The sequence below is a fragment of the Meriones unguiculatus genome, chromosome 7 (genome assembly GCF_030254825.1).
Source record: "Meriones unguiculatus strain TT.TT164.6M chromosome 7, Bangor_MerUng_6.1, whole genome shotgun sequence".
Classification (NCBI taxonomy): Eukaryota; Metazoa; Chordata; class Mammalia; order Rodentia; family Muridae; genus Meriones; species Meriones unguiculatus.
The window spans coordinates 65,696,586-65,814,706 of record NC_083355.1 but is presented as its reverse complement, the minus strand read 5'-3'; the positions used below and the strand labels follow the sequence as shown (position 1 = coordinate 65,814,706).

At 39.6% G+C, this 118,121-nt stretch overlaps 1 protein-coding gene, 2 non-coding genes and 2 pseudogenes across 23 annotated transcripts; 2 read left to right on the top strand and 3 right to left on the bottom strand.

Annotated features, from left to right (window-relative positions):
- Nucleotides 1-10,148: 10,148 nt before the first annotated feature.
- On the bottom strand, nucleotides 10,149-103,621 carry Mia2 (MIA SH3 domain ER export factor 2). 21 transcript variants are annotated; one of them, XM_021645754.2, is made up of 30 exons: nucleotides 103,344-103,619; nucleotides 99,315-99,448; nucleotides 96,518-96,604; nucleotides 89,889-91,134; nucleotides 82,090-82,272; nucleotides 81,932-81,990; nucleotides 68,806-68,937; nucleotides 67,393-67,414; nucleotides 67,214-67,302; nucleotides 58,282-58,353; nucleotides 56,849-56,875; nucleotides 56,123-56,233; nucleotides 55,075-55,146; nucleotides 53,320-53,424; nucleotides 48,489-48,611; nucleotides 43,930-44,050; nucleotides 42,448-42,494; nucleotides 41,795-41,885; nucleotides 35,858-35,996; nucleotides 30,281-30,382; nucleotides 26,850-26,910; nucleotides 26,337-26,372; nucleotides 24,580-24,647; nucleotides 23,440-23,522; nucleotides 21,416-21,544; nucleotides 18,328-18,483; nucleotides 14,138-14,254; nucleotides 12,915-12,973; nucleotides 11,658-11,904; nucleotides 10,149-10,683 (listed from the first exon to the last, which is right to left on the bottom strand). In XM_021645754.2, the coding sequence occupies exons 1-30, from the start codon at nucleotides 103,456-103,458 to the stop codon at nucleotides 10,520-10,522; spliced, it is 4,197 nt and encodes a 1,398-aa protein (XP_021501429.1). In that variant the 5' UTR covers nucleotides 103,459-103,619; the 3' UTR covers nucleotides 10,149-10,519. The 21 variants fall into 21 exon arrangements, with proteins under 21 accessions (XP_021501429.1, XP_060243528.1, XP_021501430.1 ...); XM_060387545.1 differs by lacking the exon at nucleotides 21,416-21,544 and having other exon boundaries at nucleotides 103,344-103,621; XM_021645755.2 differs by lacking the exon at nucleotides 56,849-56,875.
- LOC132655645 (small nucleolar RNA SNORA61) lies at nucleotides 40,395-40,522 on the top strand. The gene has a single exon (XR_009593434.1). It is a non-coding gene; the product is annotated as a small nucleolar RNA SNORA61 (small nucleolar RNA).
- Nucleotides 44,058-48,479, bottom strand: LOC132655233 (large ribosomal subunit protein eL21-like; annotated as a pseudogene).
- Nucleotides 70,153-70,274, bottom strand: LOC132655683 (small nucleolar RNA SNORA26). The gene has a single exon (XR_009593466.1). It is a non-coding gene; the product is annotated as a small nucleolar RNA SNORA26 (small nucleolar RNA).
- On the top strand, nucleotides 97,924-98,094 carry LOC132655709 (U4 spliceosomal RNA; annotated as a pseudogene).
- Nucleotides 103,622-118,121: the final 14,500 nt, after the last annotated feature.

Below are 118,121 nucleotides of genomic sequence, written 5' to 3'. Positions count from 1 at the left end.
GGTGGCTCATAACCATCTATAGTGAGAGCTGGTGTCCTCTTCTGGCGTGCAGGCACACAAATGCAGGCAGAACACTGTATAAATAATAAATAAATCTTTAAAAAAGGATGGCCTTAATCAAGAATGAATTCAGAAGAAATTCAGGTAAAATTCACTTGGAGGGGTCATGGATGGCCATGAATTATTTGCTGTGTGAGAAACACTGCTCTAAGCACTCAAGTAAGTGTTCTCTTAATTCTCCCAGCAATCCTGAAGTCGCCATCATTGCATGAGGAAACAGAAACATCGTAATCTTGTCCAAACTCTAAGGCCAACTAATGAGAATGAAAACTCAGGCAGTCAGGCCCCTACGCATCACCCCCATCCAGCCACTCATGGCATCTCGCTATGTAGTCCTGGCTGGCCTGAAACTTGCTGTGAAGACCATGCTGCCCTCCAGCCTGTAGAGATCAGCTTGCCTCTACCTCCTAGGAATAAATCCTCTGCTGGGATTAAAGGCGTGTGCCACCACTCCTGGCCCCTTCCTGCCACGTAAGGCCTGCAGTTACACAGCCGGCGAGCAGATGTTACTGTGTTCTGTGTTCCGCTTAGCTGTTAGGCCCCATCCATGTTCGGGTGCCAGTGTTCTCCAAGCGTCCTGTGGTGCATTGTCTGCACCCCTGCACCCCAGGGTGACTGCACCTGCTGAACCACAAAGCAAGAGAATGACTGTGACCATGACCTTACATCTAATGCACGGTACATGTGAAGACATGGCAGAAGTGTAAAGACTACACAGGTTTATAATGTTCTGCTTTTAATGAGAAAAGTCAGAGTTGGTATATGGTCTGCCTTCTGTTTGGCGGCTGTAAAACTAGGATGCTCGCCCAAGATGATACGTTGTCAAAGTTGTTTTTTTCTTCCCAGTACTGGAGATAAATGTAAGCTTTGTACTTTATGAAGATTTTCTTACATATGCTTGTGAACCAGACAGGTGGAAGATATGTATTTAAGGCTAGTTGATCAAGTTTTGTCAAACATACTAGCTGACTGATCTTGTTTTCCCCTAAATTACTAAACAAACTATTTTTGGCACCATATCAGCTGTAGGTCGTGTGGCCCTTTTCTCCAAAATAAGGAAATTAAATTATTTTGACTTAGTGTAATTCTTGAAAACATGTTAATAACTAGACTCCAATATTTACTAAGTACTAAACAGAAAAGATTTCTCTGAGTTTGTGACAAAATGGAACATACTCTTATGGACAAAGTATTTGAAAATGTAGAGTTAACACATTTAGTAATTTGAGAAATAATCAAAAGGGACTTAAATACCAAATCGATAAAATGGGACTAGTCAATTGCTCCTACTGGGATTTGACGCCTAATCCAGAGGAGGGAATCCACCTCTGGTACTGAAGGTCCTGTCAAGAGTCTGTCCTCCCGAGGTCAAGTCTGGTGCAGTAAACGTGGTTGAAATCCCAAAGCTAGAAAGAAGTCCTAGAAATCAGCTGTCATTCTGCTCAGTGGATATGATTTGCCATATGAACATCAACTTGCTTCCCAAATAGTTATGTTTCTATCCACAGACTAGTGTGGCTTTCTGCTTTGGTTACAGAATCTTTCATTTACCATGGGCAGCAGTAACTGCAAAGACTCATAACTTCTGAAAGTGATAAATGAACCGCTAAATGCTCAACCATCTTTATCACCCTTTCCAAAACTTAGAACCTCATGGACAGGGGGAAGGGGTAGAATTTAAGAGCCAGAGGAAAGAGTGGAGTCAGATGGAATACTGTCTTCAGAGCATAGCTGACCTACCTAATACTGAGCTGAATTGCGGTATGAAAACTTTTCAGAGCTGAAGGATATAACACTGCACAAATTCAACATGAGACGGCGCAGCATGCCATCTGTTAGTCATGAAATTAGAGTCAAAACTAGCTCAACTTCAGACAAATTAACAAGTCATCTTACTGTCTGTAATCCGAGATACTGCCTTACCTGGATACTTTAAAACATTCAGGTCACCTGTAGTAACATATAAGAAACATTAATATTAATATTCTGGTTTATTGGAGATTTCTTTACAGACTTTAAACATGACGTTATTTTTTAGCACTAAGATGTTAAATCCTGCCAATGCTATTTTCAGTGGTTTGTGCTATTCAAAGTGATCATCTAGCACATTTTCCCCATTTCCTTTACCACAGACTCGTAAACCAGGCTTGAAAGATGAGGTGGCTGTAGTTCATACTGAAGGCCTTACAGTTCGTTCTCTTGAGCTTCAGTTTTTTGTTTTGTTTTTTTGTTTTTTTGTTTTGTTCTAAAAACCAAATTTAAAAGACCTGCTTCCTAAGGCTGTATCTAAAACAAAAATGAAAACACCAGCTGTAGCTGCTTTACAGAGTTATATGAAACGTATGAAATATCAGGTGCAAAAATAAGTTTCTTGTAACATCCAGAGACCTAGGGATGGATACTAAACGGATTGCTATTCCAGCCTCATGTTACATAAACATCTCTCCAGTAGTTAACCAGCTGCCAGTGACCTCTGAGCTCTGACAGGAGAGCAACTTCTTCGCACTGCATACTGTTTGGATGCAGAGCATATTCTCTATGGATAAACATTTGCTCTAGTTAATCAAGACACCTGTTTCACAGGTGTGTGCATAACGGAACTATGTCATTTCTAGTACACTTATAACCTAAGATTTTTCTAGTATACTTTTCCAAATAAAGACTTTCTGATTTTTTTTTCAAATAAAAATAATCACAAGGCCAGAGAGTTGACTCAGCATTGAAAACCACTCACAGCTCTTATAGAAGACTCCAGTTTTGTTCCCAGCAGTCATATCAGGTGGCTCCAGTTCCAAAGGATCCTTCACACTCTGGCCTCTGCAAGCACCTGCACACACATGGTACACATAAATTCACTTAGACACACATGTACACATGAATTTTTAAAAATGTAACAATAGTACAACCAGTCATTGAGTGCTTTTAACACCCTTTTAGGTAAGAGTCTGAGCTTCCTGCTTGGTCAGTCTACCCATTTATACATTCAAATATTCACTGCCAGAAAAGTAAGAGCCAACCTTAGACCTGCTAAAATTTAAAACAGAAATAAATAAATGCTTGTGCTTGACATAATAAAGACTAAATACCGTGTAGCTTGAAGATGCTGTACCTGCTTGGGAAAATAATAAGATAGAGGAGAAATTACAGTGGAAAACAGAGCAAGGAGCAGCCCAGGTGGAACAGCTTCTGGTGATATAATTCATGCTACTGCACAGTGGAAATCTTCAGCATTCTTACACAAAGAAACAGTCCTTTTATTTTTCTCAAACCAGGTTGAATCACGTTTCATCTTACAAACAAGAGCCTCCCGCCCCCACCCCAACCCTCACCCCAACATACATTATATTTAAGATTTAAGGTCTTCAAAACTTGTTTTCAGTGCTCTCAAATTTAAAAACAAAACAAAAACCTTTCTAACACTTCTACCAAGTTCTGTGAAAACAACTATGAAAAAAAAAAAAACAGATGGTTTAAGTTGTGGAAATTATAAGTCTAAAGTTGTTTCTAAACAGAACCTGAAACTATTACTGCAGATACAATTATCAACAAAGTTCACGAAACAATTTTATAGTTTTCTAATCCTATCTACAAATAAACTTTTTAAAATCTTTTTCACCAAACCTACTACCAAAGAGTATAATTTTCTCTGACATAAATCCTAATAACATATTCCTAAAATCTACATAAAACAGAGAAAAGGTGTGTGCACAAAGATGTTACACTACTTCAGGTTTTGTTTTGTTTTGTTTTTAAGCTTTAATTGTCTGTCCATGTGTGTGTGCATGCTGGAGGTCAGAGGCATCAGATCCCATGGAACTGCAGCTACAGAAGTCTGTGGGTAACCGGACCTGGGTGTCCTGGAAGTTTTAGTTGTGTTGCATGGATATGTTTTTGTTGTAGTCCCAAGTGTGGGATGCAGGAATGCTTTGTCTAAAGCTGATGGAGGACCTGTGAGAGGTATGTGATCTTCAACAGCTGATGAACAGCCTTGTGAGAGGGCTCAAGATCCTTGTCAGTGTTAGGGTACAGAATAAAAGAACGACCTCAAATTCTAGTAGCATGTAAGTAACAAAGGGCATTTATTCTGCAGAAGTCCAGCATGCTGGGGTCACCACCTTCACAACATGGCAGTGCCCTAAGGGGAGTTGAAGGCCCCTTTTAAAGCCAGAGAGAGGAATTCCTACTGTGGCTATGTAACCTCAGTTGGGGTTGGCTGGTGCCCATGGTGGTTAAGTGACTCTGGTCAGGACTTAGGTGTTTTTCATACCTGTAGTTAAACAACAGTATCATCCCCAGGCCGGATGCCTTGGCTGTTTCTGATTGGTTGCCCCTTTTTCTGAGTTTTTTTCCTGTAACTCTAATTCCTGTTCTGGTTAGCAAGGAAATGAAGCCCATCATGGCTTATTTAGCCAGGCCAGGAAACTGTCAGCAGGAAACTGCCTCATGCAGGGGCCTGGGTTTTGCCAGCTAAAAAACACCCTGGTGCAGACCTAAAGAAGGTATAATTTGGAGCTCAGAGAGAGAGAGAGAGAGAACACTTCACTTTGCTCCTAGAGGGAAAAGGTCCAAGAACTCTTCAAGCCGCTTCTGCTGAACCTTGATATAAAGCTCCCATAATAGTTGGTCGGGACTTTATACCAACCTCAGGGAATTCTAGAATGGCTCCATTTGCCAATGAGGGAGCTCCTCAACTATTGACCAAGGTTGATGCTGTATTTACCACAATCAGGTTGGGAAGAGAGTGTACCTTACAGATCATAGGCAAGAAACCTGATATGACTGTGTTACCCTTTCCCCACCCAGACACCCAATGGCTCCTGAGAAACCACACCTCCTTTGCGAATAGTCTCATTAGCTTCCCAAGACAAACCTATCCCAAAGATAGATTGCTAACCATACCACTCCTTAGATGGCTCCCTCATTTATTCTCTCCATCCCCCATCCTGAGGGCCCCCACTGCTTTTACAGATGGGGGCCAACAAGGAACTGCCTACACAATATACCAGGAAGACACTGACCCTGAGTCACATTTTTCCTCCTTACAGATAAGGAGGAATTTAAAGAACTGTATGCCATTTTTCTCATCCCAACATAGCTAAAAAAAACTGTTTAATTTATATTCAGACAGCATTTATGCAGTCAACCTACATAAATGGGGAGACAAACTTCCCATTATTCGTCACTGGAGCCAGTCACCACACTTACCATCCATTATGGTCAGGTAGAAAGACCCTCTTAACCAATGCTGGAAGGGGCCTGACCCATTGTTAACAACAGGAAGAGGATTTGCATGTGTCTTTCCACAGGACCAACCTTGCTCTGTCTAGGTACCTGCCCACAATGTCTGACTCGACCCCTCTGACCCCTCCAGTCAAATAGATGGCATGCCTGTCAGTCACAGAAAAAACAAAGAAGAAGCAATGCAGACACCCAAAGATACAACCGGGTCACCTGGAGGGACATTCACGCCCTCCTTGATGCAGCCCGATGCAACTGCCTAACCCAGTCCTCTCTCCATTATTCTTATGGCTGTTCTTGTCCTTCCAGACACTAACATGAATGCTCTGCCCAGTCCTCCTCATATTCTTCAATGGAGGTTTTTGTTTGTTGTCAGGGAAACTTACAAGGTCACAGCATCATCATAGGTTCGGAGACAGCCCTATTCAAGGATGCCAGACTGCCATTTCCTTCCTTCTCTACCCCAATTCTACCAAATGTTCGAATGCTCCTTTGCTTTGCTTCCCACACAGACAAACCAGATTGAAAAAAGAATGTCTGTGTGATATGGAAACCTATGGAGGATGAAGGAAATGGTACTGCAAGATGGAGGAATCCCATAATCAGCAAGAAGCACCTTAATGGGAACATGCTCCATAACCATACCTGACCCTTGGATGAGTGCTTGCATACAGGAGTTCAAGGACAGCTCTTGTGGACATAAACATGTTTTTGTTTTGGTCTCAGGTGTGGGATGTGGGACTAATTTAGATGGTCCATAGCAGCAAACTATTTGCCTAGAGCTGGCTCTGAGAGGAGCTCTTTGCCAGCTGCAGATAGTTTAAATCTGAGGACTCTGGAGAAAGAATAAATGCCAGAGCTCAGAGAGTGTGGAGGCTTAAAATAAGAACAAGGTTTCCCCTGCTTCCCTCTTCAGCTCCTGGTTGCTGCTGTGAGACAAGAAGTTGGGGATATCATGAAACCAGGATTGGACTGGCTCCAAGTAACCCAACAACCCTAACCAGCAGAGCAGGAAGCAGCTAAGAGAACTGTGCCCTCTCTCCCACTAATCCTTTCTCTCTCCTACCTGGTATTGGGGTGTTGAAAGGGATTGGGGTGGAGTACAAAGAAAGGAATAAAAGAAATGTAAATGTTTATGTAAATAAGTACGCCAACAGAAAACTTTGTGCTTCTCCCAAAGCTCAGACACCCACAGCTGATATTCATGTATCCCAACAACTTTCCCAGCTTCCCTTCCTAACACATCCTAGTGTTCTCTCCCATGAAAAAAAAATAGTTAACAGATCAAGACCACCATCACATGGAACCAATCTGTTCAATACGTTGCTGATTTTCTTCTCTTTACTCCCCATCCTAATGCCTCTAACTGCTTCTTCTGTGTAGACCTTTGCAGACAGCTGTAGCAGTTGAAACCACCCTTCTTTACCCCAAGGGTACAAAAAATTGCACCGGTTCTCACCTGTCAAATATTCCTCTGTTTGACCAATTAGCCAACTACCCAGTTTGTGTCTCCAGCAGGAATGGGCCTACTCACTACCAAAGCCTCACTAATATTACTCTCTCCAGGCCAGCCCCTCCTCTTCTTCTTTGGTACAAAGGAAACACCCAACCATGTGTTAACGCTTCTTTGCCTACCTTCTGTGTACCTGTAATGATTACTCCCAGGTATACCTGAGGAAGAGGTGCACCCTTTCACAGAGAGAAATCTTCGTTTCTCTCCTAGTGAGAACTGGACTCACTCTCTCCCTGAGCATTGGGAGTTGGGGGGAGGGTGCAACTGCTGCCATTGTACAGACCTATCATCTGGCCGGAGTCTTTCAAAAGCTTGAACAGGCCATGACATCAACAATGAGAGCCTTGAATCAGATGGACTCTCTCTCTCTCTGCTGGAGTGGTTCTCCAGGATGAAAGAGCCCTTGACCTAGTAACTGCAGAACCAAGAGGATGTCCTGGGGGAGGAATGTTGTTTCTTTGTCAATGGGTCAAAATGTAAAAAACCCTTAAAGCCCTGTATTATCCTCAAGAACCTTTGTCTTGGTTCCAAAACCCTTGTTTTCATGGCTCTTACCTTATTAGCCCTTTAGTTACGTTTTCATTTCATGCCTGCTCCTTGCCTCAGTTTCTCCAGCGACAGATTACCACCATTGCCAGAATTACCACCAGTCAGGCCATGGTACATTATCAGACCCTAAAACACCCAGATTGATTTTTTTTTTAAGCTCATGATGACACTTCTCCTTTATAAAATAAAACACGGGGTGTTAGAATCGTGCGGAAGAGAGTTACAAGGCAGGTTCACAAATCACACCACCAATTCCTCAATTTATTAGGGGAAGGGGTCACAGAGATCGTCTCTAGATGAGGCAAGAGAGAGAGAGAGGGAAGAAAAGGGGAAAGAGAGAGAAGGGGAAAAGAGAGAAGGGGAAGAGAAAGGGGACACCCCATAGAGAAAGGGGAAAGGGCCAAGAGGCCAGGAGCAAGAGAGAAAAGAGAGAGGACCAAGAGGGGCCAAGAGAGAGACCACTGTTGGGTTGTCCCTTTAAGGGGCAAGGTAACCTCGCCTTCCAGGTGTGGCCACCTGGCTGGTGACACATGATGACATCATAAGTTGCTAGGCAACCCAGAAGCAGGTTTTGTTCCAAAATCCTAACAGGGGGAGCTGTCGGAAGGACCCTGCTGTGAGGTTGCAGTCCTCCTAGCCATTCTGAGCTCTGCATTAAGATGCAGGACTCCCTCCCTGCAGCAGAGGCTCCTGTTCTCTGCCTGACTTCATTTGGAGAGTGTCTCTTAGACGTAGATGCCGATTTCGGTTAATGATAGGAGCGTGCTGTTTAATGCAAATCATACATACTTGAACCAATTATGCACACTTATCCCTGGAGGCCCCCACCCACTCCCCACAGGTATAGAGCCTGTGTTCTCTGGAATTAAATTTGAATCGGCCCCCTGAAGTGCTCACCATCCTTTTCAGCCTTTGTGCCTTGTCTCATGCCCCTCCTGACTTTGTGGGCTGGTGGGAGACAGGCCCCCAGGCAAGAGGAGGACCACACCAACCAAGAAAAGTAACAGCCTTAACAGGAAGCCATGAAGAGAACAAAATTGTGTTAAAAATGCTGAGGGGGTAGCTCTCCACAATTGATGGCTTCTGTTGGGGGTGCGGGAGGGGCAGGCCTCTGAGAGTTTTACCTCACTCCATTGTGTGTATATATAACAGAAATTGCACTTTTGTTTTTATTGGGGGGAGGGCTGGTTTAAAGGATGGGGGGTAAGATGTGAAATTCCCAAAGAATAAAAATGTTGAAGAAAAAAACTTATGTAGATAAATATCAAAATCATACCTCCTTACTTCACAGAAACATACACACTGACAAATTTACTCAAGTAATAAAACTGGAATGAAGCAGTATAGGTATATGTTCTAAAAATCTAGACTCAGAACAGGGGAAACAGTACAACCCATGCAAAGCCTTTCTCTCTAGTCTAGAGAGCAGAAATACCTCATAAGATTAATGTTACCAGTAACACACGAGAAACATTCCAATCATGGTCACACTGCTTTGCTAGAGAATGTTTAATATGCTGTCCTTTGACACTGAAGGAAAATTACAGCAAGTGAAAAACACCAGCTGACACACCCACTGTGTAAGTTAGGTCCAGCTTTCTCCTTTCATTGGCATGAGTGGAAGACTGAGAACACAAACCACAGAGCAGCTGAAGACACTTGAACCCAAGCTCAAAATGAGGACACACTGACTCACAGCAGGGAGACTGGCAACTCTCTCAATGCTGCCAACAGAAAAACAGTCAACTTCTTACAAGAGTAAAATGAGAGCTAGGTGTACTGGCACACACCTTTAATACCAGCACTGGGCAAGAAAAAGCAGGCATACCTCTGGGTTCGAGGCCAGCCTGGTTCCAGTGCTGCAAAGGCTACACAGAGAAACCCTGTCTCGAACAGACTAAATAAATAAACTGAGAGAAAAGGAAATTGAGAAAACCAGTCAGTAGGGCCAGCAAGATATAAGGGGAAGAGCCTGACAACCTGAGCTGTCTCCAGAACCTACAGTGGAAAGAGGCTAATGGACCAGTTGTCCTCTAACCATCTATATCCTACATAACTGTGTCTGTACTCACTCTTTCACAATCTTCAGTCTCTCTTACTCTTACACATAGACAAACACACAGTTTTTAAAAACTGCTAAAAAACTAATCAGTGAGCCAAGTTAAAAAAATATTCTCAAGTTTGCTGGGCATGGTGGCACAAGCCTTTGATCCCAGCAATCAGGGAAGCAGGCAGATTGCTGTGAGTTTGAGGCCAGCCTGGTCTATAAATTGAGTCCTCCCAGAACAGCCAAGGCTAAAAAGATAAACCCTGTCTTGAAAAGTAAAGAAATCTGAAGTTCATCATTAGACAATATCCTGGCTTCTTTAAAACCTAATCCATATTTAAGTTTTAAAGTTTATTAGTTTGTTTTAGGTCATTCATATTTAAGTGCAAGAAATAAGGTACATGTTATCAGATAATCAAATCAGAAAGACCACAAAATGTTTTACTCTTTTAAAACATAATTTGTGTGCAGGTGTTTTGTCTACATGCATGTCTGTGCACTACATGCAAACCTGGTACATTTGGAGGCTGGAGTACAGAGGGTTGTGTACTGCCATGTGGATGATGGGAACCAAACCCAAGTCCTCTGGATGAAGAGCTAGTGCTCCTAACCATGAAGTCATCCTCTCTCTAGCCCCAAATGCTTTGCTTTTGAACTGCTAAATTACGGTGTGAAAAGACCAATTTACGAAACCACGTTTATGGGAAACTGGCTGGTTTTATTATCAATGCCAAACAAGACTTTAAATCAATTAAAATTTTATTGGATTAAACATAAAGTTACTTTTACATTTGTCTACAACCATGATGAACATATGCCTGGTATAAAGACACAGCCTTCTGATAGCCCCAACTATACGATTAGATATATAAAACTACCATAATTACAGATGAGGTAATCAAAGTAAAATAGTTATACTATCTAGAATAAAATAAAATGGAAATAATTTACTCATAATTCATATTTAAATCATCTTTATTTACAAAATACTATCCTGAGAATTATAATTTCATTAAGCTTCAATTTGAGCAAAAATTTAATCACATAAGTAACAGCAGTTACTTAAACTGAAAACGAGAAAAAAATGACTGCCAATGAGACCAGCACCACTGTCAGGTCTCCTGTGTTTCTGCAGGTTCAGCTGCAGGTTCTTTTGAAGGCGGAATCAAGTCTGGGGCACGCTCACTTCTACTTTCAGGATGTGGGAACGGGGGAAAGATCCGAGGTCTTGGAGGAAGGTATGGTGGAAAGCTCCTGGGTGCATACATATTTCTCCCTGTTCAAAGAGATAAAGGACATTGGAAGTTTAAACCCTGTACCATACACCTCCAGTAGCTACTATAGAATACATTCACACCAGAATACTTGATTTCAGAAATTGTCATTGAAAAACATACTTCTTCAAATACATACGATTAATAGGAATATCATTAATTTCAGGTATATTTGTCCTATCTTAGCGTTAAACAAGATCTCAGTACATTCAAGACTTACTCTGAAAGTTTTTCAATGTAGTAAAATTCTTTTTTTTTAAGATTTATTAATGTATTTTATGTATATGAGTACTCTATTTGCATGTATGCTTGCATCACAAAGAAAGCATCAGATCCCATTATAGATGGTTATAAGCCACCATGTAGTTGCTGGGAATTGAACTCAGGACCTCTGGAAGAGCAGCCAGTGCTCTTATCAGCTGAGCCATCTCTCCAGCCCATGATGTTAGATTTTTAAATAAATATGAACACATGGGAACTATTTAGGAAAAAGACTTTACAATACTTTAGTCAGTAATCATTTTTGTTTGTTTGGTTTGGTTTTTTGAGACAGGGTTTCTTTGTGTAGCCTTGGTTGTCCTAGAATCCTTTGTAGACCAGGATGGCCTCAAACTCAGAGAGATCTGCCTGCCTCTGCCTCTTGAGTGCTGGGATAAGAGGCGATTGCCACAGTGCCTGGCTTTAGTCAGTAATCTTGAAACTAAAATATAAGTAATTATTTTAACTAATGGCCCCAATAAATTTCTATCAAATGAAATTAACATAATTTTAATGTCTGTATATTCAGTTGATCTCTGAACTATCACAATACAGTTAAAATTCAAAATTAGCTAAGGTGGATCAAGGTGAAGCCCTGGCTTCCTTTGATGCCATACAAACCCTTTGCCCTCAGAGGTGGTTCTGGTCAGTGTTTATCACAGCAATAGGAAGCAGAGATAAAAGTTTGACACATACATGGACTTTTTAAAAAGCCTACCTGGGAATGGAGGAAGTGGTGGGCCATGGAAGTCCCTTGGTGGAAAATAATCTCGAGGATCTGCATACATGTTTCCTGGAGGTGGTGGGAGGAAAGGGGGAGCCCTTCTCATGAACTGGCTCCTTGGATCCACTGGAAACAATGGGTCTCTGACTGGGGGAAACGGTGGAGGAACAGGTGGAGGAACAAAGCCACCGCCAGCTGCTTTGCACTCAACGTGGGGAGGAGAGTCAGGCACATTTGAGTTCTGTAACAGATTGACAATTGGCAGTCAGTAAAGTGGCTCATTCTCAGATCCTTTCCTGGAACGTCAGGTATGGAAGAAAGTTTATAGGCACCTATGCTGAAAGTGACCCATGACATTCTAGAAAGCCACAGAACAGACTCAGTTTTCCACATCAGCATATGAGCTGCTTGTTATCTATCATAAATATTTTTAACTCAACAGAAAACTTTAAGCATGGTAGTAACAGTCTACCTAGCTCACACTAAAACTCAAGTACGGTTCAAGTGTATCAAAATAAATACTTAAAAAATAAACAGATATACACTGTTGTCAAACATATGAACAACAAAAAAAAGTTAAGATATTGGTATTTTCAAAATGACCAAAAATCAATGTTATATTTTAAAACTAAAATATACTTAAGAATTCAAATCAAATTTCAAGGAAGAACATCTGAAATTGTGTTCAACTAGCACAGTGGCTTTAAACACCACTGAAAAGTTTTGTTGTTGTTGTTGTTTTAGGGGAGCCGTCAAGCTTCTTCCTCTTGTTTTTCGGTTGTTTTATTTACTGTGTCTTTGTCTACATGCATGTCTGCACACTGTGTATGGACATCAGTGTTCTCAGAGGATAGAACAGAGCTTTAGATCCCTTGGGGCTGGAGTTAAGGACAGTTGTGAGCTACCATGCAGGTGCTAGGAATCAAACCCAGGTCCTCTGGGAGAACAGCCAGTGCTCATAATCACCTCTCCAACCCATTATCTCCTTATGTAGACCGCAATGACTTTGAATTCACAATCCTGCCTCAGCCCACCAAAATGCCAGTATTACATGCACCACCAAAACATGGCTTGTGGTTTGTACTATTTCACCATAGGTTACAAGCCAGAAAAGAAACAGTGTTAATGCTAAGCAGAAGTGTATTTTATTAATATATTGATACCACAAAGTAGAACAGTTCTAGCCTTATTCTCATAAAAGCAAGAAACCGATTATATATACATGTGTAGAATTCAATTTCCAATACTTACACCAAGATCATCTTTGGTATCATTTCTACTAGATTCCATTTCTGATGATACTTGCCCATCTAGAAAAAATAAATAAATCAGAGAAAAAAAATCCATGAGTTCTCACTTCATTCCTACACCATTTCCAGATCCAAATGACACTCCCCTTGTTGGGACAGGAGAAAAACTTAACATAAGTATTCCATATTAAGGCTCCAAGAGCAGCCGGAGGCCTGTAAAAATTTCAGTAGAACAGACATTCTTTTGCAGTGCTGTGATGACCTTTCTAGCTGGTTCCTAGGCAATCTTGCTGCAAGGGGGCAGGAGCCCTCTTCCTGTCTTTTCTGTTTGCCCTCCATTCCCTCAGTACACAATATACACTTTTATGAAGTTACTCTATGAATGCACAATGAAAATTTAACTTAATTTTTCTGAATTTTATTCCTAATGTTGTGTAGTTTGATAGCTACAGTAGATACAGAAATATATATATATATATATATTTCCCAACTTCAGTGGGTAGTTGACGGGTGGTTGAAGAGGTCCCAACAAATAGATAAGATCTACTAAATATGAAATGGTTAACTAAGATAACTGATTAAGAATATGAACCCAGATTATTATCCTGTTAGCATTCTATACATCCATTGGCATTTGGTTGCATAATAACCTTGCTGCTAAACAGGATATATGTAAATGGCCTGACAACAATGAGAAGTTAGCCATGGAACAGAGTCCAGTTTATATCCTAAGGAGATATAGTAAACCCTAACTACAGTATCCAAAGTAACTTTAATACAAATTTACAGAACATGCCTCTAATATGAAACAACAAGGAAGGTGTCAAGAGATGGCTCATTGTTTAAGAGCACTGGCTGCTCTTCCATAGGATCTGGGTTCAACTCTCAGCAACCACACAGCAGCTCACAACCATCTATAACTCCATTTCTGGGGATCTGACACCTGTTCTAGCTTCCTCTGGCATCAGGCATGCAAGTGATGCACAGAAATATATGCAGGCAAAACACCCCCACATATAACATAAAAATAATAAAATCTTTTTTAAAAAGACAACAGGAAATTCTAACAGAGGAAATTCAAGAAAGAGATTGTAGCCTTAAGAGCTCTCTGAGGTAGTAATTATATTAGCCTTTTGTTCAATCCCCAGTCCTCTAGACCATCACAACTATTTAATCACATACGCATATAAGTGTGTGTGCAAACATACATACAGTATTTCTTACCCACTTTATCCAAAGAATGCATATTATAGCTTCTGAGTTCTGCTGGTCCAGAAAGTCTACCAGAATTAGAATAAAACCTATCTTGCCTTTGTAGAGCTGGATCAGAATACGGTTGGCCTAGAAAATAAATTTTTAGAATACCTTCATTAACATTGACATTAAGTATAGTTTACTTAGACATTAATGTTTAGAGATTAGATTTAGACATTTCCTCTGCAGCCAAAAATTAAAAACAAAAACTGTGACTAACAGTTTGAAAAAAGTTATACTAACTGCTTTAGTATCAAAAACCTGGCATACTTTGATGGGTTAGAATTTGAATGTTAAATATACAATTACTGTGTATATATAACAAGTTTACATGAAATTTGAATGTTTCAATTACTCATATATATATAACAAATCTACACATGAAATGCTGAAACTAGACAACTTAGAATCTGTGAAAACAGAATCAGATTAAATTTAATTCACCATCAAATTAATAGCAGTACCTCAAGGAAAACATATCAACATGAAAATGCTAAGACACTCAGTGATAAGGAAAAGAAGAGCAAGAAATTCAGTACAACAGCTAACTTGTCAGCACAGCAGAAAGTCACACAGACATCAACCGGGCTCAAATTTTCACTAGCTTCAGAATCTGGGTTTTAGCATTTACTCCATACTGAAGAAAGTTCTGACTTGACAAGCTCACAACTCAGATGAAAGACATCTATGTGCACATGTGCACATACACACGTTTGTATAAAAACTCTATAAACAAGGGCCTCTGAGGCCATTCTCCTTCAGTCACAAGGGTCATTTAGAATGGTAAGATGGTAACTACTAATTCCTGATAGAACATGGCATTCTGGAAGAAATTATAAGTAGTCTATTTCATTCTTGAGATACGATGCCAGACTTTACTAGGTACAATATGCATGTATCAACTCCAAAACTCAACTATGGACATAGACAAAGAAGGTGAAATGTGTGGCTCTCATTATGTATCCTAGTAGTTTTTTGGTTTCTTTTTTTTTTTTGCTTAATTTATACAGTGTTCTGTCTGCACGTACACCTGCGTGCCAGAAGAGGGCACCAGATCTCATCATAAATGGTTGTGAGCTACCATGTAGTTGCTGGGAATTGAACTCAGGACCACTGGAAGAACAGCCAGTATTCTTAAGCCATCTCTCCAGCCCATGTCTTAGTAGTTTTATGCCAACTTGACACAGCTACAGATAACTGAGAGGAGGGAACCTCAATTGAGAAAATGTCTCCATAAGATCAGGCTGAAGGCAAGTCTGTAGGGCACTTTCTTAATTAGTGATTCACCTGTGAGGACCCATCCCATTGTGGGTGGGGCCACCCCTAGGATGTGGTCCTGGGTTCCATAAGAAAGCAGGCAAAGCAAGCCACTGGGAGCAAGCCAGTAAGCAGCATTCTTCTGTGGCCTCTGTGCCAGCTCCTGCCTCTAGGTCCTGCCCTGTCTGAGCTCCTGCCCAGACTTCATTCAGTGATGGACTACAATGTTGTAGTGTAAGCCAAATAAACCATTTCCTCCTCAAGTTGCTTTTGGTCACGTGTTTCATCAAAGCAATAGTAAACCTAACTAAGGTACTATCCTACTACAGACAGTAACAAATAACTTAAAAGTGCCTCTCATGGCCTCATTATGCAGGGGTTCATAATATTAACTCCTAGAATTCAGTGTTAGCTTTGTCACTCCTCTGATTTTACCAGATGGGACTCCCCTGAAACATGTCCTGCACAAACCCAAGGAAACCACCCAGATGAAACAGAGTCAACGGAAAGAATTATATTTAATGAGCTCCCAAGAATAAGGGAATGTGACTAAGGAGAATCCTAAAACTCATTTATACACCTTTTAGATCTTAGCAAAGAGTTGTCTCATGAAAGCAAGGGGTTAACAGAAAGCCATATATCTAAACAGATTGTCCCCTTTTTCTTCAAACATGGGATTAAAAATAAGGATGAAGTAGAAAACCTGAAAACTTAATTAATCCTTAATCAGGTCTCAAGAGACCACATTAGTGTTTTATTTTTTCACATCAGTGTTTTATTTCTAATGTACATCAAAATATCAGAAAATCAAGAGTTTATTCTTTCACAAAATATATACATTTTGCCCTTTACTAACAAAAGCAACCTATTCCTTAAATCTGGGTCTTATCGTGGCAGATACTAGACAAAACAATGTTGATCTCAATATAGTAAATGTTCTTAGAGTTTACTGGGAACAAAAATCAGTAAATACAATGTGGCTGATTTTTAGACATTCACTTTTGTGTGTGTGTGTATGTGTGTGTCCATATGCCATGAAATGAGTGTGGAGGTTCAAAAGTCATCTTTCAGGAGTCAGTTCTCTCCTTATACCATGTGGGTGTCAAGGACTAAACACAAGTTTTCAAGCTTGTTAGTTAGCACCCTTAACTCCTAGTAAGTGGACGGTTTTTTAAGAAAGGTATATGCTGGGAGGGTGGGATTGGGAGGGGAGAAGGGAGGGGCTTATGGGGGGATGCAGAATGAATAAAGTGTAATTGATGAAAAATTAAAAAAAAAAAAAGAACAATACACGGTCTCTCCAGCAAAAAAAAATAAAAAAAAAAGAAAGGTATATGCAAGTAACATGGGAAGCAGACTATCAATTATAATTGGAGTAAAAATTAAATGGGGTCAAAAGAGCTTTACTAAACTTGTTTGCTTGATATAGCTCATCAGTAACCTGCACTGCTGAAGACACAGCATAGTTCTGCTATAGGACAGAGAGAACTATCTGACCTGAAAACTTCTTCCCTGAAGGCTCACTTTTACAGTATCAGAAGGTACAGTGGTCCTCTAGAGAAGAAAAGTTACCAACGGAAGCACTGATGGATCTTGCATACTACAATAACAACCTTCCAGAAAGATGCACCCACTGGCCCAACAGTGCCATGATTCTTTTGGGGGTAACCAACCATTTTCTATTTGAATTTGAGGATTGCTTCAGAGGAGGGAATTCATGCAAAGTACTGCTCAAAAGGAGGTCATGGTCCCTAGAGGGGAACCTACAGCTGTTGTTTTACTAAATGGATGTTATCAAAAAGAAGCCAAGTCAAACACTGCTCCAGTCAAATGGCTCTATGATGGGGCAAGTGAAGCAGAAGCCTCACCCAAAAGATAAGCCAGGCACCCCCGGTGAGAGAGGCCTGAGCATCTTAAGCTAGTACAGACCCACAGTGTTCACAAGACTCAAACAGAACTGCAGGTTTTGGTGAGACAGTGATTGTCCTAGCAGGAGTCAACAAGAGAAAGAAATCCCACTCTGTTACTCTGAAATGATTTGGAGGGTGAAGGCTGAGCACCATCTTGAGAGAAAAACCTAAAAAAAACAGAGCTAACTTGGGGGACTAAGAACAGAGATCAACCACAAATCAAGAAGCCTGAATTAAACCAGCGATGATCAGTATGAGAAAACCCTATGAAACGACTGTGACAAGCTGAAAAGTATATGCAGCAAGAGGCTCAGCTCCAGACACAAGCAAAAGCTCAGCCTCGGGAGCCCTCAAAGTGCTGTTCTTGGCATCTTGTTCTTGGCTCTGCACTTGGTATCCGCAGATGCATCCCATCTACAGGCAAGCCACACCTGGGAAGTCCGCAAAGTAGAAGCACGTCCTGTGCTGCACACATCTCAGTAAGGCAGCTGCCCTCCTCACTCCCAAGGGGAGATACCCGCCAGCCAGAACACTGGTCACCCAGGAAGTATCTGAGGAGTCTCCTGAAAGGCAGGAGAACCTGCAGGACAATTGCTGAGAGTTCAAGTAGCAGCAGAAAGAGAATTTTAACATCTATGTTTGCGAACATATGCATATATAGTTTAAATCTTTCAATATATATAACTAAATTCTTGGCAAGAAATGTTGCTAAGATAACGATGGAGATTTTTATCTTTTAGCTCTACATCCTCACATTATTCAGATTTTCAAAAATAAACATGTATTACTTTTATAAGAAATAAAAACAATTGAGAAAAGCTTTCTATGTCACCTCCAAATATTCTTTTTAAGACTTAAAAGACTCACTCTTGTTTCTAAAATATATCATGATTTTTAAGACAAGAAACGCATACAGCCCTCTTTCCTTCCATCATTATGTTTCCCCCACATAAGATGTCTTGCAAATATGAACAGTGACTTATCTTCACACACCTGGGGGCAGGGCTATCATCCTCCGGTCTTGTTCCCATGGAGGTGACAGGGACCTGTCGGAAGGTGCTCTAGGAGCATCAGATAACCTGTCATAGCCCGAGTCTCTTCTTTCAGTGTTCATCTGATGGTCTAGAAGATTTTCAGGACCTCGTGAGCCTAATTAAAGAAAACACAAACTTTCCTTATCTCACACAAAAGACCTATCATCAAATAAAATCAAGACATTGTTTAAAAGCAAATACAAATCCAAAGCTTCTCTAGGATAGATTTAGATTATAATTCTACCAAAACCATTTCTAAGAAATGGGAAAATAATCTTATAATGTGCATAAACAAATACATGCTTATTGGCTGGGAGTATAGCTCAGAGATTAGAGTATCCCACAGCACAAAATAAATGAGTAAATAAATATCCAACAACATTTGCCTATAAAATTCATCTTTAAGCATTATCAGCATCATCATTTTACAATTATAATCAGTGGTTAAGTAATAAACACTAAAACTGAAAAATAAGGTATAGAAAGTAAATTGTAAAGACTTATAGTAAGCAAAATTAAAAGCAAGTGAAAGACAAGTTTTTGTTGCTTAGGCATGACTTTTATCAGCCATCCTAGAGGCCATATGCCTATCTCAGTGATTCTGCCACTAAGCAAATAGTATCAGATTGCTTCTTTGGAAGTACTGTACTGACTAACATTAAGAGGACAAAATTGTATAAGTTGTAATATAAATCTCTAATTCTAGCCAACAGTGATTAAACATTCTACAAAAGCCTGTATCTTTTCTTCTAGCTTGCTCATCCTCCTCATTAGTTCATAAGAAGGCTGAGAAGGGAAACCGCTCAGGAGTCTACCTGGCGGAGCATATCTCGAGTGAAGCACACAGGCCTTAATGAGAGATTCATAGCCTCTCCACATCACTTGCTACCACAGGAACAAAACCACAGGCAAGTGACTACCAGGTGGACATTGCAAACCTGGAAATACAAAAGCTTAAAGGGTTTTAAAAACAAGTTATATACAATTCACTTTCTAAAAATAAATTGTTTTCCTTATACACAATCCTCTATTCAAGGTTTCAAATTTCAAGATAACAAAAGGAAGGAGAAAGAGTCACTCTGTCTTTTAACTGGTCATAGGAAATTTGGTCCAAATGGAGATTGTAGGCCTATTGGTAATTTACCAAGAACTTCTGTAACTTTTTGGACAGGAAACAACCTTGCAAATAATCTAAATACACTGTCACTTAAAAGCAATTAAATAGAAGAGGAAAGCACTGAAACAGGAGAGGAGAAAGAAAAAATAATTTTTATTCTAGTTTCAAACATAAACATTTGATACAAGCAATCCTTGACTTATGTAACTCAACTTGCAGTGAATTAGTTTAGCCAATTAAATCCTATTTCTAGGATACTGTGTTCAGATATGAATAGCTGCTACCCATGTGTGCCATACAAAATTAACTTTGTCTTAATGAACATTCTTCTCTTAACGAAATGTGGTAACATTGTATAGAAAGTATCACAAATCACAAAAATGCAATGGCAAATATTTTATGTGGCCGGCTTCAGCTGTATTTCTATTGGTATGACACATGTTTCTTACTAAAGTCATAGTGTAAAAGGTGTTGGTGGCAAGGCCAAGGCTTACTACAGACATGTAAATTTTGAAACTTAACCCTTTTGAGTGTTCCATACAAACCCCTGAGGGCTCCATGTCTGTGGCATACTCATTTCCCTAGAAGAGTCCAGTTCAAAACCAATGCAAGCAAAGCTCTTCCTGAGGTGAGCCAGGGCTAGTATCCAATTCAGGAGCTGAGGTGTAAAGAATAGTTCCTCATGGAGGAAAATGAGGACGAAGAAGATAATAAAGAGGAAACAGGCTGGGCTGTTCTTTCATCTGCAGCACCTAACGTGGGCACCTGAGAAACTTAGATTCTCACTGTTTGAAGCCAATGCCAAAGAACAGGGATTCTAAAATATTTACGACAGACAGCGTTGGTTTAGCAGAAGCACATGGGTTGCCTGGGAGACTCTGGAAATGAGTGGACCCAGTGTGGAATGTTGATGTGTTTGGTTTAACTTGCTGTTTTTATAGTCTCATTTGTTCCTGCCTCACATTTAGTTTGTTAAATTATTTACATAAATGGTTAGAGACATTCATTAGCAGTTCCTACACTTAACTTGGCTATGGAAATACAGAAAGAGCAAGGTGGGTTGGGAGCAATGCAGACAACCCTGGCTCCGTCTCTCAAAGTGTTAGTAAGAGGTAGGTCTCCTGAAAACTCTGCCTAACAAAGCATATATAATTCCTCTGTGGTTAAAAGAGGAGTGAGGCTTTCATATTCTAACTTCTACAGTAAAAGTTACTGAAATTAAAATGTTTTATTATTTAAAAAAAATTCTACATTCTGATTCCGTTTCATCAGAACACATTTTATGCTCGATATACTGCTGTATCTTACGTATTCTTTAAATACAGTTTTGAAATATACACACTGACTCCTTTTATAGCATTCCTTACTGGAAATGCATGGCAGCAGAAGAGTTTGCAATTTCTCTTTCTTTCTTCTTTTCTTTTCCTTCCTTTTTTTTGCAGACCTTCAAACCCAAGATCTGCAATATGACATGCTTTAAAATTCACAAATTTTAAAGTGCTACACCCAACGTTCTGGCATTCAGAGTACTCTGTATTTCTGTGTTTTCAGAGTTGGGATGGCCACCTGCATGTCTCTGTGCACAAAAGAAAAACATCAGAACACAGTGCTAGGGAGAGTTTGCTATTTGTTGTTCTTTTAGACTGAATATTACTATGCAACCTAACTGAATCTTACTAAAAATCACTATGTAGACCTCTCACTCACAGAGATCCTCTTTTGCCTTCCAAATGCTGGGATTAAAGGTGTGTACCACCATATATGGCCCAATATTCTTTACACAGTTAAAAAAATAAGTAAATCTATGATAAGTGCAAGGAATGCCTGTACTTTCCAAATGTCCATTTACAGATTATTTTAAAGGTAAGTTGAGATGAAAATATAAAGTAAGGAAGAAATTTAGAGTATTAAGAATGTTTAAACAATATACCTCTTCCTCCTCCCCCTGGAAGCAAAGGTGAGAATCTGAGTGGACCCTCCAACAAAGTTGGAGGAGAGAGAAAAGCTCTCGTTTCAGATGAAGGTCGGCCCAATGGTGAGGGACCATATGGGGAATGCTCTGGAATAATTAAAACAGCAGATGTAAATGCATATCCAGTTAGTTGTACCATAAAGTTACTGTCAGCTTAAATCTAATCTGTGCTCTGATCACTACACAGAATTAAATAAAATAGGGAGCCTGGTGTTTTTAAAGCTTTTGAACATATTAGATATTTAGTCAATTAAAAAACATTAGGTTGTATATATGAATACTCAGAACTTTAATTCTGTCAACTTTACACTTATATATAAAGCTAAACATTATTCTCATGTTTTTTAAGACTTCATTTTTAAGTTTGCACGTGTGTTTGTCTAAGTTTGGGTAAGTAAGTGGCAGTGGTCTACATGGCCAGAGGTATTGGACCTCCTGGAGGTAAAGTTAGAGGGACCATGAGCTATTTGATATGGGTGCCAGGAACCAAACTCAAGTCCTCTGCAGACTTGAGAGCAGTATGTGCTCTTAACAGATGAACCATCTCTTCAGCCCTCAGAGAGTTCTGAGTTTTAAAATATGAAGGGGTTTCTATCTGTGTTGAATGCCATTTATATCTGTTCAATGCTGAGAGCAGCCCACAAGCTGTGGTTAAATAAATGCAATTTTCAGAACATGCAATACATAAAAAAACAACCAACAAACAAAAGAGCCACAAACAAAACAAAATCATTAGCTTACTGTAAGTAACCTCACAGGTTAAACAAAGGATGCTGGTGGCACTCTCGAGGTACAGAAGGATTTAGAGAGCATGACATTGGTTTGCTTTGTTTGTTTGTTTTGGTGTTTGAAATGGTCTCATTATGTGGCACTAGCTTGCCTGGGCTGGATGTTGTGGAGCAGAGTCTCCTGTCCTATCCTCAGAGTACTAGAATTAAAGGTGTCTGCTACAATACCCATATTGTTTGAGAATTTATTGACAGTATGTTTCCCAATATTTCAACTGTGAAGGTTTATAATATGGAAGTGCTTATTTTAAATCAGAGCCAGACTGGCCATGTTCAACCATAAAACATTTTTGTAAAGTCAGATTTTAAAAGTAAATAAATATATAAAATACTCTGAAGAATCAGAAGTTACTTTTGAATCCTTACAAGTAAAAGATTCAGCTTTACACTATCATGCATCCAATACATTTCTCTGTAATCCAGATGACTAAGAGCCCTACAATTTTGTAAACATATTTACTCCCAAATTGTGGTTATGCTTCCAAACAGCAACTTAAACACCAGGGAATTCAAACTTGAATCACAGTAAGTCTTATAAAGCACACCTGTTACACCCAAATGGTTTACAGAAAAGATAGCTTTGATCCCCTAGACTCCTACACTTAAATTTACACTAAAATTTTTATATACTTGTTCCACTCCATGCTTTGCTACAATAATCTGATATTTTTAAATGTAAGACATATTTATATTTTAATGAAAGTTGACTCATAAAAATGATTTGCTGCTTTCCTGGGATAATGATAGTAACCAAACTTTAAGTCTGACCTGACTTTTAAATCAATACTTTAAAAATTTTCTGAAGAGCAATGTTAACTCTCACTTTAATGAAGTAAATCTCAAAATACTGTTAATGCGTAAAGTCACAATGCTATCCCACTTAGGTACTTGTCATTCATTCTCTCAAAAATTAACTACTGGTACCTTATTAAGAGCACTGGGCTTTTCAGGGAGTTGACAGCATTAAGTGTCTGTCACTGAGAAAGGGAGATACCTTTTGCATTTGCATTATTGCTAAGAAAACAAAACCCAGAAACTTAGAGTTAATAAAACAGTTTCAAATAGAATCCTGGCTACAAAATCTGTTAAGTAAAAATGTTAATTTACACTAATGTAAACTATATATACAATATATATGGATACATGATATGTATTTCAAACAAGGGGTTTTAAAAAAAAAAAGAAAAAGACTACCTCTGCCAAATGCTGCATTTGGAACATCAAGTGCATAAGGATCTTTTTCTAAAAGTTCCAATTTAAACTCTGTTTCAGTTAATCTGCAAACAAAGAAAAACATCTCTGAGTTACTCATCCAAGAGAAACACCACACTTTAAGCAAAGGCCACTTCCAAAAACTAGATACTCTCACAAAACTGACATGTGCAGAAAAGAAAAAACTGCCCACATTCCTTCCACAGCCCCAAACTGCAATGGGGATGAAGGGCTTCTTGTTAGGGCAGTGGTGTTTATAACTACTTGGCTCTTTAAAACTAGACTTTGGTGAGTGCTACTTCACAGAGTCTACTTTTCTGAAGTAGAAGCATTCAAGATGAACTAATGCCAAAAGTGTCATTTATAACTAAGGAAAGTGAGACAGGGGGTTTAACTGATTCCATCTAAATGAAAAGGCCAGGGCTACAGCACAAAACTTTGCTCTGAGTTACCTACACTTGCCCTTGTAAAATCTGAAATCCCAATAATTGCACTACTATTTTTTTTTCCTACACTTAGTATCTTTAAATGTCACATTTTAAAACAAATGTTACTTAGACCTGATATAAAACCAACTGTCTGGCTTTAATGTCTGAGCTTGTAGCCAGAAGACAGAAACTAGTTTTTAACAGTGCTGAAAGTACAGTCTGGCAAGCAAGTCCAACACTCTAGAAGAGTGCTATCTCCCTTGAGAAAAGCATCCCTTTTTACTCTTTTACTTTATTACAATACAACATGACACCCAACAACCACCACCCCAGGGCTCAGACAATAAATACTATCTGTCTAGAACTGAAGAACGCTAATTTCCAAGCATCGCTGTACCAGAGAGACATATCCTTTCTTTTGCACACTCTTTTTTTTCTCCACTCTTACTGGTTTAAATTTGTTTAAGTTACACTTTTTACAATGTAACTTGTAAAAGCTTCTTTAAAGTGCCAATGTAGTAGCCTGAGTATTTCAAATAAACAAACAAAAATAAATAAAACTTCACACCTAGTAAAACTAACTAGATATTTCATAATAGATTAGTAGGAACTACAATTTTTAATTTATTCTTATATAAGCATTACATAAAGAAACTATTTTACACTTTTAAAGTATTCCCCCAAAGATACTTACTTTTGTCTATTGAGAGCATTTTCTTTCCTTAAATCGTTGAGATTTCTTTCAAAAGTCCGAGCTGCCAGCTTGAATAAAATAATACATTTGCAAATATATCTACATAAACTTAAATATGCAAAAGCAACACAAATATCAGAAAGATGGCATATAATATTACAACTGGAAATATACAAGTCTATATCTATTTTGATAAACTCAATACCAAACATTTTAAATTTAGGGATGTATTAAAAAAGGGAATGTGTTTCATGCCAGCCAAAAACATTAAACCTGGAGTTTAACTGGTACTTGTTAATGAATGTTACTATTTGAATACAAAATCAGAGCCTAAAATTATTTGGTGATGTTAGTTTCTAATCCTAACAGGCATGCAGGCAGATAAGCTTAGGGCAAAGTCTATGTAAACAGATGACCATTATGCCCATAATTCTGGGAAACTACAAAGGCCTAAAACAGTTTCACAGAATGCCAACAGAGGTCATTTTTCTAATAACTAAATACAGTCAATGTATATTGCACATCTATTAAGTACAGAACAATGTATAGCTACCACATAAGTGTTCTGTAAGTGTGTGTTGTGTGTTGGTGGTATGCTGCAACATGGGCAGCTTAGTTATAATATATACCAAGAACATACAATATTCCCAAATAATCACTAATAAAAGCTAAACATATAGTGCTCTACATGTTTTCTAGCCATTCTGTGGACTCTACAAATCCGTCACAGAATATATAAAACAGATGGATCAAATGCAAAAAGTGAGCTTACCATACAAAGATAAACAAAGGCAAGCTTAGTCTATAACCATCAACTATTTACAAGTAAAAGCTCTACTTTCAAATTTGCTTTCACTTAAACTGTGAAAAACACATTAAAACTGACTTTAGCCAACCAACAAACATTCACAGAAAAAAAAGAGAAAAAATAAATATATTTTAGTACTATCAAAAAAGATTTTTTATGTAAATTATTTTCCAATATGTAATCATAAAATAAATGTTGAACAAAAAAGATTGTTACACCAACAACATTGGCTAGTAAAAATGTAATAATTCCCTTAAATGTTTTTAAATTTTAATAAAAATTTCTGCTTAAACGTGATAACGAGTTACGCAATAGTATGAGCTGCTTGCTGTGTGTGCGTGCATGTGACTGGAGTTGTCCAAAGAAATACAAGAGGGTGTCAAATCACCTGCAACTACAATTACAGGCAATTGTGAGCCATCTGACATACTCAGAACTACATAAAAGGCAGGTCCTCTGGAAGAGCAACAAGTGTTCTTAACTGCTGAGCCATCTTGCCCACCTCCAGGGTTCCTTTAATGTCTATGTAATTTTATAACTAACTGCTTTCAGAAATAAAAATGCAAATAAAGTTCAAAATAAAAGATGATCACTTCTCAGTGTGTCTGTGGTCTTTAATATTATTTTATCACTGGTAAACTTAATACAATTAATAGAAAGTATTTGGGGGGAGTTGGCTGGGATGTTTTGGTTTGTTTTTGCTTTTTTGTTTTTTTGAGATAGGATTTCTCTGTGTATCCTTGGCTGTCCTGGAACTTACTCTGTAGACCAGGCTGCCCTCAAACTCATAGAGATCCTCCTGCCTCTGCCTCCTGAAACTAACCCATGTGACACCACCAAGAAAAAGTGATTATTTTAAATACTGTTTATATTTTTACCTAATCTAAAATGAGTAGTGTATTTTTTGACAGGAATTTGATAAAGGGCTTTAGGGAAACTTAAAACTTACCCAATTATCATGTGCTTTCTTTTCATGAGAAATAACCTAAGAAAACAAAGTTATAAAGATTTTTCTTAAATAAAAGGCACTCACTCCCAGCACTAGCCAGAGAACTCAAGGTGCCCAGCGTCTCTGAAGCAGTACAAGCATCTGAAAGCACGCTTTCATGTATACACATGATCTGCTCTACTCAACTCTTAAACAAAAACTGAATCTAAGTTTTTTTGTTTTTTTTTTAAATTCCAACAAACCTCGTATGATAATCAACTACAAGAGTTTCCAAGGAACAGATCAAGAGCCCAACATGCGACTACAATGGTGACAGACATTTGTTTGGACTACATAATCCTCATTCCCAAAGAAATAAAAAAAAAATTCATAATTTCTGATTTCGGAATCTTTGGCTCCCTAGAAATATTTCACAGACTCATGAACACCTCAAGAGAGAAAGAAGCTATACTACTGCATCTGTTCTATGAGTCAAATTGTTTTGTGTACATAACAACAATCACACATACATACCTGCCCTTGGTAAGAATGAATTGTTCTCTCCAGCTCTTCTTCAAGATCCTTGACGCGCTGTCTATAAGAAACAAGTAATTATTCCCCTATGGTTATATATAGTAAGGAATGAGAGCTCATGACTACAAAAGTATAAACAGGAGCAGTGACACACCTTTAATCCCAGCACTCAGGAAGTAGAGGCAGGCGGATCTCTGAGTTCAAGGCCAACCTGGTCTACAGAATGAGTTCCAGGACAGCCAAAGCTACATATAGAAACCCTGCCTTGAAAAACCAAAGAGAACAGAAAAGAACAGAAAGGGAAGGGGAGGGGAGAGGAGGGAAGGGGAAGGGAGAGGAGAGGAGGGGGGAGGGGAGAGGAGGGGAGGAGAGGGGAGAGGAGGGGAGGGGAAGGGAGAGGAGAAAAGGAGGGGAGGGGAGGGGAGGGGAGGGGAGGGGAGGGGAGGGGAGGGGAGGGGAGGGGGAGGGGAGGGGAGGGGAGGGGAGGGGAGGGGAGGGGAGGGGAGGGGAGGGGAGGGGAGGGGAGGGGAGGGGAGGGGAGGAAAAAAAAAAGAAATCAAACCAGCCAGTCACCCAAACAAACAAAAAAATCAGGTCAGAAAAAGATGTGCTTTAAAATCTGTTAGCATTTCTCAAAGATGAGCTTGTAGTTACACTTAAAATAAGGCAGAATACACACACACACACACACACACACACACACACACACACACACACAATATATCATATATCACATATATAATATATATGTCACATACACACACACCATCACCACCACCGGCTTCCTGGGCCTAATTTTAACTTCAGTTAAACCTTATGAGCACCACTGCTTGAGTGTGGTTAAAACACAGTCCCACAAAGGTTTATACCTTCTCCCTTAGATGAGAGTCCCCTTTCAGCAGTTTTGTCTGCTCCTCCCCATCTCACATGCTGCCAAAAATCCTAGCTAGATAAACCAAGTCTGTACCAGGAAACTGTGCCTTTGGTCTCTGGTCAATGCTTACGAGCTGTTGGAACAGATAAATTCCACAAATCTATTGAAGTCAAACTTTCCCTTGGGACACCTCAGTCAGGCCACTGACTCATACCTGCCCAATGGGAACAGTCCATTCACCGGTTCTTCCAGGCTCTCCTCTGGGATGTCCTCTGAAAAATTTCAGATCCCTATGCCTAGCGTCGCTTTAAGGGCCTCTTAGCTTATCTGCAACCAAACTTGGCCTCAATATCCCTTATCTGACGGAACCTTTTTTAATTACTGGCAGTGATCAGGTAAATGGAGGTTCCCTACACTCAAGCTTTTTCTCTTTTTCACTCCAAACCTTTCTTTCACTCTCCCAAAGCTTCCAATGTACACCTAAAATGAATTTTCTCCTTAACCTACTCAAGTTTGTTTTTTGCCCATATTTATGTTCTGGTATCCTCTAAGGTCTACATCCAAGTCAGCGCCACAGGTGCTCCAGTCTAACCTCTCAGACTGTATCAAGCCAGACCTATACTTTTCCTCCCAGCCACAGATGTTCTCACAAATCCTGGACAGCAACAAAACAGCCTGCTTTTCCCAGAGTTGGCCAACATTTCAGCCTTTTGCCCCAATCCGCAAGATCCGAAATAGCCAGAAAAGTCTTCACCTGTTATCCATTTATTATCAACAAAAGGCTGGAATGGTGTGCTTCAGACCTGGGACAAACAGCCCCAGGTTTTCCCAGCATTCCTCAGTCCGTATCTGCTGCAGAACAAGCCTGGCATAATCTGCCCACTACCCTAAATTTTCCAGGGCAGGGGCTTCCCCTCCACTACATAATCCGGACATTTTGGTGCTCTTACCCTTTTTTCTCCCCTCTCTCTTACTCCGTTGCATGGTGGCTAATGAACCTACATTTATAGACTTTACCTTGCCTTGCATGAGAAGCAGTCCAACATCCTCATTCCTACCTTGTCACCCTCCCTAGCTCCTCATTTTTTAATTATAGGAAAAGGAAAGAATGTTAACATTAAGGCAGCCTGTGACTACATCATTTGTTGCCTCTGCAGGGGATCCTAGGATGAAAAGATCTTATCTCCTCTCTCTCACCTCTTGCTCTCTCTGCTTCCATTTCTTTCCCCTTGTCTGACTTCTCCCTCCTGGGGTGCCTCACTCTTCTCTTCTCTTTTCTTCTCCTCTCTCTCTCTCTCTCTCTCTCTCCTCTCTCCCTCCCCACTTCTGTACAATAAATCTCTTCATACAAGATTTGTTGTGTGTGGCATATTTTTATATACATTATTATTATTACACTCACTAGCCTCTCTTCACTATGTAGCCTAGCCTGGTCTTGAGCAAATTTATAATCTTCCGATTTCTCCATCCCAAGTGCTGGACTCAAAAGCACATGCCACCATGCCTGGTCCTCAGGTTTTTATTTTTAGGAATGCTAAAAGATCCCTGGACATTGTCACTATTACTGAAGCATCTCCTGCTTTATGTTGTGTAAAAATTGTTCTCCATCATCTCTCATTGGTTAATAAAGAGCACATGGCTGGAAGTAGGTCAGCATAGCTGGGTTAGAATAGATGAGTATCTGCCCAGCTATATTATTTTTAAGCTAACTAATAAATTTAACAGGTCTTTGTGTCATTATTTGGTAGCTGTAATGAGCATAGAGAAAACCATACTTTTACATAATACTGTGTACATTCTTTCCCATTTGAACAAAGCCACTTGAGCTTGAATAACTGTCCTCTCCATTTTCCTTCTCTGAAACAGAGTCTCACGTAGCCCAAGCTGACTTCAAACTCACTATTTAGCCAAGGGTGGCCTTGATCTTGTGATCATTCTATTCCACCTCCCAAATGCTGGGATTACAGGATGGGATTGCAGCAGTAAATTACATGCATATGCCACCACGCTCAGCATTAATAACTACAAACTTGATATTAACATAAAATATGTCTATATTCAATGTGAGACTTAAGTATCAAAGTCCCTGAAAAGAAAACATTTTCCTTTTCACATTTCCTAAATACATGCAGAATACAAAAAATCTGAATGAAAAATATTGAAATAAAAATAAGCCATTCCAACCAGTTGTGTCGGTGTATGCCCATAATCCCAGCACTCAGGGAGGCAGAGGCAGGTGGATTTCTGAGTTCAAGACCAGCGTGGTCTACAAAGCAAGTCCAGTACAGCCAAGGCTATGCAGAAAAACACCTGTCTCAAAAGACAAAGAAAGAAAAGGATAAAAAGGAAGAGAAGAAAGAGGGAGAGAAAGAGAGAAAGAAAGGAAGAAAAAAGAAAGAAAAGAAAAGAAAAGGAAAAGAAAAGAAAAGAAAAGAAAAGAAAAGAAAAGAAAAGAAAAGAAAAGAAAAGAAAAGAAAAGAAAAGAAAAAAGAAAAGAAAAGAAAAGAAAAGAAAAGAAAAGAGGGGGGAAAACAAAGAGAGAAAGAGTACTTCATACTTGCAGGTCTCCAGCTCCTCGGTTGCACGGCTGATTCTCTCATCTACTTTGGAAAGTTTTTCTTCTTTCTCTAATAGGCAATTTTCCTCTACTGTTAATTTCCTTAAAACAAAGAATATTTTATTTCTTTTAATGTATGTAATACATATAATCAACTACATTTTAAAAATCGTAGCAGAACTGATGCAACCCACAGAGCAATTGCTATACACTACTGAAAAGGTCACATGCAATAAAAGGGTGTGTATGTTTCTGATATGAAATTTAGCATTATAAACCCAAAACCACATTCACTCCTTACAGTGCTATTGGTATTAACATTCTTATATTAATTATATTAATTAACAATTTTATATTAATTCATCTATATAAATATTATTAAAAACTGTTATGAGGGGATAGAGAAATGGCTTAGAGGTTAAAAGCACTGGCTGCTCTCCCAGAGGTCCTGAGTTCAATTCCCAGCAACCACAGGGTGGCTCACAATCATCTAGATCTGGTGCCCTCTTCTGGTACACAGGTGTACATGCAGACAGAACATTGTATGCATAATAAATAAATAAATATTTTTTTAAAAAACTGTTATGGGGCTGGAGAGATGGCTCAGAGGTTAAGAGCAATGACTGCTCTTCCAGAGGTCCTGAGTTCAATTCCCAGCAACCACATGGTAGCTCACAACCATCTATAATGATATCTGGTGCCCTCTTGCAGATAGAATATTGTATGCATAATAAGTAAATCTTTTAAAAAACCTGTTATGAGTATCATTTATCAAGGTTTCCTGTAATAAGCATTATGTTGTTTAATAAGAACCCAACAACTAGCTTGGAGATGGTAGCACATGCCTTTAATCCCAGCATTTGGGAGGCAGAGGCAGGTGATCTCTGAGTTTGAGGCCAGCCTGGTCTACATAGTGAATTCCAGGAAAGCCAACGATACACAGAAAAACCCTGTCTCAAGTCAAAACAAACAACAAAAAGAAGCCAACAACTAATAAACTATGGCTTTTGGGGTTTTTTTTTTTTTTGTTATTTAAGACAGGGTCTCACAATGTAGCCCTGGCTGTCCTAGAACTCACTGTGTAGACCGGGCTGGCCTCTTCATTCACAAAGATCTATGTGGTTCTGCTTCCTGAGGACTAGGATTAAAAGCATGCAACCACACCTGAGGGAACTTTAATAAGAAATCACATTTTTTTAAAATAATTTATTCAGTTTTATGTGCATTAGTATGAAGGTGTCAGATCCCTTGGAATTGGAATCACAAACAGTTGTGAGCTGCCATGTGGTTGCTGGGAATTGAACCGGGGTCCTTTGGAAGTGCAGACAGTGCTCTTAACCACTGAGCCATCTCCCCAGCCCAAGAAATCACATTTTTAACACAACACTCTAAACTCCTAGGTTCTAATATTTCACTTTTCTCCAATATTAAACTATAAAATATTAAAGTATAAGCAACACACTATATCAATCATGAAAAACATCAAGAAAATACATGTTAAAAATCACACCATGGAGATAACCTAGAGCCCCTGCACAAATGTAGTCCATGGCAGCTCAGTCTCCAAGTGGGTTTCCTAATAATGGGAACAGGGACTGTCTCTGACAGGAACTCAGTGGCTGGCTCTTTGATCATCTCCCCCTGAGGGGAGAGCAGTCTTGCCAGGCCACAGAGGAAGACAATACAGATAGTCTTGATGAGACCTTATAGGCTAGGATCAGATGGAAGGGGAGGGGAAAGGACCTTCCCTATTAGTAGACTTGGGGCAGGGCATGGGAGGAGGAAGGGTGGGACTGGGAGGGGAGGAGGGAGAAGGCTACAGCTGGGCTACAAAGTGAATAAACTGTAATTAATTAAAATAAATAAATAAATTTTAAAAATCACACCAGAAATTACTCATCCCACAAAGAAATTTCCATACACAATGGCAAGGGTCACAAGCAATAAAGGTCTGTGTATTTAAATCTGAATCTAAAATTTAAAAAATCTAGAAAATAACCAAACCTAAATTATACCCTATATACAGCCAAGAATTAAATATAGCATTTTAACAGTTCTAACAACTTACCATTTCCCACCCTGAAGAACAACTAATGGCATAATTCAACTTTAGTGAGTAGCGTCAGAACAGAGTATAATAATACTTGGGGACTCAACATAGTTGTGCTAGTTAGTTTTTGGTTAACTTCTCTCAAACTACAGTCATTTGGAAAAAGGAACCACAATTGAGAAAATACTTCCATAAGACTAGGCTGTAGGCAAGCCTATGGGGCATTTTCTTGATCAATGATTAATGGGTCCATGGTGAATGGCAAGTTTTCAATTTTTAATTTAATAAGTGTAAGTTCGGTACAGAGGCTGGAAGTGAATGAGTGTAACCAACAATCTTGCAGTCATATCTTAATAGAGCATTAATATTCCCTACTAGTTTATATTGAATATATATATTGAATGGGTTTTTGTTATCTGAGCTTATTCTATTTTGCTAAGTGACCATGAACTGTTAAATTCACAACTACTGGGCCACTGGTTCCTGGGTGTTACACAGGACTACTGTTCTGTTAATCTCTTTTCACAAAACATATCAACTAAACAATACACAACTTTGTTTTACATATGGATTTTTTATTTAAAACTTGCCACAGAGCTGGAGAGATGGGTCAGTGCTTAAGAACACTCACTGCTCTTGCAGAGGCCCATATTTTTCTCACATGGCAGCTCACAAGTATTGTAACTCCAGTTTCAAGGGACCAAACGCCTTCTTCTGGTGTTGGAGGGCATTGTATACAAGTGCTGCATAGCTACACATGCAGGAATTCACACACACACTTAAAATAAAAACCAATCTCTACGGGCTGGAAAGATAGTTCAGCAGTTAAGAAGCATACATGCTGCTCTTGCAGAGGACCTGTGTTCAGCTCCCAGTGGCTCATAACTGCATCTATAATTCCTGGGTATTCCAACACTTCTGACCTCTGCAGGTACCAGCATTCATGTGCACAGGCCTACACACATATACATAATTTAAAATAAAATAAATTAAAACTACAGGGTGGCAAACACCTGTAATCCAAACACTTGCAAAGTAGAAGCAGAAAGTTCAGGAGTTGAAGGTCATCATTGACTGCATATCAAGGTCAAGCCACCATGGACTATACAAAACAAGTCTCAAACAAATTAAAAGATGTCTTATTCCATATATATTGTAGATTTCCTAACACTAAACTCACATCCAACAACACTTGAAGTTATGTCCAAAGTTATTTGATACATGGTATTCAAAATACATTGTGGCCTTCTTACCATTAAGAATAATTCATAGCACTCAAGCATATGCTTGGGTTTATGTGAACAGCTAAGTCAGGAAATAAATAGTTCTCCAAAGATGTGGTAAGCAATAACTCCAAGAAGAATACTTGTTTACAGAATAAGAACTGAAAGAAGTTGCTGTGTTTGTCCTCAACTGAGAGAGTTCACATTAGGAAACTCAAATCCTTCATCATTTTCAGCAAACCCATGAAAGGCCATAAAAGCTCTGTAAGAATGGGCTTTTTCAGTTTACAAACAAATTTTATCAAAGGACCGACTTTATATTCAGAATGGACAAAGGATAGGACTTGTAACTTTCATTAACTTCTTATAGGGAAATGAAAGTCTGCTAGGTTTAATAACGAAAAATCTATGCTATAATTTATACTTGAAAATCTGCAGTCTCTGGATCAGTAGTGCTTGAGTCTTCTCTCTACTTCTAACAGGGCATTATTGGAGGTACCCTGCTGACTGAGGTTGCAGTTCTTGCCTGGACTGGACAGCCATTATGAGCTTGGCACTAAAGGCAGAACTCTCTCCCCTCCGTGGGATCCCCTGCTCTCTGCCTGACTTCATCTGGAGAGTGCCTTTAGACACAGACTCCCCTAAACACATTTGATATATGGCCTCTCACACAGCTCCCTGCTAGCTCTCCCCTCCTCGTGCCTACATGTTAAGTAGGTACTAAGTTTCTATTATGACAGAAGCGTGTTGTTAAATGCAAATTAAGAACCCTTGAAGTTCCAATCAATTATGTAGACCTATTCTTGGAGGCTACCACCCACTACCCAAGAGGTATATAACCTTTGTGTTCTAGAATTAAAGTCGAACTAGCATCAGTTGTTCCCAGGGTATGTGTAACCCTGTAAGGTTCTCCCCTGCCATTCCAGGATGCTTCTCATCTCCTGCCCCTTCTGACTTCGTAGGCTGCTGTGAGGCAGGCCCCAGGCAGGAGAAGAACCAATAAGACATCACTATGCATAAGCACACCCTAGGTAAATAGGGTAAATAGGTAACACACTGAGCATATGTATCTGTATGTTCAACAAATACTGACTGGTAACCTACCATTTTCTTCCCAGTTTAGGCACTGGGAATATAAACAAAAACATTATTCTTACAAAGCAAATTTATTACAAGGTGAAGGACACACTTGAAGTTTAGAGCAGATATTGTTTTAGTTAGAGCAGCCAGGAAAGCATTCTTTAAGATGACCAAACCACGCAAACACAAAGGGAACACCATCCACTGAAGGCAAAAGGAAAAGCATGGAAGACCTTAAGATACTGATATGTTTGTCACACCAAAAATCAAGAAATCCAGTGTCCATAGAGAGCAACACAGGATAGAGAAACAGAATAAACTACAGAGATAGCCAGGAGGCAGGGACAACAGGCACTGATAGGGCAAGATTAAGTTTACTTTAAATCTGTTTAAATGTACTCAGGGAGGCCACAATTCAAGTGTTAAAAGTTATTTTTTGATTAGAGAAAGACAGAGCAGGAGGCTAAGGTGTAAAGATGAGCGTTTCTGAGGCTGCTGGGATAAGCCAACTGCTGCCAATAGTGGCTTTAACCTGAGTTGTGACAGAGGGTAAAATGCGATCAGATTAAAAGTTACAGAGATTGACAAGATTTGATAATAAGACGAATACGGAATACAAAAGGGGCATTTAAGGATGACTTGAGCAGCTGCCCTGAACACAAGACAAATGACACTGTCATTTACTAAGTAGAAGAAGAAACACTGAGCAAGACTAATTTGCACAGGAGAAAGGAATCAGCTTTACATACATCAACCATTTCCATTCAAAGAGACCACTCAAATTCCCTGAGCCTGCTTGTCAGTATTAGTTTAAGGCAATAATTTGGTAGCTGTGTTCTAGACATTAAGGATGATTTTATAATACAGAAATTCAAACATCATTTACACTTTTTTCTATGAAGAAAAACATACTTCAAGATGAAATAACATTCACTTTTAAGCAAATAATGCAATATAGTTGATAACTTCTAATAATCACATACTTTAAGAACATGAATATATAACAGATCCTTTAGAGCAGCAATTCTCAACCTGTGGGTCACGACCCCTTTGGAAGTTGCATATCAGATATTTACATTACAATTCATAACTAGCAAATCAAGTAATTTTATGGTTGGGCCCACCACAACATGAAAAACTATTAAAGGGTCACAGCATTAGGAAGGTTGAGAATCACTGCTTTAAAGCCATTTTGCCATTCAACAGTTACCGAATACTTCTTACCTGTGAAGTTTCATTTCATTGTCTTGATACAGCTCAGTCATTACTTTCAGTTTCTCCTGAAGTTTCTGATTCTCACTTTCAAACTGTGTGTTTTCTGACTGCAAAGATGCTTGTTCAGACTCGAGATTCTTAATACGCTCTAAAGAAATTTTTGAAAAGTCATAAAAGAACAAAACTAAAGGAATTTCATAAAAATAAAACCTATTAAAGATGGACAAGATTGGACGTGCCCACGGTGATATGGCTGTAGACAATTACTAAAAATATTGGCAAACCAAACTTTTTCCAGCAACAGCAGAAAACCTGTCAGATGTTTTGTTTGCTGAATTGCTTTTCACTATTTTAACACACTATTTTAAATTGGTAACATTATTATGGTGAAGATCTCCAAAACTTTCAACGTTGTAATTCTCACATCTAATACTCAACCAGAGAGGTAACAGCCACTGAAGGAAGGCTATGAGAATGAGAGTTTCAAAGGCAGACCCTTCTGCTCAGCATTCCCTATTTCATATGCTTAATATCTAATGAAATTGTCACCTCAGTAACACTGAAGTTCTGGCTGCTGGCAAGAGCTGAGAATGCACAAAGCCTTGGGTTCAATCACCAGTACCATAAAGTAACACTCCGCCCTGCCGTTTAAGGCAAAATTTTACATGTTATACTTCGAGCTAGCAAATACTCATTTTCCAGGTTAATGAGAGGCTATGTGTCAAACAAAATCAAGACTAGAACGAATAAAAAACTTTATTTCAACTGCTACACTACTTATAAGAATGAGCCATAAAAATGTAAAGTACTGGCCACACAAGCATGAGGACCTGAGTTTGGATCCCCAGTACCCACATGAAAGCAGGGTAGCAAAGTAAAGCCTGTAAGTCCTCTTACAGAGCTGGGGAGGCATAGTAAGATCCCGGGGCTCAGCAGAGAGGGCCCTACCCACTGAGCCATCTCCCCAGCCCACCTATTTATTTTAAGAGGGTACTATACAGGCCAGGGACAGTAGTCATGAGTCAATACAGACGCCAACATGTGGGTGGCTGAGACAGAAGCGTCAGGACTTCAAGGCAGCCTGGGGTTACAGAGAAACACTGACTCCAGAAAAAGAGCACTGTACACGATTACCAAGAAGGGCAGAGACTAGGGGAGAAGGGAGAAGAGAGAGAGAAGAAAATGTTCATATACGATAAAAATCAATTACTGAAAAATTGTATGACCCATTGAGGAAAGTAAGTTGGATTAAGAACACTATTCACAGACACACATCTCCAATATTACTTGGGGAAAAAAAAATGAACAGTGGTGATGAGAGTGGAGGAAGCAATGGGATAACTGGAAAGCTGATCCCCAGTTACACTGACATGTCCTAAGACACACATACATTAAGATGTGCTACAAGAGGGTGCCCTGAGAACAGTGTTCATTCCCTCATGGACCTTCTATGCTCTTCATACTAATGTTTTTTTCAGGTCTAATAAAAATGCAACTACTATAATCACTGAGTAAAGCAAAGATAATTTTTTTAGTAATTTCTATATCCAGTGGTTCAATCTTTTTAAACATTTTCATTTTAAAAAGTTTTTGCAATCTACAGATTCAATGCAATCCCCATCAATATACCAACATGTCTTTACAAACTCTGAAAGAAAAATTGATTTTTGACAAAGAAGACAAAACCATACAATGGAAAAAAAAATAGTATTTTCAACAAATGGAGCTGGTCTAACTGGATGTCTACATGTAGAAAAATACAAATAGATCCATATTTACCACCCTGCACAAAACTAAAGTCCAAGTGGATCAAAGGCCTCAACATAAAACCAGACACATTAAACCTGTTAGAAGAAAAAGTGGGGAAGAGCCTTGAGCTCATTGGCACAGGAGATAACTTCCTGAACAGAACACCAACAGCACAGGCTCTAAAAGCAACAATCAATAAATGGGACCTTATGAAACTGAAAAGCTGTAAAGCAAAGAACACTGTCAACAGAACAAAATGATAGCCTACAGATTAGGAAAGAATCTTCACCAACCCTATATCTGACAGAGGGCTAATATCCTGAATATATAAAGAACTCAAGCAATTAAAACACCAGCAAACCAAATAATCCAATTAAAAAATGGGGTACAGAGCTAAACAGAGAATTCTCAACAAAGGAATATTGAATGGCAGAAAAACATTAAAAGAAATGCTCAACATTCTTAGTCATTAGGGAAATGCAAATCAAAACAAATCTTCAGATTCCACCTCACACCCATAAGAATGGCAATGATCAAAAACTCAAAGTGACAACACACGCTGGTGAGGATGTAGAGAAAGGGGAACACTCCTCCACTGCTGGTGGGAATGTAAACTTGTACATCCACTTTGGAAATCAATCTGGTTGCTTTCTCAGACAACTGGGAATAGTGTTTGCTACCTCAAGACCCAGCTGTACCACTCCTGGGCATATACCTGAACAACAAGGACATTTGCTCAACTATGTTCATAGCAGTTTTATTTGTAATAACCAGAATCTAGAAACAACCTTGATGTCTCTCAACCAAAGAATGGATACAGAAATTGTTCATTTACACAATGGAATACTACTCAGCTATTAAAAACAAGGAAATCATTAAATTTGCAAGCAAATGGATGGAACTAGAAAAGATCATCCTGAGTGAGATAACCAGACCCAGAAAGACACTTGTTAACAGTAATTTTTAAAAAAGCTGTTAGGCTATATAATGTTTATTATTAGCCCTAGATTATCACAGAAGTATTATCTAGCCCACTATCACAAATAAGACACAGACACCTGTTAGACTTTATAATTGCCTTGGGCTGGGCAGATATTCCTACTTACACTGTCTGAATCACTTCACCATCCATTTCCCAGGCCCCTTCCAATGCCATCCTCCTTAACCATCCTATCTTCCATCCATAATCTTTTATATTTTTTTATTATTATTAGTTACATTTTATTAACTCTGTATCCCAGCTGTATCCTGCTCCCTTATTTCCTCCCAATCCCACTCTCCCTCCCTCATCTCTTCCCTGTCCCTTTCCAAGTCCACTTCTTGGGGAGGACCTCCTCCCCTTTCATCTGACCCTGTTTTATCAGGTATTTTCCGGACTGGCTGCAAAGTCCTCCTCTGTGGCCTAGCAGGACTGCTCCTCCCTTGGGGTGTGGGTAGGTCAACGAGCTTGCCATTGAGTTCCTGTCAGAAATAGTTCCTGTTCCCCTTACATGGGATAATTTTTTAAGTACTTGCTTTTATTCTTCATCTGAGCCTTTTTCATGTCATTATTAGTGTACTTCCTCCCAGCCCCATGTGGTTTCTTCTCCAGGCTAACTGATCATCGTCTTCCTCTCCCTCTCTTCCTCTCTGTCAGTTTCCCACGATTCTCCTCAAAGGCCTGGGAACCCTAGCCATGCCTACCCCATTCTGCCCTGCCCTGGTATAGGCTGTTTAATCAACCAGTCAGGTACATCTTAGGCAGGTTTACACAAAAAAGAATGAGTGTATGCAGAGGGCAGTAACCATATCTTCAGGGCCAATAATTAGCATTAGACCAACCTCCAATAGACACTTATGATATATACTCACTTATAAGCAGATAATAGCCATATAATACCAGATAACCATACTACAATCCACAGACCTAATAAATCTAAATAACAAGAAGGACTCTAGGAAGGACGCTTAATTTTCATTCAGAAGGACAAACAGAAGAAACCCCAGAAGTGGTTGAAAAGAGGGAATAGGATGGGAGCCTACCATAAATGTCCTCTGGAAGACTGCACCCAACAGGGGATCAACGCAGATGCTAGGACTCTGGGCAGAGCACAGGGAGTCATACGAAAGAGTTGGGGAAAAGGAAGGACCTAGAGCAGACAGGAGCTCCATAAAAAGATGAACAGAGCCAACAAATCTGAGCCAAAGGGGGCCTGTAGAGACTGATGCACTAACCAAGGACTATCCAAGAAGAAGACCTAGAACCCCTGCTTATATGTAGCTGATAGGCAGCTCAGTCTTCCTGTGGGTTCCCTAGTAAGGGGAGCAGGGGCTGTCTCTGACAAGGACTGTTAACTGCTCTTTGATCAATTCCCTCTGGTGGGAGTGTGTGTGTGTATGTGGGGGGGGGGGGTGGATTGCCAGTCCACAGAGGAAGAGGATACAAGTAATCCTAATGAGATCTGATAGGCTGGGGTCAGATGGTAGGGAAGGAGGTCTCCCTCTTTCTGAGAAATAGGGGAGGGGAATAGGGGGAAAAAGGGAGGGAGGGTGGGTCAGGGAAGAGATGAGGGAAGGGGCTACAATCGGGATGTAAAGTGAATAAATTATGAAAAATAAGGTTAAATTAAAGAAAAAAGTTTTGAAGCCAGGCTCTGTGGCACAAACCTGTAATCCTAGCACTCAGGGAGGCAGAGGCAGGTGGTCTCTGTGAGTTCAAGGTCAGCGTTGTCTACAAAGTGACTCCTGGACAGTCAAGGCTATACAGAGAAACCATGTCTGGGGTTGGAAGGGTGCTTTTGAAATTCAGACAAGGACCAGTTTTGTCCCTTTTTTCATCAGATCTCAATGCTGATCTTGGTGGTTTGTAAAGGAAAACAAGTACACTGAAGCTGGCCTCACAGCAATGTAGTCTAATACAGAGCATAGGTCCAGATTCAAACACAACTAACTGTCCTTTGTAAGATAGAATAAGCTAAGAAATAGAGACAGATGTGAGGTTCTGGGCAGCTCTAGCAATAGCTGACTAAAGACTTGGGGTATTTCTTTCTTGTCCTCATTAGGGGGGGTTTGTTTGTTTTTGGCTTTATAACCAGTAATGGGGCCCTTGCTGGTGACACTAGTCTATAATTGGAAACAGGCAGGGAAGATGAGGCAGGAAAAGAAAAGCTCTGTAAGCAGAAATGTTGCTAAAGCTGCAAAATTTACACACATGCAACTGGTTCTGTAAAGACTGCTCTAGAAAGTAAAAAGGAAAAAAAGTGTTTATTAGAAAAAATAAAATAAAAAGCTTCCTATGGTCCTATATTCAAAGTTAACCAGTGCATGTATCTGAATATGTCCATCCATTCTTTTCAGATATAAAATATGAATTTTTCTTTAACAAAATATGATTTATACTTTTTTAAACATCCCAAGTACAACTGACAGAATTTTTTTTCAATATGAACACTAGTCACAAAATTTTTAATGTTTTTAATATAAAAAATATTTTATAGGCCTAACATTACTCCATATACACTAATAAACTATACATTAAAATAGTAGACCATACTAGTTCCACTACTGAAACTCAATTTCACAATTGAAAGACAATAAATTAAAAATTTCAATTAAATATTTGGGGGGTTTAAGACAGGTTTCTTTGTATAGCCCTAGATATCCTGGAATAAATTTAATACTTCTTAACAACTAAAACTGTACCAAACACATAACACCGTAGAGTGTTTTGAATGAAATGGCCCTAATAGACCTATTGGGAATGGCACTATTAGGAAGTATGGCCTTGTTGGAGTAGATGTGGTCTTGTTAGAGGAAGTGTGCCACTAGGGTGGGCGTTGAGGTTTCAAATGCTCAAGCTAGTGCCACTGTCTTTCACTCTCTTCCTGTTGCCTGCCAATCAAGATGTAGAATTCTTGGCTCCTTCTCTAGCACCCCATTTGCCTGTGAGCCGCCATGCAGGCCATGCTTCCTGCCATGATGACAATGAACTAAACTTCTGAACTATAAGCAAACCAGTTAAATGCTTTCCTTTTTAAGAGTTGCCATGGTCCTGGGATCTTTTCACAGCAATCAAACTAAGATACACTGTAATCCACATTCTTACAGGCTTTAAAATTTGTCATAAGTGTAAGAAAAGTAGAAATGCCTTTACCAATAATATCAAAACTCAAAAGTAATTCAGTCTCTTTAGGAGATACGGTCAGAGAAGAACCTTACCTGTAAGGTCTTCTTTTGTTTTATCCACTTCAGATAACTGAGTGTAAATTTGGTTTCGCTCTCCTTCTAAGGCTTTTAAAGAAGCATTTAACTTTAAAGAAGGAATGAAGAAAAAAAAGCAACAATCAGTTACACAACATATACTCACAGCTCCCTCAACACCCACACTGCTCTGTAGTCCTGTTTTCACTCGAGAACATAAAGCCATCAATGCAGCTGTCATCAAACAGCCTTCACACTACATTATCAGGACTTCTTACACAGACTAGCTAAGAACAGGTCGAAGGAATAAAGCAGAAAAAAACAAAGCTGTTATTTACTTCTCAAAATAGAACACGGAGCTACTGTGTAAAAAATAATAATAAAACCAGAAAAAAATGCACAAAGGAAACTATTAAATAAATAAAATAAACATTTTAAAAGCATTTTTAACAGAAGGAATGAATGTAGAACTTGAACTTTTTTAAATTCTAAAATTATGTGAATTTCTAAAGTTAATATAAAAAGCAGTTAATAAAGAAAATCCTAATATTTCTTGGATAATCTTATATGGAAAAAAAATAAAACAATCTTTAAATTAGTTACTAAGGACAGCTAGATTTAATCATTGCTGTAGGTACTCCTCATGCTTGTATTTACATAATAATACAAACCTTAGCAGCATAAATCAGCTTCTTCAAAGCTCCCTTTGGCTGATTATCTAAGTGAAAAATAAAACCACAATTACTAGAGACATCCAAATGAATGCATTAGTTCCTCACATAGTCTTACAACACCTCTTCTTGCCACAATAAACAATTTGGAGCTGAGTTAGTGTCCCTTGCCTGCAATCCCTACACTTCAAAGTATTACAAAGCCCCAACAAGAACATCAGCCACAGACTTAGCTATGCTTAGATTCTATGGCATTTCAGCATCCAAAGTATTAGTGAAATCATGGCTCCAAATTAAGTAATATTAAGCGTAAATCCTACTAGAAAACTATTTCTTACATGATTAGGTATAAATGAAAACTATAAATATAACTTCATCATAGTTCCTTTTAGCTATTTTACCAGCAGTCTATCTAAAATGCCTTCCAATCTCGTCACCTCACAGCACTGGATTTTCTAGTAAATCTTTATTTACCTCCAGAGTTGTAACCTCCTCCTCCTCCGTACTATGTGTCACATGTCTCTCTCCACTACAACAATTTTCGCAAGTTTTCTATTACACGCCATTCTGAGCAGCATACGGAAGTCTCACACCGTCCTGCTGATTTCTGCCTGATGCAGCCCCCACTGTATCTGTTCACTACTCACTTTGCAGACACCTCAATTAGACAATCTGTCCCAGCACTGGGAGCAAAGAAACCACATTTTCATAACAGTATATTGTAATAACCATCCTATTGTGTTACTGCTGCTGTAAATCTCTTACAGTGGCTATGTAATAAACTTCTAAAGGTACATAAGGACAAAAGGCACAGTACAGAGAGGGTTCACTCTGCACTAGATGCAGCTTCAGGCCCCTACTAGACAGGTTGTGAACTATCCTCTGTGGGTACAAGACAAATGGTAATTATAAACAGGTCAGGGAGCCAAGAAAAAGGACATTAAGTTTAAGAATGACCACTAGAACAAATCAGGTCTAACGCACATGGGACCTTCCTGCATTATTTTTATTATTATTCTGTAATTTTTACAAATTAAATTTTAACAAGTCAAAGGAATTTATTTGAAAATATATTAAGTGGCAAAATGAACCTTAGTTTTGTGAACACAATAATATAACCAGAAACAGCAGTAACAGTTTGTAGCACCCAAGACTGAAGTATTATAATCTGTCTAAAGCAAAAGCAGCATCATGAATTACAGTTACTCTGTCTCCCATATGATTAGGACAAGAGTGAGGCACCAGCACTCTTATAACCCACATTCTAAAGTTGTTGTACAGATGTTAGACAGATGTATGACACATAGGACAAAGGAGAAGGAGGCTACAACTCTAAAAAGATAAGATGGACTTACTGAACAATCTAGTTCTGTAAGGTGGTAAGCGTGGACACATTTCAGGCAGCTGGACAGGACTTGCCAAGTACAAGTATACAAGGAGCACAGCACACATGAGCAATGACAAGGAAGCCAGTCACCATACCTAAGTGAACATTATTTCCTAGGTCACCCTTCACTTCCAAGTCCAGATTGTCATCATCTGCTATGTCTTCTCCAAGCACAGCAGCCCAATCTTTCATCTTTAGCAGGCTCTCTATCAGAGTCTGAACAGTGAACAAAAGGGAAAACAAAAAGAGAAGGAAATAACTTTGCTAACAGTTTTACAACTTAGAAATGTACAGTAGTTTAAAACTCAATCCAGGCCATTGAGGGGGCTTGGCAGGTAAAGGCATCTGCCCCTAAGCCTGACAACCTGAGTTTGAAACCCAGGACCCGCAGGGTAGAAGAAGAGAAGTGACTTCCAAAAACTATCCTCTCAATTCTGCAGACATGGTATACACATACATACACAAATAAAATTTAAAATGTAATAGAAAAAAATTTAAAAATCAATCCACATAAATAAGTCCTCACATGCTCTAATTTTCTAACTACCATTAAGACATATAAATTGGTTTTTTTTTAACTACAACATTTATTGACTATTATATCTTAAAAAAATAAAAAAAAATAAAACTTGTCAGGCATGGTACTACATCTTTAATACCAGCACTCAGAAGGCAGATCTCTGTGAGTTTGGGGTCCATACTGGTCTACATAGTGAGTTCTGGTCAGGCAGGGCTACATAGTGAGACTTTGTATCAGAGAGACAGAGAGGAGAGACCTCTCTTTGTATCAGAGAGAGAAAGGGGGAGGGAGGAGAGAGAGGAAAGAGAGAAAAAAGAGAGGAGAGAGAGAGCTGCAAGAGGATGAGACAGTGTCTTCTCTATGGCACTCTAGCTTAGTTCCCAGGGACAGGACCTCTCATAGAACTGGAACTCCATTACTTCAAAGCTTGACAACTCAACAAGCTCTGGGATCCACTGCCTCTGTCCACAGTGCTGGCTTACAGGCATGCATAGCCATGCTCATCTTTTTTTTTTTTTTTTTTTTTTGGTACACTCCAGCCTTTATTTGCACATCGGGCCATGATATGAACTCGTGGGGGATGGGGACTGGATATGCTTGCACACTCGCGTGCTCTGGCCTCCGCGTACATGTCAGGCCATGAACTCGTAGGGGGTGGGCTCCAGCAACTCGGGCTCCTTCCCCTTGGTCCTCACAAAGTGCACGTCCCAGGTGGGCAAGGTCTGGCACTTGAGCTGCACCCATGTGCCCTTCTCTCGCGCCTCGAGCTTTCACGGCTCATTCTCCTTCACGCCCCAGGAAGCTGTCGCAGCTCTTGCAGCTCTTGGAGTTTTTCACGTGCTCGGTGCACACACTGATGCACTTGGCCAGGATCTTGCCCTTGACCTGATGCCCGCTGCGTCACGTCGTATATGCGCCCCGTCTTACGGTGGTTGCACTTATGCAGCGTGCCCTTCTGCACTGTACCCATTCCCTTGATGTGCATGATGTCGTCCTCTTGTAGATGCACATGTAGTTGGCCAGTGGGACAACACCATGCTTGCAGAAGGGCCACGAGAGCATGTAGTGCATGCTGTGCCTCTTCCCCTTGGTGTTCGTCATGGTGGCTCATGGAGAACACGTGTGCGACTCCTCTGGGGTTCACGCTCCTGCAAGATGGCGGCCGCAGCGGCGAAAAGCCCATGCTCATCTTTTAAGTAGGTGCTTAGAATTCAAATGCAGGTCCTCATGTTTGCACAGCAAGTACATCTGAGAGATTTCCCCAGCCCCTAAAATATTTCTTCATGTCTTACATGTCTTCAGTTAGGCTGAAGAGACAACTAGGCAGTCAAGAACTCTACTCTTCTAAAGTATCTCAGCTCACTTCCCAGCACCCATATCACAAAAGCATGTAACTCTAGCTTCTGAGGATCCAATGCCCAATTCTAGCCTTTGTGAGCATCCAGACACATGACATCTGCATATGTGGCACTCACACATAAATATAGAAAAATTTTTAAATGACCACTCTTTTTTTTTTTTTTAAGAGTGTTCATTAACATGTGGGGGTAAAAGCTGTGTGGTACTAACACAAGATTTATAAAAACAAGATCACAGACCTCTTTGGGTACTGCACTCACATGCACATACCTACATACAGGCACATACAAATATATAAACAACTAAAAAGAAGCAAATATCTCTGTCTAGAGAAATGGCTCAGCAGTTAAGGGCAGATATTATTCTTGCAGAAGGTCTAAATTCAATTCCCAGCACCCATAACTGGCAGTTCACAACTATCTGCAACCTCAGCTCCAGGGAATCCAATACCTCTGCACCCTAGGACACTGAAACTTACTTGCACATTCCCAGGAAAAGATACCAACATAATGCAAACTAAGCCATAGAGTCTTGATTTTATTCAACTAAATAACTAGCTGAAGAGTTCCACTGAGAAACAGAAAAAACACATTGTAAAGAAATTTCAATAGAGCACTGAAAGTTCTCCAACAGAAATTTTGTTTGCTTAGTTTTGTTTTTTGATACAGTCTTACCTTGGCTGGACTGTACCTCACAGAAATCTGCCTGCCTCTACCTCTGCCTCCCCAGTATTGGGGTTAAAAGTGTGTACCAGCATGCCTGGCTCAGCAGTGCTTTTCTAATCTGATGTAAGGACATTTCCTAGTGACACAGGTCACATCCCTTTTGAGCCTACTGGCCAAGATTGGTTGAGACACTAAAGTAACAAAGCGACTACATACCATGCTTTGCTCTGGAAGGTCCACCAAAAGCTACTTGCCAATCTCTTTTCTTTCTTCAAGGTTTCTGCCTCAAATAAAATGCCCTCCACCTCTGAGCGGTGCTGAGGGTTCAGATCCCATTCCTGTTCTATTTAAGAAGAACCTTAAGCTCCTTAAGTAGAGTAACCTTCGAGGGAGGAAAGTACGGTCACCCTCAGCATCCACAAGGCACTGTTGCCGGATGCCTGCCTCGCCCACTGCCCCGAATGTTCAAGTCCCCATCCATACACTAAAAGTATTTGCATATAACCTACATGTATCTTCCTGTATACATGAAATCACTTAGATTTCTTATAATACTAATGTAACACAGATGCTACATACAGCTGCTATACTGTATAATGTAGGGAACAGGGAAAAGTCTGCACATGCACAGTACAGATGTGATTTTTTATTTTATTTATTATTAAATAATAAACAAATGGTAGTATGTCTGTGTATCAATTATGCATGGGCAAGCACACGAATGTCGGAGAACAACTTTGAAATCAGCTGGTTTTCTACCTTCACTTTTTTTTAAACATAATTTATTTTCTACTTTCACTTTTTTTAAACAAATGCCTGCACACCAGAAGGGGGCACCAGATCTCACTATAGACGGTTGCGAGCCACCATTTGGTTGCTGGGAATTGAACTCAGGACTTTTGGAAGAACAGCCAGTGTTCTTAACCTTTGAGCCATCTCGCCAGCCCTCTACTTTCACTTTTATATGGTTTGGGGATGAAGCTCAGGTCATATGGTTTATGGGGCCTGTACTTTCATAGAAGGTTCATGAGGCTGACTGAACCGTCTTATGAACCTAGAGTTTTTAGTTGCACCATCCTGTGACTGGTTGAATTCAGTTAGAAAAGAGAGACACAAAGACTGTGTGCTATGGTCAAAGGACAGTTTATGAGAGTTCGCTCTTCCCACAGTATGGGCCCTAAGGGTAAAATGAGCTCAGGCTGTCAAAACTGTACAGGAAGTGCTTCTGCCCACCAAGTGCTCTCAATGGCCTATGTACTGTCAACCATTTTATTCCTTCAATTAGAGCCAAGTTCCAATTGGTTTATGTGTGTACCTGCTCATATGTATAGGTGCAGGTACACAGCCAAAACAAACTTACAGGTCAGAGGACAACCTTTCCTTTCCACCTTGTTTGAAACAGGGTCTCTCCACTGCTGGCCCTCAAGCTTCTGAGAGCACATAGACTCTGCCTCCATCTCTCTACTACAGAGCGCAGGCACTGGATACTGTGCTACTGTATAGCTTTTGCCTGGGTTTTGGGTCTGAACTCACATCATCAGGTTCATGAAATGCATGCTTTTATCCAGTAAGCCACCTCCCCAGCCCAAACTTCAATTCCTCCCTACCCCGAGACAGAGCTTCTCTGCCTTTGTTATCCTGGACTTGCTTTATAGACCAGGCTGGACTCAAACTCACAGAGATCTCTCTGCCTCTGCCTTCCCAAGTGCTGAAATTACAGGCATATACCACCATGCCTGCCTGAGTTTCAATTTTTAAAAAAGTTTTTATATTGATGAAAGTAACACCAACTAGTAGAGATACTAAGAAAATTCAGTTAATACATATAAACTATAAACTCAGTTTTTCAAACTCTTTTCAACATCTTAGCAGTAGCACATGTCAACATCTTAAAGACCATTATTTTCTTCTTTATTAATAAATATCAGGCTAAAATATTGAAGGGACAAAGACTTAGTGTATTAACATATATGTTACAAATATATGCATCTTCAAGAAGCACTTGAAATGTGATAAAAGACACAACAGCAGTAAAAGCTGTTAAAGCACTTAAGTTTCCAAGTAAGTATAAACTGTAACCAACTAGACACTAAAACCAAAGAGCCATTACCTTGATTTGATTTTCTTTATCATTTAGAAGTTGCTCCACCTGTACTTTGGATTCTTCAAATGTTACTTTCTGTTTCTCGAGTTCATTCACTTGTTCTTTCATTACTTCGGCTTTCTGTAAAAGCTGGTATAAAAACAAAAAAAGATGTGAAAGTCAACACAAATGTTTAGATGCATTTATTTAAATACTTAGATGAATCATTAAAAGGTACTAAAAAGGTAGGTCTACTTTAAAAAGGAGGCCAGATGTGGCTCCCATTTATAAAGAACTTTTTTAAAAAATAATTTGTTTAACTTTATTTTATGTTCATTAGTGCAAAGGTGTCAGATCCCTTGGAGTGACAGACAGTTGTGAGCTGCCATGTGGGTGCTGGGAATTGAACCTCGGTCCTTTGGAAGCGCAAACAGTGCTCTTAACCACTAAGCCATCTCTCCAGCGCCTATAAAGAACTTTTTTGTCTGTCTGTTTTTGTTTATCAAAACAGGGTTTCTCTGTGTGGTTCTGGCTCTCCTGGAACTCAGAGATCCTTCTGACTTCCAAGTGTGAAATTAAAGGTGTGTTCCATCAGCACTTGGCTACAAAGAACTTTCAAAACATAAGAATGTAAAATATCAAATACTCAACTGATATCCAAAGTTAATTTTTATCAAATATAAGGTATATGACACATACTTATCTGTTAAATCCAGCCAATTCTTTCTATTGTTGTATCCCATAGAACATGGCACATCTCTGTTACCCTGATATTTTTTTAGTGACCATGCAGTTTTGTACTGAAGATGGGTAACCCTTAAGAATACTATTAATTTAGAACAGATATTCTGCAGATAATCCCAGCCTGAACTGCATTGTGAGTTCCAGTCAAACCTGGGGCTACATGATAAGATTTTGAAGTGTGTGTGTGTAGAAGGAGAAGGGAACTTTGATTATAGCATGGGAAATTTGCAACAGGCATCACCACCGTGTTCTCTGAAATCTAAGATGGCAGAAAAAAGATGTAAAAGGCACCAACCCAGAAAGGAAAAAAGAGATGAAGAAAAGAAAACTAGAGAAATAGAAAGAAGGAAGAGACAAAATTGTGATAAAAGACTCTACAGACTTAGAAGAAACCTAAACCAGATGGAAAAGTAGAAAATAAAACAATTTGACACAACCTCGAAAGCCTCATGATTTGAAGGCACTAGTAACAAGAGGATGAGTGGAAACAAAAGAGAACTAGGGGACTGGAAAGACAGCTGAGCACTTAAAAGCACACACTACTCTTATACAGAATCCACACTCGGTTCCCAGCACCCACATTGGGCACCTCACAGGTGCCTATAACTCCAAGAGATCTACTGTCCTCTTCTGTCCTCCATATATGTGCATATTTGCACACATATGCACATACCAACACACAGAAATGCTCCTGTTTTCCCTCCTTCCTTCCTCTCTCCCTCCCTGCTTCTGTCTTCTCCCAGAACATGAATATACACATCTTCTCATTTTGTGCTATTACCTCCCCCCTCCTTCTCTCTTCTCCTCCCTCCCTCCAGTCTTTCGAGACAGGTTTTCTCTGTGTAGCCGTGACTGTCCTGGATCTCGCTCTACAGATCAGGCTGGCCTCAAACTCAGAGATCCACCTGCCTCTGCCTCATGAGTGCTGGGATTAAAGGCATGTGTAACCACCTCCTGGTTCTTTTTGTAAAGATTTATTTATTATATTTACCATGTTCTGTCTGCATGTACACCTTCACACCAGAAGAGGGCCCCAGATCTCATTATAGGTGGTTGTAAGCCCGCATGTGGTTTCTGGGAATTGAACTCAGGACCTCTGGAAGAGCAGCCAGTGCTCTTAATCTCTGAGCCATCTCTCGAGCTGCCATTCATCTCTTACCTTTGTTTCTTTTACATAAACACACACACACACACACAAAGTAAAAAATAGTTATTCTTTTGAAATATGGAACCTGAGACTCTAGGATACCTCCACTAGATGGGAAAGTAAGAGTAACACACAGGAAATATAAGAGCTGAGGTAAAAGCTGACTTGCTGAGCAGTGAGACACCAGTTCTCCTGACCTCACTGAGCTCAAGACTGAAAGAAAAGACTACCATCCCACAAATGGAAACTGAAACAGAATCACTTCTATGAAAACAATCTTCAGATACCAGCAACTAGGGAGCCTCACAGGAACACCATAGCATAACACAGAAAAACTCATAAAGGACACACCTAAACCTCTCCATTGGATTTGGACTGCTTCATAATTAATTAAGTAGTCAGCCATGAATCCCCAAATATGAGCCTTTTAGGTTAGACAGAAAATAAATGCAAGAAATAAGATAACATAATGAAGTGAAAAGCACTTGAAAAAAAATTTCAATATCCTCACAATGAAACAGGAGAAAAGCATAAAAAACCCCAAAATAATTAAATTAAGCCAGGCAGTGGTGGCACACACCTTTATTCACAGCACTTGGGAAGCAGAGACAAGAAGCTCTCTATGAGTTTAAAGCCAGCATGGTGTACACAGGGAATTCCAGGATAGCCAGAGCTACATAGAGAAACACTATCTCAAAACACAAACAAACAAAACAACAACAATAATAAAATTATCAAAGAGCTGGACATGATGGTTCATACCTACAATCTCAAAATTCAGGGGTGAAGGCAGGAAGATCATGACTTTGAGGCACCCAGAACTACCTAATGAAATGTCATCTCTAAATAAATAAATTTTATTTTAAAAGGAATAAAGATGAGAAAATATAACTTAGTATCAGTTTGCTTAGCACAGAGCCCGAGATTTAACTATAAGTACAAAGAAAGAAGGGGGAGAAAGAGGACGAGAAGAAAAGAAAAGAGGAAGAGAAAGGAAAAAAAAAGAGAGAAAGAGAAGTAGAAAAGGGAGGGAGAAAAGAAGGATCTTAACAGTAAGACCCTACTGCTGAAGAAACCATATACTTGAGCCAACATGGAGGAATCTAGCTGGTACTCAGTGGAAATTTTATTCCTATTGGCTAACTTCAATAGTGTTGAAAGGTGCTATGCATACTACCAGAAGAAAAAAGTAATCATCAATCTCAGCCCCTGTAAACCATGCAAGCTACAGTAACAACCTGCCTGGCAAGATATACCTATGGTACAGTCGTGGCATAAATGCTGTAAGAGTAAACAACCACTTTTTAATTGGATTTAAGGTCAGCTCAACAAGAAAGAACCTAGTCCAGCATGGTGACACACATCTTTTATCTCAGCACTCAGGAGGTAGAGGCAGATGGAATTCTGTGAATTTAAGGCAAGTTACATAGAGACTCTATCTAAAAAAAAAAAAAGAAAGAAAGAAAACAAAACAAAATCAAAAAGTAATCCTTACCTAATACTTTCAAGAAGACCAAAAGACCTTGTGCTGGTAAGAACCTACTATTAATATTCTGCTAAAATGGCATAGCAATAAAAGGACACCTCACAACTTACTCCTTGCTATACTCACACATCAATGATTGCTCAACTCTTGTCAAGGAGAGTTCTTCTCACAGTAGATGGCAATAAATAACACAGACCCACAACTAGTCAACATGCAGAGAATAAGAGATGTTGGAGTGTTCAATCCTAAATGAGATGCCTATATCACACCCTTCCCCTCAAGGCTCTGGAATCTATGCAGAAGAGGGCATGGAAAAATCCAAAGGTGGAAAATAACTTCAAGAGAACAGTCTTCCAGCCACAACAAAAAGAGTAGACATATGAACTCATAGCAACTATTACAGCACATACAAAACATGTACAAGCTCAAGCCAAACAAAATCCCAGGACAGAGGAGGGGAAGAAAGCAGGAAGTCCTATGCGTAGCTGAGGAGCTATTGGCATCTGATTGCTACTGGCAGAGAGGAAGTCAGTTTTCTTCGATGGTGTGAGACCTGGTACACTGACCACACTTCAGGATAGGCCCTAGGCCCAGGAGTAAGTTGGCTAACACAAACCAGAGTGCAAGAGCAAGGAAGAAAAGAAGTTGGGTGAGTAGGGAGGTGTGGGAGCCTCTGGAAGGAGCTAGGGGAGGGAATTGAATATGATCAAAAGACAGTGTATGAAATTCTCAAAGAATGAATAAAAACATTATAAAAATAATACACATTCTCAAACAATCATATAAATTATCCAAATAAATGGGCTAGGAAGAAGTTTAGTCAGTAAAGTACTTCCCATGAAGACCTGAGTTTGGCACACATATAAAAAGTCAGATGTAAGCTGATGCATGCCTTTGACCTCAGCAATTGGGAGGCAGAGGCAGGAGGATCTCTGAGCCTGGTCTACAGAGTTCCAGGACAGCAAGGGCTGTTACACATAGAAACCCTGTCTCCAACCACCTCCCAGCCAAGAAAAAGAAAAAAAGATATTAACAGTTTGTGAACAAAAAAAGAGCAGGAGCAAAAAAGGTCCCATGGTCTACACAGCATTTGAGTCTCAAAACCAAAAGTAGGAAGTGAAGACAATGTGGCAATGTCAAAATTTTATGAAAAAGAAAAAGCAGCACAAATGAGCATCTGTCAAAATATCAGAAATGTGACAGACAACCAGAAGCTGGGGCAGCTGCTCAGTGGTTAAGACCATGCACTGTTCTCCAAGAGGTCCTGGGCTTAGTTCACACAACCGCTTATAACTCTGCGGTTGCGTAGCTGAAAATGTCTTGTCTTTCACTTTTAAAAATTATTTCATTTTAAATTTATTATTATTTTAGTGACATTGTATGTGTCTGTCTCTGTGTGTATTTGTGGTCATGATTAAGGTGCCCTCAGAGGCCAGGAGACAGTATTGGGTCCTCTAGAAGAGCCACTAGAGACTACAAACCTGTTTTTGGCTTTCCTGAAGTTCAGAGTTTTCATTCAAGGCATCTTTTATTGTTCCCTTAAGTCGCTCTTCATTTATTTCAAATATTTTGAAGGTTGTTTTGGTCTAAGCAGACAAATGCACAGTTTATAACAATTCAACAGAATACCTCATGTTTATATATACTCCACAGAACACAATTCAAGCAAAGGTCAGAATATGGCACTATTAGTAACAGAGGCAGAATGACACAGCTGGCTGAGATCCAGAACCAAGTCCTAGCCCGACCACTCATTTGCCATGTAAACTTGGGCAAATTATTCAACCTTCCATGTACTGTGCAGGCAATTCTGTTAACTACTGAAGTAGAAAAGACAGAAAAGACCAATTACTAGATGCTGCTTTGTTGCTTTATTTAATAACTTACTTACAGCATTGCTTGCACTGGAACAGAATAGCCGAAAAAATGGTTGTTGCCCTTAAAAACCAACTGACTGTTAAAAGTCTTGCTTACCTGCCTACCCAACCCTGTGGTTTTAGAATACAAACTGGAACCGGCATCAAAGCCTTTCAAGAGTTGTTCTGGCTTCTGGTGACAGCTCCTCTCTTCCATGCTCACTGGTGTGGGAGTGCTCATTCCAGAAAGATTCCCACAACACTACTTACTCTCTGTCTCCTGTCTTAAACTCTATACTGCAGGAGGCAATCTGTGTTTACTATTGTTACATGCTACACTGCTGCATAAGTGCGCAGATATGGCCATACTACAAACCTATCCAGCGAAAAATTAATCTCACACAAGTAACTCAAATATAAACAAATACATTCCCTATTTACATATATATATATATATATCAAACACTAATGTAATATTTAATTGCCTAATGTGACAGGGTTTTTGTTGTTTTTTTTTCAGTTTTTCAAGACAGGGTTTCTCTGTGTAGCCCTGGCTGTACTAGAACTTCCTTTATAGATGAGGCTAGCCTTGAACTCAGAGCTCTGCCTGCCTCTGCCTTCTAAGTGCTGTGATTAAGGATGTGCACCAGCACAGCCGGGTGTAATAGATTTCGTTTTGGTTTTTTTCAAGACAAGGTTTCTCTGTAGCCTTGGCTGTCCTGGACTCGCTTTGTAGACCAGGCTGGCCTCAGATTCAAAGAAACCCACCTGCCTCTGCTTCCCTGACTGCTGGGATTCTTGGTTATCAACTTAACTATATCTGGAATTAACTCAAACCCAAGCAGCCTGGATACACCTGTGAGAGATTTTTCTTAATTAAATAATTTGAAATGGGAAGACCCACCTTTAATACAGATCTTAGATCACCTTTAATCAGGATCTTTTGAGATAGGAATATTAATCCATTAATCTGGGCCACACCTTCTAGTGGCAACCTATATAAAGGACATGGAAGAAGAAAGCTTTTGCTCTCTGCCTGCTTGCCCTCACTCTCGCTGGCAAGTTCGTTCCTTCACTGGCATTGGAGCCTAGTTCGTTGGGATTCTGGTGTATACTGAAGACCAGGTGAGATATCCAGTCTCATAAACTAAACAACTACTGGATTCTTGGACATTTCTGTTGGTTGGCTACCATTATTGTTGGGCCAGCTGGACCACAGCTTATAAGCCACTCTATAAATGTCCTTTAGATAGCTAGATAGCTAGATAGATAGTCATCATATTAGTTCTGTTCCTCTAGAGTATCTAGTAATAAAAATAAAATGAAAATGTAAACGTTTTTCAAATTACTAATTAAAGTAATTAAAGTAATTCAACTTACTTCAGCTACCTGTGCTTTGAGAGATTTTGATTCATCTTCTAGGGACTGAATCCTTTTTGAAATATCAGCCATCTAGAAAAACAGTGCTGGTCAATAAGTATTAACAAGTCCCATTACCTTCAAGAAAACATGTATTTGTTATGTACACTATTAAGTTAGTATCAATAAAAGTTAGTGCTCACATAAAGATGCCTTCTCAGCGTGCCTACCATCTGCTCAAAACAATCTAACAAATAATGGAACAACAGTACATCTTCTCAGCTTCAAGGTATCACAGTACTTTTCAGGTCCAAGAGGAGCCCACTGATGTCATATTTTAAATAACTTCACACACACCAAGATTTTCCTTATGTCAGAATTTTTATAATGTTCTTAACATATTACATTTTCAAAAATACCTAAGTATGTGATTATTCATATGTTACTTCCATAGCAAATATGGAAAATTTCTGTGTAAATATGTAAGACAGACAAATGTAGGGGTGGACACTTGTAATCCCAGCACTTGGAAGGGAGAGGCAAAACGATCATGAGTTTGAGGCCAGCCTGAGTTACACAGTTAAACAGACTGGGCTATATTCTAAGACCCTATTCTCAACAAGTGAAAACAACAAGAAAAAAGGAATATGCAAACAAAAAAACAAAACAAAACAAACAAACAAACAAAAGACCCATGGTAACATCTTAAAAGTGAAAAGATTAGAGCTGGAAAATTTTTTACCTCCATGGCCTTCTATATCTATTTTTTACATTCATGAGTTTTTTGTTTTGTTTTATTTTGCTTTGATTAGATTTATTATTTGGTTTGTTTTTTAGATGTATTAGTTGGTTTGAGGGTTTTATTTATTTATTTTTGTTTACTTACATTTTTAAAGACAGTGTCTCCTCTCTCTATGCAGCCTAGGCTAGCTTGGAATGCCTGCCTCCTTCTCCTAAGTGCTAAGATTATAGTCTTATGCCACTATGACTGGCTTGTATGTAATATCTTAATCAATGTATAAAATTTAATAACTTCCTTTTCATAATTCTCTGGGACTACAAGACTTACCAACTCATCTTGTTCAGAATGTTTAGCTCTCTCTTCTTCTAAGTTCTTCTCTAGGAGGATAATTTCTTCTTCAAGTTTAGATCTGGATCTTTCTAGATTTTCGTAGGTTGCCTAAAACAGAAAGCCAATGTTAACAGCCAGACATAAGAATTTTTAGTTAGGGTAAAAATCAGATGAGTATAATCAAACAAGTTTAGGAACATTTTACACATTTGCTCATTTCTCTGATATTAAGATGACGGACAAGAGGTCTAGCAGTTGTCAGCAACTTCTATAAAGAGCATAAGCCTTTCAGGGTCCCATCAGCTAACCATGAGAAACCAGGAGATCACTAAAGGAATTAATACAGTTGCTTCCTAATAAAACTATTACTTAAAAAAACAGGTAGAAAATCTGCACAGGTAGAAAATCTAGCTTGTCAATCTAGTTCTAATGCATGTTAAAAAGCATGTTATGGAGGGAAATGACAAGTCTGATATAATATAAAAGTACAATGAATTTAAAAATCAAGACTGTGGAAGGGAGGGTGGGATTAGGAGGGAATAAGGGAGCAGGATACAGCTGGGATACAGAGTTAATAAAACGTAACTAATAATAAAAAATAAAATTAAATTAAAAAAATTAAGATTGTATCACATTTTCCATTAAATGACATATTTTCTGTAATCTTTTTAATTTAAAATGATTAATTATTAGATTGGTTTTTAAATACTATAGTTAACATACCTCTGGTATTTGTGATCCTTCAACAAACTTGTTAAAAAGAACAAAATCAAAATGTGTTAAAATAGTTTAAGAGTGTTTACCTACAATCACCCCAAATTTGACTATTTTCATTATAAGACTTTCGACATGAATCAAGATTACTCTATTGGTTTAATTTTTTTTATCTGCAATGTCAATTATCAAACTTTGTAAAATTTGTATTATATTATAGTTCGTATCCAATTACAATTACTCCACCTACAAATTAGTAAAATTAACAGAAAAATTTCTAAAATATTTAATTTGGCCAAAGCTCAATTCATCTGACTTGTAATTCACATAAATCCATTGTCATAAGAACAAATGGTGTTTACAGTACCTGTAACACCAACCTTAAATAGATGTTTGTCTTTGTTATCCAGTAACAACTTTTCTGTTAGCTTCTAAAACTATTTACATGTTTTGGTTTTTGGCTGTTTTGTTGTTGTTGCTGGTGTTTTGTTTGTTGTTTTTTTGAGACAGACTCAGCAAGCTTCCAGCATCAGCCTCCCAAGTGCCATAGCGGTAGGCATGCCCCACACCTGCCTAAATTCCTTTCATTTGGGAAACTAATACATTCCCATTTTGTTAGTGCTTACAACAGAGGCTCACCAAAGAACACAAAGCAACAAAAGATTCTTGAGGATATTCATAGGCAACAAACAAAGAAAAAAATTAAGTAATTTACTTGGAGTCTAAAACTTCTTGGGGATTCTAATTCACAACAGACATACTTTCTACTGAGGACAGACAATGACAGAATTGCCACACTGGACTCAATACATAAGCCAAAGTACAATGTCTGTTTTCTATTTTGTCATCAGCCAAGCAGGCTGCTTCTACTCTATGGGGTCACTACTCACTCTTTACACCACTTCCATCTGTAAACAGTACCAAGGCACCCATCACATCCTAATCTGTCTGCTAATTTGAAAATTATCAGAGAGTTAGCTGTGTAACTCTCCTAAATTATCCAGTCAGTAACATCATGTAAGTGACTGAAAACTGGCCATGATGGTGTATTTTTAACATAGAACTCAGGAAACGGTCTGTACACAGGGATTAAACATTTACCAGCATGCTCTATTTACAAAGTAAGCCTCTGGTTGAATTCTAGTTAATGCCTACTGTCACGGGATGAAAAGGTAATATGGTCACAACTTACATAATTTATTGTCTCCTGCTATGCCTAAATTTGTGAAAGAGTCCTCTGTCTTCTTGGCTCAAATTGACTTGTTTTTAAATGTTTTATGCTACCTACAACGTTGTTTCCTCCAATTTTTTTCTGGAAGCTTTAAGATCCTGATGTTGTTTTATATTTTTCTGAAATAATTATTTTTAAGAAGATAACATATTTTAAAGTTTGCTTTTTAATAAGAATCTTTTCCCTAGCTTTTAAATCATTTTTTTTTTACCTCCAAACTTTGTGCTTCTGTGGACTCCTTCTCAAAGCTGGCCTCCTTTAACGATGACTCTAAGCCTTCATACTGAATGAAACAAGGTAACACATAAGTAAAAACTACAAATTTTATCCCAATTGTATCTAAATAGATACCTACAAAGCAAACAGCATCCATCTTCACATACTTAAAATTCACTTGGACTTTCTGAGCTTGGTTTTGCAATCTAACCACAAAGCAAAGCCATAACTGCCAACAAGTCAGACCCTTCAGTTTGGGCAACACATGGCCCACTTGTGACTAGCAAAGTTGTCCAAGTCTGGCTGGGGGTAAAAACTCTAACAGCAAGAGTGTACTAAAGAGCATCCAAAGATGGGAGTTGTCTATCATCCCCTAAGCAAGTAAACAGCTTCTCCAGCCTTTCCAACAGAGCAATGGGTAGTAACTGGCCATCAGATACTTATATCATATGACAAATAAGGCAAGTAAGATCAAATCTTTAAGAGAGATAATAATCAAGGAATGAAAACTTAAGAGTAATAAAATATAAGAACCCACAACATTAATTTGATTAAGCTGAGAACTGTGTTGTTTCATGCTTCCTGATGAACAGCTAGATCACACACTAAAAGTCAGAATTGGTCTGAAGGCTTCAGAAAACTAAACAGAATGGGAGAAGACAGACCTGCAGGAAGGCAAGCCCAGTGGTTCACATTTCTTTTTCCTTATACAAGAAACTCACATAAACAGGAAACTAGGATTTCAGGAGAATCAGAAACCACAAGAAACAATGCATATACTTCAGGACCTGCTAAGTGGGATCAACTTTAGGACAGGATCCTCTGCTTGCCTGAATATTTCAAAAGTATCATTGTGGTAATCAAGAAAGACAAAGACACCACAAGAAAAAGAAAACGGATGAATGTGTCTGGTAACAAGTGCAAAATTCTAAGTCCATTTCTAGCAAATGGAACTTAAGCACTAATCTCACAAAGACTGCATGCCTAATCATGTGGGCTTTATCTCAGCACTGAGGCTAAACACAGTCAGTGTGACCCATCACTCCACCAGACCACATGAGCATATAGCACAAGCACACAGATCAACAGGGAGCTCTGAACAAAACTTAGCATCCTTTCCTGAGCAAGACTTGAACGGGTCTAAGTATAAGAGGAAAGTCCCTCGTCTTAATAAAGGTCATTTATGAAAATACAGCCAACAGGACTAATGGGGAAGAACTGAAAGCAGGGCAAAGGCATCCGCTCCCCCAAGAGCTGGAAGTCCTACTGAGAGCAGAGAAGAGATTCCAAATGTAACCAGACCAAAAATGTGCAGACAGCATGTGAGATGACTATCCTGGTTATCAACTTAACCACATCCTTTAATCAACTAAAACCCAAGCAGCTGGGCATCCCTTGATCTTGATTGGACCATGTGAGGTGCTAAATCCATCCTAAATCTGGACCACACCTTCTGGTGGCAGTCCATATAAAAAAGCATGGAAAAAGGAAAACTTGGCCTAATGACCTGCCAATTCTAGTACTAGATATTTAGTAAGCAGAAATTAGAACACATGCTGCAAAAATAAGCTTGTAGGAAAAAATGTTTTGCTTTTTGCCTACTTGTCCTCACTGGCAAGTTCATCTATCCTGCTGCTGAAACATTCCTTGCTAGTATTAGAACCTACTTCTTTGGAATTCCAGAGTATGTGGAAGACTGAGACATCTGGCCTTGAAGATTGAACAACTATCAAATTCTGGACTTTTCTGTTGGGAGACAGCCATTGTTGCGCTAGCAAGACCACAGCATGATAGCCACTCTAAGAAATTCCCTTTCAAATATATATATATATATATTTATTTTATTAATTCTGTTCCTCTAGACCTAATTAACATGACATGTTATATGTAGAGAAACCCCTAAGCCTGCCTCCAAAACTACAAGGCCAACAAATGAATTCTATAAAGCAGCATGATAGTCCATGACAAATAATGAACAAGCTGAAAAGATACCAACAGCCTAATTTTCAGTGGTAATTTACAAGTGGTGTTTGAGAGACCAGGAGTCAGAGTAGAAGAAAGTCAGGATATAATACCACAGACAAACAGCTACAGAAAGGAAAAATAGGACTATTTGGGATTTCCTGCACAAGCACACCCAGTCACAACTGGGCAGCAAGAATCGACCGAATCCTGCCAGGGTCATGCCCAGTAAGGACTCTAAGAACACATTCAAATCCAAGTTTGGAAAGTGAACCACAACACTCAAAATGGGGACAGGGAATCCGATCCAGAGCCTTCCAATGCACACTATTCTCCCTCCATGCCACAGCAGGGCTCAGACCTGGGACAGACTCAGAACAAAAGAATGAACCTGCAGAACTTGGAACAGTATCTAGATGGGACTGACACCCACAGCGCAGGTACACCAGGGAGGAGCTATAGGAATCACAGAAAACGTGGGTAGCACCATACATAGTGCAGGAAGGAATACTGACCAGGAACATAACACCTCTATTTCATTGTATTCCTCATCTGTGTTTTTATTATTTTAATTTCCAATTATTTATACATAGTTTTCATCATTAATTTTATTTCTTTATTTTACTATGAACACTTTCATACGTTAGGTGTTTGGTTGTTATGTGGGAACCTGCATCTTGGAGGGAAAGGCTCTTCTCTCTGTCCTTTTTTCCTCTAACCCTAATGCTTTTTTTCTTTTCTAATGTTCCCCTTCTGTCCCTTTTCCCACTACCCTTTTACTCACTTTTTAAATACTGATGTACAATATTTTCTCCATTGTTTTTCATACCTCTAATTCCTTTAATCCCAGCACTTAGAAGGCAGAGACAGAAGCTGGGCGTGGTAGTGCATGCCTTTAATCTCAGCACTTGGGAGATAGAAGCAGGCAGAGTTCAAAGCTAGCTTGGTCTACAAAGCAAGTTCCAGGACAGCCAGGGCTAAACATAGAAAAACCCCAGCTCAAAAAACAGGTGGATCTCTTTCAGTTCCAAGCTAACCAGAGCTACATAGTGAGAAACTACCAAAAGAAAAAAAAAATGGCTACTTGACTGTACTGAAAAGCAAGCTCCAACTATGTGCTGTTCTCTAAGAAACTCATTTAACTAGAAAAGGTATCCAAAAACTGAGAGTCAAAGTTGGAAACAAATGTACCACTCATATGGACGTTGCAAAGAAGTTGGCATTCTTCTATGTGATAAGGGAGACTTCAAAGCAAAGCCAGTCAGAAGAGATATGGAAGGCCACTACATAGTAGTAAAGGGACAAGTTGTCAAGAGGACATACTGAGGAGTCCTTGATGGGAAGGCGGAACTTGATAGAGTAATGAGTTGATGAAAAACATGAACAAAGTACATTATATATATTATATATGTATGGAATTGTGAAAAAATAATTTTAAAGCACTCAGAAAGTATCTTAAAAGCTAAACTATACCCAGCCTAATGACCTGCCAATTCTAGTACTAGATATTTAGTAAGCAGAAATTAGAACACATGCTGCAAAAATAAGCTTGTAGGAAAAAGTGTTTATAACTTTATTCTTAATAGCCAAGACTTAGGAATAACAATACCAAGAATTGAAGTGATACGCAAGTATGTGCACTGATACAAGTTTAATCAGCAGAGAAAAAATATAATATGTGCACAACAGAACGAATTTCATAAATGCAATGCTGACTATAAAGCCAATATAAAACAGCATGATCTCCTTTATGCAAACTCTTCAACTGACAAAATTCATGTTCTATTCTACCACAATTCCATGGAGAAAGAAACCAAAGAGCCACATGCAAGAGATTGAAGGAGGAATTCTACCTCATACTAGATATAAAATTCAATTCCACATAGGTCACGACTTAGACACAAGAGTTAAATCTGTAAAACTTTTACATGGATTCAAGTGTAAATCTGTCACCTTGAATTAACCTCCCATTTCTTGTTTCTACAACCAAAAACACAAAAAATGTAAATAAACTGATCATCAAAATTTGAAACATTTATGTTTTAATATCATCAAGCCAGGCATGATAGTATATGCCTAGATTTCCAGCACTCAGGAGGCAGAAGCAGACAGATCTCTGAGTTCAAGGCCAGCATGGTATATATAGGAAATTACCGGCCACCCAGGGTTTAATAGTGAGACAGATGTCAAAAGATACCTCTATGGCTGGCTGGAAACAAGGCTCTGGTGGTTAACAGTACTCAGCACTCACACAGTGGCTCTCAACAGCCTGCAACTCCAGTTCCAGAAAAATCACACAGTACACAGACGTACATGCAGGTAAAAAACACTCATACACATAAAAAAATAAATATTAACAAAACAAAACACATCAGTAAGAAAGTAAAGAGACGGCAGGGCATGGTGGCACATGCCTTTAGTTCCAATACTCAGGAGGAAGAGTCATGTGGATCTCTGAGTTAAAGGCTAGCACCGTCTAAGAGTGAGTTTCAGGAAAGCCAGGGCTACGCAGAGAAACCCTGTCTCGAAACACCAAAAAGAAAGAAAGAGACAGAGACAGAAAAATCAGCTACCTATGGTGGGTCACGCTAATAATCCCAGCACTCAGGAGGCCTGGGCAGGAAGAGGACTACCTCAAGTTCAAGGACAATCTGAACTACAAAAAAAGACTGTCTCAAAAGAAAAGTTAGAGCGAGACAGACACAAAGACAAAGAGACAGAAAGAGAGGGAGGAAATGAGGGAGGAAGCAAAGGAAGGAGAGAGAGGAAAGGAAAGAGGGAGCAAAGGAGAGAAGGAAGGAGAGAGGAAAGGAGGGAGGGGAGGAGGGAAGGCGGGAGGGAGGATGGAAACAACCACAAAAGAAAGCAGAATTTGTTAGCATGAATCTTGTAAGGTCTCTGTATCCAAGATATATAAAGCTGCAGCACATCTATAATCCCTGTATTTAGAATGATACAGCAAGATGGAGAATTCAAGGGCAGCCTGGGCTACTGGTAGGGTTGTCTCAAAAATAAATAGATAGTTATAAACTAAATAAACTTTTCTCCAAATAAGACAGTAAGTGGCAAATAAACATTAAAGATACTCAATGTCATTAGTCTCCAAGGAAAGGCCAGTGAAAACTATGTCACTACTCAGCCAGTAGGATAACAACCCAGCACAGCCTGAGAAGGACAGAGAGACTCTGGAACACTCACCTACTAGTGGAAATGCAAAATGGTACAAGCACGGTGGAAGAGTTTGACAATTCTACCAAAACATAAATACAGACACAGCACTCCTAGGTAAATACCCAAAGCACCTGAAAATGCATGTTCACATAAAAACTTACCATGAATGCCAAAAGCATTGTTATTTTTTAATGTGTATTATTTATTAATTTTATATACAGAGGTATTTCACCTATGTGTGATGTCTACGTTCCACATGGGCCAGAAGAGGCTATAGGATGACCTAGGACTGGACTTATAAACAGACGTGAGCTACCACGTGAATGCTGGGAATCAAATCTGGGTCCTCTGTAAAAGCAGCCAGCTCTCTTGACAGTTGAGCTATCTTTCTCTAACAATGTAAGTGGAAATAACACAAATGGCCATCAACTAGCAAACAAATATATAAATTATGGGGTAAAGTACTATTTGGCAAGATTTAATTTGGATGTATGCGGCAACACAGATGGAACCACATTTTCTTTGTGTGTACATCTAAGAGTGAAACTGCTCTATCTGTGCCTAACTCACACTAGGGATAAGGCCAATAAGAAAAAGAATGGTTTCATATTCCTTCTACAGAAAATATCTAGAGTAGCCAGGCAGTGGTGGCTCACACCTTTAATCCAGGCAGAGGCAGATAGATCCCTGTGAACTCAGGACCAGCTTGTTCTACAGAATGAATTCCAGAACAGCCAGGGCTACAAAGAAAAACCCTGTCACAAAAAAAGGAAGGAAGGAAGGAGAGAGGGAAGGAGGGAGGGAGGGAGGGAGGGAAGGAGGGAGGGAGGGAGGGAGGGAGGGAGGGAGGGAGGAGGGGGGGAGAGAGAGAGAAAGAAAGAAAGAAAGAAAGAAAGAAAGAAAGAAGGAAAATGTCCAGAATAAACATTTTATAGAGATAGAAAGCACGGAAGTAACTAGGACTACATATAGTGGGAAAACTGAGTGAAGGGTAATAATAGAAATTTAGGGTTTCTTTGGGCTAATAAAAATGTTCAAAAAGGCAAAAAAGCTGATTGCTATTATGGATATCCAAATCTATGAATATAACAAAAGCCATTCATCTACATACTTTGGAAAGGGCATGGAATTTCACCATGTAGCCCAAGATAATCTCAAACTTGTAATTGTCCTATAATCAAACTTGTAATGTTTCCAAAATGCTGGGATACAGTCATGTATCACCATAGCTGACTCACCTACAAATTTCAAATAACTGAGTCAACTGTGCAGTAGAAACTGTAACCCAATGAAGCTGTGGGGGTGAAGAAATCCTAGTACTTGGAAGGTAGGGGGATCCAGAAGTTCAAGGTTCAGCTCATAGAGTTTAAGGCAAGCCTGGGCTACATGAGACCTTGTCTTAAAAAAAAAAAAAAAAAAGGTCAGGGAACGCTACAGAGGTGGGTCAGTGGTTAAGAACACATATTACTCTTGCAAAGGACCTACAGTATGTAGTTCACAAGCTCCTATAACTCTAGCCCCAACGGTCTGACACCTTCTGTACTCTGTACTCATGTGTGTACACACAGAGACACAATTAAAAATAAAATGAATAGGGTTGGAGAGATGGTTCAGTGGTTAAGAGCACTGATTACTCTTCCATAAGATCCTGGTTTAATTCCAGCACCTACATGGCATTATTGGGGGTTTGTCTAGTGTGCTGTGTATTGAGATGCTAATTTTTGTACTCCAAGATCTAGTTATAATCCAGGCACGGGCACTGTCATTTCTATGAAGAGTCTCCTGTATCAATATTATGTAAACATTGTTCCCCAATTATCTCTGATTGGTTAATAAAGAAGCTAAGCAGCCTATGACTAGGCAGGAGATAGGATGGCAGGACTTCCGTTCGCAGTTGAGGGGTCTCAGGTAGAGACCACAAGATCCCAGACAGGATAAAAAAGGAAGAGAGGAGGAAGAGGAAGAGAAAGGACTTGACCATGAGGACTGACCTGATGGAGCAGAAGCAGCCCAGACAGGACCAATATCCAAGAAATTGGATGTTGGGCATGTGACTGGGAAGTAGCCAGACTAACTTAGTAGAGAGTTAGAATAGATAAGTATCTGCCCAGCTCTAGTGCTTTAAAGCTTACTGAATAAATCTTAATAGGTCTGTCTCATTATTTGAGAGATAGAGTGGGTGATAGAAAAAGCCCCCAAAATATAACCTAATTTTACTTGACAGTTTACAGCTGTCTGTGAATCTAGTTCCAGGACATTTGATGGCTTCTGGATTCTGCAAGTACTGCATGCACACACAGCACAGACATACATGTAAAAAAATTTAAAAATTAAAAAAATACATCAGATATGTTTACCAGACAGCGGTGGCACGTTTTTAAACCCAGCACTTGAAAAGCAGGCAGAGGCTGGGAGATCTCTGAGTTCGAGACCAGCCTCTATAGAGTGAATTCTAGGACATCCAGGGCTACACAGAAAGAAACCCTGTCTCAAAATAAATAAATAAATAAATAAAACATTGAAAAAGGATGTACAGAAAAATGGTACTATAATCCACAGGTAAGAATTCAACATTATAAAAATGTTCATTCTGAAACTGGGCATGGTGATACGTGTTTATAATATCCACACTCAAGAGAGATCTCTGATGAATTTGAGGCCAGCCTGGTCTACAAATGAGTTCCAGGACAGCCAGGGCTACACAGATAAACCCTGTCTTTTAAGTGTCAGCACTTAAGAGAACGTGTCTATTATTTGGAAACTAGGTTCAATGGTAACTAGGTTAAACTGAGGCAGTTCAGACGACCCTAAGCTAATATGATTGATATCTTAAGAAGACAGCATTAGGACGGAGTGAGACACGGCAAGCAGGCACTTCTATCTACAAGTCCAGGGACAGGCCACAGAAAAAGCAAAGCCTACCTAGACCTCAATCTTTAACTCTTATTTCCAGAACTGTAAGAAAATCCATTCCTGCTACTAATGTGGTGTCTTATCACAGCAGCCCTCGCAAGCTAATACAAACTCCAAATGAAAAGTAAATAAAGCATCTACACAATAATAAATATGGGTACCTTTACATTTTTGACAGGCAAAATCTTTTTTAAGGAGGAAGCAAAAAACAAACAAAAACCAAACATAAACAAAGACACATTACACTACATTAATTCTAAACCAGTTTTCTAAGACACCAAACAAAACAGAAATATAAGTCACAGAGTAGATATTTATAATCCATATATCTGACAAAACTGTTATATATGATATAAAATATTAAAAACAAAACAAAAACCCTGCTTCTATATGACATAAAGAAAAAAAGATTATGAGTATCTTTAAAGGTTGGAAATGAGCCAACGAGATGGCCCAGGAGTTAAGGAGCTTGCTGCCAAGGCTGACAACCAGACTTCAACTGAGACCCACATAGGAAAAGGAGAGAGCTGACTCATCCATGTATCCTATGACCAACCACATGTGTGCCTTGGTATATGTGCACATGAACAGTATAAATAGCCACACATAAAAAAATGATAATGTAATTTTTTAAGGGTGATAAAGACAAAAAGGCAATTTCACAAAAAGTCTATCTAAAGCAGTAAGCGAACCAAGGGGCTGCACTTCATTGATTAGGGTGACTCTACCTCATCAGGGTGACTGCATAGAGAATGGCTAAGTGATGGAGGTGATGAGTGACAGAACTCAGCTCTGAAGCAAAGACCTGATGCTCTGAGTAACCCATGTGGAGTCACTAAGTTCCAGACGCTACCACTGATGTTATTTCAAACATGTCTTACCTCCTTTTCAACAAGGCTAACTTTTTCAAGTAGTTTACATTTCTCTTCAATTAGTGCAGAAAGCTCAAGAGCGAGTTTTTTTTCTCTTCCTGAACAAAAAGAAAGATTATTATTATGGCTAAACTATTATAAGCATTTAAATTATAAACGATAATGAGATCTAAAATAGAATAACTTACCCACATAAAATCGGCTTTGAATCTGAAACAAATTTTTAACAAAAATTATATTAAAACAAATATACTTTCAAGTAAACCCATTTGACTTCCACTCTAACTTTAAGATAACAACGTCTTACAGCCTTACAGTGAATGAGTTACCTAAAGGCACTCTATTTTCAATGAAAATGATGTTATATAGTAAGCTCTCCCACTGAAGATTCATGTGTGTTATCATATTAAAGGCTCTGAAACAGCCTCCTCATTCTGAAGACACTTGTTATTTCACTTACACCCATGTTTCCCACATATACATATTTGGCCCTAATACAAAGTATTTCAAGGAGCCCCTGCTGTTAGTAATTGAAATAAAGCAGTCGAAGAAATACCACAGGGCTCTAAACATGGACTAAAACACCCATCAGCCTTCTTCATCTTTAAGCTTCAGCTCTCAATAAAGAAGGGATAAATCAACTCATGGTGAGAGTCCTGGGGCTAGAGCAAAATGATCAAGGAAAACAAACAAAAGGGAAATTTATACCTAGAAAAGATGAAGAGACAGAAAACTAGAAGAGAAAATCAAAAAGACAAGAAGTAATAGGATGTGTGTAAACAGGAGACAGGGGAAAGGCAACACTGAGTAGACGAAATCCTTCTGGAGAGCCTCAGAAATGGAGTCAGAAGCTCAGGACTAACATCTAAAAAGAAGTCTCAGAAAGAAAAGGATGTGATATGACTCCCTCTTAAAACAACTCTAAGTATGGGAATAAACACAGGATCTAGGACTGGGGAATCTCTAACTCAGCAAGCCAGAGAGATGAAGTCAGGAACTATGAACTGAACAGTGTTTTTATTCTATGTTGGTAGGTAGATACATCTACTGGTTTTTTATACTGTTAAAAACAAACACAGACCAAAAAAAAAAAAAAAAAACAGGAGGAGGAGACATAAAGAAGGGTGGGACTCTGGTACTTGTATGTAGTATCCCTGCAAAGAAAATCCTTTAAAATCCTTATATACAAACATTTCTCTGAATCTATATTCAGTTTCTAATAACGATATACGACTATGAGTAGCCCGGAACACCATGACCCAACTTATTCCCCTGAAATAACAAATACGTTTCTCCAATTAGTTAGTTGTTCGATCTAAATAAAGACAGAATGAGGGTTGGAGAGATGGCTCAGTGCTTTAGAGCTCTTGTTACTCTTGTAGAGGACCAGAGTTCAACTTTCAACACCCACATAGTAGCTCACATCCATCTGTAACTCCTGTTCCACAGCATCTAAAGCCCTCTTCTCACCTCTGTATGTACAAGGCACACATGTGATATACATACATACATACAGGTAAAACATTCATATACATAAAATAAACCTAAAAAAATATTTTTTAAAAAAATGAATATTCTCTTAGTATGCAGTGGTTACTTACTGATCGGAAGCCTCTCCAGAGAAACAAGAGAACGGCAAGCAGTCCAATAGTAAGCACACATATTGCCAGTTCCAATGAAAAACCGTTGGGATTAAAGTCTGCTCTCATATCGTCAGGCAATGCTGCCACAACCTTAAAGACAAAGGAAGTTAAGCCCATGAACACGTATCTTCTACAGTATTGTTACAAAGGTAGGTAAGGCAGCTCTGATGAACTCTATTAATATGAATATAATATTAATATTAATATTAATATGGGCTGCCATATACAATGAACCAGAAAGCCTCTGACCACATTCTTCTAGTAACTTACAATTGCTCTTCCTGAGTGCTGAACAGCAGTGTGGTGAAACAATGGTTTTCAAACAGGAGCTTCAGAGCTCAACTCAGGAGGGTAGGAGAGTGCCAAGAAGAGTATGAATGACCTGGGTTGGGTGATCCCCCTGACGTCAAGCTCACATTTTATCTATATGCACTGATTTGAACCCCCTTTCCCTCCCCCCCCAAAAAAATCTCCCTGCAGGGGAGAAATGCAAATCTGCAGTTTTTTGGGTGGGAGTAGGGGAATCATCAGAAAACAACTGATAGAGCTTTGACTTTTGAGCTTTGAATCCTTCTGTTCTATCTCTTCTGAGCTAAAATAATTCAGTTTGATCATAAGGACAGACATTCAACAAAAAGTAACTATTTCCACCATCTCTCCCCCAAAGACCATGAGACCAAGGCCTCACCACACCCCTTCTCCACACCACACAGCTTACAGCTTGAGCAGACTTCATATTTTACTTCTTCCTGGGTCATCTCAAAACTCATCCTCCTTCAGTAGGTTATTCTGTCCTTTGTTGTCAGGCCCCAGACACTAACTGATCATAAACAAAATAAAAAGGCAAGACGAAAACTGTTCTCTGAAAACAACCCAAAGAATGAACAGGCTTGATTCTTTTCAGGCACCAGCACAGACCCACTACAACTGGACAGCCAATCTTTTCCTTGGGGCCCTGACAAAATAAATAAACAAACAAATCCTTTCATAAGTTACTCTCTTGAAAATCTATTTTTCTGGGCTGGTGAAATGGCTCAGAGGTTAAGAGCACTGACTGCTCTTCCAGAGGACCAGGGTTCAACTCCCAGCAACCACATGATGGCTCAAAACCATCTATACTGGGATATGATGTCCTCTTCTGGCCTGCAGGCACACATGCAGGCAGAGCACTCATGCACAAAGTAAATAAATTAAAAGAAAGAAAAATTAATTTTTTTTTAGCTTTATGTCTACAGGGACTCCTTCCAAGTTGCTACCTACAATTTATTTACTTCTGTCAAAAACATATTATGTTGTTTGCTTTTCAGCTGTGACTCCAGACAGGATCCAAAGAGGAGGTGTACAGCCTCTTCTCTGGGTTTGATGGAGAGTTTCTTTACCCTTCTGTGTTAGCCTCTTAAAGTACTGCACCAACCTTAAAAGGGCACAGGAAAGGGTGAAAAACCTTTCTTTTATCCTGATTCTGTCTCTTCCTTCTTCACTTCAGTCCCCAGTACAGGAAAATGTGATACCATATTGTCAAGCAATGATAACAAGGATTTGCCTCTAGGATCACAAGGACAGACACTCAAAAAAAGGAAACTATTTCCATCATCTCTCCTCCAAAGACCATGGGTGTATAACCGAGGTCTCTCCACAGGCCTTCTCCTGAAGTGCTCTCCACGCCACACAGCTAATGGAAGGCTTGCAGCTAATTGCATATTTTACCTCTTCCTGGGTCAGCTCAAAATGCATCCTCCCTTAGTGAGTTATTCTGTCCTTTGTTGTCAGGCCCCAGATACTAACTGATCATAAACAAGTGCAGTGACTGCTCTGATACCAAATTTTAAAAAAAGACTTTAAGACAAACACCATTACTAAAAACCCCTATCCATGGACTTGGAGAGGGGCATAGGAGGAGATGAGGGAGGGAAGGTGGGATTGGGAGTGGATGAGGGAAGGGGCTACAGCTGGGATACAAAGTGAATAAACTGTAATTAATATAAAAAATTTAAAAAAAAGAAAGGCATCACGTTACGGCCAAGGGTAGCTCAGTCTTCATATGTAGGTTATACTTTACCCAACAAGAGAACCACAAAATGAAGTAAATCTGATGAAGTAAAGGGGGGGAAAAAACCCAGACAATTCATCAACAGTAGTTAGGGATTTCAAGATCTCACTCTCCATGAGTCAGCATAAAAAGAGAAAACTGGAACACCACCACAAACCAACTAGGCCTACCAAACTAACAAAATTCTACACAACAACAGCAGAAAACACATTCCCAAGTGCACATGGGAGATTCTGTAAAACAAATCCATATATCAAGCTAAAATCAACTTCAATGTGGTTTTTAAAATATTAAATCACAGAGCCCAGCTCACAGAAATGGCTAAGCAGTTAAGTACATCTGTTGCTCTTGCAGAGTTCAGTTCCTAGAATCCATGGTAGGCAGTTCACAACCGCCTGCCTCCAACTCCAGCTCTAGGGGGTCTGACATCCTCTTGTGGCCTCCAGACACCTGAAGCCACATGCATAGAGTCACACATATACACACACTTAATTTAAAATAGTAAAAATTAACTAAAAATTCAAATCTTGAGAAATGTGCTCTCTGATTATAATGAATTAAAAATAGCCATAAAAACAGGAGGGTTGGTAAGAGGGCTAGCAGTTAACAGCTTGTTCTCTGGCCACGCATTGCTGTGCACACCTTTGACACCAGCACTCTCAAGGCAGAAGCAGACAGATGGTAGCTTACTACTATCCATGACCCCTCTTCTGGCCTCCACAGCACCAAACACACAGGGTACACAGATTAGCATGCAAGCAAAATACTCAATACACATAAGTCATTTTTAAATGATTTTTAAAGAAAATCTGGAAATTTTACAAATATGGAAATTTATAATAACTGCAGATCAATGAAAAATTAGGTCATGTGGGAAATTACTGTGAGTTTAGGCACAATGGTGCCACAAGCCAACCTCAGGTTTCTGGTTTGTACCTTCAACTTTGTTTGAGACTGGGTCTCCTATTATTCACGGCCACATATGCCAGGCTAGCTAGCCCATTAGCTCCTGGAGAATCTCTGGCCTCCTGCTCCCACAAACCAGTAGGAATCAGCTACGACTAGAGATGCCTATGCTATGTCCAACTTGAATGTGGGTTCTGAGTATCTGCACTCAGGCCATCAGGCTTGTGCTGTAGGTCTCTTGCTCACTGAACCTTATGTTGCCAGTCCAACTAGGGAAATGAGAAAATGCTTCCAGGGGCTGGCGAGATGGTTCAGCAGCACTGACTGTTCTTCCAGAGGATCCAAGTTCAATTCCCAGCACACACATGGTCCATAACTCCAATCCCAGGGAACCTGACACCCTCTTCTGGCATCTTCAGGCACTGCAAACACATTGGGGCATGGACATACAAGCAGGAGCAAAACATCCACGCACTTTAAAATAAAATATGTATTTGTTTGTTTGTTTTTGGCTTTTGGTTTTCTGAGAGGGTTTCTCTGTGTATCCTTGGATGTCTTGGACTCATTTTTGTAGACAAGGATGGCCTCAAACTCACAGAAATCCACCTGCTTCTACCTCCCCACTTGCGGATTATAGGCGTGTGCCACTGTGCTAGCATAATAAAATATTTTTTTAAAATAAAAACATTCAGATTAAATTGGAAAAAGGCAACATAAACAAAACATACAGAATGCAACTAATACAGTGCATAAAAAAACATTTAACAAAATCAAACACTCTCTAACGATCAAGAGACTCAGCAAATAGGGATTCCATTTCTCAACCTGACAAGTGGCGTCAATAGAAAATTCACAGCTAATACCATACTGAAGATGAGAGAATGATCATTCCCTAAAGCCAGGAAAAAAACATATCCACATAGTCCGCTCAACCACAAAAAAATTCTGCAAAACCTGACATTCCCTCTCCAAGTGCCTCATTACCAACCTTATCAAAACCAAGTACTGGTAACTGTTAGGTGTGTATGTGTACACTGCATGTGCGTGGACAGAGAAGCCAGAGGCTGACACAGAGGTGTCTTCTTTCTCCATCTTAATTTTTCTCACCCATTCTTTGCTAAGCTGGTGACCAGTGAGGCCCTTGGGTTCTCCTACACACATCTCCTCCCAGTGCTAGTGTCAGAGGTCACTGAAAGCTTAGCATTTACATTGCGTGTGAGGACTCCAGCTCCAGACCACGATAGCATAGCAAGCCTTTTACCCACTAAGCCACATTCCCCCTTTCTGGCCTTAATTGTCGATTTTAATGAAGGGAGATGTGTGTGTGATTTGAAATTATCTCTTGTCTACAATATGATTCTCTTCCAGTAAAACATATCTCAGTAACTCAACTGACACAGCCAGGAATTTAGGATTATTCTAGACTCTCCCTGCAACCCAACCCTCTCCACATCTTAAGAAAGTCATACCCATTTTAGCTCTTATGCCTATTTCCTCACTTAGGAACTCATACTAACTTCTGTATCCTTACTGCGGTAATGACCTGTTTTGAGTTTTGTTCCCTGACATCTGGGCTACATACTACTCTCAGGAAAATCTCCAGAAACCAAGTCTAACCACTGAAAAGCCATCAGTGGCTCTCCTGTACCCTACAGAAGTCCTTGGGACCCACCTGTCCACATTTCACACCACACCGTTGGCTCACTTTACACTCTGAGCAGCAGAGCTCCTGTACATGCATGCCACGGTTTCACATCTCTACTTATCCGCCCAACCATCCAAGAAAACACAATCTCTCACTCCCCTTGTTTTGCATGTGTGCTTCTATAAGCAATAGGTTTCTACTGTGGACTAATTTGTGTCTTTCCCTTAAAAGACAACAGAATGCCAATGATAAAAACCCTTAGTTCATTGAGAACCTCGGTTGAACTTTTTCATTCATGGGCTGGTGCACTCACTTACACTACGGTTGGATAGATGGAACCATGTGGCAACACAATTTTAAATTCACACAAGAAGATAATCCGAAGTGGCTAATCAGAACAGCCGCAATATTTAAACGATCTTTTTAAAAAATGCAATAGTCTCCAAAAACGGTGTGTGTTTATCCCTAAACATGTCAACAACAAAACCACCTACAAACACTTAAGGAGAAAAACCTTTGCCACCTGATTTCAAAATGAAAATGGATCCTGAGCGTTCACTATCTGTAGAGTTTAAAAGAGTATCTTTTACATTAACAATTAAAAAAGGGGGGGGGGGTTAAGGCATACTATGGTTAAAGCGTCTCAAAAGGGCATTCTTTATTGGGGGAAAACAGTACAGAGTTAAGACTAGGCTCCCGCCCCAGCTTAGGTGTCTTCTTGAGAAGTTTCATCACCAAGAAACTCCAGTTTCCGGCAGTCAGAAGAGCCACGTGTAACTGACCCCTGTTCAAAATAAACAACGTCCGGGGGTCGGGAAGGAAACGGGCTCCTCTGGGGAGTCCACAAGGCCTTCCGGATCCCCCGGCCCCTCTCCCCGCGGCGAGCAGCGGCCGAGCACAGGCCGGGCGGACGCGCTGAGCCCCGGCTTTCCCCCGCCGCAGCCGCCCCGCCCCAGCGAGGCCCGCGGCCGCCGAGCCTGGGACTCACCCAGCGCAACTGTTCCAGAACCCTCCGCACGCCACCCGCGGCGGCCCCAGGCGCCGCCATCTCCGCGCTCACGGGCAGAGGCCTCGCAGCCGGCCAGCCGGCCAGCAGCAGGCACGGCGCAGTCTGCGCGGCGCCGGGAAGGCAGACGCACCGGCATCCGGCGCGCACCACCTCGGCCCCGCGGCGGGGGAGGAGCCCGCGTCGCACGCTTCCCCCGCCCGCCCCGCGCCTTGGTCTCGCCGGCGCGGCGGCGACGCCCCCTCGACCTCACGAGCTCCGCGGACACGTCCACGCTCGCGCTTAAAGGGCCAGCGCGCCGTTCCGCCTCCCCGCGGGGCCCGAACGCCGAGCGTGCTGCTGCAGCCTTGCGCCCCGAAGGGTGGGGCGCAGTCCCGGGGTGAAGGCGCCCCCCTGCCGCTCCTCTAGAGCCCGAACCCCGCGCGGCCGTACCCGGGAGGACCCCTCCGGCACGGAGACGCCGGCCTCCTCCGTAGTTCCGGCCAGAAAATGGCCCGCCGCGCGCGAGCCGGCGCGTCCTGCTTCCCGAGTCCGCACTTCGGACTCTGGACACGAAGGCGTTCGGGTCAACTGTGTGGTCTGGTCAGAGTTTAACCTCCCCTGTGCAAGCCCGATTCTGTCTCCTCAGCCCAGGTTCGGGTTCACTCACCTGTGTTCACCTGGGGAGGTGCTACCCACGGTGCGCCTGTCTTAAACTCCATTAGCGCCTGGGTACGGGAGTGCCAAATGGGAGAAGCCCCTGTGGACTTATGCCCAGCACAGGCGTTCTCTGAGAAAAGAACAGCTTGCCCTCTAAATTTAGGGCCCTATTTTTAGAGCCATTGCGTTGAAGTACTAATGGAAGACACGATTTTACGAAAGGCTTAAAAGATAACCTGTCTCTAACTTAAGTCTTCACCAGCACTAACAAACTAAAGTCAGTCTTGGAGAAGCAATTCAAAAAGGAGCAGCCGCCCGAGAGAACTTGATAAAGAAAATCACAAACCCTTTGTAGATTTCCGATATAGCCTAGTAAAAACATCACTTTCATGCCACAAGCACTCACAAAATCAGAAACACCACGGTTACAGCCAGTGACTTAAGACCAAACCGAGGCCTACCTTGTCTATACTCAGACTGTTCTTTGCCACATCACCCTGGGGAGTTTCAGAAACTTACTATCAGAGATAGCAGATGTTGCTCAGTACTCCCGGTTTAAGGTGGTGCACAACTTTCAAATGTGTTGGACTGCGTTGAAATTAGTTTACATGAAAACTAAAGTCGGAAGAGAAGTGTGCTTAAGAGTTCCTAGAATTTCAGAGACGCTTAAGCTTCGGTCATAACACTGTTACTCAAATGAAAATTCAGTGATCTGAACATCTTTAACGCGCTCCATAATCTCACTGGGCTTTTTTGGATTTATAAACAGAAAAGAAAAAAAACAAACAAACAAACACTGCCTTGCTTAGCCTATCTTCCCTACGTTAATCTGTGCCCTTCTCCAGTCTGCAATAGTTACCATCCGAAATGCTAAAAGCAGAAATGAGACAAGTGAAATTTTAAAAAGAAAAACCCAAGCATACCTACAGCAAAGATTTCTCCATAGCAAAAACAGTTTACTTAACAATCACTGAAAAATTCCAAATCTAACTTCTGAATGCATTATAGTCATGTAGACACTTACCTCTTCATCTGGACCCTTAGATTCCATTTCTCAGAAAGTTCATGTTAAAATGCCCTGACATGTAAATAAATCTCTTCTGAATACTTCATATCCTTGAGAAAGAGTCCAGATTTTAATACCTTCTGCACTCCTGTTTCCAGTGTGATCCTGTTTTGACACTGTAATAAAGGGGTGTTATAGGTGGAGCTGTGACTACCAACCCATAATCCAATTTCATGGACCTCATAACTTGTAAACGTATGTGTGCACACACGCCTGTATATATGTATTTTCTTAAATATTATACATATCACATTAAAATCCACAATTGGAAAGAAAAATCTTAAGATTGCTAACTGCTGAAACACTGAAAATTTTATTCTAGTCTGTTCACATAGAGTTCATAATTTCTACCAAGTGAATGCTCTTCAAAGACTGTTCCCCATAAGTAGACATGAGATCTTACTGTCTTGCAAAGGACCTGGCTCTCAAGGAAATGGACAGTAAATATTATTAGTACTCAAAACAGCTACAGGAAAACATCTAGGGGCACTAGACCCTTGCTAACTGGAAAACCTAGTCCACGCCTAGAAACTGGTTTCCCTCAGGAAGGCCCTATGTCAAAGCTGTAAGGACTAGCTACTCCCATTTGGGTGAGCACTAGTGTCACTCACACATAAGCACTCCTCTTTGGAAGGAAGACAGCACTGTTGTGCCACATAGCTATTGTCTGAGTTGGTGATGTAAAAGTTTTTCTCAGAAGCACTGAAGCAGGAGCAACCTGTTCCAACAGGAGCCGGGCAGTTTCCTTGCCTCTTACTCCTATAAATGAAACATTCTGGGAGGAGTGGATGAATGTTAGAACTTCAAGAGGTTCCTCAGCTGTAAGATAAAATTGTTAAAAGTTGTGTATACTTCTATTTCTCTAGTGATGCAAGGAAGGTTCATCCATCCACACGTAATCTACATGAGATACTAATTGAAACAATTAGGCAAGAAGAAAAGGAACTTCTTTCACCCAAAATTAACTGGAAAGTTGCTCCAATTTTTTTGTTTGCTGAAGTTTTTCAGACCTATATTACATAAGCTTCAAAGCTGCACCAGGAGTGCAAGCTTCTAGGTCTGTTAGAAAACTCTTCAGAACATCTGATCTAATGATTGTGGGCTGAGAAGTCAAGCAGTCGGGATGCACAGAAGCAGTGGTTCAGCCCGAGTCTACGATCCTTCACGGTATCAGCCTGAGCTCTGCTTGCCCCAGTAGAGACGTCACTACTGCAATCTTTTACTTTTTCAAGACAATCCAGAATTTTTAAATGAACTCACATTTTAGATACTGACAATTGACCCGTGTCTGTGAGTTTGAGTGTATGTGTTTGTGTATGTGTATTGTTTTGTTTTGTTTTGTTTCTTGTTACCATTGTTTTTAGAACTGGGGAATTAAACCCATGGCCTTCAGTAACCTAGCAAGTTCCCTCCTCCACTGAACTACATCACCAACCCAACAAGAGGGGTTTGTTTGTTTGTTTTCGATGCAAGGTTTCCCTGTAGTCCTGGCTATCCTGGAACCTCACTCTGTAGACCAAGGTGGCCTCAAACTCAAGAGATCTGCCTGCCTTAAGTGCTGGGATTAAAGGCATGTGCTACCACTGCTTGGCTAACAATAACTTTTAAATTTAAAAGTGATTTATAAGTCCTCTTTACCAGTGACCTGTTAGCTCATCTCATCTTCAAATAGTGAAAGTTTAATACTAAGATGCTTTCTCCAAAGAAAATGTAACTTTCCAAGACCACAAGATAATTAAAATAAGCTGAAATTCAATATTTTCATGTCTAAAGAATTTCAACCAAGACAGTTAAGGAAAATATACTTGACTATATTTACTAAGCCCACAAAAGTAAGCATACTTAGTAGGCTATATTAAATAGATGTTTTATAGAAACTCAAATATCATGTTCTGATTAATAAATTATTTTTTTCACCTTAATTTCTCTGGTATAACTTGTGGTGGAGGATATTTCTTTCTTCCTTTTATTGTTTTTGTTTGTATTGAGATAGGGTTTCTCCGTGTAGTCCTGGCTGTCCTGGAACTTGCTTTATAGACCAGGCTGGCCTCAAACTCACAGAGATACACCTGCCTCCACTTCCTGAGTGCTGGGATTTATGGTGTGTGTCACCACCACCCAGGGAAGAATATTTCCACAGGGTACCCTAGTAAGTAGAACTGAAGACTTCATTCTGACTATTTAGCAATTATATTACTATATAGCAATCATAGTACTAGTTTTTCTCCTAGCCTAACGAACATTTGTAATCATCTTTAGGACTGAGTTATACAAAGAAAGTTAATGATCTTTCTAGGCCTTTTTATTATATAACAGCTACTTTCTAGAACTTAACAAAGAAAATTAAATGAGAAAGGACTTCATAAAGCAAAATGATGAAGTCAGCACAAAGGCGCATACCTGTAACATACTTGGAGGACGAGGCAGGATGATCTGATATAGCCACAAGTCTGAGAACAGCCTTAGCTACATAGAACACTCCAGACCACAGGGAGACCTTGTCTGAAAAGAGAAAGAAAGAGAAGGAGGGAGGGAGGGAGGGAAGGAAGGAAGGAAGAAAGGAGAGAGAAAGGTAGGTAGGTGCTAAGAGGTAGTGGCATATGGCTTTAATCCCAGTACTTGGGAGGTAGAGGCAGGTGGATCTCTGTGTTTTTGAGGCCAGCCTCATCTACAGAACAAGTAGACAAATAGGGCTATACAGGGAAACCCTGTCTCAAAATACAAAAAAAAAAAAAAGAAAGAAAGAAAGGGAAGGAAGGAAGGAAGGAAGGAAGGAAGGAAGGAAGGAAGGAAGAGAAAGAAAGAAAGGAAGGAAGAAAGAAAGAAAGAAAGAAAGAAAGAAAGAAAGAAAGAAAGAAAGAAAGAAAGGTAAGAAAGGAATAAAAAGAAAAAGCTTTAGGTAGTTTCCACAAAATTTGTTAGTGGTACTACCATTTATTTTTGTCACTCTAGCTAGAAACATCTTCTTTTTAATTCTTGCTGTAACTAGTCTGCTACTAAATCAAATGAACCCTATCTATAAGATCTATCCAAATGGTTCTTCTTTTCATTTCAGCCACCAACAGATGCTGAGCCAGAGGTTTAAAAGTGTGGCTATTGAACCAAGTAGACTGTTCTGTCAGATCTATACAACAGGTTTTGTTTTTAAGCTGAGTCTCACTGTGTAACCTTGGCTGGCCTAGAACTTTGTAGTTCATTGAACTCACAGAGATCCTTCATCCTCTTGCCTCCCTAGTGCTGGGATTAAGGATGGATGCCACCACATCAAGCTGTCATTACTTTTTTTTAATGATTTATTTATTATGTATACAATGTTCTATCTGCATGTACACCTGCACGCCAGAAGAAGACACCAGATCTTATTACAGATGGTTGTGAGCCACCATGTGGTTGCTGGAATTGAACTCGGGATGTCTGGAAGAACAGCCAGTGCTCTTAACCTCTGAACCATCTCTCCAGCCCGTCATTACTTTTAATATTTGCCAGCACTAAAAAATGAGACAAAGGCCAGGCATGATGGCACACATCTTTAATCCCAGCACTTGGAAGGCAAAGATGGTCAGATTTCTAGGAGTTTGAGGCCCAGCACGGTCTGCATTGTGAGTTCTAGACAGCCAGACATATGTAAAGAGACCTTCTCTCAAAAAAACAAACAAAAAAATTAGTACAAAGTTAAGCTCCCATTAACAGCATGTAAGTTTTTTTTAAAGATTTATTTATTATTTATACAGTGTTCTGCCTGCACACCAGAAGAGGACACCAGATCTCACTATAGATGGTTATGAGCCACAATGTGGTTGCTGGGAATTGAACTCAGGACCTTTGGAAGAACAGCCAGTACATTTAACCTCTGAGCCATCTCTCCAGCCCCATGTAAATTCTTCTTAATTTGATTCTCATTTCAAGTCTTCCCTATTCCATCAAGATGAATTAACTATATATAGTTCACAAAAAAGTTATGCTCCCTCCTACTTCATAAGTGTTAAAAGTGCTATTTCCTCCACAGAATGTCCTCTTTTTTTGCTTTGCTAACTCTCCTTTTCCTTCAGTATTAGGACACTTTCTAGCCTCCCTTCCCCATACTTCCCATACTACGTAAGCCATCTCCTAGGCAGATCCTGTGGGAGTGCCTATTACATATTATATAATATCACAATATTAAAATTACATCATGATATTAAAATTACACCTTTTCCTATCTACATCTTCCAAGTAGAGTAAAACCTATAAAGTAAATGAGCAGATAGAAATGCTTTCTCAATCAGCTTGGAGATAATACTAAATAAGTTTGCAAAATATTTTTTTTTCTCTTTTTGGTTTTTGGTTTTTCGAGACAGGGTTTCTCGGTGTAGCCTTGGCTGGACTCACTCTGTAGACCAGGCTGGCTTTGAATTCACAGTGATTTGCCTGCCTCTGCCTCCCTGAGTGCTGGGATTAAAGGGGTGCGCTACCACGGCCAGCTGCAAAAAGATTTCTTATATGCTAAGTACCAAGATGGGGTCCTGCTGCAAATGAGATTATGTCTCATTTAATAATATATTGTTGTTTCTGTTTTGGTTTTGGTTTGTTGTCTTTACTTTTGGAGACAGGGTGTTCTGGAACTCTCTCTGTGTAAACCAGGCTGGCCTTGAATTCACAGTGATCCACCCACCTATGCCTCCCAAGTGCTGGGACTAAAGACGTGCCATTACTGCCCTGCTAGTGTTGTTGTGTTTTTATTTTTAAGTTGTTTTTATTTTTATTTTATGTGTGTGTTTCCCCTGAAAAAAATATATATATATGTGCACATGTGTGTGCCTGGTGTCCCTGGTGTCCAGAAGAGGGTGCTAGAGCCTCTGCAACTGAAGTTATAAATGGTTGTAACCTGATATGTGGATATCAGGAGCTGAATCCAGATCCTCTGCAAGAGCAGCAAATGCTTTTTACCACTGAGCTGTCTCTCCAGTGCCCCCTCCCTTTTTTGAGATGGAGTCTCACTGTGTATTTGAAGGCCTCTTCACAGTCATCTAGCCTCTACTTCTCAAATGCTGGCATTGCAGGTGTGTAACACCACATCTAGGTGATAAACAAATTAGCAACAAATGAGAAAGGTGAACAGAATTTGGAATTTTTGCTACAGTGAAGTATTATAGTACTAGTTGCTTTAGTATTCTTAGTAAACTACTTCAAGATCATAATTGTCATTTGTTATAATTTGCACAAGACTCTTTAATTCATACTATTTCTAGTTAACTTATTTTGCATAATTTTACCAAAAAACACAACAAGTATTATTCAAGATCTTTTTTAAAAAACATTGCTAGCTGAAGGTAGCAGTGGTGCAAACCTTCCAGCACTCAGGAGGCAGAGGCAGGTAGATCTCTGAGTTTGAGGCCAGCCTGGTCTAGAGAGGGAGTTCCAGGACAGACAGGGCTACACAGAGAAACCCTGTCTCAAAGGGGGAAAAATTCCATAAGAAGAACCCATACATAAGATATCATGGAAATTGAAGCACTGTGGGGCTTCTATAGGAAGGAGCCACTCAAGCTTGTAAGTCATTCCTATATTGCAAAACATTTAAGAATTTAAGAATTCATGGGGTGGTTGCGACAGCTCATCTGGTAAAGGCGCTTGCTACAAACGGTTTGATCCTTAATAAGACCATAAGCAGAGAATAGACTCCAGCAAATTGTTCTTTGACCTCCATGTGTTTATCATGGTATGCACACATACATACACACACACACACACACACACGGGGGAAGTAAATAAAAAATTTTAAATCTGACTTACGCTTTCTATAAGAATTTCAGCTGGTGAAAGTGCAGAGTTCATGAAGCCGTAGACATGCTCTGTTGTTTTAGAAATAAAACACATCACCACTTGGTATATAATTTCAGAATCTAATTTCTTCTTCAGTTGAGGAACTAGAACAAATAACTGTTTCTTACTTGCTTGAGAAACCAGCTGAACACCGAGCAAGGCATCTTCCACAGTGCTGTCTGATTCTGCCACAGCAGGCACTTCGGAATCCACACATGATCTGGAGTCTTCCTCATTCCTTTTAGAGGATGAGATTTTTAAATGTATTCCTTCATGGACTCTCAGAGATGACTCTATTTCAGAAGCCATATCTACAAACACATAAAGAGAAATGTCTTTTGTAGAACACTTGCTTTGTCATTGGCTTCCTCTTATTTCATGAAAAGTTTCTGTTTGAAACATCATGGCCAGTAGAGCACTTACTTCATTTGAGAAAATGCACAAAACATTAACTGTGGCCTCTACAAGTTCCTGTAGTAGTATAACCAGTGGCCACAAGCTTTTGGCTTAAACAGAAGTCATTCTGTTAGACTTTTGGAAGTCAAAACCCTTAAAGCTATATTTGCTGAACTGCGCTCCTTCTGGAAACTTGGAGGAAAATTCAAACCCTTGCCTTTTGTGGCTTCCAAAAGCCTCCCACATTCTTTGCTTCATGGACCCATCCTGTTTCATACCAGCTGGCTTTGCATTCTCTCGCCCCTTACTGGCGCTGTCCTGCTTTCTACTTATAAGGAATCTTAAGTATACCCAAAGAATTATCTCTAACGCATGCGCGTGAAACGGGCTCACCGGCTGGAGGTTAAGACCGCCGCTTGGAGGAGCCTTTACTCAGATGACCATACAGTGCTTTACCTTGGCCACGGAAGGCTTTAAAAAAAAAAAAGCTGTACTTATGTCTATTCTATACATTCAGCTTTCTTCTAAAAATTGTGTTTACGCAAGCAAATCTATAATTTTTAAAAATTTAAAAAAGGAAACTAAGCATGGTGGCACAGGACCGTAATCTTAACATTTCGTAAACAGAGACAGGATAATCACACCTTCAAGATCAGCCTAGGTGACCTAGCAAAACCCAGGCTTTAAAAACAAAATAAAACAAACAGGAAACTAACGTAACATCAACTTTCTTCTCCTGTATAAGCTCATGACTAAAAATAATAAATAGCTCTCGTGAAGATTTCATTCCTTGGGCTGACAAGGTGGCTCAGTGGGTAAAGACGCTTGCTGCCAAGGCTGACAACCTGAATTCAATCACCAGGATCCACACGGTACAAGAAGAGAACCAACTCCTGCAATATGTCCTTTGATTGTCACACATATACCTTGACATTTGCATACAAATACAGACACACATAAATAAAAAGAAATTATATATATATATATGATTTATTTCCTGGGTCTGAAGAAATGATTCAGTAGTTAAGAGCACTTGCTGCTCTAGCAGAGCAATTCCCAGCAACCACATGGTCGCTTATAACCATCTGTAACTCCAATTCCAGGAGATCCAACACTGACTTCTGGTGTTACACAAATATGCATACAAGCAAAATACTCACATAAATAAAATAATAAAGTTAATTAAAAAAATATATTTCTTCCAGGCAGTGGTGGCACACAGCTCTAATCCCAGCACTTGAGAGGCAGAGACAGAGGGATCTCTGTGAGCCCGAGGCCAGCCTGCTCTACAGAGTGAGTTCTAAGACAGCCAGAGCCACACAGAGAAACCCTGTCTCGAAAAATAAAAAAAATACTCTGCCAGGTGTGGCACACACCTTTGATCCCTGTGAGAGACAGAGACAGGTGGATCTCTGAGTTTGAGGCCACCCTATTTCTACAGAGCAAGTTCCAGGACAGCCCGGATTACAAAGAAAAATCCTGTCTCAAAAAAAATAAAAAATAAAATAAAGAAGATTTCATTCTTGTTAAGAACATTTATCAAAAAAGATATAATCTGTAGCCATCACTCAATGAAGCAGACTTTGCTTGCTTTTATCTGTTAGAGAACCAAGGAGTCAGAATGACCAAAATTACTTACAGTAGCTTCAAGATGCTTCATATTGGTTGCTATTTAATAAATAAAACAAATAGTTAACAGCATAAAAATCCATAGCAGAATTTATAGCAATTAATTCCAAGTTCCAAAACTGGTGGAACTTGGCCGCATTGAAGCTTGTGTATGTGATAAAATACATCATTAAATGTGAAACCTGCCATCACTCAAGCTTTTCACATGTGCATGTGTGTGAATGCTCTCGTGTTTCACAGCGTGTGTGTGGAGGTCAGAGGCTCTTGCTAGAATCAAGACTTTCCTTGTACCATGTGAGTCCTAGAGATCAAACATTTAGGCAGAAAAGGCCTAAACTAGGATCACTAGGATATTAGGAAAAGTTTTCAAATGATCAGGTGCCAATCAAATGGCATGCAGTGTTGTCCTTTATTTCTTTTGGAGTTCATTACCTTCAAACTCCAGCCTTGATTGTCCCCTTAATTCCATGTCTGTTCCACTTTGTTAGTATATACAGTATCATAATACATGGTTAAGGGAGCATAGTAAAAGAAACAGTTACTTTTGAAGACTTTTAAAATCCCACCGTCACTGGGAGGTGGTGTTGTACGCTTTTAATCCCAGCCTTCAGGAGGTGTTAAGACCCCTGGCTATGCTGGGTGTAGTAGTGCAGGCCTTTAATTCCAGTGCTTGGGAGGCAGAGGCAGGCTGATTTAGTTAGTTTGAGGCCAGCCTGGTCCACTGAGTGAGCTCCAGAACAGGCTACATAGTAAGACCCTGTCACACACACACACACACACACACACACACACACACACACAAAAGCACTTGTTACTTTTCCAGATGACACAGGTTCTGTTATCAGCACCCAAGCGCTCCAAGGACGGATGATGAAGTGCCCTCTCCTAGTCCCCACGGGCATGGCGTGCATGTGGCACAGTGCACAGACAGATGAGCAGGCAAATCACCCACGTGCAAAAAATAAATAACTCATTGAAAAAAAGAAACTTTACAGTAAAAAAGTCCCAGGCAAATAAACGTTACCAGTAATTTAATAATATCATATGTGGACATTAAAGTTAAAAAACAGTAACCGGGTCTAGTTGTTGGTTTGTTTCATTCGGTAATAGAGATCCAAACGAGGGCTTTGCTCATTTGTTCGTTTGCAACAGGGTCTTTCTATGTTGCCCAAGCTGGTCTTGAACTCTTAGACTCATGTGGGCCTCCTGCGTCTGGAGTTCTGGGACTATATACACAAGCTACTGTGCAAGCTCTCTGAGACTGAAATAAATGCAGGACTCAGATGCACATATACAATAGTGTTAACAGCATTAGAAGGAATATATTCAGTAATTGTACTCAAATTTATATGTTATTATACTTGTTGTTTTCAAAATACTGTTTTACACTGAATTTGAAATGAGTACATCATAAGAAAAACTGTGAATCCATATGGTATTTTCACCTATTATTGTTTGGGGATATATGATAGTGACTTAAACCTAACCTTTAAGGTTCACATTATTAACAGAATTTTAAGTCAAATAGAGCAATATTTTTTAACTATATTTCACAAAATCATTTAAATAAACCCAGTTGGAGTTCTTTTGTAAAATAGTTAGCACTTCCATAATTTATATGTTTTACAAATTGCTATAGCCATATCAAGTCTTAGCTTTTCACAGTGATTTACAATCACAATTCGTTTTCTTAACACGGTTTTCACTTGTTTCTAAAAGCTATTGAAGTTCTTGGGGAAAAAAATAAGTGTCTCTATAGCTATTCTTTAACACTCAGAAAATAGGGTCTGTGGTTTTGTCTAAATCTTTATCCTTCTACTAAGGTTTTGGTTTGTTTGTTTGTTGTTTCAAAGCAAAGCAAACATTTTAAGCTGGGGCTAATGACACTGGCTAATAGCACAGGCCTGGCAGCTGAGCTACTCAGAAGCTGAGGCAAAAGAATAAGGAGTTTGATCACAGCCTTTGCTGCATGAGAAAGTCAAAGCCAACTCTGGCCAACATGAGACCCTATCTCAAAACAAAAACTAAAAAACTAATCCCAGCACTTGGGAGGCAGAGGTAGAGGCAGGGGCATCTCTGTAAGAGCAAAGCCAGCCTAGTCTACAAAGTGAGTTCTAGGTCAGCCAGGGCCTCATAGTTAGAAAAGCAAACAAACAAAAACATAATAAAATAACATTAAATGTGAAAAGAATAAGTAAAAAGATGGTTGGAGATATGACTCCAATGGTGAAGTCCTGAGTTTGATTCTCAGACACACACACACTCTAAATATTCTGTATTTCACTTACTTCATATAGGTTTTAAAACATCCTGCTTTGTTTATGTATGGGGTATCTACTTCCTGAAACTTAAAAGTATTTATTTTCATCAAAGTTCATCAAAACTGGTTATAATTTGTGCTTGCTTGTTGGTCAGGGGCTTGTTCTTTCTTTTCTTTTTCTTTTTAAGACATAGTATTATGTAGCCCAGGCTAGCAATTAGTTTGAACTCACTATATAGCTCAAGTTGGCCTTGAATTCCTGATACTCTTGCCTCCAGCTGCAAGGTTGCCGGAGTACATCACCACCATGCCAGGGTTACAGGAGTGCATCATTACACCCAGTGTCTTAGCCTTTGTTTAGAAAATTTACCAGTATTACTTTATGAAATGATAAAGAAAATTTTAAACACCTATTTATCAGGATATCTTGAAATCATAAAGTTAAGTTGTAATTTTTTTGTTGTTTTGTTTTTTGTTTTTCGAGACAGGATTTCTCCTTGTAGCCCTGGCTGTCCTGGAACTCTCACTCTCTGTAGACTAGGCTGGGCTCAAACTCACAGAGATTCGACTGCTTCTACCCCGAAAGTGCTAGGATTAAAGGCATGTGTCACCACTACAGCGTGTGTGTGTGTGTGTGTGTGTGTGTGTGTGTGTGTGTGTGTGTGATATCAGAGGACATCCACCTTGGGAAATTGTGTGTGTGTGTGTATGTGTGTGTGTGTGTGTGTGTTTTGTGTGTGTGTGTGTGTGTGTGTGTGTGTGTGTGATATCAGAGGACATCCACCTTGGGAAATTGTGTGTGTGTGTGTATGTGTGTGTGTGTGTGTGTGCGCGTGTGTGTGTGTGTGTGTGTGTGTGTGATATCAGAGGACATCCACCTTGGGAAATTGGTTCTTTCCTACCATGTGGGTCCTTGGGATTGAACTCTGGTCATCAGGTTTGGCAGCAGCTGCCTTTAGCCATTGAGCCATCTTACCCTCATGACAAATTTTTATATATCAATCTTTTTGAGCAGGAAATAATTTTACTGGAGTTTAGGGACAATCTTTCAGGATTCTCATTTTCCATAAATTTAACATATTTTAAAATTTACTATTTGACAGTTTTCTGCATATACACAATACATTGTGAACAGAGTCACCCTGTATCAGTCTCTTAAGTCTCCTGTATTTCTAGATTTTATGTTGATATTCCTTTGTTTTGTTGTAGTCTCTTTTCTTCCCAATTGCTCTGATCAGCTTTTTCGCAAATACTTTTGTGGAACACAGCAAGTTGAGAACAAGGGAATGTCTTTTCAAGAAGGTCTCTAATGTTTATGGTTGTTCACCATTCTTGTTTGGGAAAAGAGCTAAATCTAAATATCCATATTCTATTGGTTGCCAGTAGTGGGCAAGTAGAAAGTTTGTATTTGGGGAATACTGAAATGTTAACATACAGTTCTTGAAATTCAGGAAAATCTATTGGTTCTAATGCAAATGTGTTTCCTTCTGGCTTATCAGCATTTTTTTGCTACTTCTAAAAGGATTTCTGTCATTCTAAGAATCAGTTACTTCTGTATTATTGATCAATATTTTTTGAGGGTTTTAAAAAATCTTTTCTTAAATTTCTATTTAGGTATATGTGTGTGTGCCTTCTTCTTTGTGTGTGTATGCAGTGTCCCAAGAGGCCAGAGAAGGGCATCATCTGTTATGTTGTACAGCCAGATCTTTTGAATGAGTGGAATTTTTAAATATATCCTAACATCGAATCCTAGAATTCGAGTTTGTGAGCTGCCCCATGTGGGTGCTGTAAACTGAACTCGGGGTCATAGAAGAACATCAAGCTCTCTTAACCACTGAACCATCTCTCTAGTCCTTTTCTGGGTCTCTGATTTATCCATCACAGACAAATCATAATGTGACTGAGAGCTATGGAATGTAGATCTCCACTTAACATACAACCCATGTGGGAGTCTTTTTGTCCTGTGCTTTTTCTTGTTGTTTGTTTGTTTGTTTGTTTGTTTGTTTTGAAACAGTTTCTGTTTGTAGCCCTGGCTGTTCTGGAACTATGTAGAGCAGGCTGGCCTGGATCTCACAGTGATCCACCTGCCTCCACCTTTGCCTCCAAGTACTAGGATTAAAGGTATGCAGTACCACAACGGCCCAACCCATGTGGTTTTAATCACAGAAGTGACTCATAGATGCGCACCTAAATAGAGGAGTTTATTCCAATGTTCACCCACTGTACAGTCCTCTGGTGAACTCTCAGAAATAAGAAAGTTGAAAATCTTTTACAATATTTGTGATTGAAATTTTTTAGTATTTTATTTTTATTTTACATGTCTGGATGTTTTGTTTGCTTGTATATATGTGTGCCACATGACTGGTACATGACTGGTGCCTACAGAAGCCAAAAAGAGAGTACTGTATCTTCTGGAACTGGAGTTAGAGGTGATTGTGAGCCACCATGAGGATTGTGGGAACTGACCTAGAGCAGCAGCAAGCATTCTTACCCCTACCCTCAGCCACCTCTCTAGCCCTGCTTGAAATTCTCTAAGACCTAGTACACTTAAGGAAAATCTTTATCATAGTGCTTTTTAGGAAAACAAAATATAACTGCAGATAAAATAAAATATTATTTCAGAATCAAAATTTAGTGGGGTGTGGTAGTGCACCCCTCTAATCCTTGATCCGGAGGCAGTGGAAGGCAGATCTCTGTGAATTCAAGGCCAGCCTTGTCTACATAATGAGACCTTGCCTCAAAAAACAAAAAACTGGACTATTTTGAATTATTGAAGTTGTCCTTAACTTAGGTTCCAATGAAAACCATGCTGTTATGATTCTATCGGGAATGTCTAAAAACTGAGTATCAGTTAGTGAAATCCTTATCTACCAGAATGGAAAGCCAACAGAACTTGGATAAAATAGATTAATCAAAGCAAAATAATATAAAGATTTTATCTAGGAAGTGAGGGGGGAAAAATAAATGGACTTCAAACACAAAAAAAAAGAAAACTAGGATCACTGGGGAAATGGTGAGAATAAAGATAAAAAGAACAGAAATTGCTTTCACTTAAAAAGGCCTTCACCTGATTTATATTTTTAAACTATTTACATAATATAGTTATCTGATAATTAAAATATACTGTAAATATCTTCAATTTTTTACATAACATCAAGACATTGCTAATCATTCTTTTCCTTAGGTTTTACTTTATAAGTTCACAAGTAAATCAAACAATAAGAATAGTTCTTGTTGGTAATTGACAATTCTGAAAAACACAGAATTTATTTCTTTTTAGAGCATTATGTATTTGGGTGTTTGAGTGTGTGCATGTGGAGACCTGAGTTGACATCTGTGTCTGCCTCAGCAACTGAAGCAGCAGGGGCTGAACCTGGAGCTTGGCAGTTCCAGCTAGTCTAGATCACAACTTGCTGCTGTGATCCTCTGTCTCTACCTTCTGGGTGCTGAGGTGTGAACAGCCACCATGTCTGGCCCGCTTTGCATATGTTTGTTGAGGATCCAAATTCATCCTCAGGCTCTTGCAGCAGGTGCTTAATCCACAGAGCCATCTCCCAGTTCAAGCATGAACTTTTCATCTGATTCGTACTTACGAAAATAAATTACCTTAACAAATATGTTAATACATCTTTTCATACTAACCTGACGGACTGTGTCTGCTCTCCATCATCATGGGATCTTTCGTCCTATCTGTGGGAGAATTTTCAGTGGAAAGTTTTTCAGTTTTGTCATTTTCGACTATAGCCTCTTGACCCAGTATCTGTTTGGAAAATGGTGATTCTGTGTCCTCTGGGAGATTCTGGAAGCTCCAAGGATTATCAAAGAACTTCTTTAGATATAGCATAGAACCAGAATCACCTTTCTTCTCCAGGGGGCTCTCCTTGCCTGTTTGATCTTCTGTTTCCACAGCTGCTATCGTTTCCCTTTCTTCTTTCTTTTCCGGGTCAAAGTCACTCGCTATAGGATATGTGTGGCTATCTCCCCCACCATCTTCACTTTCCCCATTGTCAGAGGTAGTTCCGTCTTTATTAGTTTGTGCAAAGCCTAGCATACCGAAACCAAAATAAAACCAGCTTGGACTGAGGACTGAGCTGTCATTAATGACTGTCTCTTCCTTGTCTGTTGATATTTCCCTGCTTGGAGGCGGGGCTTCTTCATCCAGTGGAACAGAATTGGGACCGTCTTCTAATGGCGGATTGCTTTCTTCCGACAATAACTCAAGTCCTGTGTCTTCCTTTCCGAAACCTAAATAACTTGTGAATCCGCCGCCAAACCAGGCATTGGCTTCAGGTTTGAGAACATGCTCCGACTCAGAAGATAGTTCGTATTGTTCCTCCAGCACCGAGCTGGTTTCTGGTGCCTCAGAATCAAGCTGTGATTTTGGATCTTGCTCAAGTTCTACCTGGGGTTCGCCGTTGTTTAATTTCTCCAGGTCATTCTCCTCCTCCACTGTTAATTTCCTACTCTGAAACGAGCTTTCTTGTGCGGGCTCAGTATCTGGTTCAAAAGGCTTCTCTTCAGCTTCTTCTCTCCTCAGTCCAAACCATCCTTGCTTTTCTGGCACACTCAGAGATGGCAAGGCCTGGTCCCAGTCTGGGGTGTAACCCTGCTCGCCACTGCCTGCGTTTCCGGCCTCTTTCCAGCCGTTTGACACACTGGAAATTCTGAAATCTTCAGGAGTTTCTGGTGCTGAAATTTGCTCTTCAAACAAAGTCCCTTCAAACTCTGTATAAAAGTCAGGCTCTGGCTGGAAATCACCTTGTATATCATATTTTTGGTCTTCATCGTTTTCATATGGATACATATTTTCGTCGTCACCACTGATTAACTCACTGTGTTCACTTCCAAATATGTACCCTTCTCCAAGAAGACAAAGAAAGTCAGATTCCTAAAAGACACACACACAAAAAAAATCATAAATGTCTGTCCCTGAACATTTTAAGATAGAGGACTATAGCCAGGTGTGCTGTTTCACATCAATAATCCCTGAATTTTGTGGTCTGAGTCAGGAGGATTGTGAATCTGAGGCTAGCTAGTCTTTACAGAAGGACAGTATCATGGACTGAAGAGGTGGCTCAGCAGTTAAAAGTACTGGCTGCTCTACCAGAGAACCTGAGCTCAGTTTCCAGCACCCACATCAGGCAGCTCCCTCGATGCTGCTAGTTCCAGTACATCCAACACCCTCTTCTTGTCTCCCAAGGCAACTGCACACATGTGGCATACACACACACACACACACACAAAGAGAAAGATGTAAATTTAAAAATGTCTCATTAAAAGACTTTATTTCAAAAAGTAAAATAAAGTAAAAGGATAACTGCAACTTTCTCAAAAATATGCAACTAGCATAACCCCAGAGCAAAAACTGCAATCAGGTCTCTGAACCCCAAACACATGCATCACAACTTACCTCTAAGGATTAATGGCATAAACTTAAATGAAAATCCTTACCAGGTGTGGTGGCGCATGCCTTTAATCCCAGCCCTCAGGGAGGCAGAGGCAGAGTTCGAGGCCAGCCTGGTCTACAAAGTCCAGGACAGCCAAAGCTATACAGAGTAACCCTCTTAAAACACACACACATTGGGTGAATAGAGAAAACTCCAACAAGCAAGCTCCAACTTTGTTTTTCTCCCACAGCTTGTATATCCCAGCAAAATCTTTTTTTTTAAGATTTATTTATTTATCATTTATACAATATCCTGCCTGCATGCCAGAAGAAGGCGCTAGACCTCATTATAGATGGCTGTGAGCCACCATGTGGTTGCTGGGAATTGAACTCGGGACCTTTGGAAGAAGAGCCAGCACTCTTACCCTCTGAGCCATCTCTCCAGCCCTCCCAGCAAAATCTTACAAGCAGTACAGATATCATAATGTGGTTACACTGTATTTTTCTTTAAGTGAACAATTATATTTACCTAGAAAAACATGTTCCCCAATACCCTGCTCACATGATCAAATTTTTTTTTTGTATTACAGGTGAAGAAAACAAATTATTCCCAAGAACCCACATACATTCATAACTAAGAAATTTGTTATAGACTAACAAAGTGTAAGCAAGGAAGGTAATTTTCTCAGTCAGTCTCTCTTTCCTGGCAGGCTACAATTTACAGTTACAAAGAAAGGATCAAAACTCTTATTATTTATCTTAAAAAGTGATCCTATAAAAATCCTAAGAGAATCACAAATTGAAACTTGTATATAAAAAACAATCAGTCATTTCCACTTTAAATCCTCACGGTGCACATTTACTCATTGACAATTTTTTTATTGAATCATATTAGGAAGCTGAGGGAAAAAATGAATACAAGAAATTAATCATCACTTTGATCACCAGTCCAGCTCCAGCAAGAAAGAGGCACATCAACTAGTACCAGTCAGGCTACCACTGTTCTTGTTCTCTGACCTCAAAAGATCCCTAGCTCATCTATTAAGAGAAGAGTGCCTTTCTGAGCTGAAAATGTTATCTAAGATTTTCTGTATCAGAGCAACTAACAAAAACCATCTTAACCTAACTTTACTAACAATCTTCTCAAATTCTTCCTAAAGGTGGTAGTCATTGCTAACAATCTGTATCTCTAAGATCTTTCTGAGGGTGGTGGATGAATCATTAATCTGCTGTAGCAAAAGGGGTTGAAAAAGATCAAGCACTATTACTGTAATAGATACAGTAATCTGTTGCCCGGTGAGGGGCTGGAAGCTCCCCTAGGGTTTTCATACAACTCATAGATTACAAGGGATGTGGTAACTGTGAAGACAACAAGCAGAGCAAAGCTCTAAGACAGGATGAGGTCATAGAGACAGGAAGTCCCTGGGACTTTGCCTCTCAGGCACACCCATGGAGGTTGTGCTAACCAGTGGGCCACATTCCATGAGTTCTAACACTGTTTTGCTGTTCCTCCTACAGGGCCCCAACAAGTAAATTCTGATGAGAAAGTATACTTGTATTAGCTACAAAATCTTGCACCACCTGAGAATATAATAAGTGAATGCATGCATCTGTGCAGTGGTTTGAGGACATAAGCTACATAGTTTAAATGTGCCTCTCGAAAAGCATTTATTGGAAACTTAACAGTCTTAGGAGATGGGCCCTCATGGTTAAGTGATTAGGCCACAAGGTCAGTGTGAATAGAAAAAAAGCGCTTTGTTATCATGGGAGTGAGTGCACCATCCCAGGAGTGATTCTTTACCAAAGGATGGGCTCAGCACTTGCTCTGTTCTGCCTTCTCTCACTCTCTTTCCTTCCACCACAGAGTCATATAACAAGAACACCCTTACCAGGTGTCAGCAGCTTGAGCGTAAACTTCCTAGCTGTAGTGGTTTGAACAGAAATGGCCCCCATAAACTCATGTATTTGAATTGTTCAGCAGGTAAAGGTGCCAACCACCAAGACTGTGGAAACCTACATAGTAGAAGGACAGAACTGATTCCAGCAAGTTAACCTCTGACCTCCACACATAGGCAGTGGCACAAGAGCATATGCACACAGATGAGTACACACACACACACACACACACACACACACACACACGTGTGTACACACATGCCTGATTATGTATATTTGAGCCTACATATACCATGATGTTATGTGAAGGTGAGTTGGTTCTTTCCTTCTCCTTTTACATGAGTTCCAGGAATCAGTCTCAGGTCATCAGGCTTTGTGGCAAGCTCCTTCACTGGCTCTGTCATCTCACTGACTCTCATTTTTTTTTTATTGCAAACTAATTATCCAATGCCCCCAATCATACCATGTCCCCAATCTATATAGAGTAGTAGTTGGCACACAAAAAGACACATAATAATTGCATCTAATTTGATGCAATTTAAATCCACAGTAGACAAATCCACTGCTAGTACCAGACTAGTCTAGGGCAGCAGTTCTCAACCTATGGGTTGCAACGCCTTTGGGGTCGAACAAATTCTTTCCTAGGGGTCGGATATCAGATATTAACATTATGATTCATGACAGTATCAAAATTACAGTTATGAAATAACAATGAAATAATTTTATGGTTGGGGAGCTGTATTAAAGGATCACAGCATTAGGAAGGTTGAGAACCTGATCTAGGAAAATACTCCAAATGTTTCCCCAAGAGGCACTAATGTTTTAAGCTGCAATCTAAAGTGTGAGATGAAAATAGGGCAGGGTGTTCTACCAGAAAAAGAGCCCCTTCAAGTTCCTGGGCTAGGAAAGAGTTGGCACATCTAAGAACAATCCAAAAGCCCATCTGTCCAGAGGTGTGTGTGGCTTATGAGAGAGAGGCACAAGATAGGAACTGAAGCAGCAGAAACAGGACCTGTGAGGCCAGAGATGGAGTCTAGGCTATATGCCAGATCAAATGAAAAGCAGCCATGAATGGGATTTAACAAAAGGAATTACGTGTCCTGATATTTTGTTTTTGTTTTTATAAGATCCGTTACTGTTTGAAGGACAGACTAGAAAGGAGCAAAATGAAATCAGTTAGAAGGCTGTTATATTCCAGTCAGGAAGTGATGACTCCTGGCTGGTGAGAAGGTTTGGTGAGTGAAGGGGTATGTTGTGCCAGCCTGGGAGTATCAGGCCAATCCCTGGAGTCCATGTGAGTGTTGCAGGAGAGAACTGACTCTACAAAGTTGTCCTCTGACCTGCACAGACATTGTCTGGCAATGCATTTTTGCCCTCATCAGGCACATAATGCACAATAATAATATAATTGTGAAAAAGAGGAGATTATGCCTTGGATTAGGTCTATAAGGGTGGAACTGCAGAGAAGAGAGTGTGCTACAGAACAGAATACAGAAATGACAGGGCCAAGTACCCTGCAGGAAGTGGACAGCTAATCCCAGTGCCAATAACAGACAGTTTGTAGAAGCAAACAGTCTCATTTCACAATGTGACCTTACTCATGGCAAAACCCGGAATCTGAGTTAAATTGACAAATCAAATTCATATATTAAAATATCAGTTTCTGATTCCTTTTCTTAATACCAAGCTCAACATTATTTGAATTTCATTAAGAATTCCAACAGCGGGTGCTGGAGAAATGGCTCAGAGGATAAGAGCACTGATTGCTCTTCCCAAAGGTCCTGAGTTCAATTCCCAGCAACCACATGGTGGCTCACAACCATCTAAACATGAAATCTGGTTCCCTCTTCTGGCGTGCAGGTGTACATGCTAACACACATTGCATAAGTAATAAATAAATCTTAAAAAAAAAAAAAAAGAATTCCAACAGCAGTGGGATAGTGGTGGGACAGTACTTAGTCCCAGTACTCAGGAAGCAAAGGCCAGCAGATCTCTGAGTTGGAGGCCAACCTGGTCTACTAAATGAGTTCTAGGACAACCAGAGCTACACAGAGAAACATTGTCTCAAAAAGCAAACAAACAAACAAAAAGAGGTATTTGCTCTGCTTTTCTAGAGTACTAGAATTAAGTTCTCAGGGGATCTGACCCCTTTTGGACTTAAAAAACACCTACATGCATGCGTGCCCACACATACTCATACCCACAAATAAATAAAATTAAAAAAAAAAAAAAGAATTCCAACATCATGAGACCAGAGAGACGACTCAGAGGTTAAGAGCAGTTCTTCCAGAGGACCTAGATTCAATTTTCAGTGCTCACATGGCAGCTTAAAACTGTCTATAACTCCAGTTCTAGGGGATCTGATGCTTTCTTCTGGTCTCTGCAGGCACCAGACATGTATGTGGTGCACAGACATATATGCAGACAAACACTCCTACACATAAAATAATAAAATTAATTAACTTAACATAAACAATAGCCAAAGTGGTTGTTCAGATATGAGACCTAGGGAAGGTGGTAGGAGAAATACCTTTTGGTCCTAGTAGTACAACAGTATCAGTAATTGTAGCTAAGGAATAGCAACTGTGTGCTGTTCTGTGCCCTTCTTGGGTGCTCAATATTCTTCAATCAGTTGGAGTTACTGCTACATTACTTACACATGTGACTGCTATTTTTCAGGTGATAAAACTTAAGCAGCCAATACTACAGCCCTAGTCAGTGGTTGAGTCAGGCTTTAAGCTCACGCCCTATGCAGAATTCACACGTTTAACCACTGTACTCTGTTAATTTTTCAGAAAGCTAAATCTTTAACTGTCATCAACTCTATTCTGTTTAATTGTATTCACATACCCAAGTCATGCCAAGAACAAGTTCTCAATAACTACCACTTATAAAATGAGGTACATAATCAATGAACATTTATGCCAAGGAGGCCATTTTTGCCAAGAACCTTTAAATTCAATTAACAGCCGATAATGAGTTTACTCACTTTAGTTGGCATTTCAACTTCTTCGGATATGAACACCTCTTCAATCTTGACTGCATCTCTGGGAAAAAATCCAAAATCTTTTCCTTTCTATCAAAACAAAACAAAACAAAACCAAAAACAAAGATTATGAAGGAAAAGTGATTGAATCGGGCCTCATTTTGCTCTGTGACCTTGGCTTTTAGCTATGTTCAATCACAGAATATTAATTGGCGATCAAATGCCACCTAAAAATCATGAATGCAGACTGCGGATATAATTAAGTGGTAGATGCTTGCTTAGGTCCTAGGTTCAAGCCCCAGTGCCAAACAAACATTTAACAAGAACATGAGTGAGGCCTTATTGTTTTGTTATTTGACAGACTAATATTAACTTAAGGGCATGATGACCTAAACTGTAAAATATCACTGTTGCAAATGTCAGTATGAAAGCTATACTATATACTCCTATTATTCTCGCTTTCCCTCTCTTCATTCTTTTTATGGATTTTAAGAGTTATACAGTTTTATTTTATGTGTATGGGTGTTTTCCCTATAGTGCCTGTGGGGACTGGAGGTCATTAGACCACCTAGGACTGGAGTGATAGACAGTTGTGAGCTGCCATGTGGATACTGGGAATCAAACCAGGTCCTCTGGAAGAGTAGCAAGTGTGTGTTCCTGCTCCACCCCTGCCCTGTTCCCTAGGACTTTCTTTGCCCCGGTTCTGCAGATTTACACTTTTAGATCTGCGTTATCAAAAAGTAACAGTTCAGTTGACAGCAGGAAGACAGTACTGTGGCAAGCTCAAGAGTTCTCAAGAAAGGGATTTACATTCCCGGATGCGGCAGACAGGTTTATTGAGGTAGTTAAGGTCCGTGTGCTCCCAAAGGAGGATGCTGTTCCTTTTGGCTTTTTGAACTAACCTGGTAACAGATTCTTTGACCCAGCTTGAGCACATGTAGGATATCCCCCAAGAGTGAAGTCACCATTCAACCACTCACAAGCCCTCTTATTCCTGTTAAAGTTTTCTGTCTTCTGATCCAACACCATCACACATTGACTAAGATTCTTCGAGCTGTCCAGACAGTCTTCATTTACAGCTATTTGGAATGAGTCTATGAGTCCACCACTATGAGTCCTTAAGTGGTTATGAGTGTAGACTAACCCTCTCTACTTAGCTTAGCTTTAGCTTTTAAGCCAGAGAAGCAATTAAACTAAACACGTAAATGTACCAAACTAAAGGCAGCTGAGAGTTCCCCCTAACCCTTACCCATTAAATGGTGTTTTGTGTAGAATTATTTTCATGCTTACTAAACAAAAAAAAGAAAGTTTTCTTTGCCTTTTATGACATATACTGTATTTTCCCATACCCACATCAGATTTCTGCAATACATTCAAAACACGGACAGGTATTTTAAAGCCATCCTAAAAGCTTTGTGCAGTGGCAGTATCGTAGCCAATGAGGTTTATCCAAGGCGCAATTATTGCTAATTGAAAACTTTTCCCTAAAGCCATCCTAAGCAATAAGGAGTCCCAGGATCTGCAGGGTAGAAAGCAAATCTGGCCAGTGGCAAAGGTTTGGTTACACATCCCCTGTGGGAAGAGGAGGGTTTCAGATACAGCCTGTGCCTTCAGATGGGTACAGATGGGTACACCAGGAGGATCAGGCATTCAGCCTCATCCTCAGCTACACTGGGAGCTTATGGAGGGCCCAGGCTATATGAAACTGTCTCAAAAATAAAATTATTCATTCAAACAGTTAGCACAGAGGAGATATTAGGGAAGAACCTGATATATGCACAATATGAGACCTTTGGGGGACTCCATTAGATAGGTCATGTCTATTCAGCTCAAAAGTAAACTGATCCATCACAGCATACCTTCATTACAAAACGTAATACACATGAGAAATATAAATATTTTTAGCTGAAAGCATTAATTATTATCCTGAGAGTTAGCGTGGGCTTCTTTTATTTTGAAAAGATCTCCCAGTTATTATGTCATTTTCCATGAAAATTTTATATACCTTTCTTCCCTACAACATCAACCTTTTTGCTGACCTCTCCAACACACCTCTGCTCTCTCTCTCTCTCATCAGACAAACACGCTTTGAAATCTGGCCAACCAACTTCCCAGTCTCTCTCACAGCACAGAGAGAGTTGTGGCTGACATAATATGTGTCAGCACTCTCGAAGGCTTCCTAAATAAATATGAACTCTAAACTTAAGATTATGTATGTTATGTAAAAAGCAATTTCAAGGCACTCCTTCAGTCTTCCATCTCAAGCTGTCTTTCCCAAAACCTCCTCTACAGAAATTTTAGAGCTGGGCTGGAGAGATGACTCAGTGGTTAAGAGCACTGACTGTTCCTACGGAGGACTTGGGTTCAATTGCCAGCACCCACATGGCAGCTCACAGCTGTCTATAACTCCAAGATCTGACACCCTCACACAGAGATGCATGCAGGCAAAATACCAATGCACATGAAATGAAAATAAATAAATTATTAAAAAGAAAATATTTTAGAGATACCACTAAATGTGATTTTTTTTTCAACCCTAGATAGTCTAGAACTTGCTATGTAGACCAGGCTGGCCTTGTACTCACAGAGATCCACCTGCCTCTGCTGCCCTCTTTATTCCTTGGAATAAAGGAATGCATATGATAAATTTTTTGTTTGTTTGCTTAGGTTGGATGAGGGTTGTTGATATTTATACAGAGCTTTGAAGTTGTTAGATGAGAGTTCCTTTAAAGACTAACAGCAAGTATCCTTGTACAAATTGGTCATTTCTTCTGCATTCAGTTCTTAGCTAGATACTTACGCTTCCTGCCCACAAATCTTCTCTTTCTCCTGCAAGCTTAACATAAACAGAGATCTCTTCCCCCTCAGTGAAGTTCAGGTATCGACAGTCAGGTCCCGTGTGGTCTCTCAGGGCTAAGACTCTGCTGATTAAAGCTGTATAGACACACAAAGAAAAGCATACACTTTGAAATGCTACTGCTTCTCACTTATTTATAAAAAAAGGCCTTGCTATGTATCTCAGGCTTGCCTCAAACTTAAAAATCTTCCTGCTTCAGCTCCTCCCTGGTGCTGAAATTTTAGATTTATACCACCATACTTGACTCCTCCATCCATTTTGCCTTCCTTAAATCCATCCTTTAAATTTTGAGATGACGGCTGGGGCTGATGGTTCACACTTGTAATCACAGCATTCATGAAGCTGAGAAGGATTTCAAGAATTTGGGATATTTCAATAATAATAATAATAATAATAAAGTTTGAAATATTAATTTATTAATATTGGTTATGTTCTCAAGAACCAAAATAAACTTTTCACTACATGCAGACTTAAGCTCCGATTGTTTTGGCACAGTATAGCAGATTATTCACAACCTGATCCCACTTACCTATTTTCTAAATTTAAATTATGTGTGTGTGTGTTTACACATGTAGTGCACATGTGGAGGTCAGAGTACAACTTTTGGGAGTCAGTTCTCTCCTTCTATTCTGTGGGTCCTGCTTATCAAACTCAGGTTGTGAGGCCTGGCAGCAAGTGCCTTTACCCACTGATTCATTTCACAGGCTCTCCTTCCTTAGTTTATTTTATGTTTTAAAGATGTTTTTACTTTATTTGTTTGAGTGTTTTGCTTGCATGTCTGTATGTGCACCTGTATGTGTATGTATGTATGTATGTATGTGAGTCTGGTGCCCATGAAGGCCATAGAGGGTACTAGAACTGGATCCACCTGGAACTGGATCTATAGATAGTTGTGAGCTGCCATGTGGGTACTGGGACATGAACCCAGATCCCCTGCAAGAGTGGTAAGCACTACAAATCTGAAGGCCCTGCCCTGCCCTATTTTAAGCAACCTCTCCTATTCCTTTGCCCAGATGCAGGGCTACACTCCAGCTTACAAATCAGTTTCTCTCAGAGTGAGCCACTACTGCTCTCTCGTGTGTACCAAACGCTGCCTTTCTTCCTGGTACCCTCATATTTCCAGGCATTCTATTTTCATTCTGTTAAATCCTCAATACATATCTATAAGGTAAACAACCCCATTTCATTCTAACGCATGAGCCTTTAGCTAAGGTTTAGGGGCTGATCATATAGCTCTGGCTGGCCAGCTTTGCCTGAGGATTTTTGTTTTTGTTTTTTGTTTTGTTTTGTTTTGTTTTGTTTCACTGCAACATCACCATCCTTATCATATGCTTCTATTTCCATATTTCCCTCAGTCCAGAAAAATTCCACTTCTTTTCATTCTTAGCTCACATCCTGCTTTTTTTTTCTGAATCTGAACTCCAGCATTACCTGTTATGCTTACAATTTTACATAGCTATTATTCTATCATGATCTGTTTTGTCATTATTAAATAAAATGAACATTCCTACAGAATAAGAAACAGCTTATATTTCACTTTATCCCTTTTAAGACACATTGTATTAATACACACAGCCTGGAGACATAGTAGGCTCACAGTAACTAAGTAAACCATGAATGCTTGATTCAGCCCTCAATGCCGAAAGTAACACACATATCATATAACTATGTGGTACTAATATGCAAAATTTAAAAACACACCAATGAAGCCCTTCAATAAGAGTCAAAATAGCATCGTAAGTTACCATGAATTTGAATTTCTGTTGTCCCCTAAAAATATTAAAGTGTTGATTTAAAGCAAAATGGGAAAGAATCACTGCAAAGTTCTGAGGTGACAAACTTCCCTGGTATATTGAACAACTTTTCCAAAAGGTAAAAAAAAAAAAAGATTGCTCATAAAAAATACCACTTGTGAAATTTTTACATTTAAACTAATCATTTTGCATTTTGAAATGCTGTCTTCTGGACATGCTGTGACTCACAAACTCACAGCAGCTAGCCAAAAACTTGTACAAGCTCAAGCCATTGACATTCCAAAACAGCAGGGAAGGGGCCACATGCCCCCACTGGTAGCCAACAGCTGCTAGCCCCAGCAGCTAGCCCGCAGCTTCTGGGCAAAGACAGGCATTTTTCTTTAGGGCTGTGGCCACTGGCTCAAGAGGATGATTCACACCCATAGGGTGCTTATCTGTAACTCCAATTCCAGGGGCCTCCAAAATGATCTCCACCTGCACCCTGCAAGCACATGGCATACGGACACACATGCAGACAAAATACCCACACATAAAATAAAATGAGCACATCTTTAAAAAGAACTTTTTTCAAAGAGTATGAATTGGGAGAGGACACGTTTCAGGACGTGCAGGTGGAGTTAGAAGTGGGATGTAGGGTAAATGATCAGCACACATAGTATAAATGTTCGGATTTGCCAAGGGATAAATAAAAAGTACTATTAAAATATAAAAAGCAGGTATTAGAGGAAAATTGAAAGATATTTCAATTTTCTATAAAATACCATGTAGTCGGCAGAGCATGGTGGTGCACAACTTTAATCCCAGCACTTGGAAAGCAGATCTTTGTGAGTTTGAGGCCAGCCTGGTCCACAAAGCAAGTCCAGAACAACCAGGGTTACACAGAAAAACCCTGTCAGAAAAATAAAAACAAACAAACAAACAAAAAGAACCCTCTTTGTCATCTGAGGGCACCTAGTACACAACCAGTGCCTTTATATGCATGCATGCAAACACTAATACACATTAAAAAGAAGTATATAATCTTTAAATATATACATATATGTATATATATATATATATCTTAGACATTATTGTATTTCATATAATTAATAATAAATTCCTACTTTAATTCATACTTTAATTTTCATTTTGCAAAATTGGAAATACTTTTTATGTTAGAAAAATAAAACTTATTTTCAGGAACTCTAAGACAAGGACACAATATTTTCTTTTTCTGTTTTTGTTGTTGTTGTTTTATTTTTAGACAAAGAGCTCACTATGTAGACCAAGCCAACCTGGAACTAGAGATCTGTCTGCTTCTGCTTCTTGGTGCCATCATACACAGCAGGATAAAGTTATTTTACACCATCATGTCTATACCAAAAAATTAAGTTCTTGGGGATGGAGCTATTACTGAGTGGTTAAGAGAACTTACTGCTCTTTCAGAAGATCCAGGTTCAGTTCCCAGTACTTACATGGAACTTATGGTTGTTTGTAACTCAAGTTCCAGGGAATCCAAGCCCTCTCCTGGATTCCATGAGCACTGGGCACATATGTGGTATACATATACACACATACATACAGGCAAAATACCCATATATATACATATATATATAATAAAATAAAAATTTTAAATATAAGTTCTTAAACAACAAAGTAGAAATTAATTTCTCTTCATAGAGACTCAAGAAAGTTTAATACTGAATGTTAGAAGTCATACATATCTATATTGGAACATTTATTTTAGCACTTTTACATAATAAATTAACACAAATGATTAGCATTTCATATTAAGACAGCTAAATCATGATGGTTGAAAACAGAAATATTTTGGGGGAAACTCATGAGAACCAGAAAGTTCTATTGTGAAATAGAAACTAAAATGTAGAAGGTTCATCAACAGTGAGTTACCGAACTCTTTTATATCTTTTTAAACAACTCAATTGTCTTTAAAAAAAAAAATAGCAAACACTTGGATATTAAGTTTTTGACACTTGGATTACAACCATTTGTGACATTTCTATATGTTTTATATTTGTTTCTGATGTTAAATTTATAATAGTGTTATCATAAAATGCTTTGTTTCTAGAATTCCTTTTTCATATCAAGCTATACTTTATAATTCAAGTATTTTTCAATACTATTAAGTGTTGAGTTTTCATCACACAGATCCACCCACAGTAACATTTAATGTGATTTTAGAACTCTGTGAAAGAGGGAAGAAGAAAAGCAAACTTACTTTCACATTCCAAGTCACCACACTTTTTAAGGTGTGCCAGCAACTCCGTGCCCTTCAGACACTTTGTCAGAGAAACAACCAAAAGAAGGATTCTTTGAACACTGATTTCCGCCATGCTTAGACAAGCCACCAGGAATCCTAAACAGGCACTGGAGGGCTTGCTAGGTCGCAGACATGCCAGCAAAACAGCAGACACTCCTTCTGTAGTGCAAGAGAAAAAGGCAGAGTATTTTCAGTCCCTCTGTAGCTACCTTGTTCTATAGGTGTGCCGGCTCGGCTTCAGGAATTAACACTCTCCAGTCTCAATCTGCAGTGTCAGTGAGCCAGATAAAACAGAAGGGCTTAATAATTAACAGGGACTTTTAGTGGGACTAGTGTTTTATAAAGTGGACCACGTGAAGCTGACTCACTCAAAGACACCCCGCACTCAGCAGGATAGTCCCCACACCTCCGCAAAAAGGTACTTAATCTCTGATCTTCAGGCAGATTAGTCACCAAGTAAAAAATAAATACTTACTGCATGCGAATTCTAACTTCAAAAGAGAAGGTATAGGGTCAGAAAATAGCTCTGTGAATAAATGTACTTACCACTAATGCTGATGACCTGAGTTTAATATTACCTGGGAACCATTTGATTAAAAGAGAGAACTGATTCCCACAAGTTGTAGTCTGATGTACACTCATTCACACACACACACAGAACAAATAAATAGATAAATAGACAAATAAATAATTGTAATTTTAAAAAGTTAGATGCATGATCCAAAATGAATTCACTGTTTTGCAAAAAATAGAAATTAAATTTTAAAAAATTGCTGTACACATGATATTAAAAAGGAGAAGGTAGGGGCTGGAGAGATGGCTCACAGATTAAGAGCACTGCCTGCTCTTCCAGAGATCTTGAGTTCAATTCCCAGCAACCACATGGTAGTTCACAACCATCTATAATGAGATCTGGTGCCCTCTTCTGGCGTGCAGCTGTAATGCAGAGAGAGCATTGTATACATAATAAATAAATCTTAAAAAAAAAAAAAAAAAAGGAGAAGGTAAACTGGGCTTGGTGGCACATGCCTGTAGTCCCAGCACTTGGGAGACAGAGGCAGGTGGATCTCTGAGTTCAATGCCTGCCTGGTCTACAAAGTGAGTCTAGGACAGCCAAGGCTACACAGAGAAACTCTTTCTAGAAAAAAAAGAGGGGCAAAGGGAAAAGAAGGTATATAGTTATATAAAAAACAGTATTAATTTATGTTAAAAGTATGATTTGATTTTGAGAACTGGGTGCAGTGGCACATGCCTGTAATCCCCCACTACGGGAGGCAGAGGCAGGCACATCTCTGTGAGTTTAAAGCCAGCTGGTCTACAAAGTGAGTCCAGGACAGCCAAGGCTACACAGAGAAACCCTAACTCAAAAAAACAAAGCAAAACAAAGACAAAAAAAAGTATAATTTTGAAATATAATGAAATTATCAGAAAAACTATTCCTCTGGGTATTTTAAAAAATCTTCAGTTTTACTATGAAGTCATAGTTACATAAAACATAATAACTGTTCACTATGATCCACATATGATCTAAAGTGCCTAAATAATGTGCACAGATACATGATTTGATCTCAACTTCATACTGGCTGTCTGGAGTAAGTGACATTATTGCCCTGATATTTCCATATAAGCCACAGCAGAGACAAGCTAAGTTACCCAATGTCATGCAGCGAGTAATGAAAACATTGAAAGTATGGTACTATGGTAAAACTACTATGGTAACTACTGTGTTTTAAATCATCTGCTGTGGAAAAACAGTAGAGGATTCCCACACATTTAAAATTATGTGTGTTTTATTAAAGTGGAGAGAAAATGAGAGCACTGAAAATGCTCCCTCAAAGAGTGAAAATGTGATTTCAGAATGTGTTCTCCTTTATTGTTTTCTTTTGTAAAAAAAAAAAAAACAGTGAGCACACGTCATTTGAAAATAAGTTATGAAAGTTAAGTCATTTGAATGTTGCTGTTGCTTTAAAAAGATCAAAGTCCTGTATTGGGAAATTTTGTTTAAGGTACTAGATCTGAAGGTCCTCAGGTCCCAACACAGCACACTCCACTCTAGTGCCAGACAGAAAGAAGACAAATATCCATCACTTCAGCAAGCTAAAGTAAAGAATTTTTGCTTTCAAAGTCCTAAAAGAACAGAAGTGTGCATTACCCACTGGTTTGTTTATCAGTGGGAAGTCTGTTCTCTCCAAGATAAGGTTTTTACATCTCCCAAAAGAATCCAAGTGAACATACACTTGAAGGTTAGTTGCCTTGCAAGAGAGCATTCCATAGTTACACACACACTCATAAACACACACACACACACTATATACATTCACACTCACTCATACACCACACACACATACACACACACCACACACACCACACACACACACACACACACACACACACACACTAGATGGACAGATACATGAGCCAGCAAGATAGCTCACAGGTAAAGGTGCTTGCCACAAACCCTAAAGACCTGAATTCAATCCCTGGAATTCATATAGAGTAAGGGAGAGCCAATTTCTCTTTCAAGTTGTCCCACGACTGCCACCTGCACTCCATAGCTACACCCCCCACCCACACACACATATAGACACACAAATAAATGTGTGTATATGATAAAAAATGAAAATAATAAAATTAAATTTAAAAATTCCAAGTAAAACTAGGTGGTGGGGGCTGGAAGGTGGCTCAGAGGTTAAGAGCACTGTTTGCTCTTTTGAAAGGTCCTGTGTTCAATTCCCAGCAACCACATGGTGGCTCATAACCCTCTATAATAATATCTGGTGCCCTCTTCTGGTGTGTATAAATAATAAATAAATCTTTAAAAAAAAAAAGGCTGGGTAGTGGTGGTACAGACCTTTAATTCCAGCACTCAGGAAGCTGAGGCAGTTGAATCTCTGAGTTTGAGGCCAGTCTGGTCTATAGAGTTCCAGGATGGTCAGGGCCACACAGAGAAAACTTGTCTGGAACGCAGCAAAGTTTTTCTATTGATTGCCATAGCAGAGATGTAAGTAGAGAAAAAAATTCAGAGAGAGATGGGTCTGCTAGGCACACACACCCACGCTTGCCTCTTACTGCACCTGCATCTCATTTTCTGTACAGATCATCATTTAAAGAAACCAAAAAATGTAGAATATTGTTGATTAATGATCTCCAACAGAGCCAAGTGAAGAGGCAGAATAGGAAGAGGACAAGAGGATTTAACTCAAGAAACTACTATAAATAACAGCTACATCAACTTAGTCAGATATTACCTAACCTTTGACGCAATGTGTAGATTAAATGTATTCACCTAGGAAGCCAACACTGAGGAAGATGTCATGGTAACAAAACACAGCCATTGGAAGTAAAAGAACCTGCTGTACAAAGCTGATGATTGAATCATCAAGGACACACATCACATCCTACAGAAGAAAAATAAAAGTAAAACAGCCTTTCCATAAGAACTTAAGAGCATACTCATGAGTGTTTGATTTTTATTGTGTGGCGGTGTTATTGCCAATTCTGTACAGCATTGCTTCCTCTCTTCGTATCTCAAATTTCCTAAAGGGAAAACATATTTCCTTAAAATATGTGCCTGTCACTCTGGCAACTTATAAGTTCCATTCAGGAGCTCCTCAGGATTAGCAGAACTGAATAAAGCAGTAGGGTTTTTACCAAGGTCCAGGTATGAGAACAGAGCTTCTGTATAAAGTCCCTGTGGTAGGCAGGCATGGAGAAAGGGAAAAGGCCTGGGAATGGCTGAGAGTTAAGCTGCTGTGGAAGACCTGTGGAGGGCTGATCTCCTCTCCTCCAGGTAGGATTATCCACCCAGCTTCCTGGAGTTCAGTCAGTTCACAGCCTCCACCAGGCTGCTGTGTCAAAGTCTGCCTTCACTACAGGGAGTCACTTTACCCAAGATTACTTCTACTGGGTGTTCTAGTGCATGCAGGAAATAAACAAGGCAGTAAAGGGCAGCACACTCTTCAACTCAGAGCTTCCTGTTGACTAAGTCATTGCAATTTGGTTTCTGTGCTTTTCTGCCTTCTTCCACTTCCTTTCAAGGAAGTGAATCCCTTGAGTCCCAAATTCCATCTCAGTATCTGCTTCTAGAAGGCACAACCTTGGAAGCCATGAGACCCAGACAAACAGAGACAACAGTAAACATACATGATTTACCCTGTGTGTTAGTCACTCTATGAGTTCCTTGTGTGTATTGTGTTGCTGAGGTCCACAGGGTAATTCTACTCACCTTTTTATGTTTTGTTTCTATCAAAAGGAATTCTACCAGGAAATGAATGAATATCTAGATAAAAGGGCTGATGGGTGGTAATGATTCCGAAGGGATGGTTCACAAAGGTGTAGGCTAGGTTAAAGGGAAGCAACTGGGGTTAACATCCTCAGGCATGAAGGAATTGTGGCTTGCTTGGGGAGAGCTACTGGACAGACCTGGCCCACAGGAGCTTGAAGCCTTCAGTGAAGGAAAGGAGCTCAGTCAAGAGAACCTCTCCCTAGACTGCCTTCTGCTGTCCCAACACTGCTTCCTATTGACCAAGACCAGCAGACCCCAGCAAAGAAGGGAAGCCTTTGAAGAGACTATAAATAAAAGCATCTAGAGGAACAGCACACAATGACAAATTGAAGACTGGATTGGGAGGAACAAACATAAGCACACCATCATTCCTTCACTATGTGCATGTGGTGTGTGTGTGAAATGGCATGCACGTAGAGGTCAGGGGACAACTTTCAGGAGTCTGTTCTCTCCTTTCACCATGGGTTTCTGGAATCAACCTCAAGTGTTAGTTTTGTGTGGCAAGTACCTTTACCCCACTGAATCATCTCACTGACTCATCTTCTCTACTTCTAGCCGTCTCTACTTCTAGCATGTAGACTAGGCCATGTAGTATGTAATATACCCCTCTACCTCAAAAATCTCTTAAGAGTCAGAAACTCACTCTGTTCTTGGATCTGCTGGGAAATGGCAGACCTGAAGAATCTGTGTCCCTCTGGGGCCTCATTATGGCTGTTTGTGGCCATGAGCCTATCTTACCTCTTCTAAAGGAGAAGCCTGCTTTTCAAAAAGATTTATTTTATTTTTTGTATTTTATGCATGTGAATGCTTTTGAATGTATGTATGTATGTATGGAAATGCACCACGTGCATGCCTGGTGTCACAGGTTACAAAAGAGGACTTGGATTTCCTGGAACTTGAGTCACAGAAGGTTATGAACCATCTTGTGGGTGCTGGGAACTCCGGTCCTCTGAAAGAACAGCAAGCGATTTTAACTGCTGAGCCATCTTTCCAGTCCACAAAGCTGCTTTTATTATAAGATATACCTCTTAACACATTCAGGCTTTTTTTTCTTTGTCAATATTCTCTAAACAATATTACACAGCAACATTTACATTAATTTAGACATGGAAAAAAGTCTTATGTAGGCTATCTATAAATATTATACCATTTTGTATGTGGCTTATATGTAAAATATACTCTGTTGGAGAGGGAGTGTCATAGAAAACATGAAGGCAGGTGAAGTGGGTAGGAAAGTAAATAGAAGCCAGACAGTAATGGGATCATGATGAGTGTGAAGTGTGAGGTTTTGTGATGTAGAAAAGGAGGCCATACAAAGTTTTAAGGAAGAAAGTGATCTGATTTCTTGTTTTTTTTTGTTTTGTTTTGTTTTTTGTTTTGTTTGTTTGTTTGTTTGTTTGTTTTCCATATAATTGTTTTTCTAGACCCTACTTACTCTTCAGGACTCAAATAAAATCATATAAATAATAGCACTTAATATTTTTTACTGAGTCTGGGCATGGTGACACTCACCTTCAACCCCAGCACTCAGGGAAACAGAGGCAGGCAGATCTCTGTAAGTTTGAAGCCAGCCTGGTCTACGAAATGAGTCCAGGACAGCCAGGGCTACACAAAGAAACCCTGTGTCGAAAAAAGTTTTTTTTTTTGTTTTTTTTTTTTTTTTTTACTGAAATAATGCAAAAATGGATGAATAAATGAGTAGATTTCTTTTTGAGAATAAGTCATATCTCATGACTAAAGAAAATCCTGCATTCAGTTGGATGGTCCTCTGCTGTCTCACATTAAAAAAAAAAAAAAAAAAAAAAAACCTACAACTAAACCTATAGAATCAACTAACCTGTGTTGCACAATATTTGGTTCCATAGTCAACACCAAGACTGTGAACTGTAAAACCTGTTTATTGTTTGGTGTGGCTCAGCCCTAACATACACACCTTTAATCCAAAAACTTTCTGTGTATTGTAAACAGGTGATTAAGCTGTGGCTCAACTCTAGCATACAACCTTAATCCAAGAGCTTTCTGTACAGAGGACTTAATAACATTAACCCTAGGTCAAGAGGGCAAGCAAGAAGCCAGATGACAGAAAGGAGGGACTTTGAGAGAGGATATTTAAGACAGTGTGGAGAAGGAGCTCTTTAGCTCTTTGGCTTTTAGCTTTTTGTCTTTTCCTCCTGTGTTGTCGGGTGAGCTAGCAGGCTTTTTCCTCTGGGATGTGAGCTGAGAAGGAAGGTTAGTTGGGTGCTTTCTCGGCCTCTCTGAGTGAGCTAGCAAGTTTTCACCACCACATCTGGCTCTTGAACGCTTGTTGGTAAAATCAAACGAATTGGAATTTTCTTTCATTATAAAAACAAACCTGGGCCCATAGGGGCCAAAAAAACATGAACCATCAAACAGAGACATGCATGGGACAAACCTAGGCCCCTTGCACATATATAATTGTTGTTCAGGTCAGTCTTCATGTGGGACTCCATAACAGCTACAGCAGGACCTATCTATAGTTCTATTGCCTGCCTTTGGATTTCTTTCCCCTAACTGGGCTTCCTTTTCTAGCAACTTCATATGCCAAGATGGGTTGATATCCATGGGAGGCCTCTTCTTCTCTGAGGAGAAAAATAAGATTGGAGGTTGGTGGGCAGGTGGGACTGGGAGGAGAGGAGGAAGAGAAAGCCAACATTGGGATGAAAAATTAATTAAGCTAGTTAACTAATTAATTCAAAATCAAGTAATCAGACTGGAGAAAAGGCTCAGAAGTTAAGGGCACTGTCTGTTCTTTAAAAGGTCCTAAGTTTGGGGCTAGAGAGATGGCACAGTGGTTAAGACCTCTTCTAGAGGTCCTGAGTTCAATTCCCAGCAACCACATGGTGGCTCACAACCATCTATGAGATCTGGTGCCCTCTTCTGGTGTGCAGGTGTATATACAAAAAGAACACTCATACAATAAATAGAAAAATCTTATTAAAAAAAAAAAAAAGGTCCTGAGTTCAGTTCCCAGCTCATAACCATCTATAGTGATATCTGGTGCCCTCTTCTGGTGTGCATGCATACATGCCAAGCAGAACACTGTATAAATAATAAATAATCAAGTAATCTTTTTATTAAATTTCTACTTTTGTAGAAAGTGTGACCAAGGGCTAGGATCATGGCTTAGTGTGAGAGCAATGCCTAACATTTGTAGGGTCCTGGGTTTAATCCCAAGCAACTGGTGTAAAACAAAACAAAACAAAAAACGTATAAAAAGAATTGGATCAGCTTTTTCAATATTTGTCTTTGCTACTATATTGATGTTAGCAGCAGCAGAAAAGTCTAAATGTCCAGGAAGCAAAACTATGAAAAGTGCTCTGATTCCCAAATTCTACGGCAGATACCTGGCTAATTGCTGTGGTTCTCATGCCCACAGTCCTATTATTTGGGAAGTAGCGACTGGAGGATTAGGAGTTCAAGGCCTGCCTGAGCTACACAGTTTGAGGTCCCCCTGGGCTGTATAAGAAACTATTTCAAAATGCAATAAATAGAAGAACGGGCCAGCAGCAAGGAACGGCAGTGAAGAAACTCATATCATTCTCTCCAAATCTCCTGTTTTATTTCCTGTGCTATCCCTTTCCCATTTATACACCTCAACAACTGTTGTAGTGTCCATGTATGTTCCAAGAAACTCTAGAGTGGTGGTTCTCAATCTTCCTAATGCTGTGACCTTTAGGCAGTTCCTCATGAAGTGGTAACCTCCAACCATAAAATTATTTTCATTGCTACTTTGTTACTGTAATTTGGCTACTGTTATGAGTAGTAAATATCTGATATAAAGAATATCTGATATGTGACCCCAAAGGGGTTAAAACCCATAGGTCTGATCTAGAGCTTCTTTGTGTGTGCACATGCACAGAAGCCCATTTCCTATGTCATTCCTCAAGAGCCATCTATGTATTTTAACCTTATCTAATTTCTTAATTTGTATGTGTGTGTGTGTGTCTTTACATGTTTGAGGCACTCTCTCACTGGGAGCTGGACTACTGATTAGTCTAGACTGTTTGTCCATTACACCTTTTAGTCTTCTTATCTCTGCCTCTCTAGTGCAGGATTGCAGGCACATGCCATCACCCAGGGCTTTTTCTTTTTACCATTGTCATCAGAGACTGATCTCATACTTGTATGGCAAGTGCTTTACTGACTGAGTTACATTCCCCGGCTCTTCCTAGCTTCTTTAAGAAAAAACAAAAACAAAACTTAACTAAAAAAAAAAGAAGTCATTCTTTAATATTTATACTCCAAATTATGTATTTTTAGTTTGTAAAAATTATTTTATGCGTATGGGTGTTTTGCAAGCATGTGTGTGCCTAGTGCCCATTGAAGCTAGATCAGGATGTCAGATACCCTGGAACTAGAGGTGTGAATGGTTGTGAGCTGTCATGAGGGTGCTGGAAATTAAACCTAGATCCTTTGGAAGAGCAGCACTGCTCTTAATTGCTGAGCCATCTCTCCAGGCCCTAAATTTTATTTATTTATTTGTTTGTTTGCTGGCATGTATGTCTGTGTAACTTGTGTGTGCCTAGGGCCCTTGGAGGCCATAAGAGGGCATCAGATTCCCTGGAATTGCAGTTATAAATGGTTGTGGTCCAACATGTGGGTGCTGGGAATGGAACCTAGATCTTTTGTAAGAACAGCAAATGCTCTTAACTGCTGAGCCATCTCTTCAGGCCCAATCATCATATTCTGAGAAAGGTCTCATGTACCCCTTGTTGACCATGAACTAAATATATAACCAAGGATAACCTTGGACTTCTAATCCTCCTACTTCATCTCCCAAGTGCTGGGATTACGGACTACCCCACCACTGGGGTAAGAATCCAGGTGCCGGGAAAGGAATCCAGGGCTGCTTGCAAGCTAAGAAAGCACTTTTGTTATTTTCAACAAAATCTAAATGGTTCAATTTTACTAATAAAGACTCAGGAGCCAGATGCTGGGGTGAAAGCCTGATAGCTCAGAGAGGCAGAGAAAGCAGCCAGCTGACCTTCCTCCTCAACCAAAGTCACAAAAGGAAAGCTCCTTCCCCAACCCATCTCAAAAAACCCTCAAACTGAATGTCCCTCTCTTTTACATCCTGTCCATCTCTATCCATCCTCCTGACTTCCTTTTACTCTGTATTGTTTTTTCCCTAGGTTCACTTCCCGTTGCTCTGCCTCTTATCCTAGGGTTAACTTCATTTAATCCTGTTTACAATACTCAAGCAGAAAACTCTTGTGTGCCAGGGCTGAGCACTTAGAAACAGATTTTTCCTGTAAACAACACAATCTGGGGGTTCACGATTGTGATCAAATATCAGCAACACATTCTACCAACTGAGCTATAACCTGGAAAATAATAACATTTCTAAAAGCTTATTGTATAGAGGCTAGAGAGATGCCTCAGTAGTTTAGCACTAGCAGAGGACCTGGGTTCCATTCCTAGCACCCACATGGCAGTTCACAATTGTTTGTAACTCCAGTTCTGAGGATCTGATAACCTCTTCTGGTCTCTGTGGACCAGCCACTCACTTGTTACACATATGTACATACAGACAAACACTCATATACATAAAGTAAAAATAGGGACCAGAGGAACAGAAGTTCAAGGTCAACAGGGCTACATGGGTCTCTAACTCAAAAAAAAAAAAAAAAGCCTTAAGTGTTTTTTAAATTTTTTTGAAATAATTTTATATTATCCAAAAAGATTCATACACATTTCATCTACCTTCCCCAAATAGTAGTCTTCTATGTCCATTCTATAGCTATAGAAATAAGCTAGCACTGTTATAATTTATTATTAGAACTACATACTACATACTAATTAATACTATATACATACTGTAGTATTAATTACTGAATTTTTAAAATAATGCCCTCTTTTTGCTCAAGAATTGAACTTGCCTGTAATCCCAACACCTGGGATGCTGAGGCAGGAGAATCATGAATTCTAAGCTAGCCATGATTAGACCTTGTCTCAAAAAAAGAATAGAATTGAGGATAGCACGTATTGGTTGCTCTGACCCCTCAGTACTCAACAGTCTGCAAAAGGCTTTAGTTCATACTGATCTTAACACTTTGGAATGTTCCTCACATGGGGTTTCTTGGTGCTTTCTGGGGAGAAGGATGCCACAGAACAACATCTCAGTGGTTCTGTAGAATACATACCTCAAATCGTTGGCATCACTAACTGATCACATCACTAAAGTGATGTTTCCCTCCATCTCCAAAGTAAAGTGACTGTTTCCTCCTCCTATTCTGTTCATGTAAAGAAAATAACTAGGTCCAGCCCACTTTCAAGAAGGAGAATTTTTATTTACTCCTGGAGGATTATCAAGAAACTTACCAGAAGGTTCTTCAATGTCAGAAACCCAGATCATCAGCTTCAAGATATTCACCTATTTGTTCTCCTCTCTATGTGCAGTTTGAGAATTGACAGCCTACACCTGTCCTGAACATGTCACCTGCTCTCCTTTCTGACATGTCCTACAATGTCTAATTGTCTCTTTACAAAATGAGTTAGGTCAGTCCCCAGCTTCTTCACCCTGGCAGAATGATTATATCATACATTTGTGATATAGTTGAATGTCCTTCTCACAGCCTACATTCCATCTTCAGTTCCTCTGCTTAGATGATTTGTAGACAGTAAATTTATTGTGGTCAAAGTATATGGTTCTATGGATTTTGATAAACACATAGCTGTCTGTATTTCCACTATCACTATTCCACACACAACAGTTCTAAGGCATTTCCAAGTTTAACTTTTAAGTTGAAATTTTATTTTACCTGAATTATATAGTGAATTCTTAACTTTGCCTATTCTGTTTACAAGGTATGTGAATCCTTTAGCAGAGCTAAAAGATACTTAGAATATAAGCTCACTGAAAGCAAAATGAATATATCTTTGCAAGATTAAACTCCAGTAAAGATTACCTTTGAGCTCTTGAACTAGTTCAAAGTTGAAAATGCTCCAGCAGATATCCTTTGAGGCTTTTTAAGTCAATCCCATAAGTCTGATAGAATAAACAAAATTAACTGTGAACTAAAAGTCATCTGTTAGATTTAAAATGTTTAATCAAGAGCCGGGCATGGTGGTACACACCTATAATCCAAGCACTTGGGAGGCAGAGGCAAGAGGATCTGTAGGCCAGCCTGGTCTACAAAGCATGTCCAGGACAGCCAGAGCTACACAGAGAAACGTTGTCTCAAAAAAAAAAAATGTTTATTCAAAATATATTTACAAATCAAACTGCTTAAGTATATCATTTCTTCAAAAATAATTTTCATAACTCATTCTGTTCCCAAAGCACACCAGGCAACTTACCTGTTTTTCTATCCTTGCCCTCCAGCTGGCTTATCTCCTAAGGAAGCGGTGGCAGGAAGTGGCAGTGTAAAGAAAGCGCAGCAGGAGAGGTAAAAGGAAGCAGAGAGGTACAATAGAAGCCACATAGACTCCAGTGAGGGTTGAAAGAGGGGCCGCTGGACTCTGAGATGCACTTGCTGACCTCTCACTGCAAGGTCTTTGGGAACAGAAGGTCCTGGGAGTTAAAAAGACCCTAGTGCCTTTATGCAGGAACAACATAACAGTAGCTAGCTATGTTATCACATACAAGCCTAGTTTGTTATTGTTTTTTTTATATTTATTTATTTATTTATTTATTTATTATGCATGCACTGTTCTGCTTGCATGTATGCATGCATGTCAGAAGAGGGCACCAGACCTTATTATAGATGGTCATGAGCCACCATGTGGTTGCTGGGAATTGAACTCAGGACCTCTAGAAGAGCAACCAGTGCTCTTAACCTCTGAGCCATCTCTCCAGCCTGGATTTTTGTTTGTTTGTTGTTTTTAAGACTTACTTTCATTATTTTTAATTATGTATACATATGTGTAGAGTGGGGCTGAGGGAGTATGAGCACATGACACCACAGGAACTGGATCCTACTGAAGCTGGAGTTGAAGATGGTTGTGAGATGCCTGATGTGGGTTCTAAGAACTGAACTCAGTTCTTCTTTAACAACAGTACTTGCTCTTAACCCTGAGCTACCTCTCCAGCACCATACAAACCTATTTATTAAAAAACAAATAAACAAAACAAACAACCTGGATGCTGGATGTGGGGCATATGCAAGCAGCTACTAATCTCAGCTAGGAGGACTAGGACGAGAAAGCAAGTTTCAGGTCAAGCTGAGCTACACAGCAAGACACTGTCTTGGAAATCAGAAAACAAAACAAAACAAAACCAACAGCACAGAGTTAGCCAGGCATGGTAGTGCATACTTGTAGTCCTGGCATGTTAAGAGGAGGCAAGAGGACCAACGGATCAAGGCCCTCCTTAGCAACACAGTGAGTTCCAAGACAGTTTGGGTTACAGGCCCATCTCAAATTAAAAATAAAAATTAAAGATACACAAATAAATAAATAAAGCTTCATTGACAAAATTAGCCTTGATCTATAATCAAAATTCTCATTAATTAAAGACTAAATTAAAAGCATAGGGAATTTTAATGAATCAGAGCAGTTTTGTTTTGTACTGGTTATTTTCTTTTGCTCTGATACTACAATTAAGATGACTTAGAAAGAGTTTATCTTGGCTTATAGTAGAGAATAGAAAGAGTCCATCAGGATGGGGCAGCATAACAGCATCTGGCAGGTAAGTGGCAGGACAACGAAGCTGAGGAGCAGAATAGCAAGCAGGAAGCAGAGAGTAAACTGGAACAAGTTATTTTTAAATCTCATATCCAGCCTCAGATGTCATAGTTCAACTAGCAAGGCTCTATTACCAAAATGCCCCAAACAGCAGCATCAAGTGGGGACCAAATGTTCAGATACATGGGCCCAAAGAAGGCATTCTCTTTCAATCTATAACATACCTTATTCTTCTAAGTCCCAAAATAACATAACTTTATTTTTTTTTTTTTTTTTTTTTTGTGCTGCTAGAGACTGAACCCAGGGTCCTGGCTCACCCTTGCAATTTGCTCTACCACTGAACTAATTACCCAGTCCTCTTCCTTTTTCCACTTTTTATTTTGAGGCAGGGGTTCACAGAAGGTGCTCAGGTTGATCTACCTTACTCTGTAACCCAGGCAATCTTTGAACTTGCAATTCTCCTGTCCCAGCCTCCTGAGCAGCTAAAATTTGTACTGGCCTGGCCTCAGAAATATTTTGATTGAACAATGTGACTACCTCAGAGAACTTAAGAGCAGAATTTAAGACAGAGTTTAAGTTCATTCCCCAAGTCAATCACGTCAATCATTTTTCCATGGTAATTTTCTTCTAGGTAATAACCCAGAGATCCAGAATATTTCCATTTTGTGACTTTGCATCCTAGATCATGTGGCCTCTGAGTCCTCACAAAAGTGAAAAAGAACACGCAGAGAACCATGTGTGGACTTTCTGGTTTAGCCTGAGAACATATGGGCTTTACCCACAGCCACTGCAGAACCAACCACGTGGCCACTGGCTGCCAGGAAGGCTGAGATGAGTGTCCAGGAAGGAGAAATCCTCAGCCTTAAACAAGCTTCTCTTTTCAAACCTCTGCAGTATGCTTTCCCGAAGATATGTATTGCTAGTTTTGAGCTAACTCTATTGCAATATGTATAATGTTCCCTTGCCTTAGAATTTCATCAACAGTCATGACTTGTTTAAATAAACATTACAGGATGGGAGGTTGTGGCACACATCTTTAATCCCAGCACACAGAAGGCAGAGGCAGACAGATCTCTGAGTTCAATATCAGCCTGGTCTAAATAGCGAGTTGAAGAACAGTCAGCTACACAGAGAAACCCTGCCTTGAAAAATAACCAAAACAACAACAAAATTAAGTTAAAAAAATAAATAAATGAACATTACAGTGTAATTTTGTTCAAACTGGTTACACCTCCGAATAGAAGGTCAGAATCCTAGATAAAGACTAGAACACACTGTTCCATGCTGTCTGGTTGGTGCTGAGTCATATGGTTTCACTCTTAGCAGAGTTGAGGACTTATAGAGTGTTAGGAAAGCTGAAGAGTTCAAAAGGTTAAGTGACTAAATAGGAAATTATCTTGCAGCCCCACCCTAAAAATAAGCCAAAAAGACTAAAGACAATATACTTGACATCTAGGAAAAGTAATTTTGCATTTGTTCAGGACAAAGAATTATCAAACTATAAAGTTTTAAGTTAGCATTGTGGTGCTGGCAAGATGGCTCAGTGGATAAAAAGAGCTTGTTGTCAAGCCTAATAATCTGAGTTCAATCCCCATGGTCAGAGGGTAGAAGAGGACCAATTCCCAAAAGTTGCTTCAGACCTTCATTCGTGTTCTGTAACACACATGCCCATACATACACTAAATACATAAAACTTTAAAAATAAAGAAAATGATAGACACCTGATGTCAACCTCCTGCCTTCGTGCATACATGTCCCCCACATGTGCATGCACACACATACACAAGTTCAAAATTATCCTCAGA

What these genes read in the sequence shown, in the direction of transcription:
- Mia2 (XM_021645754.2), bottom strand. Translation starts at nt 103,458, where the DNA reads ATGGCGGAAATCAGTGTTCAAAGAATCCTTCTTTTGGTTGTTTCTCTG. An exon ending in ATAAAGAAAATCAAATCAAG is followed by an intron (nt 44,051 to 48,488) that starts GTAATGGCTCTT and finishes TTCACTGTTCAG; the next exon opens with ACTCTGATAGAGAGCCTGCT. An exon ending in TTCATTCTTACCAAGGGCAG is followed by an intron (nt 26,373 to 26,849) that starts GTATGTATGTGT and finishes TTGTTTTCTTAG; the next exon opens with GTTATTTCTCATGAAAAGAA.